General features: G+C 43.9%; 1 protein-coding gene across 4 annotated transcripts; it reads right to left on the minus strand.

The window, feature by feature from the left end:
* Positions 1–47593: 47593 nt before the first annotated feature.
* TUNAR (transmembrane neural differentiation associated intracellular calcium regulator) lies at positions 47594–109649 on the minus strand. Of its 4 annotated transcripts, none has more exons than XM_079949652.1 (3): positions 109162–109643; positions 97220–97491; positions 47594–48481 (listed from the first exon to the last, which is right to left on the minus strand). In XM_079949652.1, exons 2-3 carry the CDS (start codon positions 97253–97255, stop codon positions 48296–48298), a joined length of 222 nt encoding a protein of 73 aa, XP_079805778.1. In that variant the 5' UTR covers positions 97256–97491; positions 109162–109643; the 3' UTR covers positions 47594–48295. The 4 variants fall into 4 exon arrangements, with proteins under 4 accessions (XP_079805778.1, XP_079805777.1, XP_079805779.1 ...); XM_079949651.1 differs by having other exon boundaries at positions 97220–97496; XM_079949653.1 differs by having other exon boundaries at positions 97220–97509.
* Positions 109650–144179: the final 34530 nt, after the last annotated feature.

The raw sequence follows: 144179 nt of genomic DNA on the forward strand, positions 1-144179 counted from the left end.
AGTATCCCATTAAAGCACTGTTTCCCAAACTTGGGTCTCCAGTTGTTTTTAACTACATTTCCCATCATCCCTGACCACTGCTAGCTAGGGATAATGGCAGTTGTCGTCCAAAAACAGCTGGAGAACCAGGTTTGGGAAACACTGCGTTAAAGGGACCTGGAAGGAATTAAAGGTAAAGGGACCCCTGACCATTAGGTCCAGTCGTGACTGACTTTGGGGTTGGGGCGCTCATCTCGCTTTATTGGCCGAGGGAGCCGGCGTACAGCTTCCAGGTCATGTGGCCAGCATGACTAAGCCGCTTCTGGCGAACCAGAGCAGCGCACGGAAATGCCGTTTACCTTCCCGCCAGAAGTATTTATCTACTTGCACTTTGATGTGCTTTTGAACTGCTAGGTTGGCAGGAGCAGGGACCAAGCAACGGGAGCTCACCCCGCTGCAGGGATTCGAACCGCCGACCTTCGGATTGGCAAGTCCTAGACTCTGTGGTTTAACCCACAGCGCCACCTGTGTTCCTGGATGGAATTGCTTCTGTCCAAATGCCCAGGTGGGGGCTAGGACCATAGCACTCCTCGAGGTGGCAGCCCCACAAGGGGTCCCTTCTTGATGTGTGTCATAGTACCTCTTTTGTCTTGGGTTGACCCCATATGTATATTCCAGCAGGCGGGCTCATGGTTTGATAGTTATACTCAATACCTATGCCGAATGTATACATCTGTAGTCAATAAAGTCATGCCCTGATGTGACCTGAAGCAATGTTGCCCTGCCTGTTTATTTGGGGGTAGTGGGGGCCACACAACATCAGGATAGCTGTTTTTGGTGGACAAAATATCTGACCCAATTAAAGACAGCTTCTAGTTGGGTTGGGGGACATTGTAGGCTTGCTTTAAATATCAATCTTCATTCTGAAGCTGGTTTCCAAAACAAGAGGCACCCAAATCGTTTTGACAACCTTTGTTACAAATCAAATTTTCTAAAGTAATACTTTTCACAGAAGTAGTCCGAGTCTAGCTTTGGGGAGAAAAGTTCAAAAACGGAGCCCCACCCCCACCCCTACTTCAAGCAAACTTCATCTACTAATCTACTTCACCATGAGACACCTGTCAAATTTCGCTCCAATCTTGCTTTCAGGGTGCACGTGTTCAGCCGTGAAGTGCGCGTGTCCACTGTGTGGAAAAACATGGACCGCTATATACCCTGTATTTGTGGCTGTCAAATCCTGTATTTGTGGTTGTCATCCTGTAAAATTGCCCCTTTGCCAACTGTAGTTGCGGTACTCTTAAAAGTAAAAGAACCTCTGTGGGGAGGTGATGTAAATAAAATCTATAGGCTCTGTTAACTAACTTAACTTGCACTTACGACACAATCTGCTTGTTGACTCATCATCCCACTGAAAGTCATTGAACTGAAAGTCAACGGTCAAAATTTCTTGTTGATGGTCTTTGAATCAAACTACATTCTAAATGCAAACATATTTGTTGAAAATGCAGCTGAGCAGCTCTTTCTTCTGAAAGTCAAACTGGACATAACAAGATAAAAAAATTCCTTCCAGTAGCACCTTAAAGACCAACTAAGTTAGTTCTTGGTATGAGCTTTCGTGTGCATTTTTTTATTTTGTTTTGACTATGGCAGACCAACACGGCTACCTATCTGTAACTGGACATAACAAGGACAGCCTCTTGTATTTACAAAAAGAATTCTAGATCCTGCCATCCATCTAGATCTTGGTTATTATTGTAGTAATTTGATATGACATTACTAGATCAGGTTGTCCATACCTCTTCCTTCCTGCACATGTTCCAGGTGAATGAAGAAGGAAATGGTTACACTATCACCCACAATTGCTGGAACTGCCTACATCTGTTTTCAAACAGACACACTGCAGGGTAATGCAGAATCAATCTGCAGTGAGCTTTTATTTCTGGAATCAAACCAGTTTTCAGCACTGGGGGAGGAAGAGGGAGGCAGGGGGAGTGCACCGCCCCTGGCACCACGATCCCGGTGGGGTGCCATCGCAGCTGGCCCCCCCCCCACTGGGCACCACGCCCCCATGGGCGGCGCACCATGCCCCCAGGACATGCGCCACGCCCCTGCGGGTGTCATGCGATGCCCCCGGGACACGCGCCAGCCATGCTCCCGTCTGCTCTTCGCCCCCGGTGCTGGAGCATGAATGCCACTGGTTTTCAGGAGCATTTTTTTTTTTTAAATGCAGTAGATCTAGATTGCATTCGGACTATGTAGAAAAAAACAACTACTTGGCCTCCCAGAAGAAAATGTTGTGTGTACACAGCCTTAAGCTTATAATTTAAACCGCATTATACTAGGAATTGAGAGCCCATGCAAGTTGGGAGCTGACCTAATTATGAGCACGAACTTGACATTTACCAAAATATCTGGACTAACCTGAAAAAGGCATACGAAACAAAGACCTTACCTCGACGTCTTCTTGTCAGCTGGAGTCCTTTGTGTATACAGTCTTGTTGACAAGATTTGCTACACCATTGAACTATTGAACTCTCAATCTCAGTTATATTGTATAGCAATTTTCAAGACTATATATATTTTTTCAAGTTCCTTGCAACTGTACATATATGCTTTGTGTTGAGATCGTTTTGAGTCATAATACGGATTGCATTGGGACATTCAGTGTGCATTATACTTTTATTATACATTCATCCCTCGGGATAAATGTGCTTCAAGTTAAGTATTTTCAGGTTGCGCTCCGCAGCGACCTGGAAGTAACGGAGCTCGTTACTTCCGGGTTTTGCCACGTGCGCATGCGCAGACGGTCAAAATGGCGTCACGCGCATGCGCAGAAGTGGCGAAACGCAGCACGCGCAGATGTGCAGGCATGGGTTGCGTTTGCTTCAGGATGCGAATGGGGCTCCGGATCGGATCCCGTTCACATCCCGAGGTACCACTGTATACAGAGTTGTGTTTGATTTGATATAATTGAAACAAATCAATCAAATCAACGGCAGGACTAAATAACCACTGAGGTCCCTTCCAACTCTGTGATTCTGTGACAGGACATGCATACACGTGGACACAAAGGGGCCATTCAATGGGCAGCTTTTCATGCCATACATACAGAAGTGGCTGCTGTCGCCTGCATAGATAAAATGGCACGCTGCACAAGAAGCAGATTTCAGGGAACCACCAGGTTTGCGGAAATCTTTGGGAATAAAACTCTTAAGGAGGCAGGGTGGGACATATCTAAAATAGCTCAGTGGCCACCTGGTGCTGACTGATGTCAGGGGTGGAAATGGAAAACCTCTGGGAGGGGGAATGGGAGGCAGTGGCTGAGACACTGAACAGGTAAAGTGGTGTCTTATGTTCTGACAGGGTGGTAAAGACTGTGACCACGTGACCAGGTCACCTGTGTGCCTGCTCTGTCTGCTATCCAGGTGCTCACTATTCTTGGGCAAGTATAGTGGGCCGAAGACCACACCCACTCTCCTTTCTCAGGGTACCTATAGACTAGCCAGTGTTTCCCAACCTTGTGCCTCCAGCTGTTTTTGAACTACAACTCCCATCATCCCTGACTAGCAAGACCAGTGGCAAGGGATGATGGGAATTGTAGTCCAAAAACAGCTGGAGGCACAAGGTTGGGAAACACTGGACTAGACAGACCTTCAAATACTGGAGATATCGCCATGCTATGAACGGAGGTCCCTGCACACTGCACCTTTTTGTTACAGGTCCCACTTGCATGGTGACTGTTTTCAAATCTGTTGATATTAAGTGAAAATTATGATGGATATGAGACATATTGCTGTAGCTCAGCAGCTGTGATAAAAGCTTTTATAAATCAATGCCTGGAAGTGCCCGAAATGAACAAATCCTCCCAATGTGCAGTCATATAAACATTTATATGTAAAGTAAAGCCTATTGAACTCAATGGGGCTAATGTCTGAGCAGACAGTGATAGGCTTGCACTGTATGAGACTGTTTTTGGAAAACAATAATCACTGCCAGCTACAATGTTGTTATTATTATTGTTAGTTGCTTCCACATTAATGTGGCTTATTTCTTTTCTAGATGCAACCTTCTCATACGCTTTTGGATCCATTCATTCTAGGAGTTTCCCTTTTATTGCTCAACTATCACCTTGTATATGTTTGCGGTTATTGTGGCTTTTAAATTTATTGGATTGCTTTATGACCTAAGGCTAATGCATTAAATAAAAACAGAACAATTGGTCATATTTATTTAAGGAGAGTTCCAAACAAAATGGATTAAATGCATTAATAAACATCAGGATGTTAAATGATTCATTGGGGTGATGCATTCAATTTGGCAAGTGTGCATTTTCTTAAGTGTATTTTGCTCACTATACAACAGATTACTTTTGCTGCGAAAAGAAAACCAAAGTGAAATAATTCATTTTCAGGTTTACTGACCTCTTGCCCACTACCTCTATCTTCTTTGATTTTATAATTGTGTTTTTAAACATTGCCTAGGGATGGAGGCAGCCCTCTAACCAACATTTTAAAACATAATCCAAAAAAAAGTTTATATCCACATTTATTTATCTCCTTTGAAAAATAACCCCTGCTCTTGAATATTCTGTCCTCAGTTTTCCTGAGATATTAGATATTTCTGGAAAATGGATTCATGGTATTTTCAATAACATTTTGATATAAACACGCTTCCAGACCCTCTTAGCTGACAAACAGCGTTGATGGTGACCTCCTACCCTAATAGCAGCTTGGAGGATAGGCATTTTTCATTTGGATCGCAGTGGCAGGGAGGAAAAGGGTTAATCCTCATCCCTGTGAATCACTGCTTTGTTATTGTTGTTGTTTAGTTGTTTAGTCGTGTCCGACTCTGGAGTGACCAGAGCACGCCAGGCACTTCTGTCTTCCACTGCCTCCCGCAGTTTGGTTAAACTCATGCTGGTAGCTTTGAGAACACTATCCAACCATCCCGTCCTCTGTCGTCCCCTTCTCCTTGTGCCCTCCATCTTTCCCAACATCCTTTTCCAGGGAGACTTCTCTTCTCATGAGGTGGCCAAAGTATTGGAGCCTCAGCTTTAGGATCTGTCCTTCCAGTGGGCACTCAGGGCTAATTTCCTTAAGAATGGATAGGTTTTGTTTCTGGAACATAGTATATGACGAGCTTAAAAAAAGTTTAAGTATAACATTATGAAAAATACAGAAGCTTTTCTACTAGGGATAACGGACACAGGTATAGCAAGAGAAGATCAGAAAATATTCCTCTATGCCACAGGAGTGGCAAGGATCCTAATTGCTGAAAACTGGAAAAAAGAAATTGTGCCAACAAAAAAGGAATGGCAAGACAAACTGTTAGAGTATATTGAACTGGCTAGAATAACAGAGGAAATTAGAGATCACACTAGACAAGAATTACAAAAAGAATGGGGAAAATGCAGAGAATACTTCACAAAACAGTGCCCTAAAATACATACCTGGACTTGTTTCGATTAATGTCTGCAGGAGACTTTGTGGATATTTAAGTTATAATTAGAAAAATCTTAATAATTATTCATAAAGGATACAGCATATAAGAAGTAAATAAGGAGGACAGATACAGGATAAAGGAAGTCTGTTATCTGGTTGTTTGTATTGTTGTATCTTATGCTTATTGTATGTTATGTATGCGTTTAATGAGGGTAGATTTCTGTATTGGGGGGTGGGGGGTTTATGTTATGAAAAAAAGAAAAAAACGGATAGGTTTGATCTTCTTGCAGTCCATGGGACTCTCAAGAGTCTCCTCCAGCACCATAATTCAAAAGCATCAATTCTTTGGCGATCGGCCTTCTTTATGGTCCAGCTCTCACTTCCACTGCTAGATAAACCATAAAAACAAGACCTGCTGAGCACACTCCCACGATTAATGCCATGCCTAGAGTTCAACCCATGTTTGTAGGGGAGAGGAATGGGATTGAGATGACCATGCACAGTGCAGCCCTCTCCTTTTCAGCCGATTGTGGGAATAAAGTCTATACATGTACAAACTGTGCAAGGCCAGGCTCTGTTTGCATAACCAGCCTTCAAAAAGCAGAACTCCGGATTGTGCAGACCAGCCAGTTCATTTCTACACAAGGATGCTCTACATGCGCAGGTCTACTGAACATATCTAGGTTGGCCTAACGGAACAGTCTTCTCTCTCTGCCCACCAGTGCATTCTTATCTCTAGTTTGAAAAGGGAAGTCTGTTTTCCTCAAGCAGGGAAGGCTGCATATATTTAGAGTCTTTGTTGCTAGGAGCCGTTCATTTTTGCTAAGCCTCTTCTGCCCCCATGTGACTGTACACAGTTTATAAAGGAATTTCCTCCGTTCCAGAGAAAGATCTATTTCTTAGTGGGAGATGGTGCTGTGAACTGTATTTATTCCTGCCGCATCCTTCTAGTGCCCGTGTACAATGCAAGGGTAGCTTACAATTTGAAATCATGAGAAGGTACAACTATATTACAAGCACAAAGGGTTAAACAAGAGAAATGAATAAAATACACAGCATATTAAAATCCCTTTAAAAGCCACAGTAGCAGAGATCACAATCAATTTATTTATACACCACAAAATGCCATATAAATATTGCTGTTCTTTAGTCATTTAGTCGTGTCCGACTCTTCGTGACCCCATGGACCAGAGCACACCAGGCACTCCTGCCTTCCACTGCCTCCCGCAGTTTGGTCAAACTCATGTTCGTAGCTTCGAGAACACTGTCCAACCATCTCGTCCTCTGCCATCCCCTTCTTCTTGTGTCCTCAATCTTTCCCAACATCAGGGTCTTTTCCAGGGAGCCTTCTCTTCTCATGAGGTGGCCAAAATATTGGAACCTCAGCTTCAGGATCTGTCCTTCCACTGAGTACTCAGGGCTGATTTTCTTTAGAATGGATAGAATGGATATATAAACATAGTTGCACACTAATGATACAAAATAAAAAGTATAAAGGTATACTTAAAATCAACAATTAATGCTTTGTTTCACTTACAACAAATTTCAGTGGCCATAAAGCTCACCAATAAATGAAGCAAAAATATCTAATATGAACCTAATAATAATAATAATAATAATAATAATAATTTTTATTTGTAGCCCGCCCTCCTCGGCCAGAGCCAGGCTCAGAGTGGCTAACATCATATAAATAATACAACAGATAATATTTAGCAGACAAAGTCCTGCTAGAATAAGCATGTACAGTGGTACCTCGGGTTAAGTACTTAATTCGTTCCGGAGGTCCGTTCTTAACCTGAAACTGTTCTTAATCTGAAGCACCACGTTAGCTAATGAGGCCTCCTGCTGCCACCACGCCGCCGGAGCACGATTTCTGTTCTCATCCTGAAGCAAAGCTCTTAACCTGAAGCACTATTTTTGGGTTAGCAGAGTCTGTAACCTGAATCGTATGTAACCTGAAGCGTATGTAACCTGAGGTACCACTGTATTACCAGTTGGTGAAAGACAGCTAGGGAAGGGGGCATCCATGGGGCAAACTAATATACTACTGGTGCAGCCACTGGACAGGCTTTATCTATTGTCATTGTTATTCATATCTTCACCTTACTTGGGTCACAGAGAATGATCTCTTTTATCTTAGGAATAAGGCAGGATGATATGGAAAGAGCTGATCTCTCAGTTATCCCAACTCATTTAGGGCTTTAAAGGCAATAATCAACATTGAATTGTATCAAGAAGCAAACTGGGAGCTAGAGCAGACATGGCCAGATAGGTATAACATAGTCTCATGGGAATGGACACCCTTGCTTCTGCATTCTGGACCAAGTGTAAGCTTCTAAAGACTCTTCAAATCTAACCCCATATAGGTTGGAACCCATTTTGGACAATGCTCTTCGACAGTGTTCAATCTGACACTACAAAGTGAAGGATGAAGAATTCTTCCGGCTCCAAATCCATCCTAGCCTTATGAGGAACAGTTGAGGGAGTTGGGCATCTTTAGCCTGGAGAAGACACAGAGGTGATATGATAGGTAAAGGTAAAGGTAAAGGGACCTCTGACCATTAGGTCCAGTCGTGGCCGACTCTGGGGTTGCAGCGCTCATCTCGCTTTATTGGCCGAGGGAGCCGGTGTACAGCTTCCGGGTCATGTGGCCAGCATGCCTAAGCCGCTTCTGGCGAACCAGAGCAGTGCATGGAAACATCATTTACCTTCCCGCCGGAGCGGTACCTATTTATCTACTTGCACTTTGACGTGATTTCGAACTGCTAGGTTGGCAGGAGCAGGGACCGAGCAACGGGAGCTCACCCCGTTGCGGGGATTCGAACCGCCGACCTTCGGCAAGTCCTAGGTTCTGTGGTTTAACCCACAGAGCCACCTGTGTCCCGGTGATATGATAGTCATCTTCAAATATCTGAAGGGATGTCACATGGAAGACAGAGCAAGCTCCCCACCCCCCACCCCTGCTGCTCCTGAGGGCAGGACCCAAACCAATGGATTCAAGTTGCAAGAAAGGAGATTCTGGCTAAACATTAGGAAGAACTTTCTGACAGTGAGTGCTGTTCGAGACTGGAACAGACTGTCTCAGAAGATGGTAGACTCTCTTTCATTGGGATATACTAAATAAATATATAACAACAACAACAACAACAACAACAACAACAACGTCTTTTTTACTTTTTTATTAGTTTTTATTAAATATTACAAGAAAAGAAAAAGAAAAAAGAAACAGAAACAAAAATCAATACATAACACTGTAAACACATTTGTCTACGTATTTTCCAAAAAGCAGACTAGAAAAGAAAAGAGATAAAAGAAAAGAAAGAAAAGGGGAAAAAAATACTTTTCATAATCAATAATACCAAATTCATACTTCAAACATTACAATATATAAATCCTAGTTAAAATATTATAAAAGACTTCCAAATATCTAGATAGGCCTTGCGACTCACTGATAGCAGCCTGTAGCTAGGTCCAACAAAAAGAAGCAGAGACAGAGGTGTAATGGTGCAGGGGTCAAGGACTTGTTACAATTTGTAGAACTGAAAATGGAGCTTCTTAGCCACTGAGAAGAAATCTTCTCACCTTTCGTGCTGATTGGAAGCAATCAGAGTGAAAGGAGGCAGGTCAGGCACTGAGGATCGGCTCCTAGGGTCACTCTAGAGGAGGCGCATGGGAAGAAGACTAAGGAGTTGGTTGGTGCGCTCCAGAGCTAAGCATTTTGTAGAATCATAGAACTGTAGAGTTGGAAGGGAGCCCCAAGTCTCATCTAGTCCAACCCCTTGCAAGGCAGGAATCTCAGCCAAAGCAACCATGGCAGAGCTAATGTGATGTGAGTTGTGCAATTGCCGTTCCTCCACCATGCAATTGATGTGCGGTGCTGCAGAAAGATAAGTGTCAGTATGTTTCCCTTGTGGTGCACTGTATTTGCAGCCTTCCTTTGTATCTTTCTCTCTCTCTCTCTCTCTCTCTCACTCACAAACACACACACACAAAATGTGCATCTGTTGAAAGCAAGAGGGAAGAAAACGCCCTGATATTTATTTATTGCATCTATTTAATAAGATTTGTAGACTGCATAATTGCAAAAAATCTCTAAGTTGTATAAATAATAAATAAAACACAAAAGAAAACATTACCTAAATCCACACAAAAATGCCCGCAAATAAATATTAAATAGTTATCAATGAACTACAGATAGAGTCTGTCAAACTTTTAAAAACAAACATGGAAATATATATGGGTAGAATTGCTTGAATATTCCACCCCCTCCAGCAGTTGTCCAAAACAATGCAGCATAGGGACCACCTAACGTCAACAAACAGGGTAAAGTTGCATAAATATGCATATACCATTAAAAACTGCATACATAAATGCATTCCATTAGCAAAAACTGCTTTGCAAAAATGTGTACAGTGGGCAACTTGGCATATAAACATGTGTAAAAAGGTAAAGGGACCCCTGACTGTTAGGTCCAGTCGTGACCGACTCTGGGGTTGCAGCGCTCATCTCGCTTTATTGGCTGAGGGAGCCGGCGTACAGCTTCCGGGTCATGTGGCCAGCATGACTAAGCCACTTCTGGTGAACCAGAGCAGTGCAGGGAAATGCCGTTTACCTTCCCGCCGGAGCGGTACCTATTTATCTACTTGCACTTTGACGTGCTTTCAAACTGCTAGGTTGGCAGGAGCAGGGACCGAGCAATGGGAGCTCACCCCGTCGCGGGGAATCGAACTGCCAACCTTCTGATCGGCAAGTCCTAGGCTCTGTGGTTTAACCTACAGCGCCACCTGCGTCCCTATAAACATGTGTACATCAAGGGAAATTCTCACCAAAATGCTGACAATTTTTCAGGAGGTCTTTAGCAATTTCAAACTGATGTGGAAATATGGAGAACCGAACCTGGGACTGGAAAAATGAGAAACTGTAAATGCTTCCCTCCCAAGTACTGCATATATCATGAGAAGCAACCCTTAATAAAATGACTCCGATCCTACCTTGCCAGGTCATGAATTTAGGAAGCATGCAAAGGAGAACAGTTGCACTAGCAGCAACAGCAGTAGCAGCTGTCACAAGGATGCTGGTCCCTCTTAGGCCAGTGCATTTCTCTCCTTGTACCAAGAGGTGGCCCTCAGGGATAAGAAATGCTTGCATCTTTAGAACTAAAAGCTAAAACTCAATTCCTTTTCCCCCACATGGATAGCCAAGATACTCCATATTGATATATTACCGGAAGCAACGAAATCTCCTTTCTCGTTATAAAAAGTGGCAAAAGGAACTTTGCTGTAAGTGAAGCAGTTCTAAACAACTGTGGCAGGTGCTTGAAATGGATGAAGGCTTAGGGTGGAATTCAAAGTAGCCTTCAGGAGATTGTTCTGGCAGCCCAAGCACTTCTGTTTACCTGACAGAATCAGCTCTGCTCTGTTCTCTCCTCCTCTCCCCACCTGATCTTCTGGGCATTTCCTGACCTCCAGAGCGGTTTTTGGAGAGATGTGGGAATGCCTGGGGACAGTAGGACTCATTGCTAGTCGGACTCATTGTGGACCCAATCCTGAAACCCTATATTCCAGGGTGGGAACTCTGTGTCCCTCCAGGTATTCTTGGATGTTCAATTTTCCCTACTATATTCATAGAATCATAGACTCATAGAGTTGGAAGAGACCACAAGGGCCATCGAGTCCAACCCCCTGCCAAGCAGGAATTTGTGCATGTTATTTTCACTATTATATGGATTGTTATGCTCATTTTATCCCGGTATGTGCATTGTTGCACTTCATTGGGTAAATGCACTGCAAAATTCAGAGAAGTGCAAATTTTGAAGGATGGCAGTGTTTCGGTTCCCATATTGTCTGGCAAAGTACACATTAGGCAGGTTCATTTTTAAAGGTAACCTGAATCAAATTTCTCCCCTGTCCCTACTCAAGACTCATGCTTCCCTTAGGCTTCTGAAGGCTCATCCATGTAAAGGCAACCCACCGCCAGCCTTCTGTGTTTCCCCAAAATTATCAGACTTCTCATCAGGTATTTACAAACGTGCATGTTAGATGCAATGGCACATTTAATATCGCATCTAAGCTGGTCATTACACTGTGCTACTGCCCGGCCGTTCCCCTTCTGTGGTGTGAAAAATACTAAATTGGGGAACAGGGTGCTACAGGGTTCAGAAATGCACTCATGCACTTCCTAGCCCATTCAGACTCACTATGCAAATGCATACCCTTCAATACTTTTGTCCCCAAAACTGGGACATCAGGAGGGGCACCCCTTCTGGTCTGACGCTCTGGTGCTTGTCAGCAGGGTTGTGGAGTGACCCGGCTGACTCGAAGCAGAGTGAACATCTTTGGGTCCAGTGCTCTTGACTCATGCTACGGTCCCAGACCAAAAAAAAAAAAAAAAAAGGGAGATTCCAGGATGCAAACAGAAGCCATTAAAACAGGACACTTGGAGGCATATGCAGACATGCCTTGAAACAGCTGCCATTTCCCTTTCAGAATACCAGTAGATACAAGTGCCTGGATTCTGTTCCTAATCCTCAGCATTCATGGAAAGATAAAAAATGTGCTTCTAGTGGTTATGTGCAGTGCTTTTTTTCTAGGGGGACGCAGGGAGACGCATACATTTAGTGAATCTTTGTACTTTTGTCCATTTACTGTATTTCTTTTTCCCGATTTGAACTATAACATGGTGATTTTCTTGAGTCAAAATGAGAGTACACCTAAACATATTTTTTAGGAAAAAAGCACTGGTTATGTGGTTATAGATCAGAGCGAGGTGTGCTAAAACACACAATCCTACCCTCTCATGTCTGTGTGTCATGAGGCTTGGATATTCAAACCTTTAACAGCTGCTGAACATTTGTCCTTGCTGTTTGTAGAAGAAGCCTGGTTCAGTCAGTGACCACTGCCTTCTCCTAGATACAACTATTTGCTCTACAGATCAGCCAAATGGGCAGATCGCAATATACAAACAACCAAATGCCAGCAGAGTATCTATCTTTATTCAGGTTGCTGACTGCGAGGAGTCTTTGGGCTGACCAGGAAAATTGAATTAGATTTGAGCACCCCATGCTGAGACTGAAAAAGGGGGAATGCATTCAGGCCATTACTTGCAGATACCAAGCTTTCAGAAAAGGAGGAACAGGCAGACCACAACTTCTGCAAGGGACTTAAAAAGAATTGAGGGAGTTCCCAGATGGCAGATTTTCCAGCTAGGCTGGGCTCCTCCAAATGACCTATTTATTGAGCATTCATTCTGATTTGTTTGCACAAAGCTCGACTCACACGGGTTAGATTCTGCCCAGTCTTTACTGGGCATTCATCCTGATTTGCTTGTGGGGTGTTGTTTACACATCTTCCTGTAATGGCCCTGTCACTTTCCTAACTGGAGGAAGTCTGTTTCTTCCTTTTCTTTTTTTAAAAAGTGGATTGGGTTCACCAGGCAGAAAGAGCACATACATCCACTTTATACTGTATAAACCTAAATGTCCCAATGTCTGCTCAGATCACTCCCACAAAATTCCAGCAGCCTGGAAGTGCCCATAGTTGCAACCTGGGATGCAAAAGAGGCACCATCAGATATAAGAGGAAACAGTGGACTTGCAGATACCATTTCTGGGTTCCTGTGACAGTTCCTGCCCCACTAGGCTACCACCCCACTCAAAGAGATGGGGCTAGCACTTTATAAGTATGGCAACCAGCTTAATTGATATCTGGCTTCTAGCATGGTGGGAATTTAAGTGCACGCATTGCTGGGCAAATCCAAGCTGATGCGAGGAAACACCCATTATTACTTTCATTTCATTTCATTTCATTTCACTTATTATTATTATTATTATTATTATTATTATTATTATTATTATTTTAGTGCAGGCACTTGCACCCAATTGCTTTTGTCAAGCTGTCATGAATCCTACAAAGATGCCATGGAGTGGATGGGCAGATCCTGTGGAGGAAGAGATCAGAGAGTTGGAGCTCTACAATGGGGGGGTGGGGGTGGGGATCCAAGAGGGAGATGGGCTTTGAGAAATGGCTAAGGTAGAGGGAGCCAGTGGGTTGTGTGCCTCTGTGTTATTGGACACTTCTGGTCAGGCACCTCCTGCTAGCTCCTCCTGTCAGTGAGGAACCTCTTGCTAGAGAGGTTCCTGGGAGTCAGCCAGATACTGAGCTGGCAGCTCCAGGACTAAGGGCACAAATATGCCAGCGTGAACAGACCTTAAAGGCCCATCCCACTTGCAGGAGTGCTTGTTTGCTTGCCCAGATCAGAGATGCCTGGTGCCTGCCATGCTGACACTTGTACCCACCCCACTTTTCAAAAGGAAGAGACTGGCTGTGTGTCCCTTTGTGGATCAATGTTTCGGCTCACACTTAAGCATGCAATTCAGCCGCTTTGCCTTCCCTATGTATTGCTCAGATTTACGCATTAAAAGTTTTTGGCAGAAACAGATATCTGAGTTTGCTTTCTTCACCTGACAGGAAACAAGCAAATCATGGTGTTTTTGCAGGAAACCAGTGCTCTATGATTGCAGCATGCTAGACGCCCATAAGCTAGAAGCAAAATGAACTGATTCTGTTGGTGACTGATGCCCGTCCCATCTCTCTGTGTGTATGTGTGTGAAAGTAGGGCAGCGGTAATCTTGCAGACCCAGCAATGGCACTTCCAAACGCCTGTGATCAAAAATTACCTCCCAGGTTACAACAACACTGCTGGGAATCCTGCCATCTGGAAACTCCCTACAATTCTTTTAATTCCTTCCCAGATGTTGCAATCTGCCAGATCATCTTTTTCCTTGAAAGCTTGATATCTCTGAGTAATGGCCTGAATACATTCCGTTTCCCCCCCCCCCCATCCTCAGCAGGGGGTGCTCAAATCTCATTCAGTTTTTCCTAGTCAGCCCCAATACCTCTTGCAGTCAGCAGTCTGACCTCTGCACATTCCATCAATCATAACCTATTGAGATTTCTTTTCTGGAGGTACTCAAGGGTATGCAGTACCGACACCTTTTTCCCCTAGAAGAAAAATACTGGGCACCCCTGTCAGGGGCGTCTTACCCATAGAGGCTAGTGTCGCAGGGTGCCAGGGCGCCAAGTTCTGGAGGGTGCCAGAGAAGAGGCGGAGGCTGGACGCAGCACCTCCCGGCATGAGCTCGCCGCCCTCGCCCTCCTCCGTCATGCCACGCTGAAGCAGCACTGTGTCCGGAACCTCTGTCTGCCATAGCTACCATGGCATGAAATGGCTAGCTGAGCCAGGAGGCGCCACATCCAGCCTCCGCCTCTTCCCTGCCAGAGGAGCTGCCCTCCAGCTGCTGCCTGCTTCCTCCAGCCCTGCCGGCAGCACCGTCCTCCCTAAAAAAAGGTGGACGCCTCTGGGAAATGGGGGGGCTAGGGGCGCTGGAGGGAACTTTGCACCACAGCACCAGATAAGCTTAAGATGGCCCTGACCCCTGTTGTGTGTGTGCTACCAAATCATCAGTCAATCAATCAATCAATCAATCAATCAATCAATCAGTGTTTCCCTGTGGCTTTGCACTGCAGGGGAGCTTAGAAGTTGTAATCAAGCTGTTTTTTTAGGGATGTTTGTCCGCAATTGCTACCACTGGTGGTTTTGTGTGTGTGCATATTGTACAACACATCACTGATGCAACAATATTGCAGTAGTGGTGGATTTATCCTGGATTGTCCACACATCATTCCAGTTTATCCATTCTCCTGCGATGCTTCCCCAGTATTACCACCCTGAACTCGGCTACATTGGTAAAGAAAAAACGCTTTATATGTGTTATAACACTGTGAAACCAGATGGCGCTGTGGAATCCTGTCTTTCACCAACGTGATTTCCCCTCATGTAGTTTAGCATGCGTATTCCTGAAACCCATTTTTGATGTGTCTAGATCCAGCCACTGTTGCTATCCCAGTGTTACCATTGTCGTCTGGAGGGCCACTCTTGCACAGCAACATTTGTAGTATGAAAAGTTGCAGGGTTTCAGCAGGAAGCTACAGAATATCCACTGTCTGCAAACAAACCAGTAATCTACCCCAAAACCTTTGCAGGTGCAAACAGTATTGAGCTTGGGATCTCATATAACTGCCCTGATACCATCACGAGCAAAATTAATCTAGAGTGGCCCTAATGTATTATTATTTATATACACTTGACACCCACAGTAGCTTTAAATAATTTTAAACCCTAATGAATCATGCAGTCAGAAGGGGGGAAGAAGGAGATGCTGACCCAATCCTGCTGGGTGCTGGTGAAGCAGACCCCTGCAGAAAGCAGAATTGAAGCCTCTGCTCATCAGGTGATGAGCAGAGGCTTCAATCATGCTATGTGCTGCTCCTCCAGGATGTTCCCTGTAGTGAAGCACTAGCAAAGCAGACTCTGCATGTGGAATGTTCAGGGAGTCAGGTGAGGATATATTGTTTATTAATATCCTTCCTAACTTGCACTAGCAAGTCCCTTTACTTAGCAGAGTGCATTCCCCTTTTAAACGCACAGCGGGTAGCTGGTTGCAGGCTTGTTTAAGCCTCTCACTATCATACAATTCAGTATTGAATTGTATGTTCCTGGTAAGTCCACTTTTTATCCCTCTTAAAAGAATGAACACACAGCAATCTTATTTAAAGTCAATAAAAGAAGTTTATTCACAACATCATCAGTTCACAGTTGGATCCCTGAAGGCAGACTTAGTTACAAAGTATATACAGTACATGTGGAACTATCCCATATGGGAATAACCTTAGTGTCCTCTAGCTAAAAAGATGTTGCTCCTACGACGGAGGAAGTCAAAGAGAAGGAGAGTGCTGCATGCCTTGTGCTTTTGTCACCTGCACAGGTAAGGACACACCCACCTCTAGTCACATGCAAAGGAAGTGTGTCCCAGCCCAGGAGGAAACAGGAAGTTCTGACTGGCTGGACCAAACATTCCCTTGCATGTCCACTCTAGGAAAACAAGGAATGTTGTATTTGACTGCTACTTATGTATCACATCCCACACTGCAGAGGCCACCTGCCTCCACTTCTTCCATTCTGTTGCCCCAGAGCTCTGCTTTTTGACAGCCTTGGAATGCTCCAGGTGGGATAATCTAACCTGAAGCAATCCAGGGCAATCTCAGCTCAATCCAACCCAAGGCCACATTGTCCTGAATCTGGCCAATTTGGTTCAGGATGCAGGCTTTAGCCAGATCCAGAGCCCTAGTACAGGGGTTAGTTGTCCAGTTCAATACTAGATTGCCTAAGGCAAAATAGGCATGAAAGTGAACAATCTGAAGGCAGGAAGGTTTGAGCAGGAGTGTGAAACAAACCTATGTTACATTACCTTTCTTGTTTGGGACTGTAGATTCGATAATGAGGAAATGCTTCAAAATGTGAGCATTGAAAGAGCCCGGATAGATGCCAAATACACCGGAGATGTTTATTTTTGCCAGACACATTGCACAGCTGAGACAATTAAGCTTGCAGAAATTGCTTGTCCATTAAGACTTGAAATCAATAGGAATAAGACCGGCATGCTTGAAATGCAGGCATCTTATTAGAAGGTGAGAAGTTGAAGGAGGAAAACAATTTCACTTACTTGGGAAAGCTCCATGCTAGCTGCCAGAGGTATAACAAAAGGAGGCATTATTAGAATGCAGAAGAGGGAGCTGAAGTGTTTTACAAACTTAACAATATCTGGGAATTAAAGTTATTCAATCTAGATCAAAGCTGAGAATTCTCAACTCAAGTATAATTCCCACTCTCATAGATGAGAAAGTAGTGGACTGGCAAAGGAAACAGATGAGAGGTTTGAAAACAAATCACACATATATACACATATATGCAGTGCTTTTTTGGGGGGGTGCAGGGGTATGCATACCCCTAAATATATGAGTAGGAAAATGAGAGTACCCCTAAACATTTTTTAAAAGAAAAAAAGCACTGCATATATGGATAGTAAGTAGGACAACCTCCAAAAATGCTGGCAATTGTTTAAAGTCAAGGTTTTGTCCTTGATTGAGAACTCTGAGGGAGAAGGCTGACATGTACTGAACTCTGCCATTGGCTAAAACACAAGTGTGTGTAGTGGTTAGAGCAGCCACTCTCAACTTTGGGTGCCCAGATGTTGTTGGACTACAACTCCCATCACACCTGACTGCTGGCACTTTTCATTAGGGATGATGGGAGTCCAACAACATCTGGGGACCCAAGGTAGAGAAAGGCTGGGCTAGAGTGTTGGTCTGTGACCAGGGAAGGTAAAGGTAAAGGTAAAGGTACCCCTGCCCGTACGGGCCAGTCTTGACAGACTCTGGGGTTGTGCGCCCATCTCACTTAAGAGGCCAGGGGCCAGCGCTGTCCGGAGACACTTCCGGGTCACGTGGCCAGCGTGACATCGCTGCTCTGGCGAGCCAGAGCCGCACACGGAAACGCCGTTTACCTTCCCACTGGTAAGCGGTCCCTATTTATCTACTTGCACCCGGAGGTGCTTTCGAAATGCTAGGTTGGCAGGCGCTGGGACCGAGCAGCGGGAGCGCACCCCGCCGCAGGGATTCGAACCGCCGACCTTTCGATCGGCAAGCCCTAGGCGCTGAGGCTTTAACCCACAGCGCCACCTGCGTCCCACAGCGCCACCTGCGTCCTGTGACCAGGGAAACCACAGTTCAAATCCCCACTCTTGCTATGAAACCCACTGTGTGGCTTTGGACCAGTCACACACCTCACAGGATGGTTGTGAGGATAAAAATGGATGTGTTTGTGTTCATTTGTATTATGTATTTTGCATTTTTATCTTGTATTTTTATGCTGTAGCATACAAATTTTAATAATAATAATAATAAAGGTTGTGTACTTACCATAGATTTAAAGCATGTGACTCTCCTCCAAAGAATCCTGGGAACTGGAGGGAGTTGGGAATTGTAGCTCTGTGATGGGATAAACTACAGTTCCCAGCATTCTTTGGGGCAAGTCATGTGCTTTAAATCTATGGTCTGTATTTAGCCCAGGATACCACTATGGATTCTGAGGAACCAGGGGGCAGGGACAAGTATTTCAAGTATACATATATCAGTTTTCATCAAAGGAATAAGCACTAAGCTCCCCCCAATCAAAGCAGCATAAATAAAACAGCACAGCATCTAAAACAATCGAAACAATAGATAAACCATCCTATAGCAGCATACAGTCCAGAAAACAAGAGCGATACTACACCATAAAATGTCCATCATTTTAAGAAAATGATTAGTATGGTACTACAGTTTATAAGTCCAGCATGATTGGGGCAAGGTGGATATGGGTTTAGGTCACTTGAAAATGTATTATCTGTATAAGCTCATATTGTCTGATTCTATAATAAGGGATGGAGAGACGTGGAGCAAGGTTTTGAAGCTGATACTGTACTGACAGTGAAGCGATCTAATGAGAGGGGGATTTAAGCTCCTAGTGACAGGAGATGATGACTGTAGCAGAGGCATTTTTGGAATTGACAGGATGGGTGACATGACATCAGGCGGTTGCAATAGAGGGGGGAAAGGAGATGATGAGGACACAGATGAAGGCTTTAGTTGAAAGCCTAGGTGCTGGAGATGCTGGAGATGAAAGAACGGAAAGACCTGGATATGTGGCAGCTGGAAGAATTGAGAGCTCTCGAAGAGAACCCCTGAGGTTGCATACCCAAATATCGGGTGACAATCTGTCCAACAGTGACAGAAAAGCTGGAGACAGAAGTTTGGGGGAGGAAAAGGAGCACTCCTGCCTGTTCCATCTGAAACAGAAACAGGAGGTTAAGGCAGAAACAGCAGTAAAACAAATACAAGTCCCCAAACTGTTTTGCAGATATGGGATTTGATAGAAGGTGAATGGTCAGGGACTGAAAAATAGAACTGCAGAAATTTTGAACTGAAGATTGATTATCATTTTTTTGCTTTGATATCTAAAGGTGTGCTAAATGGACTGTTAGGATGGTCTTTTAGTACCATATACAAAATGAACAGAGGAACATAGGAAGCTTGCCTTATACTGAGTCAGACCCACTGGTCCAGCTAGTTGGCATCTGAAATATACTCGGAGTCAAGAGTGGATTTCATGCTCTTTATTCAGCTCATAGTGGTGAGGAGGAATGAAAGTTCCCCCAAAATATCTGCTTTATATACATTATTTACACAATGGGCTGCACGTGATTGGCTAATTCCGGGATTCTCCTGTAGGCCAATCAGGTTGAGGATTCACTTCCACCTGGAGCTGAATTGGTTGGCTCCTGTGGACCAATCAGACTGCTGCATTCTGAATCCTATTGTTCTAGGACCAATTAGACTGCTGCATTTTGGATCCTATTCAACTCAGTACATAACAGCATCTGTCTGTCTTGAGAGACAATGGAGTACTCAAGGGCGCAAGCCTGGGAAATGTGTATGGAAGCAAGAGCCTCCTCTTGGCCTCGCTGATGTGGTCCAAAGGAAAGCAGAGCAATGCTTTTGGCACCAGCTTAGCTGCAGGAGTTGCCAGAAGGAGGCATACAAGGTGCCAACCTTATGGATTCCACCCTGGATTTGTGTAGGGCTTACTGCTTAGTCTTTTCTTCTCTTGAAGATATTCTGCAGGGCAGCAGAGGTTTATGGTCAGAGTTTTTCTTCTCCCAGATGGGCCACCTTCCCAGGTTGACAGGCCCCATCTGCCCCTAACTTCCCTCTACAGCATGTGCAGAAACTGCCTTCTTACCGCTGGACCCACTTTTGATCTCATCCACTCAATCTGTCAGAGCCTGTTTTCACATGCAGGGTCCATCCAGGCCAGTGTTATATATGTGGGAATGGCGCCATGGTCTAAACCATTGAGCCTCTTGGGCTTGCTGATCGGAAGATCGGTGGTTCGAATCCTCACAGCGGGGTGAGTTCTCGAAGCTACCAACATGAGTTTGACCAAACTGCAGGAGGCAGTGGAAGACAGGAGTGCCTGGTGTGCTCTGGTCCATGGGGTCACAAAGAGTCGGACACGACTAAACGACTAAACAACAACAACAAGGACATAGCTCAGGTCAAGGGGCAGCCCAACAGAGTGTCCCAATTCTTGCTAGCCAAAGCTCACACCTTGTGATAGGTGAGTTTCCTAGCTGTGGTGGCTTTCCCTTGGCAGATCACATAGAATTGTAGAGTTGGGAGGGACACCAAGGGTCATCTAATCCGACCCCCGGCAATGCAGGAATATGACCTACAGCATCCATGACAGATGGCCATCCAACCTCTGCTTAGAAACCTCCAAGAAAGGAGAGCTCACAACCTCTTGAGGGAGACAGCTCTTACCATCAGAAACTTTCCCCGAATGTTTAGTCGGAATCTCCTTTCTTGTAACCTGAAGCCATTGGTTCAAGTCCCACCTTCCAGAACAGGAGGAAACAAGCTTGTTCCCAATGGCAGTTGCATCGCCATAGGTTCCTTACAAAACAGAGAAGAGGGAAACTAGGCCAGGTCTGAAGAGAGAGAATGAGTCTACCACAGAAGTATATGTAGTGCATCATTCAGCTCAGGTCTTCTGGGCACCGCTGAGAAAGTTTGGAGGGAGCATTCTGAGGAAAACAGAGCGTTATCTTGCCAGGCTGTCTGTCAGAGCTGCCTCTAGGTCCCAGCTCACAGAGGACCAACGCTAGGCTGTCGTAATGTACAAAAGTCTTTATTGAAGTTCAGTTTCCATTTCAAAGCCGCAGCGCGCAGTTCTACGTCTTAAACCCTAGACCGGCGAAGTCCCGTCTGAGTCTCCTCCCCTCTGACACCAGTTTAAGATCCTAGCCCTGCTCCACCTTTTCCGCTGCTCTCTCCTCCTCTGGGTCCTCCTGCCCGCTGGGGCATTGCCCTTTCTGGACTCTTCCAACGCTGAGTCGCTTAGCTCCTCCCCCTCCCTCCGGCAGGCTTTAGGACCCGGTTCCCAATCCTCATTCTCTGCTGTCCCGCGCTCCTGTACATTTGAACATGCCTCTCGCGCCAACCCAGTGACCTTTCTCCTAACCGTTACACTACTTCGGTCACTGCTTCCCTCTTCCGGGATACTGGCCGGATCTGACCTCCCCTCCGTTGTCCGACTTTCTGATGGAGGCGTGGTCAGCCCTGCCTCGTCTTCTCTCCCTGGTGGGGAATGCACTGGCCCTGATACTTGGGACTCTTCCCCCCCACTCTGCTCTGGTGGGGAAGCTGGTCCTGATTTCCAACTACTGCTCTGGGAGTCCCTGCTGCCCCCTTGCTCCTGGGGCGTTCCCCTTGGGAACCCCCTACCCCTGGCCACTGGCGCCCCCTTCTGTGAATCTTCCAATTCGCTGGAGAGGCTCATGGAATCCCTCGGTCCACTGTCCTCTTCTCCTACGCTCCCCTCGGATTCTTCCCCTTCGCTCTCCATCTCCTCTCTTCCCTGTGCCTCTGCTCCTGAGCCCCTGACACTGTCTTTTTGCATATACACATACAAAACAGCAGAGGGAAATTTCTCCATCCTGACACTTTACAAATGGTGTTTCCCTCCTGGAGACCATACAACTGACTCACCGGGGCTATAGCTTCTTCGTGCTTGTTAACAGCATCAGGAATAAAACAGGGCGACCTATTTGCTTCAAACGCACCCAGCACCCTGTTGTACAGTGAATTAATCTTCACCATCCTTGGCCATTTCTTTGTGACACAGCCACCCAGCTGCCCCAGTAGCGGTGCATCTTCTTCACTGGTTGCACTCAGTCCTTGGGGCAAATGTTTTAGTGCTGAATTTCCAAAAGGCCTTTCCAAACAACCAGTTTATCAAACAAGAAATGAGTAGCTGCTGCACAGGGTCTAGGCCAGGCATAGGCAAACATGGCCCTCCAGACGTTTTGGGACTACAATTCCCATCATCCCTGACCACTGCCCTTCAGAGAGGTAGAGACAGGCAATCACATTGCTACTCATGGCCTAACTGAATTGCCAGCTCTATCAGAGATCTTTGAAAATGCTATTTGCCTGTCTCAAGTTTCTCCACAGTCAAATGTCTCACTCGCGCTAGGCATCTCCCACTGCCTGCTTGCACAGAGATCAGACCAAGCGAAAATTAACTAAGATGCAATGGGGGTTGTTTGTTTGCTTATTTTTATTTTGAGGGTGCCCTGCTTTCACAAAGTGGCTTATGAGACTCTAAAGCATGTGGCAGTACAATGGCAAAGCTGCCAGGCCAAATAGATTGTTGTTGTTGTTCAGTCATGTCCGACTCTTCGTGACCCCATGGACCAGAGCACGCCAGGGACTCCTGTCTTCCACTGCCTCCCGCAGTTTGGTCAAACTCAAGTTGGTAGCTTCGAGAACACTATCCAACCATCTCGTCCTCTGTTGTCCCCTTCTCCTTGTGCCCTCCATCTTTCCCAACATCAGGGTCTTTTCCAGGGAGTCTTCTCTTCTCATGAGGTGGCCAAAGTACTGAAGCCTCAGCTTCAGGATCTGTCCTTCCAGTGAGCACTCAGGGCTGATTTCCTTCAGAATGGATAGGTCTGATCATCTTGCAGTCCATAGGACTCTCAAGAGTCACCATAATTCAAAAGCATCAATTCTTCGGCGATCAGCCTTCTTTATGGTCCAGCTCGCCCTTAGCTCTCAGCTATGTCCTTACTTGACTGTAACCACCACATTCTTTTCTATTTTGCTTGCTTATTTCTTTATTTTTAAGAAAAGTAGGAAAAGACAGAGGCCACATTGACATGCATTTCAAGCTCTGTGGTACCACTTTAAACAATCATGGCTTCCCTCAAAGGATTATGGGAGCTGTCATTTGTTAAGGGTGCTGAGAATTATGACAGGACCCCCCTATTTCCTCTAGACAGCTACAATCTCAGAATTTCCTGCGAATAAGGATTGATTGTTAAACCAGTCTGGGTATCGTAGCTCTTTATTGAGAAATAAGTGCCGCTAAATCCATCGATTGTTTACTCCCTGGGAAGAGGATATACTGCAGGTTTGCAGCCTTAAAACCATAATCTGTAAAAGCCAGAAGAGAAGTCACTATAGTTCTGCACTCATTTTAAAAAGTTTCAATAAAGTGAATTTAGTAGGTTTCAGCAGATTGGGGCAGGGAATGTGGAGGGAAGGGGACGTGATGTGTCCATTGGTTTTTCTGAAGCCTGTCATTGTTACAGCTCTGAATTTTGAGCTTTCAAATATCAGAGGAGTCAAGTGTTCCAGAGCTCAGTAAATGTCTCTGAATGGTATTGGCATAGTGGGCTGAGTTGGATAATAGCATATAGATTACAGACTTGCTTTTTGAGGCCAAGGAGAGACTCTCGATCAATCAGTGAGTTTTGCTAAGGGGCTCGGTGCCTCTCCGTTCTGTTTCTGTGCACTTCTTGGGAATCACGTTACCTAATCCTCACTTGAAATACTCAGTAGTTAAATGCCTAATTACTGTAAAATATTTTGCAAACAACTTAAAGGATGGAAAGCAAATAAACAGCATCTTTTAAACAGTAGCTTTAATCACATCCTACAGCTGGAGATCTCTGAGCAAAGATTAAGATAATTAACGAATGTCAACATGTCAGTCACATAAAAAGCACCTTCTTCATTTTTATTTTTATTTTTATTTTAATTATGCAAGCACTCCTCTTTCTTCAGGACGTGGGAGCACAGCGGAATCCTGTTTCTGTGAAGGTCACCCTTTGATTGCTGGAAGATTTCCCCATAGTGCAGGAGTTCAAACCTATTTTGATGCCTCCAGTAGGAGTTCCTCTCCCCAATTCAGCCACTGTTGTCAATGAATGAAATGCTGTATTCCCACCTCTGCGGAGCACTTTAAAAATAACCTTTGAATAACCTCCAGTAATTGGATTATAGTTGAATTTTGTGTGAATGCATATAAATACTAGTTAGAATCGTTTCCACTCGATGCCGTATTGGATTTTTGGCAAGTTTCCATTTCCCCCCAAGAAAGTTGCCTTTATGTAACATGCATTTCATTTCTTTTTAGCTACTGTTGATTTTAACCATCTGTTGAATATTTTTAATTACCTGTTTTTAACAGTTTTTTATTGACAATTTTAAGGCTTCATATTTTCCTAAAACACTTAGTGGTTTGTTTCTTTGTTTTTACAATCAAGTGACACACACACACACACATATATATTAGAAATTGTAGAATCCACCTAAATGCTGAAACCTCAAGGCAGCTATCAACGACATATATTTAAAACAAACTAGGCAGTTTAAGAACAATTAAAAGCAGATAACAAGTGAAAGCATCCGCAATGAATTTGCACTGTTTTGTTTGTTTGCTTGAGGGGACTTTGGGAGAAATCCTAACCTCCTGATCTTTACTGATAGAAAGGGTTTAGGATATAGTGGAGGTGTCCATCTGCCGGCCTTCATCACCTGCCAGGTATGGAAAACTCAGTGGATGGGACGGTACCACCAGAAATGTTCCTACTAGCTGTAGCAAGTAGAGATGGGGGAGAAATTAAAATCAGTTCACATTACAAGGTGGACCTACCAAATCTGTACCGTCCAAAGCAATATGGGAACTGAAACACTATCATCTTTCTAAATCCACACTAAATTTTACAATGAAGTTCTTCAGCCCGGTAATGTGTACAAAAATGCATATACTTGGACAAAGTGGGTATAACAAGGCATATATACATGGAAATAGCATGAAATGCATTGTATTTGGGGAAATTGCTTTGAAGTCCCAACAATCGGGCCTTCAAAGCACAACCACGCTAATCTGACAAAGCCGGCCCTTCAGATATGGGGAGATGATGGTCAGGAAGTGTTCTCCACCCCTGCAGCTGATATTTGTTTGCTCCATTAGTCTAGCAGTGCTGTTAAGAAAACTCAGTCCAGTGGATCAGGAGTTCTTGAGGCTGAGATTCCCCTAGTCAGGACTTCCAGGAATCCAGGCTCATGATTCCTGTCTAGACCAAGTCGGCCTAGTTGGTAGCCACCACTGCATCCTGTAGGAGTGAATTGCGTAGTTCAACCATGTGCTGTGTACTAAAGTATTTCTTTTGCCTATCCTGACTCTTCTAACAACCAGCTCTATTGGATGGGTTCTGGTATATGTTAAGACCATAGCTAGAGCCCAAGTGAGCGTTCATTCTTAAGCATCATGGAGCTGGCCTTCCTTTGGACAATGATAAAAGGTGGATTGTTTTAAGCTGCTTTAAACATTTAGGATTCAGTGGGTAATAATTATTGTTTGTTTGTTTGTTTGTTTGTTTGTTTATACATACCTCACCCATCTGGCTGGGTTTCCCCAGCCACTCTGGATAGCTCCCAACAGAATATTAAAAACACAATAAAACATCAAACATTAAAAAAAATCCCTAAGCAGGGCTGCCTTCAGATATCTTCTAAAAGTCAGATAGTTGTTTGTTTCATTGACATCTGATGGGAGGGCATCTCACAGGGCAGGTGCCACTACCGAGAAGGCCCTCTGCCTGGTTCCCTGTAGCTTCACATCTCACAGTGAGGGAACTGCCAGAAGGGCCTCGGAGCTGGACCTCAGCGTCCGGGCTGAACAATGGGGGTGGAGATGCTCCTTCAGGTATACTGGGCCGAGGCATCTGCAGACCAGATGTCACCCCAGTGTATTGCAGTCTCTCTGTCTGATTGGCATGTTGGGCATGAAGAATAATCCCTCTGTTAGATTTCCTCCTTGTATTCTAATAAAAGTTTTAAATAAAGAGAAGGTTGCCTCCCATTGGTGCCTCTATTGCTTTGCTTTCTTCTAATGAAATATTTACTGTGCCGTAATTGCAGTCCATCCCTCAGGCAGAGGGAAACTCTCAGACACTCTACTCTGAGAGGCAAATATTCTACTCTGCCTCAGCAGGGCATTTGGAAGGAGAGAGGAAAGAAATGGTTCTCAGTAGATAACAATTGTTTGATAATGGCCTCTTTTGAGATGAGCTCTAGGGCTTTCTTCACTAACTGGATTAATTATCTTTGGAAGGGAGGCCTTAAATTACAGTTCGCCACATCACAGCTTGCTAATCGCTTCTGTATTAGGAAGGATCTTCCCACACAAACCTATCAGAGGACAGGCGTTTGAAGTGAGCCGCACGGGTCAAGTCGCGAAATTGCTTCTAAACTTTGGAGCAGTTGCTCAAATCACATTCCGAAGAACACTCAGGCCACCATTTCTCCACTCAAGGCATTTTGTACCCAAATCCCAGCTGCTGTAACTGAGGCTGAGTTTTTCTGATCAAGTTTTAAAAGGAAATGCCATCACAAGCTCACAGGAATGTTCCTTTAATTATAAGAACATGTCTAAACTGCTGAATCTACTTCTTTCTATCTTTATTAGTAGCATCATTCAAACATCATAAAGTTGTAAAAGAATACATTACAGAACAAATGACCAATGCTAAATCAAATTAAGTCCCTTAAAAAAACACTTGTTGCAACTTCTCTCATCTTCTCTCTCTTTAGGTTTTCCCTTCTCTTGTCTTTTTTTTCTGCCTTTATTCTTTTTTTATACTAAATAGCTTTTTCATATCAGTATCTTATAAAAAATATACTTTGTAATGGGTATGTATTTTTTATATCTCTGAATAAGTATCAATAATTTATTTTTACTTTAAACCAACCAACCACATGTTTTATGTTTTTCTATCTGTTGGAAGCTGCCCGGAGTGGCTGGGGCAACCCAGTCAGATGGGTGGGGAATAATAATAATAATAATAATAATAATAATAATAATAATAGAATAGGATGTCCCTATTTTCATAGGAGAACTGTTGGAGGGTATGCATATGGTGCATGGAAGTATAAAGTGCATTCCCATTCCATGAAGTGGAGGATGAAAACAGATTACTAAAGCCATGAGCACTCTGGGGATAAGCAGGAAGGTGATCAACTGCAAGTGCAGTTTCTTATGCAGGGATGAGACTGAAAGAAGCTACACTTGTTGAATTTCTCTCTCCTACACACTGCTGCTGGCTCAGGTACTGCTACCAAGCTATGATCTTGCTTCAGACCAGCCTTAAGTAGAAGCAGCAGGCCAGGCGCTGCTATAAGAGAGAAGAGCTCTGGTGTTGCTTCAGCAACAAGCAGCCTTCTAATATTTACGTTTGATTGAAACTTTTCAGCAAAGGGATAAAATTAAAAAAGGATGAGGAAAAGTGATCACAAAACAAAAAAGGAAAGAGAAAGATGTGTTTGAAACTGTAGTACAGTGGTACCTCGAGTTACAAACACCTCAGGTTACAAACGCTTTAGCTTACAAGCTCCTCTAACCTGGAAGAGTTACCTCAAGTTGAGAACTTTGCCCCAGGATGAGAACAGAAATTGCAGCGGCAGCAAGAGGCCCCATTAGTGAAAGCATGCCTCTAGTTAGGAACAGCTTCGGGTTAAGAACGGACCTCCGGAACGAATTAAGTTCATAACTAGAGGTACCATTGTACAATACAATATGCAGGGCTGTCACGTGGAAGATGGAGCAAGCTTGTTTTCTCCTGCTCTGGAGAAACCTATGGCTTCAAGTTACAAGAAAGGAGATTATGACTCAAGATCAGGGAGAACTTTCTGACAGTAAGAGCTGTTTGACTGTTGAACAGTCTCCCTCGGGAGGTTGTGGGCTCTCCTTCCTTGGGGGTTTCTAAGCAGAGGTTGGATGGTCATCTGTCATCAGTGGTGGAGCAAGCCGATCGGGTGCCTGGGGTGGCATGCATCCAGGGGCGGGACCAGCCACCCAGGGGCAGAGCCAGCCAGGCCAGGATGCTCTGTGGGGCCTCCGGAGTCTGCCTGCCACCTCCCTCTCAGCTGCCCTACAGCTGAGGGGGAGGTGGCAGGTGGACTGTTTGGGGCAGCGTGGAGCCTGCGCATTCCCAAGTCACCATGTCACTCCCAGGAGAGACGTGTGGTTTGAGCGTGCTGCAGGCCCCGTGGTGAGTTCCGCCTGGAATTTTGTCACCCCCCTCAGTAGTGACACCCAGGGCGACATGCCCCTACCACACTCCCTTCCTCTGCCCCTGCCTGTCATGGATGCTTTAGCTGAGATTCTGACATCGCAGGGACTAGGCTGAGATGGTCCTCAGGCTGGTGTAGTGGTTAAGAGTGGTAGTCTCGTAATCTGGGGAACCGGGTTCGCGTCTCCGCTCCTCCACATGCAGCTGCTGGGTGACCTTGGGCTAGTCACACTTCTCTGAAGTCTCTCAGCCTCACTCACCTCACAGAGTGTTTGTTGTGGGGGAGGAAGGGAAAGGAGAATGTTAGCCGATTTGAGACTCCTTAAAAAGGAAAAGGGACCCCTGACCATTAGGTCCAGTCGTGGCCGATTCTGGGGTTGTGGCGCTCATCTCGCTCTATAGGCTGAGGGAGCCAGCGTTTGTCCGCAGACAGCTTCCAGATAATGTGGCCAGCATGACTAAGCTGCTTCTGGTGAACCAGAGCAGTGCACGGAAACACCGTTTACCTTCCCGCCGGAATGGTACCTATTTATCTACTTGCACTTTGACGTGCTTTTGAGCTGCTAGGTTGGCAGGAGCAGGGACCGAGCAACGGGAGCTCACCCCGTCATGGGGATTTGAACTGCCGACCTTCTGATTGGCAAGTCCTAGGCTCTGTGGTTTAACCCACAGCACCACCCACATCCCTTGAGACTCCTTAGGGTAGTGATAAAGTGGGATATCAAATCCAAACTCCTCCTCCTCCTCCTCCTCCTCTTCTTCTTCTTCTCTATGATTCTATGATACCCCCTCTGACTCGGGAGCCCCCATCTCATCTTCTGGAGAAAGGGAATTCTGTTCCAGGCCATGACACCAGTTATGGTCCAGGAGCTTCATCAATCCATTTCACAGTACACACCCAGTTACCACACACTGAAAGGGCTGCGTCGCATCCTGATCAGGGAAATATCAGCATACAAGTTTGCTGGGACCGTCCCTGGAAAAGTCAGCCAGTGACCCGACACGTGCTCTACACCTGCAGACAGGTGGATGATGAATGGATACAGCCCGAGCGGGCTAATAACCTCCCGAGCAGGTGCAGGCGGGCTAGTTTTAAATCACCTTGAGAAAAGCGGCGCTGCGCAGCCAGGCAGCGAAAGCACCTCCTTGGAGGGTAAGCCTCGCCTTGCTCGAGATGACAAGTAGCCTGGGGGAGAGCGGAGGCTATTGTTTACCTTACTCTCTGGAGGCAGTGGGGGGAAAGGGAAGTTTTCAACACATTTCCACTCTGGGGAAATAGGTGCAAAAGAAGATTTATTAGTTATGAAGCATAAGGCATGCTGCAGGGAAAAGATAAAAAAGAAGAGGTGGGAAAAATACACAGGGGAAGGCAAAAGGCCTGCGTTCAAAGCTCTCATTGTCTGGGCTTGCAGAGCTGTGGTTTAGATTCTGGGATTAGTGGTGCAGGGAAGAGACATGAGAGTCTTCATGCCCGCACTGAGGCCAGTTTTAATTTCATTTCAGTGTCCTGCCCCACCAAGTACTTCTGGTATTTCTATATACATCCTCCTCCCATAATGAAAAGCTAAAACGAAGCCTGTCCTTAGCTTCTACTTCTCTAGGCATGGGGTGGGGTCAGTATTCAATTCAATTTGTGTTTAAAATCATGCTAACCTTTTCAATTTTTCTGAAATGATTCAGAAACTGAATTCAAAATTCACACTTCTTTGAATCTTGCAGTGCAACTCAGGCAATGCACCCAAAATAGTATATAGGATAAAGTGCGGTTATAAGTTTCACTTATTCGTGAATATAGCATACAAAAACACAGCCTATTAGGCAAAAGTGCCTACAAAATTGTGCATAATTAGATGAAAAAAAATTCATGAGGATGTTTTAAAATTTAAAAAATCACAAACCGATGTGGAAATGTGGAGGATTAAACTTACGACTGGAAAAATGAGAAACCAAAGATGGCATAATCACCCATTGTTGCTCTTTGCACATTAAAGTTTTCTGATGTATGCTAAATATTTTTTAGAGGACAATGCAGGAATCTCAACTAAAGCATCCATAACAGGTGGCCATCCAACCTCTGCTTGGAAACTTTCAAGGACGGAGAGTTCACCACCTTTTGAGGGAGTCTGTTCCACAGTTCTCACCCCCAGAAACTTCTTCCTGATGTTGAGTTGCAATCTCCTTTCTTGTAAAGTGAATCCATTGGTTCAGGTCCAGAGCAGGAAAATAGAAGCTTGCTCCAAATGGTCCTTTGTACGTAAAGGAGAAGAGTTTTACACTAGAATTTTGAAGCCTAGAAGATGATGGTGGTGACAGCAGGATGTAATGAAGTAAAGACTCATCTCAGCACATTGTGAAAAGGGAAAGCTATGAACAGGATTCTAAACAATGGAGAAGACAAGCAGAAGGCAGAGTCCCTCTAACAAGGCCAACGGCTTAACAGATGCAAAGCAGCCAAAGAGTTATGGCAAGCAGCTTGCACCCACAAGCTGTCAGTGTGTTGAGCAGACATGCTTCAGCATGTGAACCAATGAAGAATTTGTCATGGCTCAAGTCTTGCTGCACACACAGAGCTCTGCTGGACTCTGCAAAGTTAGAGAAACATTAGGGTGGCAAGAATGGTGAACTGGGAGTGCTCTGCACAAGCAGATTAGCACAGAGGGTTGAGTGGATCCTTGCATAGTTAGGCATGGAGGCCATTGCTTCTTTGAAGCTTAATCACACTCCAACCTCTCATTTTATCCTACATAAAATCTACAGACTGTCAGCTCACATTTAGAAAGTTTGTAGTGGTGTGATAAATATGGGTTGAGTTGCATGTGGAGCAGGAATGTGAGGCACACCAGGTTCACTCCAACTCGAACCTGTACATTTCTCCATAGCATCCAATTCTCATGCTGTGGATTTAAGGTAGAGAGCAGTTCTTGGCAGATATACCTGGATTCCCATGAAAATAAAATGTGCACGTTGCATATGCAAAATTTGTCTTGTAAAAAGTTCAGCATGCTAACTCAAAGTCAGGCCATCCCCCCCCCCTCAGTGAGTGTTAAAGTCCCTCAGGTGGAATATTGGGAGGGGGCACATTCCAGTAGTTGGGAGAAGAGCAAAATGGGGGTGAGGCCATCCTCTTCTCTCCCCTCGCACTCTTATCTGGCCATTTCAGCACCAAACACCAAAGGTCACTTTAAACAGTCATGGTTTCCTCCAAAGAATTACAGGAATTAGTTTCTTAAAATGTGCTGAAAATTGCTAGGACACCCCAATTCACCCTGCAGAGCTACCATTCCCAGAGTTCTCTGAGAAGAGGGATTGATTGTTAACCCACTCTGGTAGTGGTAGTTCTGTGAGGGTACCAGGTGTCTCTTCAAACCACCTTTAAAAATTCAGTTCCCAGGATTCTTTGGGGGAAGTTATAGCTGTTTAAAGCAGTATAACAGTGCTTTGCCTGTTGTTTTTGTTTGTGGAGTTGTTTTTGTCCATGGAGCACAAGGAGGAGGGACAACAGAGGACAAGATGGTTGGACAGTGTTCTCGAAGCAACTAAACATCAACAACAAGAGTGCTTTAAATGTATGACATGGAGGTGGCCTCTCTTTTCCTCCACCTCTTCCTCTCACTTTTGTCAGAGATCTGAGCCAATTGCTTACAGTGGTCTTTTGAATTTAGGCCCAGGGTTGCCTGAAATCCCTGTTCTACCACATGGAATGACTGCAGTTGAAAGGAGAAACCTTTCTCCAGCTGTTTACTCAGATTTTGCATATCAGTGCTACGTCTTGCAAAGCATCAAAAACCGAGGGATATAAATAGAGTTCTCCTGGATAAGACCAAGATGGACAAGTAAAAGTGGAGAGTTTTGACCAAACATGATCCACCTGGAGCAGGAACCGGCAAGCCACTCCAGTATCCCTGCCAAGAAAACTCCATGGACAAAGACAACAGGCATATGAAAGTTATGACGCTGGAAGATGAGCCCCTCAGGTCGGAAGGCGTCCAACATGCTACTGAGGAAGAGCGGAGGACAAGTACAAGTAGATTCAGAGCTGATGAAGCGGCTGGGCCAAAGCCGAAAGGACGCTCAGTTGCGGATATGCCTGGAAGCGAAAAGAAAGTCCAATGCTGTAAAGAAAAATATTGCATAGGAACCTGGAATGTAAGAACCATGAACCTGGGTAAGTTGGATGTGGTCAAAAATGAGATGGCAAGAATAAATATTGACATCCTGGGCATCAGTGAACTAAAATGGACAGGAATGGGCGAATTCAGTTCGGATGACCATCATATCTACTACTGTGGGCAAGAATCCCGTAAAAGAAATGGAGTGGCCCTCATAGTCAACAAAAGAGTGGCAAAAGCTGTACTGGGATGCAATTTCAAAAATGATAGAATGATCTCAATATGAATCCAAGGCAGACCTTTTAACATCACAGTAATCCAAGTTTATGCACCAACCACTGGTGCTGAAGAAACTGAAATCGAGCAATTCTATGAAGACTTACAACACCTTATAGAAATGACACCAAAGAAGGAATGATTAATGGACTTCAATGTCTGTACACTAATGCACAAAGCATGGGAAATAAACAAGATGAGCTTGAGCTCTTGGTACAGCAAACTAAATATGACATAATAGGCATCACTGAAACCTGGTGGGATAAGTCCCACGACTGGAATGTAATAATGGAGGGATACAATCTATTTCAGAGAAACAGACCAGACAAGAAAGGAGGAGGAGTGGCGTTATATGTCAGGGATGTGTATACCTGTGACAAGATCCAAGATTTAGAACCTCAAAGCCAAAGTGAGAGCATTTGGGTCAAAATTAAGGGAGAGAAGAATAACAGTGACCTTATTGTGGGAGTTTACTATAGATCCCCAAGCCAAACGGAGGACATAGATGATGCCTTCCTGGAACAGATGGCCAAGCATGCAAAAGGAAGTAGTAATGGGGGACTTCAATTACCCGGATGTCAAACTCAGCCAAGAGCATAAGGTCAAATAGATTCCTCACTGGCCTTGCAGACAACTTTGTTGTCCAGAAAGTGGGAGAAGCAACAAGAGGAACAGCCATTTTAGATCTGGTCCTAACCAATGTTGATGACCTGGTTAGTGGGGTAGAAGTGGAAGGATCATTAGGCGCGAGTGATCATGCTCTTCTGAAGTTTACTATACAGCGGAAACGAGCAGCCAAGCATACTAGGACTCAATTTCTTGACTTTAAGAAAGCCGACTTCATAAAACTTAGGGAAGTGCTGGGTGAGATCCCATGGACACTAATACTAAAAGGAAAGGGAGTTCATGATGGCTGGGAGTTTGTTAAGAGGGAGATAGTAAAAGCACAACTTCAGGCAATACCAATGAGATGGAAACATGGAAGGTGCCTAAAGAAGCCAGGGTAGCTATCTAAAGAACTTTTAACTGAGTTAAGATTAAAAAAGGATATGTACAAAAAATGGAAAAGGGGGGAAACCACCAAAGAGGAATTCAAACAAATAGCCAGCACGTGTAGACACAAAGTCAGAAAAGCTAAAGCACAGAATGAACTCAGGCTTGCTAGAGAGGTTAAAAGCAACAAAAAAGGCTTTTATGGGTATGTTCGTAGCAAAAGGAAAAACAAAGAAACAGTGGGGTCACTCAGAGGAGAAGATGGTTAAATGCAAACAAGAGACACAGAAAGGGCTGAACTCCTCAATGCCTTCTTTGCCTCAGTCTTCTCCGATAAAGAAAACAATGCCCGACCTGAAGAATTTGGAGCAAATGATTCAGCAGAGGAAACACAGCCCAGAATAACTAAGGAGATAGTACAAGAATACTTGGCTAGTTTAGATGTATTCAAGTCTCCAGGGCCAGATGAACTGCATCCAAGAGTATTAAAAGAACTGGCAGATGTGATCTCAGAACCACTGGCAGTCATCTTTGAGAATTCCTGGAGAACAGGCGAAGTCCCGGCAGACTGGAGGAGGGCAAATGCTGTCCCTATTCTCAAAAAGGGGAAAAGAGAGGACCCAAATAATTACCGCCCAGTCAGTCTGACATCAATACCAGGGAACATTCTGGAGCAGATCATTAAGCAAACAGTCTGTGAGCATCTAGAAAGGAATACTGTGATCACCAATAGTCAGCATGGATTTCTGAAAAATAAGTCATGTCAGACTAACCTGATCTCATTTTTTGACAGAATTACAAGCCTGGTAGATGAAGGGAACACAGTGGATGTAGCCTACCTTGATTTCAGCAAGGCATTTGACAAGGTGCCCCATGATATTCTTGTAAAGAAGCTGGTAAAATGCGGACTTGACTATGCTACTACTCAGTGGATTTGTAACTGGCTGACTGACCGAACCCAAAGGGTGCTCATCAATGGTTCCTCTTCATCCTGGAGAAGATTGACTAGTGGGGTGCCACAGGGTTCTGTCTTGGGCCCGGTCTTATTCAACATCTTTATCAACGACTTGGCTGATGGACTCAAGGGCATCCTGATCAAATTTGCAGATGACACCAAACTGGGAGGGGTGGCTAACACCCCAGAGGACAGGATCACACTTCAAAACGACCTTGACAGATTAGAGAACTGGGCCAAAACAAACAAGATGAACTTTAAGAGGGAGAAATGTAAAGTATTGCACTTGGGCAAAAAAAATGAGAGGCACAAATACAAGATGGGTGACACATGGCTTGAAAGCAGTACATGTAAAAGGATCTAGGAGTCTTGGTTGACCACAAACTTGACATGAGCCAACAGTGTGACGCGGCAGCTAAAAAAGCCAATGCAATTCTGGGCTGCATCAATAGGAATATAGCATCTAGATCAAGGGAAGTAATAGTGCCACTGTATTCTGCTCTGGTCAGACCTCACCTGGAGTACTGTGTCCAGTTCTGGGCACCACAGTTCAAGAAGGACACTGACAAACTGGAACGTGTCCAGAGGAGGGCAACCAAAATGGTCAAAGGCCTGGAAACGATGCCTTATGAGGAACGGCTAAGGGAGCTGGGCATGTTTAGCCTGGAGAAGAGGAGGTTAAGGGGTGATATGATAGCCATGTTCAAATATATAAAAGGATGTCACATAGAGGAGGGAGAAAGGTTGTTTTCTGCTGCTCCAGAGAAGCGGACACGGAGCAATGGATCCAAACTACAAGAAAGAAGATTCCACCTAAACATTAGGAAGAACTTCCTGACAGTAAGAGCTGTTCGACAGTGGAATTTGCTGCCAAGGAGTGTGGTGGAGTCTCCTTCTTTGGAGGTCTTTAAGCAGAGGCTCGACAACCATATGTCAGGAGTGCTCTGATGGTGTTTCCTGCTTGGCAGGGGGTTGGACTCGATGGCCCTTGTGGTCTCTTCCAACTCTATGATTCTATGATTCTATGATTCTATGTTCTTCTCATTATAGGGGATTGGAATGCTAAAATAGGGAGTCAAGAGATAAAAGGAACAACTGGCAAGTTTGGCCTTGGAGTTCAAAACGAAGCAGGGCAAAGGCTAATAGAGTTCTGCCAAGAGAACAAGCTGGTCATCACAAACACTCTTTCCCAACAACACAAGAGACAACTCTACACATGGACATCACCAGATGGGCAGCATCGAAATCAGATTGATTATATTCTCTGCAGCCAAAGATGGAGAAGCTCTATACAGTCAGCAAAAACAAGACCTGGAGCTGACTGTGGCTCAGATCATCAGCTTCTTATAGCAAAATTCAAGCTTAAACTGAAGAAAGTAGGAAAAACCACTGGGCCGGTAAGATACAATCTAAGTCAAATCCCTTATGAATAAACAGTGGAAGTGAGGAACAGGTTTAAGGATTTAGATTTGGTGGACAGAGTGCCTGAAGAACTATGGATGGAGGCTCGTAACATTATACAGGAGGCAGCAACTAAAACCATCCCAATGAAAAGGAAATGCAAGAAAGCAAAGTGGCTGTCCAACGAGCCTTACAAATAGCGGGGGAGAGAAGGCAAGCAAAATGCAAGGGAGATAATGAAAGATACAGGAAATTGAATGCAGATTTCCAAAAAATAGCAAGGAGAGACAAGAAGGCCTTCTTAAACGAGCAATGCAAAGAAATAGAGGAAAACAATAGAATGGGAAAAACCAGAGATCTGTTCAAGAAAATTGGAAATATGAAAGGAACATTTCGTACAAAGATTACCACAATAAAAGACAAAAGTGGAAAGGACCTAACAGAAGCAGAAGACATCAAGAAGAGGTGGCAAGAATACACAGAGGAACTATACCAGAAAGAAATGGATGTATCGTATACCCCAGGTAGTGTGGTTGCTGACCTTGAGCCAGACATCCTGGAGAGTGAAGTCAAATGGGCCTTAGAAAGCACTGCTTATAACAAGGCCAGTGGAAGTGATGATATTCCAGCTGAACTATTTAAAATTTTAAAAGATGATGCTGTTAAGGTGCTACACTCAATATGCCAGCAAATTTGGAAAACTCAGCAGTGGCCAGAGGATTGGAGAAGATCAGTCTACATCCCAATCCCCAAGAAGGGCAGTGTCAAAGAATGCTCTAACTACCGCACAATTGCACTCATTTCACACGCTAGCAAGGTTATGCTTAAAATTCTACAAGGCAGGCTTAAGCAGTATGTAGACCGAGAACTCCCAGAAGTGCAAGCTGGATTTCGAAGGGGCAGAGGAACCAGAGACCAAATTGCAAACATGCGCTGGATTATGGAGAAAGCTAGAGAGTTCCAGAAAGACATCTACTTCTGCTTCATTGACTATGCAAAAGCCTTTGACTGTGTTGACCACAGCAAAATATGGCAAGTTCTTAAAGAAATGGGAGTGCCTGATCACCTCATCTGTCTCCTGAGAAATCTCTATGTGGGACAAGAAGCTACAGTTAGAACTGGATATGGAACAACTGATTGGTTCAAAATTGGGAAAGGAGTACGGCAAGGCTGTATATTGTCTCCCTGCTTATTTAACTTATATGCAGAATTCATCATGCGAAAGGTTGGGCTGGATGAATCCCAAGCCGGAATTAAGATCGCCGGAAGAAATATCAACAACCTCAGATATGCAGATGATACAACCTTGATGGCAGAAAGTGAAGAGGAATTAAATTAAATAACCTTTTAATGAGGGTGAAAGAGGAGAGCGCAAAATATGGTCTGAAGCTAAACATCAAAAAAACGAAGATCATGGCCACTGGTCCCATCACCTCCTGGCAAATAGAAGGGAAAGAAATGGAGGCAGTGAGAGATTTTACTTTCTTGGGCTCCATGATCACTGCAGACGCCTGTTCCTTGGGAGAAAGGCGATGGCAAACCTAGACAGCATCTTAAAAAGCAGAGACATCACCTTACCAACAAAGGTCCGTATAGTTAAAGCCATGGTTTTCCCAATAGTGATGTGTGGAAGTGAGAGCTGGACCATAAAGAAGGCTGATCGCCGAAGAATTGATGCTTTTGAATTATGGTGCTGGAGGAGACTCTTGAGAGTCCCATGGACTGCAAGAAGATCAAACGCATCCATTCTTAAGGAAATCAGCCCTGAGTGCTCACTGGAAGGACAGATCATGAAGCTGAGGCTCCAATACTTTGGCCACCTCATGAGAAGAGAAGACTCCCTGGAAAAGACCCTGATGTTGGGAAAGATTGAGGGCACAAGGAGAAGGGGACGGCAGAGGACCAGATGGTTGGACAGTGTTCTCGAAGCCACAAACATGAGTCTGACCAAACTGCGGGAGGCAGTGGAAGACAGGAGTGCCTGGCGTGCTCTGGTCCATGGGGTCATGAAGAGTTGGGCACGACTAAACGACTAAACAACAACAAGGCTTCCCTGATGTCCACCTGCAAGGCATGAAGGCAATAGCCCTCCCCATCTATGGCCCTTCAGGAAGTGGAATTCATTCTGGAGTTTCCTGTACTGGTTGTGGGTATTTGCTGCTGATAGACAGCCTGCCCCCACCCCACCCCCGGCGGCCAATGGCTTTATCTAATCCTTTCTAACCCAGTGGCTCTCACCACATCCTGTGACGGCAAACTGGTTATCTGTTGTGAGTGAAGAAGCACTTTCAGCAGTCCATTCTGAATCTACTGCCCATGACTTAGAAGAATTGCCGAAAACACACACATGCCAATTTATATGTACAGGTGCAGATTTAGGAATAACTGCTGGGATTTAAACAGATACAGTGGAACCTCGGTTGTCGAACGCTTTGGAAGTTGAACATTTCAGCTTTCAAATGCCGACAACCTGGAAGTGAACACATCCATTTTCGAATATGGCTCAGACGGCTTCCGAAGCGTGTTTCTCCATTCTTTTTCAATGGATTTTGCCGACCGGCAAATGTGGCTCGGTTGTCAAATGTTTCGGAAGACGAACGGTCTTCCAGAACGGATTACGTTCGACAACCAAGGTTCCACCGTACACATCTCGCCATTCTGGGAAGAGTGTAAAATGGTAGACATGACCCACCTACCCACCCCTTATTCTGCTCCCTGCTTTCTACCCATGCATATTCAGGGATATGGCAGATGCTCTGCATGGGACATTTTAGCTAGGGACATGCAGGTGACAGATGGGGTGATCTGAAGACAGAGATTTAGATCAAAACTACAGTGGTACTTCTAGATACGAACGGGATCTGTTCCGGAGCCCCGTTCGCATCTAGAGGTAAACGTGACTAGCGACGGCACGTCTGCGCACGCACGTGTCACTTTTCACCGCTTCTGCGCATGCACGTAATATCATTTTGAGCGTCTGTGCATGCGCAAGCGGCAAAACCCGGAAGTAATGAGCTCCGTTACTTCCGGGTTGCCGGGGAGCGCAACTTGAACGTGCTCAACTTGAAGCATATTTAACCCGAGGTATGACTGTATTAGGGACGCAGGTGGCGCTGTGGGTAAAAGCCTCAGCGCCTAGGACTTGCCAATCGAAAGGTCGGCGGTTCGAATCCCCGCGGTGGGGTGCGCTCCCGTCGCTCGGTCCCAGCGCCTGCCAACCTAGCAGTTCGAAAGCACCCCCGGGTGCAAGTAGATAAGTAGGGACCGCTTACTAGCGGGAAGGTAAACGGCGTTCCGTGTGCTGCGCTGGCTCGCCAGATGCAGCTTGTCACGCTGGCCACGTGACCCGGAAGTGTCTGCGGACAGCGCTGGCCCCCGGCCTCTTAAATGAGATGGGCGCACAACCCTAGAGTCTGTCAAGAATGGCCCGTACGGGCAGGGGTACCTTTATCTTTTATGACTGTATAAGAAACAGATGCATCTTCTGGAGCATATGGGTATTTTGGATACCACTTTTAAAATTTTTGTCTTAGGCATTATTCTCTTTCTTGTTTAAAGCTGTCGAAACAGATTGGTTTATTTGCATTGTTTAAACAAATTTGGATCGATCTTTTTGTACTTACTATTTATTGATGGTATTTCTAATTGTTTCGTATTCATATGCATAGATAATATGAATGATTTTACGCTAAGAACTTAATTCGTTCTGGAGGTCCGTTCTTAACCTGAAACTGTTTTTAACCTATGGTACCACTTTAGCTAATGGGGCCTCCCACTGCCACCACACGATTTCTGTTCTCATCCTGAAGCAAAGTTCTTAACCTGAGGTTACTTCTGGGTTAGCGGAGTCTGTAACCTGAAGTGTCCGTAACGTGAAGCGTCTGTAACCCGAGGTACCACTGTACATCATTGTTCTTTTGATACGTTGTGAGTCACTTCGGGCACGTTATTTGGGGGAAAGTGGCATACAAATAAACAGATGGTGAAGGTAATAATTAAGAAAGGAGGGCCCTTTGAAACTGGGGGCCATGGAAGAATCCCTTGGGGGCCAGATTGGGCCTCTGGGCTGTTAGTGGCCTGTGTCTGCCTGAAGGGATGTATGTTGGAAAGGTTAGCCCTTTCCTTTTTGATATCCTGTTACTTTTGCTTTGGGTCACACATGAGTAGTATATGCAGAATTAAATGTCCACGAAGCAATACTGAAAAAATGAACAACAACCAGTGTCAGTATCAGGGCTTGGAGGAAAAGGGGAAAGAACTGGTACCCCTGGCCAGGTAACAAAGCCTATAAATAATTACCTGATTTGAAATGTGGTGGCTGGGCTCCCATCTCAGTAAATCTTGCAGTAAGCCCAGAGCTGAGTGATCGAAGAGCAGCCAGCTTGTTTATCGACCGCTTCTTTATTTTGATTCCCAAGCAGTAGAATCCCTGTACAAGGGGTTCTCTCTTTTCATTTCCTCCTCCTCCTCCTCCTCTTCAATCCCCAGCTCCTCCAGGTATGACTGAGAATGTCTTCTGTTGCTAGTCAGTGTAGACAATACTGAGCTGCTTGGACCACTGGTCTGACTTGGGCTAATTTGCTCAACCCATTCCATAGCTTTGATCAACTTGGAAAGTTCCCAAGAGGATCTCAATAGCGCCATCTTAGTGCCATCTTCTCCTTTGCCTCAGTCTGCAAAATGTCTTGGGCTAGCCAAATTAATGCAATTAGCTGATGTGAGGATGGCTTGAACAGAGGGATAACCTTAATTCCTTTCCAGTCCTTTCCGATGTTTCCTCTACAGTGAGCAAGACTCCACATGTGTACACAGGGGAACGTATAGATTTGTCAAAAGTTTCATTGCTCGTTTTGGGTGCCCAGCAAATTTTGGACAATGTGCAACCTAGCAACACTACATGGTTGGGAGATTTTTTTTTGGATGAATCCATTCCTAACATTGACATTTCAGCCTGGCTTTAGCTGTGCATCATGTCAGGATTGGATTTTGTGCCTTGGGGGCAGGGCCAGCCACAGGTCAAAACAAAACAAATCCAAAACTTTGGCTCTTCAGCAATTGAGAAGGCAGAGAGTATGTTTGCCTGAGGGCTCTGGTCTCCCAAGGACCCTCTTCCCCCTATTATTCCAGGTATAAAATTCAACTGGACCGGTGGCAGGAGTGGCTAGTTTGATGTGGCGGAGCCTTTCAGGTGGGCACCATTGCCATTATAAGAGAACAAGGGAGGCATTCACGGTGAGTTCCAGCCCCTCTTTTCCTAGAAAAATAGCACTGATTAAAGATCTGGGTGGCACTAATTCAAAAGCCTTGCATTTTGCAGGGAGTTGGTCTGAAAATCAGATGCAATCTGCAATGCTGCTCCTGTAAATAGCAGTGTGCAGCATTAGAATAGTTTGAGAATGTAGTTTTCATGACCATATAATCAGATTTTGTAGCAGCCGTAAAACAACAACTATTATTATTATCATTACTATTGCAGGGGGAAAAAGAAGGGGCTTCCTATGCCAACTGTGGGTGCAAAATCTAAAAAACAAACAATTAAAGGCTAGTGGCTGAATAGTTAAGTACAGATTTTGTGGCCTACATATAGGCTCCTACAGTATGTCTGGAAGAAGAAAAATCCACTTTAGCACACAGAGTACAGTTGGCTGTCCCACCTGTGCAAGAGTGTTTGTTACAGTGCATTTGCCAATGATTTGTCCAATGTTCCACACTGTTTCATGAGAGGCCTTGATTTGATTTCTTGCCCTCAGGCTTGTGCTTACGTTGTGTGTTTGTTTTCAACTCTACTCCCCTTGCCACACAAACACACACACACACCACCAGCAGCAACAATGGAGAACACAGGGCACCCACAGGATATAGGGATGGCAGCTCTTTTATGTGACACAGGAAAGAGGTTTGTATCCTGGAATGGGGGCGGGGGGTGGGCTTTTTAAATTGATCTCTGCAACTTAAATGTACACAGAGAAACAAGCAGAAGAAATAAATGTATTGTTCCATATGCAGATCTAGAGTGAGACTCTGCTGCTCAACACATACTTAAGGAAGGGAATAATAACAGCACAGGCTATGCAAATGTGCAAAGCTAATTCCTAGCGCTACTTCCTACAATGAAATGCAGTGCCAGGGGTGGGGAATCTGAAGCTAAGAAACAGCAAGGAGGTGTATGTGTGTGTGTTAATCATTCCTCTGCCCACTGTTTCAGTGCTTCAAATCCCCACCCTTCAGAGGCTTATTCTCCCTATCCATGTCACAAATTTCTCCTTCCCCTCCAAAAAAAAAACATGGCCAGTTATTTTCAGCTCCAAATGGCAGGTAAGGGAGAACAGTGGTTCACTTAAAGTCAGGTGTGCAGCACAATCCTTTGCATTTTTACTCAGTAGGGAGCCCCGCTGAATTCTCTGCAAATGTTTGACAGCCTTGGAGAGTTTGTAGCAGTGGTGAGATCTGAAACTGCCTTTCTGTCTCAGAATCATAACAGGGTTGTTGTTGTTTTTTAAGGCACATATTTGCATAAATTTTGCACATGCCGACTTTTAGGGACAGGTGCAAATTTAGAAGTAATTGCTATAATTTAAACAGAAATGCAATACAGCTCACTGCAGTGGAGAGACCGTTAAAAGGGGACCTATGTGCCTGAGATCATTCTGCTGTCCATTCTGTTGATGGGTAACTTCAACATTCTCCTTTCTAATGAAACTGGATTTGAACTGGACAGCCCTTCAAAGAGAGGAATGAATTTTGGGAAAATGATATCTGGGATACAGCAATGTCTGAGTGTCTCACCCGGTACAAGTGGGTAATTAAGGGCATGATGAAAAGAGGCGCCTTCCAAGAAATGTGGACCCCTTTCCTTAACTATGTTAATGACTAAAATCAAGACTCAGGAATCAGCTACACAGGTCAATTCTAACGTTAAAAATGTGCTGTAAGAATGTGACACAGATGGCGCTTTAGAGCAGCAATCAGAAGTCAATGGTAAATTGCACTGGGAGCTATCAATACATTTTATAGCGTTTTTCATATCTGTGTAGATCCAGCCCTTGTTATACCCATCACTCAATATTCTCAATGGACAGGTTACGTCAAGTAATATGTTTGAACATTGAATGTGCAAGCTTATGTCTATAACAGATGGTTAGAACAAACACCATTAGCTGTACTGCTGGATGAGTGTTTAATAGCTTTTGCATTTGTTTAAAAACCAACAAAAATTGTTTAAAAGGAGAGAAAGAGAGCGGACTGTACATGTGCCCTAGCCACTTCCAAGCTATATCAGTGCTCATGGCCTCTTTTCCAGAAGGTTGTAAAAGGAAGCCTGCTTTTCCTCAAGGCATTCTCTTGTGGTCTTCTTTTGCTTTGTTCACCAAGCTGAGCTCATGGGAAGTCACTGGATGTGTAGCAAAGGAGGAAATAAAACCTGCCAATGCAGCAGTAAGGGATCACACAGACATTCTTAAGTTTCTAGAGAGCCTTTGCACGAGTGCCAAAAGTGTGGGAATTGTAGGTTGGTGAGAAGAATAGGGGTCTCCAAATAACTTTCAGCACCCTGAAGAAACTACAGCTCCCATAATTCTTTGGGGGAAGCTGTGAATGCAAAAGTGGTGTGATACTGCTTTAAATGTATAATACAGATTTGGCTCTAGTCCTACAAGGAATGGCTACGATTAACTTGGAGAAGAGAAAGTCAAGGGGCTGTTTTCAAATAGCTGAAAAGCTGCCATGCTGACAATGGAGCCGACTTATTTTCTGTTGCTCTGGAGGGGCAGGACTAGGACCAGTGGGTGGAAATGGGAAGGAAACAGATTTTGGAGAAATGTCCTAATGGCAAGAACCTTTCCACTGCCTTGGTAGGTGATAGTTTCTCTGTTGCTGCTGTTATTTAAGCAGGAGCTACACAGCCATTTGCCAAGGACGCTGCAGTTGCAAAATGCCTGTATATGTTAGACTACATGACCTGCAAGATCCCTGCCAACTCTAACATCCTATGATCATCTCTTGGTGTTGCAGCCATCTAGTGATGAATTTGCATAGCCAGGCAGTGGTTTGCTGGGGGGAAAGAAAAGAAAAGAAAAGCCCATATCCTTTTTCTTATCTAATTTTGAGCAGTACAAGGAATCAGGACTGGCTGACTTGGTTCTCCTCCCCCATCTTTGTGTTCTGCATTCTTACAGCGCAGGTTGAATTAGTAAAACCTGAAGCAAAGATACACAGTCATAAGACACCGCTTTGATAGCTCCCCCATGCTTGCTTTTCAAAGTGCTTTCTCAACATTAAGCCTCTTAGCACCCCGCCGAGAAAGATCTACATTATTATCCAAAGCAAAGAGAGGTTAACTGCCTTTCCCCGGGCACAGAGGAGGCAAGATGTAAACACAAACCAAATTATAACCCTTTCACTAGTTTCTCAGTCCTAAACTATAACCAGGAGAGTCTACCTGTCATCAGGCCAGTTTTTAAAAGAGCTAATTATCTCCAATTAGGGTTGCATTTTCCAATAAGTTCAGCCTCACGTTTGTCCTTGTGTGCAGAAGAGTTCTTCTTCACATCCTGCTTTATAGAAGGGGTGAAATGGCTCCTTTTTTTGCTACTACAGGTCTTTGCTTGAAAAGGGAATGGCGGCATTCAACACCGTGCTCCTCTCATCGTTCCATCAACACAAGCATATCAGCTTATCAGATGGAATGATCCCCCCTCCCCTCTCTCCATGTGCTTTTTCTGGGGGTTCTCCCAACCCTTTAAAAGCCCATTTCATGGGCTGTGGGGGTACACAGGGGAAGGAGAGTGGAGGGAGCCCCCTGCGCAAGCGGAAGCCCATGTGCTGGCAGGGTTCAGTGGGTGAATCCCGTCCAATATATTTATAGCTGTATCAGACCTGAATGTTGAATGTATTGGATCTGGATGGAAACTTCCCACACTGGTTTAATGCTTTTAGTCCCAGGGTTGGAAGCCTTTTTTCTGTTGAGGGCCACATTCTGTCCAAGGTAACCTGCCAGGGGCCACACACTGGCAATGGGCAAGGTTGAAGCCATTGGTAGGTATGGCTGGAGCAAAAAAGAATGTAGTCCCTTTTTTCTTTCTCTCACTCCCCCCCCCCTCATTCTTTCCCTCTTCCTCCCAATGCCTTTTCTCTCTTTCTCTCGTTCTGCCACTTGTGTCTTTCTCCCACTGATCCCCTTTATCTCTCCACTCCTTTCAATGGTTAGCAGCCTCCTGGGGAATGAACAGGTAGTTCTTGCCAGAGATCTGAACAGAAGCTTCCAATGGTCTTGTTTTCCTTCTCTTCTTTTCTTGAAAAAAGATTATTTATGCATTTCCCACAAATTTTATACAGACATCATACATTGTCCATCACATACAGTATCACTTCCCTTAGGACTTCCCAAGTCCATCTCTCCATGACATTCTATGCAAACCTTATTTCTGCTGCATATCCTGTTATTCCACCCAATTTTATCTCATGTGTTTCCTTTGTTTAATATTAACTGCTGCTCATAAGGGTTATACTCCTACTGGCTGGTTAAATGGAGTGTTATATCTCCTGAGATGTTCTCCGAAAGACTTGCATCCTTCTTTTATCTGTGTCTCATCTTTATTTCTTATTTTCATGGTCATAATTGCTAATTCTGTCAATTCTATCAATTTATTCTGCTGTATTTCTTTCATTGGTAGTTCTTTTTCTTTCTATTTTTTTCGCACAAACTATTCTAGCCTCAGCGGTTGAGTGTAAGAAGAGGTTGAATGTCTTCTTTGGGATATCATTGCTTATTATCCCTAGTATGAAGGCCTCAGATCTTTTGTGAAATGCAAATTTAAAGATCTTTTCAAAATTCTATATGAATCTTTTCCCAGTACTCTCTAGCATACTTGCACAACTACCACATATGCGTCAGAGTTCCATCTACCTCTTGACACTTCCAACATAACTTGGACCCCTTTTTAGTACATTTTTACCAGTTTGCTAGGTGTCAAGGACCACCTGTACATCATCTTATGTACGCTTTCCTTGGTAAGATAACAGGCTGAGAAATTCATGGTTTCCCCCCATAATTTTCCCCAGGCAGAAATTTCTATATTATAACCAATATTGATTGCCCATTTAGTCATTGTTGCCTTTACCATCTTGTCTTTGGTTTCCCACTCCAATAACAGTTTATATATTTTAGAGATTCATTTATCATCATTTCCTATTACAATTTATTTGAATTCTGAGCCAATTTCCCAAATCCATTTTCTTTATCTTTTTAAAATAGATTGTTCAACTGGAAGTACTGGAACCAATCCGTAGTATAATCTTGTACAGTCCACCATTCACTCTTTCTTCTTTAAACTCTATGAGATCTTTATAAGTAGCCCACCTTTTATCCACGTTTATCCTTTTCACTGATACCACCTCAGTAGGGGATAACCACCTTGGGGTTTTCCTTTCTAAGAGGTCCTTATGTCTCAGCCAGGCAGTGTACAGGCTCCTTCTTACTTACTACATGATTTTTGAAACCTTTATGTACCTTTGTTTTGTCATAATACAGATATTATGCATGCCATCCATAACGTAAGTCAAAACCCTCTTTTCGCTCATTCCATTGCTCCATCCATTTTGTCCCTCTCTAAAATCAGCCACCCCATAAGAGGTCTTCTCTGCACACCTCCTGTCACTGCCATTTATCCTTTCTCACAGAGCTCCATCCCCCTGCATAAAAGTGTGAAGGTCCACAGGGGTCCTGAGGGCACCCCAGCATTAGTCCAAAGCAGGCGAAACAAAAAGCAGTACTTGCAAAGTATTAGTAAGAGAAGTGGAAGGACCTCTCAAACCAATACTATTCAGTTTTGAACTCATATCCAAGAACAGGGGTGCCGGTTTGAATAAAATATTGTGGGGGCCCAGGTAAGCCCTGCCCCACATAATCAGTTACATGACACAGTGCACACACACCATTTGAATGGGAATGCCCATCAATTTTGTGGGGGCCCGTCCCCCTCAAATATTTTATTTTGGGGGCTGAAAGGAGTTGGCTCCTATGTCCATGAGCACCATGAAGAAGCCACAGATTTTCAGATTCCCCTCACAATCTAAATCCCATTCAAAGATGTGGGCCGCAATCCTATATTTGTTTATCTCACAGCAAGCCCCATTGAACTTAATGGGACTTCAGTATAGCCTTGAAGTCCCCGTCAAAAATGGGAACTGAATACATATTTGAAAGGCTTGACATTCTCTGAGAGGAAGCGTGGAGGTGGAACAACTCTTTCTGCCCCTGTTGTCGTCTGTCTATATATAGAGTTGTGCCCATGAAACGACTTGGCAAAGGTCGCCGTGCCATACCTCCATATGAAATGCGATGTTTTCCAACTGATATTCCCGTTTCAAGTCAGGCATGTAAGCATGATGTGTCTGTGCTCTGCAGTGGAGCAGGAAACAAGGTGTCTGTCTCTGCTGCAAAGAAACAAAACTAAAGCCCAAACCCTTGGCATACGCTGATTTAGAAGGTGGGGGGGGGGGTGGAGGAAGGGGAGAGAGAGAGGGGCGTTCTTTTGTGGAACAAACCCAGGCTGAAAAACAACAACACTGGTGTCACCCAAAGTTTGGCTCATGCTAAAAATATAGCACATTTATTAAAAATATATATTTATAAACATTGGTTTGAACAGACACAGATGTCAAGCAACCGAGAGAGAAAAGGAACGTCAGGTAACCTTACTTTGCTCAAGGTTTTACCCTTTGGTAGCTCAGGCAGCTCAGCGGAGTAGCTGGTTCCCCTCCCCCCTACCTTGTGATTGCACCATATGTTCATTTTAAGTTAAAAACTGGAAAAACAAAGAGCGAGAGAAAGAAAAGCTTGCTAGCTTCGATGTAAATCAAAGAAAGGAGAGTAGAGAAGATGCGGACTAATGGGCATGGAACATAACTTGGCACAGATATGCTATATATTTGTCACTGTTTATAATAGTGTCCAGTCTTTGGCTGTATTGAAAAGTTTTATCCATAGTGGGGGGTTTTCCCTTGACCCCCTGTCCAAAGCTGATACTTACAGATTTGCACTCATTTCTCTAGAACAGAGAGAGAGAGAGAGAGAGAAGGAGAGAGAGAGATGCGAGTTTTGCTTGTAACTGTGTGAAAAAAGTCTTGTTCAATTAATTGTGCTTCAACCTCCAACGCCCTCAGGCAGAGCTTTTATGACGTCTTAATATACTACAGAGTCAATTCTCATTAAGCCGTGTGTCAATAGCCGGCCACGTTTGCCATCACCTCTTGTCAGCTGTCTCCCCCGCTTTGCGTCTGCGGCTCACAATGTCGTGTAGATGTACACAAAAATGATCACGACGAGGTTCAGGATTGTCCCGATAATGCCCAGCATTGCCAGGATGGACTCCTCTTTGCTCTCCTTTTCCTGGTTGCCTTTTTCTTCTTCATTTCCACTAGTGATTACCATCTTGGTAGCCAGTTTCTTAATCCTTCTCCTCAGGCTAACCTACAATGTAAAAAAAAGAGAGAGAGAAAGAGGGAGCAAAGCAGAGAGTCAGAATACAATTGCTCTATTTATGAATTAGTGAATGGGCAAATTCTGTCAGGTTCACTTCCTCGTTTTTCCAGTCTTCAGTTCTCCACATTTTCACATCAGCTTGCAATTTTTAAAATTAAAACTAAAAATGCCTCATGAAAATGCTTCAGTACCTGAGGGCAATATTTACCACACTTCTGTATGCAGTTTTGCATGATAGGCATGTTTTTGCAAAGCAACATCCTCAAATCTAATGCATTTTGCCTGTTATTTTCATTAATAAAAGCATTTTGTGCATACTTTACACCAGCTTATTCATTTTTCTATGTATTTATAGACTGGGGATCTGCACTGTGAAATTTTGGAGAAAGATGAATTCTGAAAGATGGCTGTGTTTTGGTTTGCATATTGTCTTGAAAAGTGCAAATTAGGTAACTTCACTTTTACCTGTAAATGAGAACTAAATTGAATTCCCACCCTCCCATCCCTTTGTGTTGAATACGTATTCTGTAGTTGACCTCCTTTGTAATGTTTTATTTTGAAATCTTTAAGATAACATTTTAGTTTTCTGTTAATTTTCTGTTAATTATGTTGCTCTGACTGTATACTCTATATTTGACTTTCTTCAGAAATGTTTGATTCTGGATTGTTTTAGTGATGTTTTAATATGCCGTAAACCACTTTGGCATTTTTCTTAAAAATATATAAATGAAATAAATAATAATAGTAATAACCCCTATAATAATGAGCATCTCTTATACTGATAATAGTCAACCAATCATTCTGCAAGCCAGCTAGATGTTATTTTATTTTATATACAAGATTTCTTTCCCACACTTTACCGTAAGGTCCACAGTGGGTTACAACAATATAATTTTAGTTTTTAGTTTTGAGAAACTGAAATTGACTGATTTGTCTATTCCTAAAAGGAACAGGAAGGCTAGTTTTCGACTGCATAGGGTTGCAAAAAAACCACCCCCACCCCCCAAACAAAAATGGCCTGGCTATGGGGTTTTTGTGTGTGATGCTACAGATCAATAGAAAGCTTTTGCTTGTTTATTTATTAAATGTGCATCCCATCTTTCCACATTTGAACTCAAGGTGGTGTATATGGTTCCCCCTCCCTATTTTATCTTCACAGCAGCCCCATTAGGTAAGTGGGGCTGAGAGTTAGTGGCTGGAGTAGAGTCATCCAATGAGCTACTTGGCCAGTGTTAGAAACTGAGATATGAAAGCTAGCAGCTAAATGGCACCTTAAACATGGATAATGGGCACAACAATGGAATGTCTAGGTGCACTTTTTAATATAACCAGAATACAAAGCTGAAAATGTATGAATGGCAGCTAAAATATTATGTTCATTTTTCACATGGTCTAGTCCTTCCCCTGGCCAGCCCCCTAATATTCTTAAGAGGGTCTCTTCTCCAGTCTTCAGAGAGTAGCTGGAAGTGGTGAGGCAGAAAAAGGTCCTCCTTTCCTTTCACTGAAATCTTAGGCGTAATACTGTGCCCAGAGCTTAGAAACTGCTCAAGCTAATGAAATTCCCTGTAACAAAATGCGCCTAGAACAATGGGAGTCTCAAATGCTGTTCATGGCTGAATGGAGATTCAAACCCTGGTCTCTCAGGTTCTAGTCTAACACTCTAATGACTACACCTCATTGTCTCTTTTTATTTATTCTTAAACAAATAAATAAACCTTGCCAGGCTTCACTTTGATATGACGAAAACCACCCCGGCCCCCTGTTAAGCTGCACACCCAGACCATCTCTGGGCTCTGTAACCTGGAGCCAAAAGGGTTCATTTATTAGCCTTTCCCAGGTTCTCAGAAGTTCTGATTTCAAGATCTGACACTCTGCAGCAGCACAGGTGAGGGCATAGCAGAACAGGCTTGGCCAAATCTCATTTGTGCTAATATAATCAGGGGGAGGAAAACAATCCCAGGAGGTAAACAAGAGTCCCCCGCCTTTTTTCTATATTTTCCCTGCACAGAAAGAAAACTACAATGACTTTCTTATAAATAATGCAGAATAAAACCAGAGATGGAACTGTTTTTCTCTTTTTGTTTTTCCTTCTCCTTAATATAAAATGAAACATTTGCAGCACGGACAGCCGCTGCTGGTGGGATATGGTGGTGGACAGGCCCACTTTTTGAATCTGCAAGCTCTTTAGGACAGTGAAACACACACACACACACACACACACACACACACACACACACACACACCCATGACTGATATTTGGTCTCTGAAAGGCAATCACATTGCGCCAAGTTGCATCCACAACTCAGGCGGCTGCATATCCATCACTGAAAGCAAGGCAGGATCTCGACCCACCTGATTTTGCCATAGTTTCATCCCTAAGACCCCCAATTCTAATAATAATAATAATAATAATAATAATAATAATAATAATAATAAACCTTTATTGTCACTACACCACCTGTGTGCAGTGAAATTAAATGAGCCCCCCCCCTCAGTCTTGTTCGTGCTCTGTGTGCTTGTCGGAAGTCAATTACACCACTATTTTTTTTCATTCAGCAGCCCAACAGCGCACGGATAAAAACTGTTCTTTAACCTGTTGGTGCGGCTGACTATACTTCTGTATCTCCTGCACGAAGGTAGGAGATTAAAGAGGTGCTGGGCAGGGTGTGAGTCATCCCTAAGAATTTTCCTTGCTCTCCTAAGGCAGCAGTCTCCTGTGATATCATCTAGCGAACTCCAAGGATAGCCCATGATGTCATATGCTGTATTCGCTACCCTCTGTAGGGACTTCCTATCCGTGGCTGTCAAACCAGTGTACCACACTGTTATACAGTATGAAAGGACACTTTCTATTGTGGCCCAGTAGAAGGAGATCATCAATTGTTGTTTGACATTGTTCTTTCACAAGACCCTGAGGAAATGGAGGCTCTGTTGGGCCTTCCTAATCACCTGGGTTGTATTGATTTTCCAAGTGAGGTCTTCACTAAGGCAAACTCCCAGGAATTTAAAGGAAGAGACTCTCTCTCCACACACACACACCTGATATACAATGGGGCTAGTTTCTCTCTCTTCCTCCGAAAGTCCAACACCACCTCCTTTGACTTGCTGATATTTAGGTGCAAGTTGTTCTCTAGGCACCATGTGGAGACTTTTTGAACCTCCTCCCTATACGCTGATTCATCTCCACCTGTAATTAGACCCATTATAGTGATATCATCTGCAAACTTAATAACTGCAGTGGATGGGTCAGATGAAATGCAGTCATATGTATACAACGAGTACAGGTAGGGACTCAGCACGCATCCCTGTGGGGTGCCAGCGCTGAGCTTCAGAGAGGTAGTTGTAACAGGCCCAATCCTCACTATTTGTGTGCGATCCCTCTGGAAGTCTTTAATCCAATCACAGATGGTAGAGGAAAGGTCCAAGTCCATCAGCTTTTTAATAAGAATGTCCGGAAGGATGGCATTAAAAGCTGAGCTATAATCAATAAACAGCATTAATTCCCCGGTCTCTCCAGATGACTCGCTGCAAGGTGAAAAGCTGTGGGTATGGCTTCGTCTGTGACCTATTTCTCCTCTAAGCGAACTGGTGTTCATCAAAATCCGGTGGAAAACATGCCCTAAGGTGTTGAAGAACCAATCTCTCAACCCCTACCCAGGCTGGTAATATTCTTACAGAAGTTGGGAGTCACCCTCACTCTCTGCCGAGTGACAGCAAGATTCCAGGGGGTTCCAGGTGCTCACCCAGGGCTTATTCTCTTTTGGAGAATTGAAGACACAGTGGAGACTATCGTAGCTTTAAGAAATATGATTTATTCACCCATTTACACCTTCAGTCTGTGTGGAGGGAGCCCAGATCATACAGCGTGGTCATTTCAAGAGGGGCTTGTTCCCCACAAAAGTGCAGCATGTCTATCGTTATTCTGTAAGTGAGATATGTAGTGGATTCTTAATGAGTGCCTGGTTTTAGGTCCTGCACAGCTGAGACATGCTCAAGCCCTTTTGCTAAATTTTCACACTGTGCACTTGCCATTTGGGCACAGGATTCCTTAGCCCCCAACCACACTTACTGCCTAGCAGTATTTGCAGCAAATAACGTGTAGGGAGTATCTGATCTCAAACAAGCCCACCACAGGAAAGATACATCCTGGTCTCTATGAAAAAAGAAAGAGCAAATAATGGATATTCCAAAGGATATTAGAAAATAAGAGAGAAGCAGGAAATGTACACTAAAGAGAATGGGGAAACAGCTCTTTAGGATCCCAGGGATTCTTATTGTCTGATTTCCAAACAACTAACTTGTGTGGCAAGGCGTCCCCCCTGCCCTTTAGACCCCCCCCCCATACCAAAGGCATGACAACTATTAGAGAGCCAGTGTGGTGTAGTGGTTAAGAGCGGTAGTCTCCTAATCTGGGGAACCGGGTTCACATCTCCGCTCCTCCACATGCAGCTGCTGGGTGACCTTGGGCCAGTCACACTTCTTTGAAGTCTCTCAGCCCCACTCACCTCACAGAGTGTTTGTTGTGGGGGAGGAAGGGAAAGGAGAATGTTAGCCGCTTTGAGACTCCTTAAAGGGAGTGATAAAGTGGGATATCAAATCCAAACTCTCCTTCTTCTTCGTCTTCTTCTTCGTCTTCATCTTCATCTTCTTCTATTATTTTGTGTAAAACCACATCTTTATTGACTACAGATGTAGAACCCATGACTTCTGGCTAGCCTGCCAGAAGGACTTACATTGGGTTCAACCAGAAGTGGGCAAGTCCCTGACCTACATCAAGGAGTAACTCCCCCACTGGATTGCACCTGTGGAGTGTTGTGGCCCCACACTCACACCTGGACATCCAGACAGAAGCATCTCCCCTGGATTCCTTTAATGGGCTATCTCATTTTTGGACGGACCAGGCGGAGACTACAACCTCTCTTCCATCCAACACTATGCCTACCCAATGCCTAAACCACCACTTGAGCAAATGCTAACTGCCAAACCACCCATATCTGAAGCCAAAACCTTCAGCCTTCAACAGGTGGGAGCAATCAGGATGACCTCATTTTGCAGAAATCACTGAGATGGGTGATTTTGCTTCATAACTCTCTTTCTAGGATGACTAGAGACTTAAAAAAAAAAAAAACCCTCAGAGTTTGGAGCTCCTGCTCAGGTGTGCTAATGAAGGACTTCCTCTGTGCCATCGTGCCTACAGATGCCACGTTGGTGTCCTCTGTCACATATCACAGGTCCGTTTCCTGATCTTTTTTTTCCAATGTGGCTGGTCAACTTGGCATCAGGGGCTGAGGCACATATGTTTTGTTTCCTTGTCACTGTTGAAGGAGTCAACCACCAGCTTGCTTTTAGGAAAGTTTCCCAACTGCAAACTTCGAACAACCTCTGCGCTTCAGAAGATGGGAGCAGCAGCACATTTAAAAGAAATGATAAATAACAAAGGAATATTCCTTTCTTTTGTCTCATTCATACGGCTCAAGCCTATGCATTCCCCAGAATCTTCTCTTCCCTACTTGGCAATTTGATCACTGCTGGTGCCTCTCTTCTTCAGGAGATAAGGGAGACTCAGCACTCCAACAGCACAGGAACTCACACACCTCTTTACCCCTTCCTTCCGGGGGTTACTTCAGTTTGCCAATCAAAGCAGGTTTCTGTTGTATATCTCTCATCTGCAGAGGGATGAAACTATCCTCCCAAAATTAATGCTCCCTTATCTCTTAATGTGTCATCACAATTAATAGCCTAGGGATAGAAAACATGCTGAAATTTCTGAACAATTTGCCTGGGAGATCTGCGATTGTGTATGAAAGCATACAGAACTGGGGGCTGATAGTCAAGCTAGACTGAACAGAGGTGTGGGACAGATCCTCATTTTTCGGTCTTTTTTCATGCTCCGTTCAAATAAAGGGAAAGCTGCTCTTGATTTACACCATCGGCAGATGTGGCCTTTGGGAAATGGTTACCAAAGAAGAGGCCTGACTTGTTTTGCAAATCATCAGATAATGCTTGCCAGCATAATGTTGAGCCTGGTCCAACATGGTGTCAAGCAAGTTTCTGCGATGCGATAATTAATTACTTCTGGCACTGCAGTAGCTGTGAGAGTTGAATCCGTTCAGTTCTCCACGGGATAAGCTTTCCTCGTGCATCTCTCTGGAGCATCTTAATAAATTATTGCTTTTAATCTCAAATCACATCATTCCCACAACTTTTTCAAGTGCAAGCCAAGGTGCCGGCAACATTCAGAGCCTGTCTCAAAAAAGTTGAAGCATTTCCTCTCAGATTATTTGGGGGGAATGCATTTCCAGGGGTTGCCCAAATGGTCTCATTCATGAGCTACTCTCTGTCTGCAGGGTTGCCAAGTTTTAAACCAGCCACCGTGGCACTGTCTTTAACAGCAACAATGTTGTGTTTCCATACACGATACTGAAATTAGAAGCACAAGAGCATGCCAGACCCCTTTTCTGGTCATTTGGCAGCCTTATTCCTCTGGTGCTTGTTATCGACTAAGGTAGGCTAATGATTTCTCTTGGACCAGGGGGTACAAGTTTGTAAGTTTGCTGGGTTCATTCTGTGGCATGACTCCTGTGCTGATGTAACAGCTGCGCAACAAGCAGGGATTCAACTCTTCTCCTGCTCTAGCTCAGTTGGTTAGAGTGTGGTGCTAACAATGCCAAGGTTACAGGTTCGATCCCTGTATGGGACAACTGCATTGCAGGGGGTTGGATTTGATGATGCTCAGGATCCCTTCTGACTCTGCAATTCTATGATTTCTATGGTTTCTAGTAAGGTTAATTCATAGTATAGTCTAGCTCAGTTGGTAGAGCATGAGACTCATAATCTCAGGGTTGTGGGTTCAAGCCCCACATTGAACAAAAGATTGAGGCATCTAATCATAGCCTGCATTTTTATTGAGGCTTGATCAGGGCCTGTATTTTAAAATGAGCTTAAAGATTTTCAAATGTTCATGCCAGGCAGAAGACCAGCTGCCTAAGAACCTTGGCAAGATGTTTATTCTCCTGGATAAGGGGGCCCCCTGATTTATAGCAGAAAACAATTCTCAAAGTCAAAGGGAATTACAGGCTGACAGCCAAGGTTACACTGACCCTACATATTACAGAAGATAAAAAAGCAGAGAAAAACATAATTAAGAGTGGGTAAATAGTAAAATAAAACCATGTGCTTCCCATTAAACTTGAGCCATATTTTCCTAAGGTTCAAAGGTCAAGAGCAATGGAAAAGCATCTAGCTGGCAGAAAGGAAGAGAGTATTTTGGGAAGTCTTTTTCTAAAGTTGTTTCTTTCTTAAACTGAGATCCTTTTAAGATTTCTTTTCCTTTTAAAAAGCTATCTATGTTATGTATTAAATATATTGGCTTAAATGTAATTATGCAAAGGAATTAGAAGCTAAGAAATGTTAAATCCTTATGCTAGATTCTTATTTCATATAGTTGGAAGAGATCACAGGGGCCATCAGCCACCAGCCTAGCCCCCCTGCCAAGCAGGAAACATCATTAGAGCACATATGGTTGTCAGGCCTTTGTTTAAAAGACCTTCAAGAGAAGGAGATCTTTCAATGATGATCCTTGACATCTGTTTAAGATAAAAATTTAAGATTAACCATCTGTTTTGGAGGGCAATAGGGCGAGGTGAGCTGGTAATTAAGGTTCCTTGTTGAGACACATGTAAGATATATTACTACTTATTTGTCATTTATAGATAGAAGAATATATAGCTTTTTGTTTCCCATAAAAGGACAAGAGGAAATGGGTGTATCTTTTGTGATTGGTTCTAGCAAACAGCCAATAGGAATTTCAACCAGGCTGATTGGACAGAGGCAGCCACAGGAGGAGCAAGGGGGCTGGATTAAGGAAATATAAGTGCTGGCCAGAATGGCAGGAGGCCAGGCCAGAGCTTGGTAACCATATACCACTGTGCCTCATATTTATTTGTCTGACAAATAAATTATTATTTTAATTTCTCTATTACTGCGTTGAATATTTCATTCCAGCTAAGCGTTAACCACAAGCAGGGTGCTACAAGATTGGATTGGATTAATCAGGGGTCAGCAAACTTTTTCAGCAGGGGGCCAGTCCATTGTCCCTCAGACCTTGTGGGGTGCTGGACTATATTTTGAAAAAAATAATGAATGAATTCCTAGGCCCCACAAATAACCCAGAGACGCATTTTAAATAAAAGCACACATTCTACTCATGTAAAAACACCAGGCAGGCCCCCAAAATAACCCAGAGATGCATTTTAAATAAAAGGTCACATTTTACTCATGTAAAAACACGCTGATTCCTGGACCGTCCGCAGGCCAGATTTAGAAGGTGATTGGGCTGGATCCAGCCCCTGGGCCGTAGTTTGCCTACCCATGGATTAGATGGTCTTCACTGTCCCTTCCAACTCTACAATTCTATGATTCTTTGATAGTAAATACTTTCCATTTTTCATGCAGCTGTTCAGGGCCTGGGAAGGTTCCTACCAGGGTTGTAAGAAACTGTTGTGCACTCATGGGTAAATCAAGGTGCTTCTAGATATTTGCTGTTTTCAGGTAGGATTCTATCACATACCAGAAAATTCAGGTTGCACAAATGCAGCTTACTGCAATAGCAGTGGAGCGACAATGCTCCCCTGAGCTCCGGTCGGTTGCACTGCTGCTGCTTACAATGAGGTGGAGGGGGGAGGGAGAAGCAGTGGTGCGCTGTGCCTGGTGCAAAAGCACCAGCAGGATCTCCACATTGGTCCTTCCATGTCTATATATATGAAATAGAATGTGGTTGGTTATGTGAGTCTTCCCACATAATGGGCACCAGCTCTTTCCATGCAACACCAATTCTCCATTAACAGATCCATCCAATAGGCTCTTGCACATTCTCCCAGCCATGCAGAAGCCTCTCAAGGAGGCCTTAACTGTGCATTGGAATGGAGTACAATATTGAAAAAATGGATTACCATTGGGCAACTGAGCAATCAGTTCAGTAATGTGTTAGTTGTGCAACTACTTGACTCCATCATGCATTAATATGTTTTTGACTTTCTTTCTTTCTGGTATTTCTTACCCACCCTTCACCCTAAAATCTCAGGACAAATTGCATAAACTAAAATACCAGGCTTGTCCATACAGTTGTTTAATATGGATAGGAAGCTTTCTGTACCTCTGTTAATTCACCATTGTTTGTATGCCATTCTCTTCTAAATCACTGCCTTCCCACACTTTCCCCTCCCCTGTTCTGGACTTTCTTATACCCCAATCCCTTTTGGAGTATCCCTTGTATGAGAAAATCTGTATTGAGGGAAGGGAAGTGTGAGAAGGCAGTGATTTAGAGGAGAAGGTCCTATGGAAAATGGAGAATTAATGAAGGTACAGGGAACTTTTTGTCCTCATTAACCAACAGTATAGATGAGCCCACAATCACAAAACAATGAATAATCAACATATCATAAAACAAGAACAAGAAAAGAATAAAACAAATACAGCTAGTAATGCCATTTACAAGTAATTAACCAAAAATTAATACCATCTGATGCAGAGATTGCTATGTTTATCATCTCACAACTAGCCTTAGCTATTATTGTGAATCTACCAGTGCTAACAATTATATTTTTGCAATATACTGCTCAGAATTGACCAGGTATAATGAGGAAGTGCTCTGAAATAGGTAGCGAGCATAGAGATGGTTCTTCATTAATAACTAAATAAAGCACAAATCAAAGCCAATGTGATCATTGACCTTATTTATTTATATCACAGTTATATCCCAGATTTCTTCTAAGGAGCTCAAGGTGGCACTCATGGTTCCCCCTTTCCCCCTTTTATCCTCACAACAACCCTGTGAGGTAGGTTAGGATGAGAGGGAGCGATTGGCCCAAGGTCACCCAGGAAGCATTATGGCTAAGTAGGGATTTGAACCCCCTGGTCTCTCAGGTCCTAGTCCAACACTCTAACCACTACACTGTGCTGGCTCTAGATTACTCTAGACACTAGACTAATGATCATTATGGCATGTGTATATTGTTTCCCCTCAGTCTTCCAAGTTCATGGGTTGGATCCAAATGAAATGTGGCATGTTAGATACTGCAGAAGGTGCTCCACTCATGGAAGGGTGGTGTCCCACCTTGTGCTGGAGCAATGTGCAAAGCAGTGGCACAAGATCCAGAGAACCCTGCAAGTTTTCGCAGAGCTGATTTCCTTCCACATGTTGGATCCGTGGTTCTTCCCATCTAGTACTTACAAAATACTTCCCTCCTCTCTCTAGTAATAGTTTAGTGAATAAGAACAGCCTAGATCAGCATTCCTCAACCTCCCATCATCCTTGTGATCGTTACTTATATGCCGCTTAATATGCAAAGTCCATAATGAGTTTATATAAAATCCAGTAAGATAATTAAGAAAGAAAAAAGATATATACAACATTTAAAACCAAAAATACAAAGAAATGCCTGAATAAAAAAAGAAGAAGTTATCAATAAAGCATTCAGTTAAATATCAATAAAACATAAAACATAACCGAGCGATGAAATGCCTGTTTAAATAGACAGGTCTTTAGGAGTGTTTAAAGTCTGCCACAGTTGTTGTTTTTGTTAATTGAATTTATATACTGCCCTATAGGTCTCCTGGATGGTTAAGTCCAGTCAAATTTGACTATGGGGTTAGGGTTAGGCCGAGGGAGCCGGTGTTTGTCCGCAGACAGCTTTCCGGGTCATGTGGCCAGCATGACTAAACCGCTTCTGTTGCAATGGAACACCATGATGGAAGCCAGAGCATATGGAAACGCTGTTTACCTTCCCGCCGCAGCAGTACCTATTATCTACTTGCACTGCTGTGCTTTTGAACTGCTAGGTTGGCAGGAGCGAGGACAGAGCAACGGGAACTCACGGGGATTAGTCATAGGGATTCAAACCATCAACCTTCTGATCGGCATGCCCAAGAGGCTGAGTGGCTTAGACCACAGCACCACCCGCATCCCAGGGCAGTTCACAGAACTCAGGGCAGTTCACAGTTCCTGCCTCATGAACGGCATATGGAACTGTGTTCCAGAGAGTGGGTGGAACTCTGATCATTGGTCATGTTGACTGCGATGGATGAGAATACCACAAAACCTGGAATGTCATGGTTTCCCCATCTCTGCTTTAAAAGATAAACCCATCAAAAGTGCCAGGTGATGCTATGGGTAAATGCATCTGGCCATTAACCAGAAGATTGGTGGTTTGAGCCCACCAAGGGGCAGGATTCCTGCATTACAGGGGGTTGGACTAGATGAATCTTGGGGGCCCTTCCAACTCTACGATTTTATGACTGGGGCTGTCAGATAAGAGACGAGCCAATGGTCTGGGATGATAGGAGTTGCAGTTTAAAACATCTGGAGAGGACCAGGTTGTGGAAGGGGGGCTGTCCAAATCCACTAAACAGCAAAAGAGCCATTTGGGTGGAAAGGAAGGATGTAATTAACAACAACAACTGTAATAGGGTCAATTGAAATCTGACTGCAAAATGTTGCTTTAGAGGAATGTAAGGCAGTCAAATGGGCCAAGGGAGAGACATTCTGTGGCAGCATAAAGGTTGCAAAACCTTCGTCATATCCTTCAGCACACAGCTGGGAGGGAATTGCTGTGGCCAAGAAGTATGATGAGAATAGAAGCTACTTGAGGACATACGGGAGAGTTGGCTGCAAATTAAAGAATTTCCCCCGAGTCAGAAAGGTTCTCAGATCTCATAATGGTGAACATCTCCATGCCAGGAAACAATTCTTTTTTGGTCTCCTGAAGTTCAGCAGCACCTCTAACCCACATAGGTAAAAAAAGAAAAAAGAAAAAAACTAAAGGACTCCTGGACATTATGTCCAGTCAAAGGCGACTATGGCGTTGTGGCACTCATCTCACTTCAGGCCGAGGGAGCCGGTGTTTGTCCACAGACAGCTTTCCCGGTCATGTGGCCAATATGACTAAGCCACTTCTGGCACAATGGAACACTCTGACAGAAACCAGAGCACACGGAAACAGCATTCACCTTCCCACCATAGCAGTACCTATTTATCTACTTGCACTGGTTTGCTTTCAAACTGCAAAGTTGGCAGGTGCTGGGACAGAGCAACAGGAGCTCTGTGAGGATTCGAACTGCCAACCTTCCGATCAGCAAGCCCAAGAGGCTCAGTGGTTTAGACCACAGCTTCACCTGCTCCCCATAACCAACATAGGATAGGCCATCTGTACAGTGCTTCTGCAGCTACCCAATTCCTCTACTGGGTGTTGAGTTCAATGAATAATCTCCACTCTTGTCTGCTAAGGCAGAGGCATGCAAACTTCTTGCCCTTGAAGAAAACATGTGGCAGTGGAATGATCGTTGTGGGCAGGGGTGGCGCATCTTGTTTCTCTGCTTCAGGTAGAATATGCCGCTCCGCCCTGCTGGTGCTGTGCCACTGCCCCACCTTGCAAGCCTTCCTTGCCAGCTGGTCCACTCTGCGAGATCCCACCAGAAACTGGCGCCACTGCTGGCGCCACTTCTCTGCTGGCAGTAAGGCAGGAGGGGCGCCTGTGGGAGTACCGCTTCTTGGGTTTCTGCCACTTGAGGCGCCTGCCCCATAGGCAGGAAGGCCCTGGTTGTGGGGAATGGACATTCTTGTGGGTGTGGCAGGAACCAGCAGTAGGCAGTGCTAGAACTGGTTTCAAGTGAAGCCTAGATGATGGGCAGGTGATTCATTTACACAAACACACACAACAGCCACAGAGCTCTTTGTCAGGGTGGGGGGACACACTTGTGATGGGGGGATGGCACACAGGGAGTGTCATTCGTATATGCCCCCCTCCCAGCTTGAGTAGGCTGCCCTGAAGGCTTCCAAGGACTGCGGGTTGAGGCTTCCCCACAGAGCTACAATTTCCAGAGCGGTCTAACGACCAATCCCTCCTCCCAGGGAACTCTGGAAAAAGTTGCTCTGTGAGGGGAGTAGGGGGTCTCCTAACAATTCTCAGCACCCTTAACAAAGGACAGTTCCCGGGCTTCGTTGGGGGAAACCATGATTGTTTGAAGCATAGGTAAAGGTAAAGAGACCCCTGACCATTAGGTCCAGTTGCAGATGACTCTGGGGTTGCGGCACTCATCTCGCTCTATTGGCTGAGGGAGCCAGCGTACAGCTTCCGGGTCATGTGGCCAGCATGACTAAGCTGCTTCTGAGGAACCAGAGCAGCGCACGGAAACGCCATTTAAAGCATAGCCTCCAACATTTCTCTGATGAAAATAGGCAGTGTTTTTTTGTGAAGGGATGCAGGGGTACACATACCCCTAAACATTTTGTGAATCTTTGTCCATTTACTATATTTATTTTTCCCCATTTTGAACTATAAAATGGTGATTTTGTTGAGTCAAAATGAGAAAAAAGCACTTAAAAGAAGGATATTATTGTTATTAATAATAATAATAATAATACCCTGCTGGGTTTATATTGGGTTGCCCCAGTCACTCTGAGGGGCTTCCAACTCATATAAAAACATAATAAAACATTAAACATTTAAAAAACCTTCCCTATACAGGGCTGCCTTCAGGTGTCTTCAAAAGGTTGTATTCAGTGGAACCTCAGTTGTCAAACGCTTCGGAAGCCGAACAATTCGGAACCTGAACACCGACAACCTGGAAGTGAATGCTTCCATTTTCGAACGCACCTCGGAAGTCGAACAGCTTCTGAGGTGTGTTTCTCTATTTTTAAAAGGAATTTGCTGACTGGCAATTGCGCCTCGGTTGTCTAATGTTTTGGAAGTCGAATAGCCTTCCAGAACAGATTATGTTCAACAACTGAGGTTCCGCTGTAGTTACTTAGCTCCTTGACTCTGGGGCCGCGTGACTCCATACCATACCCTCAACATTTCTCCAATGAAAATAGGGACATCCTAAGGAAAAGTGGGACATTCCGGGATCAAATCAGAAACTGGGACAGCTTTTATGAATTTGGGACTGTCCCTGAAAAAATAGGGACACTTGGAGTGTCTGTCAAAGGGGTATGATAGTGCTTTCAATGTATGGTGTGCTTATGGCCTGTGTGCTACTTCCTAGTAAAAGAGTTGAGAAATAATTTACAGCCAAGGGGGGGGGGAGGGGAGAATGCAATAAGAAAATCCCATAGACCCATTACAAGCCGGGGAAAACAAAAACACTTGTGCCTGGTATCAAAGCAATGAGAAGGGGCAGCATTCCATAAATGGGGGCTACCACAAAGAAGTCAATGCATGCTATAAGTTGCAGTAGACTCCCATTCGTGGAATGCTAAGAGCTTGTGACACACTGCCCATCCACACAATTTTTGCAAGTCTAAGACAAGGAGCAAAAGCGATCAACGCCATAATGGTCAAAAGCTGCGGAGCTTGACCCAGAGTCAGATTTAGAATTTATTTCTCTTTTCTGCAGATCCTGAATATGGATCCTGCCAGCATGGCCCAATGCTCATGGCAGCTAACGATAAAATAAAATTAACATGCAGCAATTATGCACTCTAAAGATAATGCCCTCCAAGCCAAAGCTCATCTGAACTCTGTGGTGCTGTTCAATGCACGTCTTGACATCCCACTACAGTATGCAAAATCCACACCACTGCGGAGTGGTGAACCTTTGAGTTTTTGATCACAATGAGGATTTAATGCATTTCCTGATTTTCAACAGGCCCCTGCAGCAGCTGCATCTGAAGGCTTCAGGAGGCCGCCTTGTTTATCTCCATGCTCTAGAAACCTCTGCCTGGTGATTTCTGCAGATCAAGCTTCCGTTCAAAGATATGGGAACAGGCCAGGCTGGATTTGCTCCCTGCTCAATTATTTCATGCAGTTCTTTAATAAATGTGTACACTGCCTTTCAGGGTAGAAAACCCTCCCAAGGAGGCTAAGAAAGGTTCAGGGAAACAGAGACGCAACATTAAGAGCACCGCAATCAAAATTAAAAACCAAACCACTTCTTTGTCTATTAGTAAATGTGTATCCTGCCTTTTCCTACAAAAAAGCCCCGAGAAACCTGTACAAAACTCAGACAACCATACCGCTGTTCTGCTCCATCTCTCAGAATGCTAGAAAATCGTAATCCAAGGAAATTGTCAGTAGATTCAGGATAGAGAAAAGAAAGCACTTCTTCATGCAACACAGCACAGTGGGCCCACCACTTAATGTGTAAATCGTGTTCTCCCTAAAGGAGGGCACATGTTGCGGTGAGACCTGGAGACTGACCTCCTGTTGTGGGTGGGTCTATTGGATAGCCACAACACCCAATTGGTCCCTCATTGCTAGGTTTAATCTGGCCAATGGGGTGCAGTCTAAACAGATCAAGGGACCTATATATGACCATGCACGTGACCCAGAGCTTCCTCTTTCGGCTCGTGCATCGGAACACCCACCCACCTCTCCCTAATTTTAGGGCCTTTTGCGATTGACCTTGCTATGCCGTCATGTGTCGTCTGTTGTTGGGACAGGGGCATGGCAGGAATTTTCCCCACTTGGCTGATTGGCTATAGCCATTTGGGTTTCGCTTGCTGAGTAGCAATTTGTCACAAATTGTAAGGTTGTGGATAGGCACTGGTTCATGTGATAGGGATGGGAGAACGGTCTTGCCATCCCTATGTGAAGAGTATTCCATTAAAGGAATCCAGGGACTCAATTTGGTTTGGTCAACCTCTGAAAAGGGGTTGTGTCCATGCCTGAGTCCAGGGGAGCATCTGAGGAGTAAAGAAGAAGAAGAAGAAGAGTTTGGATTTGATATCCCACCTTTCACTCCCTTTAAGGAGTCTCAAAGCGGCTAACATTCTCCTTTCCCTTCCTCCCCCACAACAAACACTCTGTGAGGTGAGTGGGGCTGAGAGACTTCAAAGAAGTGTGACTAGCCCAAGGTCACCCAGCAGCTGCATGTGGAGGAGCAGGGGAGACACGAACCCAGTTCCCCAGATTACGAGACTACCGCTCTTAACCACTACACAACACTGGCTCTGCTCCCAGGCTTTTCACCTTCCTCAGGTGTTCACCCTTGGCTGACCTATGATAGAGCTCTGGGTCAGTGCTACCTGCAAGGGTGCAGGGAGCTAGTCGAACCAGAGCCTATGCAACCACTCACTTTTCTGTAATCAATAAAGCTGTGGCCTAAATTCTGCCAAAATCCAAAACTAAAATTTGAGTCAAATGTGTCTTTATTTAGGGGGGAGGTCTCTGGGTCTGAACACGCAACTTGCATAGGTCAATGCAACCTTAGGGGCATGCCCAAAAAGTAAGCAAATGAATGAATAAATGAATAAATGGAGAGTATGGGGAAGCTGTTGCACCTCCCAGGGTCCTTGTGTGACCTTCTCAGTGTGGATTTGCATGCGAGAGTGTTGGATAGCCATACCCACTTTTGGACAGAGGGTTGACCAGGGCTGAATGCAGCTTTCAGGCTAGAGAAGGTTAGCTTACCTACACTGTGAGGATTAGACAGTTTATGTAAACATGTGATCAGATATGGACTCTCCCTCCTTTCCTTTACCTGCCTTGTGCCCCACAACTAACTATATGATAGACCTTTCACAAGGATTGGGGTTGGATGATCGCATATGTGTTCTGTTGTTCCTCAGGTCAGCACCTGTGGGGTGAAATTCCCTGCTGCTGTTCCACTTGCAACAAAGGTAAGGGGAGGTGATATTCTCTCACTGAGAGCCAGTGTGGTGTAGTGGTTAAGAGCGGTAGACTGATAATCTGGTGAACCGGGTTCGCTTCCCCGCTCCTCCCCCGCTCCTCCACATGCAGATGCTGGGTGACCTTGGGCAGGTCACACTGATGTATCTCAGCCTCACTCACCTCACAGAGTGTTTATTGTGAGGGAGGAAGGGAAAGGAGATTGTTAGCCGCTTTGAGACTCCTTAGGATAGTGATAAAGCAGGATATCAAATCCAAACTCCTCCTCCTCCTCCTCCTCCTCCTCCTCTTCTTCTTCATGTCCTTTTTGCATCCTATGTCCCTGCACCGATGGAGAGACCCTCCAAAACAGCACAAAGAGTGGCATGGGGGTGCTGCAGGGGGGAAGGGATGCCTCCACTGGATCAAAATCAGCTATGGGACCAAAATGGCGGCATTGGATCTCACCCACTGGAACTTCTCTTCAGAACAACGCTGTAACGTCACAAGACTCTTGTGTATAGTCAAACATGAGTGTGTTTCAGAGTCACCCTGGGTGCTTTCAGACAGGTATTGCAGAAAAAAAATCTTACGGAATTTTCTGCATGAAGAGTGTATCTGGATTATGGGGTGGGAGGGATACAACCTGCCATTTTTATGCCAAGGGTGTCATGCGGACACTGCCAAAGAAAAAAAGTTGTTGGTCATCTGTAACACCCATCTGGAAGCACCCTATAACTCTCCTATGCAGGGCTGAATTCTCTGCTGTTGTGGAGAATAGTCTCCTCTCTGCAATGGTGGCCAGACTATATAAAGAACATATTTGAATGTCTCTTGCAATGCAGCATATACATTGCAATGCCTCAAGGTCATGGTAGGTTGCACCACTGTACATGATGCATCCTGACATGCTCTAATGTATCATCAGTAATTGAAAAACAGTGACTATGTAAAAAAGGAGATAAAAACAAGAATTTGCCCCCAAAGCAAATTATATCTTGCCCCTATCCTGCAGTGGCGGTATCCAGGCACCATTATAGTGGAGGTAGATCTGAGCTTATTATTATCAATATTTATTATAGCGGCCTTCATCAGAAGATCACTGGGTGGTTTGCAGTATAACAGTGCAAAAATACATAACATAATAACAAACAAGCAAACAAAAACCTACAATATCTCCCAACACCCATGAATAAAATACGTAGCAACAGTTCTCTCTCTTGCTCTCTTTTCATGTTTCCCAGCTACTGGTTTTCAGAAGCTTGCTGCCTGATGCTAGAGATAGTAGTATACAACCAACTCAGTGAGTGGACACTGATAATCTCATCTTTATCTGGTATTCAGGGCAGCTGCCTCCAGCAGCAAAAACAGAACCCAGCTATCCTCCTGGCCAGTAGCCACTGATAGATTTATGCGCCATGAATTTATCCAATCGTCTTTTAAAGCCACCCAAGCAGGTGGCCATCACTGCCTCTTGGGAGAGTGAATTTCACACACAGCGCAAAGAAAAGTCCTTCCTCTTGTCTATTTGGAATCTCCCACCAATCAGCTTCAATGGATTACCACTGGGTTCTAGTGTTACAAGAGATGGAGAGAAATGTTTCGCTATCTACTTTCTCTTGACCATCCTGCATACATGTTTGTCACCCTTTCTTGCCTCCGTATTTCTTACCAAGTTCAAAAAAGGCCCAAGCATTCCTCAAAGGGGAGCTGTTCCAGCCCCTCAATTATTTGGGTTGGCCTGTTCTTTCTGCTTCACAGCTGAAAGCCATCGCCTGGTGTCTCCATCAGCTGGTATTGCCAGCAGGGCTGTCTTTAGCAGATGCGGAGCCGGGGTGCAAATATCCGCCCAGCGCCCCCAAAGTACCACGGATAGTATTGGGTAGACGTAGCTGCGCACTGCCAGCCATCCGGGGGGGGGGCGGAACTCTCCCCCATGCCACTGCGGGAGAGCGATCCCGGGGCTTGGGAGTGAAGTTGCGCCCCTCCCAAGCCTCCAAGGGAGGAGAGCGCAACTTCCCTCCCAAGCCTCCTCGGGAGGAGAGTGATCCCTGCAGAGGCTTGGGAGGAAAGCTGTATGTGTGCTAGCTTTATGGTTGGCGGGGTGCAGCTGGCGGGCATGCAGGGAAAGGGGAGGCCGCCGGCAAAGCTGCACAGCTCCCCCACCTGCTGGGGCACCCTGAGAGGCCAGCGCCCTGGCGCGACGCACCACTAAGCCCTATGGGAAAAACGGCTCTGATTGCCAGAGCACTCCAAGTTAAAGATTCCCTAGCATATAGCAGACAGATGCCAACAACCACAAGGGGTTGGGAACCTTATTAAGCCTGGGGGCTGCAATGCCTTCTGGGAAACCTTCCAAGGGCCGCATGTCACCACTGAGTAGAGCCAGGTGCAAAAAGTGGACGGAGGACAGTGCAGTAGGCCAGTTTCTATGCACACTGCTTCCTATCCTTACCCAAGCAAGGAAGAGGCATTATCAGAGTTCTAGGAAATATCCCAGTCAGGCCAATAAACCTGGGGTGTCTGGGGAAAGTTCTGAGGGCCAGCTAGAGAAGTCTGGGGGCCATATTTGCCCCCTGGGCTTGAGGTTCCCCACTCCTGATTTATGAAATGGCTTACAAGCAGTACATGTGAAAAGGGACTAGGGGTCTTGGTGGACCACAAGCTTAACATGAGTCAACCATGTGATGAAGCGGGGGGGGGGGGGGGGAGAGAAAAGCTAATGCTTTTCTAGTCTGCATCAACATGAAGTATAGTGTCCAGATCAAGGGAAGTTCTATTCTGCCTTGATCAGACCACACCTGGAATACTGTGTCCAACTCTGGGCACCACAGTTTAGGAAGGATGTTGACAAGCTGGAACATGTGCAGAGGAGGGCAACCAAGATGATCAAGTGTCAGGGGTGCCATCAACAACTCACTGGCTATCTGCCTAGTGAAATCAGAGAGAGAGCTTTTCAGCTACTTTATTTTAATCCACAGAAACACAGGAAGACATGGAATGTACATCCTCACACTTGAACCAACGTTGCTCAGAGTGCCCTCCCCCCTGGCAGTTACTTCCTAGCATTCACAGACCCCTCCTGCTGCCTATGGTGGCTGCTAAGGGAATTTCTCTGTTTGGCTTTCTGCTCTGAAACATGAAGGGCACGTCTGATGCTAGGGGAAGCAGGGGGCTCTGGCAAACTCTCCAGAGACAGCATGTTACTTGGCCACAGTACTGTTTCTAACACATCTGACTCCTGTCTCTGTTCACTGTTATCTTGCTCCTTTCATCTTATGGGGAGTGACCCATCTCAAACCGCCACAATCCTACGTCCATACTCTCTCAAGGGTTGTCACATGGAAGAGGGAACAAGCTTGTTTTCTCCTGCTCTGGAGGGTAGGACTCAAACCAATGACTTCAACTTAGAAGAAAGGTGATTCTGACTAAACATCAGGAAAAGCTTTCTGGCAGCAAGAGCTGTTTGAGAGTGGAACAGACTCCCACGAGAGGTGGTGGACTCTCCTTCCTTGGAGGTTTTAAGCAGAGGTTGAATGTCCGTCCATCATGGATGCTTTAGCTGATTTTCCTGCATTGCAGAGCGTTGGACTGGATTACTCTTGGGGTCCCTTCCAACTCCACGATTCTATGACTCTATATACTGCTCATCAACCAAGCAAAGCGAAAAAGCTTTACCCACTTCAGTGGCACTCTAGGCTATGAAGTAAGCATGTGACCACACCGCGGTGGCTGAGATGTTATTTTTCATTGAAGGCAGTGTCGGCCGGTGGAGAGAGAAGAAACAAATCCATAGTGATGTGGATTGAAATGATGGCCGTGAGTGTGTACAAAACAAAAGTACATTGAAGGAATTGTTCAACAAGAGCTTATCCTGCTGAAAAGATTACTCACAGAAGGTTGCCAAGGTCTGTGTCATCTTAGATTATCTGCAATTCAATGCCAGCTACACAAGTTAGAACCACCCAGGGGCTCTCTACTCTTAGGCAGAAGGTCACTAAACACTAACAGTTGATCTATGGCTCCTGAGACATGAAGAAGGAGTCATAACCAAAATATAACAATGCATAGTTTTTCTTTCCTGGCCTCTTTTCATGATCCTTCAAATAGAGGGTCGTGCTGCTGTCTTCCCTATGAGCACCATGATCAGTAGTTCTAGGGCTGTCTGAGGGCAGAAATGGTATACGTCTGTTCTCCAAGTAAACTGGGTAGTGGTGGGCAAGGCTGCAAAGGCTGCATTCCTTTATGGGCACCCTTCCAGAGGCCACAAGCCACACTGTGAGTGGCAAAAGTGGGTGGAACCAGAGCAACAGGTGTGGCAGAAGAACATAGGAAGAGCCTGCTGGATTGAGCCAATGGCCCATCTAGTCCAGCATCCTGTTCTCACAGTGGCCAACCAAATGCCTGTGGCAACCCGGCAAGCAGGACCTGAGCACAGGAGCACATTTCCCACTTGTGGTTTCCAGCAACTGATATTCAGATGCATTACTGCTTCTGGAACATGGAGGTAGAGCATAGGCAACACTTTCCATTATACATCAGGCTATGTTTCAGCCAAGGCAAAAGCCGAAGGTTTACATACAGACACATAATCATAATCAACCATCTATGTGAGCAAGAGGCACTGTCACAGCCCAAGTCAGGTAAGAGCACATGAGAAAGGTGCAGAGCAGGGCCAGAAAAGGAGATAGTCTGGGGAGAGTGCAAGGGGCTGGGCACAGAGGCCTGTGAGATGGGAGGTTGCAGTCATCCTCCAGACCTGAAAATCCTCACCACTGGCCTGCAGTAACACCTGAACAAGCTATGACTCCAGGCTAGTTGTAGACTCCAAGCTAAGACTTACATGTAAGCTTGCACAAAATGGCAGCCACCCATACTGATCCCATCTGGATTTTCTTGACGTTAGTCCTACTGCATTCAATGGAGCTTTCTGCCAAGTATGAGTGTGCACAGGACTGTATGTGCATCCTTCAGGAGGAATTCAGCATCATGCTAAGGTGATCGTTCCATCAGGGCAAGGATTTGGGCTTGCCAGATGGGATGATACCCCCTCTCTTACCCCCTGCACTGTTCTAAAAGTTCTCCTGACTCCCCTGAGCCATGTATTTTTTTTGGGGGGGGGGTGTAAGTGGCACACAGAGGAGAACGGGGAGAAATCCTAGTTGTTCAAGCTTCTGCTGAGGGAACTCATGAGTTCAATCTGGTCCTTCATTACAAGAAAAACTACCAGCAGAGGAGCTAAGGAGTTAAAGCTCCAGATTTTTTTTTTGCAAAGCAGCTAGCTTTAAAAGACAAAGCAGAAAAGTAGAGAAACAAGTTTAATGCTCCTGACTTTGCTTTTAAGATAAAAACTAGAGCAAGGGCCAACAGACTCTAAATCGCAGCAGAGCTGACATTCAAGTTGAAGTAGAGCACTCTTTTTAAAAATATGTGTTTGCCCATTGGATTTAGCAACAGAAGCTTTCCTTCCACTGGTCCAAAATTTATATTCCTTTTGCTTTGTGGAAGCGTCTATTGGGACACATAAAATTGCCCTTGGGCTGTAATTACACCAGCTTCCTTCTTGTGCATACGGAGAGCGTCATCAAATGTAGGGAGACCTGGAGGCAGAGCTTTTTTCGGCCGGAACTCGCCGGAATTCAGTTCCAGCACCTCTCAGGTGGGCGCCATTGCCATCCAGATGGACGGGGTATAAATAAGTTGTTGTTGTTGTTGTTGTTGTTGTTGTTCTAAGAGAACGAGGGAGGTGTTCATGGTGAGTTCTGGCACCTCTTTTTCTAAAAAAAATAGCACTGCCTGTAGGAGTATCTGAGCAGAACTGTGAAGAAACTGGGCTTGTAGCTACTGTAACAGGACCAGTGGTCAGGGATGATGGGAGTTGTAGTCCCAAGACATCTGGAGGACCGAGTTTGCCTATGCCTGTTCTAAAACCTCATTTGCCCTCTTTTTCTTTTTCTTTTTGGCAGCCCTAACAACAGAAGAACTACCTTCCAGTATCAGGCCAATGGCCCATCTAGTCTAGCATTTTTTTTTTTTTAATGGCTACCATAATGGCTGTGGGAAACCAGCAAGCAGGACCTAAGCAGAAGAGCATTCTCTCCTCCTGCAGTTCCAGCAATTGTTATTCAGAAGCATGGCTGCCTCTGACATGGAGGCAGAGTGTAGCCATCATGCCTAAGAGTCATCAGTAGCCATAGTCTGAATGCCATTCACCCCAGTCAGAATAGGGATTCCTCCAGGGACTTTTGCTTTCCTTCCACTTTGATGTTGTGAAGCCAAAATAAACCCTCAGCAGCTTCTGGTAGATGAAGATACTTTGGACCAGGCATAGGCAAACTCAGCCCTCCAGGTGTTTTGAGACTACAGTTCCCATCATCCCTGACCACTGGTCCTGTTAGCTAGGGATGATGGGAGTTGTAGTCCCAAAACATCCTGGAGGGCCGAGTTTGCCTATGCCTGCTTTGGACGTATCGATGCCACTAACAAAGAATGCAAGGAAGCATGGCTAATCTCTAGCTTCTTCCTGAGGTCACTGAGGCTAATGACCATCACCTAAATCTAGACGTTGCCTCTTTTATGCCTCAACTGCTTCTTTGTATGGAATTTCTTCTAGAGATGAGAGAATCTGCTAGTTCAGGTTTCTCCCAGTGAATCATTTTCACAGCCTTAAGTTCAGTTCTCCACATCTGCACATCTTGAAAGTTTGCCATCATTTTAGTGTCAATTTCTTCCAATACACACATTTTTACATGCAATTTTGCCTAAAATACACATTTCTCAAAGTTTTTCTCTAATATAATGCCTTTTTTGTTATTTTCACCAATATGTCCATTTCTATGCATACTTTACTTTAGTATATGCATTTTGTACACATTCCCTATCTGGAAAACTGCGCTGCAAAATTTGGAGAAGAGGGAATGTCAAAATGATGGCAGTGTTTTGGTTCACCCATGGTTGTGGATTAGGTAAACTTTAAATGCAGGCTGAGCTGAATTTATTTCCCAGCCATGGTTTCTACCTTCCCAGCATAATGACTAATATAAACATCTCATGGTGTGCTGTCATATTATAAGTTTCCTTTCTCTGCCTTCATTAGTAGTTGCCGTTGATGTGGAATGGGATGGAGATGCTTCACTACACGACAATGGCATTTCACATTTGTTTGTTGATGTGATTTTTCAGAGAGATAAAAACCTCACCAGCACAAATGAGCTGGGGTTTGTGCTGACTACCTTTGTTAAATCATCAGAACAAGCGAGTTCTACAGATGACATGCCTTTTTATATTCTCTGCTGTGATCAGGAGAGGTATGGTGATCAGCAGCTATGGTTGGTCAGTATAGGGAAGACATTTTTTCATGTAAAGAGTAGACATGGGGTAGCCAACATGGAGTCTTCCAGATGCTGTTGGACTACAACTCCCATCAGCCCCAGCTGGCATGGCCAATGGTCAGGAATGATGGAAGTTGTAGTCTGTCAGCCTCCTCTGGAGTAGACCCACCTCTTCCCTGCTTTAGGTGTGAACCGGGCAGATACATGCACATCTGCTTCATCACGTTAGGTTTTTTTAAAAGCAAAGCAATGAAGCCATTGTTGCTCATTGTGAACATACACTTCTTTTCTGTTCTGCTTTGGTCTCTGGACAAACAAAAATCAAGATAAGAGACACTAATTCTTATAGCTACGGATGAGGAAAGTCCATTCTGTTCGCATTTCCAGGTGAACTTACTTAATTCACAAGTTCTGAAACAATAAGGTAAAGGTAAAGGGACCCCTCTGGGGACCGACTCTGGGGTTGCGGCACTCATCTCGCTTTATTGGCTGAGGGAGCCAGCATACAGTTTCCAGGTCATGTGGCCAGCACGACTAAGCCGCTTCTGGCGAACCAGAGCAGCGCATGGAAACGCCGTTTACCTTCCTGCTGGAGTGGTACCTATTTATCTACTTGCACTTTGATGTGCTTTCGAACTGCTAGGTTGGCAGGAGCAGGGACCGAGCAACGGGAGCTTACCCCGTCGCAGGGATTCAAACCACTGACCTTCTGATCAGCAAGTCCTAGGCTCTGTGGTTTAACCCACAGTGCCACCTGCGTCCCACCCACCACCTGTGTCCCACCCTCTGAAACAATACAAGATTCAAAATACAGCTAGCCTTCAAAATTCGCACCTCTCTGAATTTTGCAATGCCATTCTATAAGTAAGCAGTATTTATAAAGGTGCATATATTATGTGGGGGGGGGTGTGCTATTGGCTTTGTTTGTTTTTGCTTTATTGTGTATTTTATTTTTATTTTGGATTTTTATTTTGGATTTTTCTGTTGTGAACCATCCTGAGATATTCAGATGAAGGCAGTACAGTCATACCTTGGGTTGAAGTAGCTTCGGGATAAGTATTTTTGGGTTGTGTGCTGCGGCAACCTGGAAGTAATGGAGCGTGTTACTTGCGGGTTTCGCCACTTCCGCATGCGCAGACGGTCAAAATAACGTCATGCGCATGCGCAGGAGCGGCAAATCGCGACCCACGCACGCGCAGGTTGTGTTCGCTTCTGGATGCGAACGGGGCTCCGGAATGGATCCCGTTCGCATCCAGAGGTACCACTGTATACAAATTTAACAACAACAACAACATCAACAACATCTTGGGGAAAATGTGCATTAAAATGACTATATTACTGAAATTATTTATTTATTTATTTATACATACCCCACCCATCTGGCTGGGTTTCCCCAGCCACTCTGGGTGGCTAAAAAAATAATCCTATAAAATATGTTCTATTGGGGGAAATTGCTTGCAAAACTGTAGATTAGTTAAAACAGTAGAGGAGAAATTTCCACCAAAATGCTAGGGCATATTCATGAGTTTGTTTGTTTGTTTGTTTGTTTTAAAAAAGGCATGCAAATCATTGCAGAAATGTGAAGAAGTGAATATAATACAGGAAAAATTAGAAACTGACTGTGCCCAAACTAACAGATCTACCCCTACTTACAGGCCTGATGAATGGGTAGCTTCCATGCACTTGGAGGTTTGGATACAAGGGCAAAAAAAAGTTCCACAACGGTTATATTTGGCTGCAGCTGAGGAGACAGGCTGCTCAAAAGGTCAGAAGAAAGAGCTCAAGGCTCCTTCATCTTCTAAGAGTTACTTTATTCCTTTGAAGGTGTTCATCAAAGAGCAAGATTTAATGTTCTGCTTGAGAATGGGCACAGGCATCCTAGAGGACAGGAGTTCTGAAAGGCTAGGCAAAGTGCATTGTCAGGACATTCTTCACATCTGAAGCTGAGAACGCCTTCTAGTTTGCAGCACATCACTGGCAAATGTTGCCAACGGAGGAGAGAAGCAAGAAAAGGACACTGTGGCGGCAGCGGATAGCTTGATGAAAATGCCGGCCCCAGTCTGTGGCAAAGGTGAGGCAGGCAAAATATCCATGAAACGGATTGAAAATAAAGCTGTCGAAATCATAACGCCGCCCTAGAGCATCTATAGCATAACCATATTACTGGAATAGTAAGTACAGTTCTGGCTGCCACACCTCAAAATGGTTATCGTAGAAATTGAAAGGATTCAGAAAAGTAGATGGAGCAAGTCCTCTGTGATGGAAGGTCATGGTGTTTGGGGCTGTTTGTTTGTTTGTTTATTAAATTTGTATACAGTGGTACCTCGGGTTAAGAACTTAATTCGTTCTGAAGGTCCGTTCTTAACCTGAAACTGTTCTTAATCTGAGGTACCACTTTAGCTAATGGGGCCTCCCGCTGCTGCCACACGATTTCTGTTCTCATCCTGAAGCAAAGTTCTTAACCCGAGGTACTATTTCTGGGTTAGCAGAGACTGTAACCTGAAGCGCCTGTAACCTGAAGCGTCTGTAACCTGAGGTACCACTGTAGTGCCCAATACCCGTAGATCTCAGGACGGTTCACAACAGGACAGTTTAGGGACAAATATGAGTAACGAGAGACATGGTAGAGGTGTATAATATTATGTGTGGTTTTGACAGAGTGGGTAGGAAGAAGTCTTCCTCCCTCTCTCTTAACTGTAGAACCATGGTGCCATGCAATGAAACTGAATGTTGAAATGTCCTGGATAGACAAAAGAAAGTACTTCTCCACTAAGTGCATAGTTAAAGCATGGCATTCAGTCCTAACTCCCTTGTTCCAACAGCTCCCAGGCAGTTTCCAGGCATAATTAAAAGTGCCGATTATGACATAAAAAGCTCTGCAAGGTCTAGGTCCAAGCCACCTGAATTCCCTTATTCAGTCCCACCACCCTCACAGGCATTCTGCAGGGATGCAGGAGAGGGCCTTCTCAGTGGTGGCTCCCAGACTTTGGACCTCCTTCCCTAGAAAAGTTAGTTTAGCTCCCTCCTTGTTGTCCTTCTGCTGGCAGGGGACTTTCCTCTCGCAACAGACTTCTGGGAACTGACTGCTTTTAATAAAAGGGCTGGTGCCGTGTCAAGAAAAGAAGGTGGGATAGAAAAATAATAATAATAATAATAATAATAATAATAATAATAATAATAATAATAATGGCCACCAACTTGGACTTCAAAAGGTACTTGGGCAAATTCATGGAGGATATCAATGGTTACAAGGCATGATGGATATGTTCTACCTCTAGTGTTGGAGGCAGTATATTCCTGAATATTAATTGATGGGAATCACAATTGGGGGTGTTGTGGTGCCCATGCCCTACTTGCAGGTTTCCTATAGGCATAGGTTCCCATAGGTTCTTATGTCCTTCCAAGCTCAGAGGGACACAGGTGGTGTTATGGTCTAAACTACTGAGCCTCTTGGGCTTGCTAATCAGAAGGTCGGCGGTTCAAATCCCCATGATGGGGTGTGGTCCTGTTGCTCTGTCCCTGCTCCTGCCAACCTAGCAGTTTGAAAGCACGCCAGTGCAAGTAGAGAAATAGGTACTGCTGTAGCGAGAAGGTAAATGGCGTTTCCGTGCGCTCTGGTTTCTGTCACGATGTTCTGTTGCGCCAGAAGTGGTTTAGTCCTGCTGGCCACATGACCTGGAAAGCTGTCTGTGGACAAATACTGGCTCCCTCAGCCTGAAAGTGAGATGAGTGCCCCAACACCATAGTCGCCTTTGACTGGACTTAACTGTCCAGAGCAAAAATCATCACCCAAGTAGCTTATATGCACCATGGGGACCCGCTCAGGTTCTCTGCTGCTGGGGCAGCACATTATCTGTGTGAGAAAAGTTTAATTCGTTTATATACAGGTATGTGTTTCATTAGCTGCTTCCTACTAAATGTTTTGTGTGAATGTGAATTCAAGAACGGACGCTTGACCTGAAACGTGTAGATGTGTTTGCCTGAAATGTGAATCCTCAAAGTATGGACAGTGATGGGGGGCATGCAAGCCCTGCCCCCAATGCCTTCACACGTGTTGCACTCCCCCTTGGTCACCAACCTTCCCTCTATTGCACAAGGAAGATCTGCAGGGATCCTACTCACATTGTCTCTAATGCAAGCAGACTCCCCTGTGTTATCAAGGACCTTGTTCTGTCAGGATCCTTTATTATGTGGAGGAGCAAACACAAGTTGGATCCTGTGTGGACCTTCCCCTGCAAAACGGGGGATTTAAAAAAGAAAAAAGAAAATCCACAAATTGCTGCAAATATTTTTTTTTTTTTGTAGAGAACCAAATTTAAGATTGAAACTGAAAAACTGAGAGAATCGAAATGACAAATGCTTCCATCCCTAGTAGAAATGTCTAAAGAGCGATGGGAGAGGAAGAGGGAGAGAGGAAGGAGGGAGAGGAGAAACTATCTAAGCATGGAGCTGCTTATTTTCTGTGCATTGCTTCCATAAAGCACTTTGGGAATTTTTCAAGATCTGTTACAGTGAAAAGACCCCACTGTCAATAAGAATTAATCTACCGAATCCCTTCTCAAACTACACATTTCCTGACTCAAATACACGTTTTTACAACAGCAAGCAATATGCTTCTTGAGCCTAGCTGCACAGTCGCATTAAGCAAAGCCTCATTTTTCTAGATGTTTGTATGAAGGATGGACTCCAAGTTATACCAGGCCCCTCCTACTTCAATGTCACTTCCTGTAAAAGCTACTTGAAATCTGGCTTGTGTGAAGTCTATCTCCTTCTGCCTCTTTGGCTATTTAAGTACTTAGAAGCTCATCTATAGTTCTCAGAAACCATCTGGATAGGCCCCTCTCCCATATATAATTGTACCAGGCTGCTCATTGCTGTTCAGAATACATTTAAATTCGTATATATTGCATGAATACTACTACTACTACTACTAATAATAATAATTTTATTTGTATCCTGCCCTCCCCGGCCAAAGCCGGGCTCAGAGCAGCTAACAGCAGGTAAAAATAGCACAGTGTGCATAAAATCACTCAGTCAATTAATTAAAATACATTCTAGAATCCATTCAGAATCATGCAGAGTTTGGAGAAATTAAAGGATAAAGTGTGAGACTGGTTACACTACGCTCAGATTAAAGAAGTTTTTAAAAATGACAAAAAGTTAGGGTTCCAGGTGGAGAAATCGAAATTGGAAACAGAACTGTTAGAACCTAAGACTAAGGTACTTTCAAGAATGTATAACTTGCTGTTAAAATGGAACACACAAGACGAAACGGTTAAATCGGCTATGATAAAGTGGGCACAGGATATTGGGTATAATATCATGTTTGATGACTGGGAAAGGTTGTGGACCACTGGGTTGAACTTCACTGCTTGTAACGCTTTGAAGGAAAATGTAATGAAAATGATATATAGATGGTACATGACCCCAGTTAAACTTGCCAAAATATACCACCTGTCTGATAATAAATGTTGGAAATGTAAAGAAAATGAAGGAACATTCTTTCACCTCTGGTGGACGTGCCCTAAAGTGAAGGCTTTCTGGGAAATGATATATAATGAGTTGAAAAAGGTATTTAAGTATACCTCCTTAAGAAACCATAGGCCTTTCTTCTGGGTATTGTCGGCCAGAGGGTGATAAAGAAGGACAGAACTTTTTTCTTGTATGCAACAACGGCAGCAAGGATACTCATCGCTAAATATTGGAAAACCCAAGATCTACCCACACTGGAAGAATGGCAGATGCAACTGATAGACTATATGGAACTGGCTGAGATGCCCGGCAGAATCCGAGACCTGGGAGAGGAGAGGGTTGAAGAAGATTGGAAGAAATTCAAGATTTACCTACAAAAATATTGTAATTTGGTTGAATGTTAATAAGGATGCTAGATCACAAACAATTGAGCACCACTAAAATAGTTGGAATTAGGATGATAAGTGAGATTGAGGAAAATATAAATTTTTTGGAGAATTATTAATTATATTTAAACGAGTGGGACATAAGAACGCAAACAAGTTGATAAATTGCTGGCAAAAATTTATAATGATGTAAGTGGGAGTGGGAGACGTGAGGGAGTCCAAAGAAGTTATGAAACTATGTTATGAAATATGTTACATTGTTTACTAATTTTGCATTGGTATTTAAAAATCTCAATAAAATATTATTAAAAAAAAAAAATAGAATCCATTCAGAATCAAATTAATGGCAACCATTGGGTTGGAGTTCTATGAAGACTACAGAAGGAGAAAGGGGGTCAGACTGTGCCTTGGCCAAAGGCCTGGCAGAACAGCTCCATCTTGCAGGCCCTGTGGAAAGATGTCAAGTCCCGCAGGGCCCTAGTCTCTTGTGACAGAGCATTCCACCAGATCAGGGCCACGGCCAAAAAAGCCCTGGCTCTGGTTGAGGCCAGTTTAACCTCCCTGTGGCCTGGGATCTCCAAAATGTTTTTATTTGAAGACTGTAAGGTCTCCATGGGACATACCAGGAGAGGCAGTCCTGTAGGTACAAGGGTCCTAGGCCGTATAGGGCTTTAAAGGTTAAAACCAGCACCTTAAACCTGATCCTGTACTCCACCGGGAGCAACTGGTATAGCACTGGGTGAATGTGATCCTGCAGTGAGAACCCTGTAAGGAGTCTCGCCACGGCATTCTGCACCACCTGGAGTTTCTGAATCAGTCTCAAGGGCAGCCCCACGTAGAGTGAGTTACAATAATCAGCTTGGAGATGATCGTGGATCACAGTGGCTAGGTCAGGGCGAGAGAGGTAAGGAGCCAACTGCTTAGCTTGGCGGAGATGAAAAAATGCCGCTTTTGTTATAGATGCAACCTGCACCTCAATAGAAAGGGAAGTGTCGAAGATTACACCCAATGTGGCATACGTACAGAGCCCCCGCTCGTTTCACGAACTATTGACCTGCATACCACGGCTTTATCCTTCCGCTGCCACCAACCAGGTTTCTTCTGGTGAAATCCTGAGTCTCAGTCAGGTTGTAAAGTCAACAATGAAGATTAAAGTTTATTGAAGAACAAACAAGTTTTAAATATGTTCAGATTTCTCAAATGAGCACCCTTAACTAGATGTGGCACTATATCACACTGTCACACTCTTCTCTCTCGGTTCTATCCCTGTCTCTCATTCTAACTGTCATAACCACTATGTTTGACTTTTACTGCCTCTGTCTGACCCTCACTCCACCCTATGGGTAAAACCAGGTAGGCTCCGCCTCTGAGCTTTCTCATTGGTCTATCTACATTAACCTTTTCCATCCCCCTGCACAAACATAACCACAAGGAATGGGCAAACGCCACACCCAAACTCTTAACGGACAGCACTGGCACTAACTGTGCCCCCGCCAGAGATGGGAGTTGGGCCCCCAATCCCATATCGTCCCAAAGGGAAGACCCTCAAAGAACTAGAGGGACAGAAGTAGGGGGAGATCTTGTTAGAATATTTCCGTTCCACCTTAAAAGGGAGCAGGCTTTGTGAGTCAGTCTGCGTATTTCCTGTTCACAGGATGTTTCTTTTTTTGTATATCCGCCTTGGGGCTTGGGGCCATGGTGGCTTTTGTCTCCCTGGCAGTATCCCAACAGATCTATGTGGCTGTAATGTGTGTTGTGAATCCCATGTACCTTCTGAGAGGGGAAATCAGAAAACCCTGAACTAATTTTGACGGAAACAAGCCAGTGATAGCTGGTAGCACTGGACCCATGGCGAATTCAGAACAATTTGTGTTAAAAACGTTATTCAAGAGGAGTTCAAATGAGGAGGGATTTATTTGATTTTTTTTATTTCCATAACTGATATATAAAACACCGAAGCAAACCAACCCCTTTAATTTATTTAGGCTTTCTCTCTCTCCAGGATTTCTTACTTGCAGAGTTGACAATCCTACTTAGAATCACAAGACTTGAAAACCAGCAAGGACTTTCTCACTGAAAAGGACTGGCTGAAAAGGACTGGCTGTTGTATTCACATATGGACATGGCTGTGTTTAATATGAAAGGAGAAATTTGCTAGAGGATGCATATTTACAGCAAAACATATGTATGGGTCTGGTTTAGGGGACATTGCTATTGCATAAAAACATCTGTTTTTGCTCTGAGTAGACATGCTGCTCTCTTTTTGATTTGTGTTTTGTTTTGTTTTATATATTTTACACCCTTCACACCATGGAACTGGAAGCATGATATGGAGAGCAACATTTTGCACAGAACCAGCAAAGAGTGTATTGATCAACCCACACGTACATGCAAGCGGACTGATCCCACATTTCCCAATCAATCTCTTATAACAGCAGGAATGCAAGATGCACAAGATCAATTCTTCAGTAAACAAAAGACAAAGAGAAAACTTTTGCAAAAAATAAAAATAAAAATCTAACTCCATGGATTTATAAAACACAATTAACTGCAGGAAAGGGAAGGAAACATTGGAAGGTCAACACAAAGAAGACAGAAAAGAACTTTGGAGCTATATGCAGAAACACGGCATCATTCAGCCCAGACACTGAGGACTCTGAGGGCCTTCTAGTGGTTCCCTCACCGCAAGAAGTGAAGTAACAGGGAACCAGGCAGAGGGCCTTCTCAGTAGTGGCGCCCACCCTGTGGAACACCCTCCCATCAGATGTCAAGGAAATAAACAACTATCTGACTTTTAGAAGACATCTGAAGGCAACCCTGTTTAGGGAAGTTATTCTGTTGGGAGCCGCCGAGAGTGGCTGGGGAAACCCAGCCAGATGGCCAGGGTGTAAATAAAATATTATTACTGTTGTTGTTGTTGTTGTTGTTGTTGTTGTTGTTGTTCTTTCAGATGAAGAGACCTAACCCTAATATGCTCCCAAAAATGGAAACAACAGTAACAACTCCTGTATGACACAAGCATGTGAAGGGAAAGGCTGCTGTATTAACCTGCATATGCAGAGACATGGGGGACCAATCAAACATTTGAGCTCCCCAGCAGCTTAAATGGGCCAGTCCTCCAACACATACATCCCATGTGATTTCTGTACATCTCTTTCACCTCTGTACATCTCTTTCACCATTGAAAAACATTGGGTTTTGGGTCATAATGGAATTTTGATTGTGGAATTCGGTCTGCAACGGATCATCCATACACCCACTTGATATGAACTGGCTTTCAGATATGGCTTCCGAAAACAACAATAAGAACATCCATGTGAAGTGTGACAATGTTTGCCCCTAATATAAGTGAAGAAAAACACATTGCTACCTACAGACAAGATGTGTGTGTGTGGTGGTGGGGAGTTTGTCAGTCCAATCAGCTTTGATTCATGGAAGGGTTCGAGGGCGCCATCTTGTCCTTTGCCTCAGACAGCAAAATGTCTTGGGCCAGCCCTGAGTGCCTCTAATACTTCAGACAGGGAAAAGGGATGTACCCAATTTGATGTTCAAATGAAGAGACCATTGGGAAAAGCTAGAGCAGAACAGAGTGAGTAGCTGCTAGGATTTGGTAAGTAATGCCGGTTCCACAATACAGACTAAAAGTTTTCACCAACGTAGAGGCAACAACAGTACCAATTTGTCTAGCTCAGCTAGGCCTTTCATGTCCCTGGAAGAACTTCTCATGCGAAAATCTGAAATATCATGAATGTGTTTGAATTACATGTGAACTTTCCTTTAAACAGAGAGAGAGAGAGAGAGAGAGAGAGAGAGAGAGAGAGAGAGAGAGAGAGAAGGCTAAGGTGCCCAACAAAAACGACTATGCAAACATAATTTTTTAAAAATACAAAAGTGTACAAATGCAATTAAGAACACTAAGGGCACAATAATTAAAAAGAAGAAAAAAGCAAGCAAGCATAGAAATGCAGGCACCGTTGAGTAAATTCCTCCAGCGTAGCATAATTCATTCAGCCACACAGAAGGGCAGTCATCTCCTCCTGGCTGATCTGCTTCCTGCCACTGATTCCCTCTATTCCAAATGCGTGTCAGAATGACACTTAAGTGTAAAGGGCTTTGGATCATCTTCTGCATATGGGGAAATTGCCATTCTAAATTAAACAAGCAATTACAGGTGTTCTGAACATCTGTGTTTATTACCTTTCCTCTTGAAATTAAGCCATTAACTTGCAATAAGCATCTCTCTCTTCCCCTAAGAGCCTAATCTTAGGTCACCTGGTAAACCGACTGGCGATACACACAAGTAACGAAAAGCTGTGCCTTCAGTGTAGTGGGTTCAAATCTATGGAACTCTCTCCCATTAGAGGTCAGACAGGCTCTGCCCCTCCTAAATGTCAGATGCCAGGTTAAAACAATTCTACGTATTTCAGGGGCTCTTTTCACCATGACATTGTTCTGATGTTTTTCTTGCTTTCATCTGTGTTTTAAATTTTGTATACTGCATGGTGTGTGGTGGTGTGAGAGTGTGTGTGTTAGCCACTTGGAGGCATACAGTGAAACGTGGGATACAAATTATTTAAATAAATAAATTTAAGTTGAAAGGAATTGTGTTCTGGAAAAGTGTGCTGCTGTGCAACCTAATCTCCATGTCTGTGTCCCAACTAAGTATGATCTGTTGGATGTGGACTGGAGAGGCTCACTGGCAGAGGAAGAGGGGTGCGGGGGGTGCGGCCTGCTCTGGGTGCCATCCCTGGGGGGCGACATCATCGTGCCCTCCCCAGACGCTCACCACGTGGGCGGCAGAAGGCTAGGGACACTCACTGTGTGGGCAGCTAGCCCCGCCCCTGTGCCGCTCTGGGTGCCAGAGAGGCTTGCTCCAAAGATTGGAGCCAACCAAAATCCTCCTCCTTATTCCAGACATCCAACAAAGCCCTGCACTGCTGTCACCACTGATTTAAAATGTAAGGAGGTTTTCTCTTTGCAGTTTAAAGGATTTATTTGGAGCTTGCTCTCCTTTTGAGTTTCCTGAGGCACCTGGAAGCGCAAATTCAATAAACTAACTAAACTAAATTTAGTTTAGTTTTGCTGCAGATTATTGGTTATATGGAAGTGTTTAATTCTAAACAGCAGGTCATAAACTAAAATCTAATTGGTCTAAGGAAGTCTATAATAATTGCCATTGAAGGACACAGATCCCAACCCTCAAGGGAAGAAGGTTCAAAGCCTGGAGATTTGTGGTGAGATGATGATGAGTGGTCAGGGGGAGAAGAGGGAGAAGACTGGAAGGAGGAGGTGTTGGAAGCTGAAGAGGTAACCAGGTTTGGTGAGCAGGAAGAGGCTGGGGCAGAGATATGTCCAGAATCAGAGGCAGAAGCTGAAGCAAGAGAGGCCAAGAGGCAGAGATGAGTCAGGCTGGTGAAGAAGCAAAGGTGTCTCTTCCTCCTTCTGCAAGAAAAACTCCCCTCCTGTGGTTGCCCAGCACCAGGAAAGGGATGAAGTTGGAGGAGCAAAGGCAAGCACACTGGCATAGTCTCAGATTGCTTGAGAAAAATCTGGGAAAGGAGGAGACTTAGGCAGCTGTGGGAAGATGGGGACCTTCAGTCTCCACAAATGCCTCATAGGGGCAAGTCCTACCCAGAAGAGTTGCTGTGCTCATTAGGCCTGACACTCCTGAGGAGACCTTGTTTCTTCTAAGAAAGAGTTAACTTCATGTACTATGTGTGATTTATTGCTGCATTGCTCCTGACAATAATAATCTAAATAGAACTTACTTCTGATTAGACATGTCCAGGCTTGCACTATTACCTGACTTTTAACTGATTAATTAAGTGATTACATTTAAGTAAATTTACATATCACAAAAAATTCAATATAGATTATTCTCATGAGATACTAAGGAAAGTGTGAAACTGATTATAATTTAATTAACAGAAGCTGCCATTCTTTGTTTGGATGAAAGATAATCTTTTGTGTTCTTTTCTTTAGTTATGGCTGTGAACACACCAGAATCAAAATAGCTTTGAAAATAAATTGTTGTGGTCTTAATTCTTAGTCTCACGAATTGCAGTTTTCCCTTACACTGACTTCCCCACTAATTAAGGCTGTGGCCCAATGGAAACTTGGGAGTAGCTCCCAATGAATTGAATGGGTCTTAATTTGAAGCAAATATGCATAGGATTGGGTTGCACAACTGTAATCTTAAGCATATTCACTGAGTAAATCCATTGAACTCAGTGGGTATCCTCTATGAGTAAATACTCTTACCATGAACCAGTGTAGTACAGTGGTTAGAGTGTAAGACTAGGACCTGGGGGAGTAAGGTTCAAATCTCTACTTGCCTATGAAATTTACTGGGTGACCTAGGGCCACACCCTCCCTCACTTTCAGCGTAATCTGCCTCATGGGGTGGACTCTCCTTCCTTGGAGGTTTTTAAGCTGAGTTTGGGTGGCCATCTATCATGGATGCTTTTGTGGAGTTGGCGAAGCTGATGGGGCGGATTAGGAATCGACCTGAAGAAAAATACCAAAACGACTGGAGCAAATTTATTTATTATTTGAAAGAAAATTGTACCCATATGAAAACGTTTGTAGCATTAACGTGAAATGTTTTGTAATGAGAAATTAAGATGCTGATTTATTTTTAAATATTTACAAATAAAAATGTGATTTCTAAAGGCTAATATATGATAAAGAAGTGACTATGGGAATGCGATAGATATGTTAAATGTCATAGGGATGTCAGAAAGAGAGACGGAAGGAAGTCAAAGCTCCTTCTGAGCAAATAACATAAGTTGTGAATATGTGTATGAAATTAAGATGAAATATAGAAAAATCAATAAAAATTATGATTAAAAAAAAATATCATGGATGCTTTAGTTGAGATTCCTGCACTGCAGGGGGTTGTTCGGGTTGCCATACATCTGGAATTTCCCAGACATTGCTGGAAAATGGCACCTGAGAGCATTGTCCAGGTTGAAAACGCAGAAGTCTGGAAAAAATCCAGACATACTGTATGGCAACCCATGTCGGAAGTCAATATTTTGGCGATTTCCCGAAAATAGCTCAAAACTAAAAAAAGAAGTAGCTCAACAACCTTTTGAAATATGGCAACCCTAAGACTCTCAGGATCCCTTCTAATTCTATGATTCTATATTGGCTCTATGGTTTGAGGCGCTGGGCTTAAATCCGATACTGGATGCAAAGGATACGCCACTTCCTTTTTAATTGCTCTGTTTGCACTTTGAGTTTCAACAGAGTTCGTACTGGCAAAGTGTTCTCTGGGTTGTTCTCATAATTATGTAATGGGATGCCTGACAAACTATTATTATTATTTTATTTTTAAAAATGCAATTGGCTTGTTTCCTTTTTTCAAAGAATGCACGCTCTATAGATTTTTCTCCATCTACGCCTGAAGTGAAGATCAATGCAAAGAAATAATTTAAATTCACAATCAGCTTTTGTGCTATAGCAGAATTATGTAACAGACTTGTAACTGGCCAGTTGCCTTGTTATGAGCTGGTGAGTAGAAATTGTTCTGCACGGACTGGAAGTGGCAGGACGCGAGCTTGTTGAAACTGAAGACAGGCTGGGGTTGAGTGTCCCCCATTAACAGCTGGTCCATCCCAGTTAGGGTGGGGCTAAGGCTGTTTCATCCCATTTCCATGTGGATTTTGGGGGGAAATCCTTAAGACAGCTGCATGGAAATGCAAACTTTTTTAAAAAAAAGTAACTACAAGGCAGACTGAGGGCTTCAGCACTGCGTCTGTTCTTCTGAAATGTATTTCTTCCTTTAAATTTTTTAAAAATAGACAATCTAGCTGCCCACAGAATGTTCTTGTCGCCAAGAACTCTATGCGGGGCTGCCCTTGAAGCTGTCCCAGAAACTCCAGCGGGTGCAGAATGCTGCAGCGAGGCTCCTCACGGGGTCTCTGCCATGGGAGCATATTCACCCAGTGCTTTTCAAGCTGCACTGGCTCCCGGTGGAGTACAGGGTCAGATTTAAGGTGCTGATTTTGACCTTTAAAGCCCTTCACGGCCTAGGACCCTCCTACCTACGGGACCGCCTCTCCTGGTATGCCCCACGGAGAGCCTCAAGGTCCATAAATAGCAACACCCTAGTGGTCTCGGGCCCTAAGGAAGTTAGATTAGCTTCAACCAGAGCCAGGGCCTTTTCAACTCTGGCTCCGGCCTGGTGGAACGCTCTGCCTCATGAGACCAGGGCCCTGCAGGATCTGATTTCTTTCCACAGGGCCTGTAAGACAGAGTTGTTCCGCCTGGCCTTTGGCCTGGAGCCAATTTGATTCCCTCCCCCTCTTTCTTTTTTCTTTTCCTTTCTCCTTCTGCGATGAGGCTACATTTTAATATTTTAATGTTTCAATATTTTAATGTTGTATTTTAATGTTGTTTTTAAGTTGTATTCATTCAACTTGTTTTTATTATTGCTTGTTAGCTGCCCTGAGCCCGGCCTTTGCTGGGGAGGGCGGGGTATAAATAAAAATTATTATTATTATTATTATTATTATTATTATTATTATTATTAACTTGATGGGACTTGATGACATTCCAGAAGTCTCAGGTGGAATCAGGGTCATCCATATTGGGGACCCCAGGCAAGCCCCACCCTGCATAATTGATCACAAGACATGGGTCACACACACAACATTTGAATGGCAATGCCCATCAACTTGGAGTTGGCACCCATGGGTTTAATTTTACGGGAGGGAGAGTTGGAGTCCAGCAATATCTGTCAGGCCACAGGTTCCTACCCCTGGCCTATACAATTGGTCCTGCCCTGTGATGGTTTAATTCCCAAGCACCAGAGTGATGATGGTTTGTTCCAGGCAGCAATAGAACCTGTGCCACTTGGCATATGCTAAGGTTATCCTGGGAAGTGGAGTCATTAAATGCACAGCAACATGGCATTTTATTCCTGGGAAGTGGCTCTTTGTGGAGAGAGTTCCCCCAGATTTTTGAAGAGGTACAGAACTCTGTATAGATTTTCCTTGCAATGCAAAATACCCTGGGATTCCCAAATGCATGCTGTATAATGTCAGAGCCCTAGTAAGCCCCAGTGATTTCAATGGGACTTATCCTAGATAAGTGCGCATAGGATTGCAACCTCCATCTCCAAAATCAGCAAGGAGATCAGGCCAAGGTTGGTGCAAAAGCAGTTAAATTTATTCTTGCATTCTTGCATACCCAGCTTATATTTTCAGGTGTTGTATCTGGCAAGAACAATGTATTCAATTAAACTGTCTTCTAATAATTTCATATCTAGTTAAACTGGCTGAAAAACAATGCTCTCCATCATTTAAATTGTCTTCTGCTATTTCACATGGAGCAGCATTCGCCAGTCACACAGGTAGAGACTTCATAGCGCAATTTATCTTCATGGACGTACTGCTACAGAATTACTTCTCCTCCAAAAGCCTGGTGCCTTAATAAAAGCTGTCCCTCTGGTGGATAAAATGTTTTATTGATAGTACAAGAGTGATCAACTGAATTTCCTTCATTTTCTGATTTGTTTTGGAGAAACTTTCCCACCCACCTTCCCAAACATTTCCCCCCTTCTTTATATAAATTTGAGGGATTACTTCCAATTGAAGAGTTACAGTGTCCTTATTAAAGGCACCAATTACCTGCTCATGTCATATCTTCCAAGTTTGGGCACAAATAACACTATTAATATTCTGTACCAATTTCACATAATAAATGGCCTTTCTTTGATATTTCTCAGCAGGATAGTTTTCCATTACCACATTGGATTTATTTATGGATATTCTCAAAAATCTGCATAAACACACAATGAATACCCAACTACAGAAGTTACAAACACACACACATGCTGGTCTAGATTTGTCTTTCGGGATTTTCAAAATCAAAAATCCCTAAAGCTGCAATCCTGACTCCACTAAACTGGGACTAAGTCCCATTGAACTTACTTTTGAGTAAACATGGTTAGGATTGCTTTAAGGCATTCCTACAGAAACCCCACTTCATTTGCATAATCACAGCAAATGTGCTTTTAAATTTTAAATTTTAATGTAATGTAATTTTCTTTTCTTTTCCATTTTTCAACATTTACGAGAAAATCTTCATGCTCTGTTCCATCTTGTTTCCATTGCCCTCCTTCCCATTCTTCTTTGCTTCTAACTGCATTCATTTATTTTGGGGGGGTATATCCGTCACCTTTACATATTTAAAATGTGTGCTCAAGATGCTTCACAGGTGTAATAAATAAATAAAGATAAAATTCTAAAGAGTATCAACAATTACATCTTTAGGCATACACTTAAAATTTTAGGTGTCTACCTAAAAACAGTATACTTTTAAAATGGTAATGATACACCAGCAGATAACGACAACTGTGTTGGCAGATGGATGACCCCAGATGCTTTAAGAAGGAAGATACATTTGCCTGCATCTTCTTCACATCAGGGCGGGCTAACCTTTTGCCCTCCAGATGTTTGCTGAACTACAACTCCCTTGATCCCTGTCCTTGGCCATGCCAGTTGGGGCTGATGTGAGTTGGAAATGATTAATGGTTCCTCAACATCCCGGAAAAAGTGACAAGTGGGGTACTGCAAGGTTCTGTCCAGGGCCCTTTGTTGTTCAACGTCTTTTTAAAAGACTTGGACGAAGGAATTGAGAGAACGCTCATCCAATCTGCAGATGACACCAAACTTGGAAGGGTAGAAGACAGAATCGGGACCTATTGGAGAATTGGTTCTAAACTAACAACATGAATTTTAATAGGGACAAAGGTAAGGTTCTGCACTTAGGCAGGAAGAACCAGCTGCACAAACAGAAGATGGGGGACAGCTGGCTTGGCAGCAGTACATGTGAAAAGGATCTAGGGGTCTTAGTAGACCATAAGCTCAGCATGAGTCAACAGTGGGATGCAGCAGCAAAAAAGCTAATGCTATTCTAGGTTGCATCAACAGAAGTATAGTGTCCAGCTCAAGGGAAGTAATAGTACCACTCTGGTCTGCCTTGGTCAGACCACACTTGGAATACTGTGTCTAATTCTGGGCACCACAATTTAAGAAGGATGTTGACAAGCTGGAACGTGTGCAGAGGAGGGCAATCAAGGTGAACAAGGATCAATAAAGTAAGCCTTATGAGGAGCAGTTGAAAGAGCTGGGTATGTTTAGCCTGGATAAGAGGAGGAGTTGAGATGATAGCCATCTTCAACTATCTAAAGGGCTGTGTCACATGGAAGATGGAGCAAGCTTGTACTAGATGACATAGCTGTCAACGGTTCCCTTTTTTAAAGGGAAATTCCCTTATTCTGAATAGGATTCCTAGCACGAAAAGAGAAAAGTTGACAGCTATGCTAGATGACCCTTGGGTCCCTTCCACCTCTACGATTCTATGATTCTATGAAGGACACCTGGAGCACCAAAGGTAAGCAAATCCCGCTCCACACCTTTGAATCATGTGTTGCAGACTCAGTTAAATGCTGAAAAATCACATTTTCAAAGATGTGGTGGGGGGGGGGGTATCTCATGATGCCTGGGGAATCTAGATCTCCTTAATGCAAGATAAAAGAATTGCACCTCAGTAATTCCATTCCACAAGTGTTTTCTCTGTCTCCTCTTCACCCAAAAAGCAACAAATAAATTAACATTCAGAGTGAAAATCACCAAGAGCCACTTCTAAGGCTTCAGTTTTAAGCTCCTTGCATGCCACTACTGATCTGCAGAACAAACTGGAAAGTTGAGCATGTGTAATGAATCCAGAATCATGTGTTGGTGTAAGGGAAACTCAAGTTATTTCAGGATTCCTGTTTCTCTATAGTACTCAAATTAGAATTTGCACATTGGCCATTGTAGCGAGGGGCTCATAAACTTTCCCCAAATTAAGAAAAGTTGTTCACTTACCCATCATTAAAAAAAGAGATGCATCTCTCAAAAAGAGTTCAAAGAAAGGGCTTGGAATTGCTTACTTATTTGCATTGACTAAAGTTGTATAAAAATGTAATTACCATAGTGCAAATAGAAATACAATGCATCACACCACAGTATGGAGGACCAGCTGAGATGTGCGCTTGCTCAAGCCTCTTGTCTTGGGTAGTTCTCTGGCTGAAGGTTGACTCTCATGAATATACTATTAAAATAGGAGTCATGTGTGGCAAACCTGTTCTCCCAGAGAGTCCGGATCTTAATTTACTGATCTCCCAACTTCAGGATTGACATGCAAGGAGAGATGTAGCACTTGGGGACAGTCATAATCTCATAGCAAAGGGCAGATTTTTCTCCCTTTTGATGAAAACATCACATACCACCCCAAAATTGTTCCTCACTATGAACCTCACCCCTCAAAAAAAACAAAACCCCCATCAACATTACAGTACTGCTTACACTTGGATCCCTCATACTGGTTCAGGACTTTGGAGAGGGTAAATGACCCTTCTAACTTTGAACTTTTCCTTCTTGTTGTTTAGTCATTTAGTCGTGTCCGACTCTTCGTGACCCCATGGACCAGAGCACGCCAGGGACTCCTATCTTCCACTACCTCCCGCAGTTTGGTCAGACTCATGTTTGTAGCTTTGAGAACACTGTCCAACCATCTCGTCCTCTGTTGTCCCCTTCTCCTTGTGCCCTCTATCTTTCCCAGCATCAGGGTCTTTTCCAGGGAGTCTTCTCTTCTCATGAGGTGCCAAAGTATTGGAGCCTCAGCTTCAGGATCTGTCCTTCCAGTGAGCACTCAGGGCTGATTTCCTTAAGAATGGATACGTTTGATCTTCTTGCAGTCTCCTCCAGCACCATAATTCAAAAGCATCAATTCTTCGGTGATCAGCCTTCTTTATGGTCCAGCTCTCACTTCCATACATCACTACTGGGAAAACCATAGCTTTAACTACACGGACCTTTGTTGGTAAGGTGATGTCTCTGCTTTTAATGATCCTGTCTAGGTTTGCCATCACCTTTCTCCCAAGGAGCAGGCGTCTTCTAATTTCGTGACTGCTGTCACCGAACTTTTCCTTAGTTTTTACTATATGAAAAATATACAAATTATTAAAATACGAGCTTCTGTTTAAATATATTTACTTGTGCTTCTGGACCTGTAATTAATTGTAAACTTTTGCAGTTGGAAAAGATTGCTAAATAATGCATTTACAGAGCTTAAAAAAACTGATATATCTGTTATTGACCTAGTTTGCTTGCTGTAATTACACAGTAAGGAAAGATTTACGTGAGCAAAAATAATGTTATTAAAGTGACTCTGTTTAGAAGAGAAAAAAAGGAATTATGCCCCAAGCTTAATGACTGCTGCCATGACAATGAAGGAACCCAACTTGACAAAACCTTTACTCACATGAATTGTTTTTAGTCACATGTTAGCTTCACCTCACTTTTCACTGGATTGAGTGCCGTAAGTCAGAATTTGCCTCAACGTTCAGTTCTAACCACAGGAAATGCTTAAAACTATCCTAACCAGGGTTTGCGCCACACAATGTTGGAATCGGCCCTTTAGTGTGATGGTTCCTATCCTTTACAACTTCCCCAGACACCTTTTCTATTGGGCTTTTGGCACCTGTTGAAGACATGCCTTTTCAGCAAGTCCTTCATGGGAAGCGATTCATAAATGAAACAAACAAACAAACAAACAAACAAACAAATAAGAGCTGTAATAATGATTTTCTCAAATGTGGTTCATTTATGATCTTTTCCTCCTATGTCCTTTTGAAGGTCAGATGTATGGCTATTGTTGAAAGAGCTTTTTCTGTGGTGGCCCCTAAACGTTAGAGCTCACATCCTAGGCATGTTTGCCTGACACCATCTTTATTCTTTCTAAAGGGCCAGGCAAAGTCTGCCCTGTTCTCTTGTGCTTTTCATGGAATTATCGGTACCCCTCTCTTCTCAAATTCTCTTCAGAGGGAATAGTATTTCGTGGTATTTAAGATCCTTCAATGAGGGTGCTTGGATGTCACAGAAAACATAGTGAATGGTTTACTGTGTATGCACCATCATATGAATGGGGAAGGAATTCAATTCGCTTTTTAATGCGAACCTGCCTGATTTACATTTCCTGGGGGGGGGGAGTGAACCACAAAGCAGCTATCCTTTGAAATTTGCACTGCTCTGATGGTTCTCCAACCAAAAATTGTGTACAAAATGGGGGGAAGCATATGTACGTCCTCTCCCCCATGCTTTTTAACATCTATATGAAGCCGCTGGGAGAGATCATCAGGGGGTTTGGACTGGGTGTCCATCAATATGCAGATGATACCCAGCTCTACCTCTCCTTCAAATCAGAACCAGTGAAGGCGGTGAAGGTCCTGTGTGAGTGCCTGGAGGCGGTTGGAGGATGGATGGCGGCTAATGGATTGAGGTTGAATCCTGACAAGACAGAAGTACTGTTTTGGGGGGACAGGGGGCGGGCAGGTGTGGAGGACTCCCTGGTCCTGAATAGGGTAACTGTGCCCCTGAAGGACCAGGTGCGCAGCCTGGGAGTCATTTTGGACTCACAGCTGTCCATGGAGGCGCAGGTCAATTCTGTATCCAGGGCAGCTGTCTACCAACTCCACCTGGTACGCAGGCTGAGACCCTACCTGCCTGCGGACTGTCTCGCCAGAGTGGTGCATGCTCTGGTTATCTCCCGCTTGGACTACTGCAATGCGCTCTACGTGGGGCTACCTTTGAAGGTGACTCGGAAACTACAACTAATCCAGAATGCGGCAGCTAGACTGGTGACTGGGGGCGGCCGCCGAGACCACATAACACCGGTCTTGAAAGACCTACATTGGCTCCCAGTACGTTTCCGAGCACAATTCAAAGTGCTGGTGTTGACCTTTAAAGCCCTAAACGGCCTCGGCCCAGTATACCTGAAGGAGCGTCTCCACCCCCATCGTTCTGCCCGGACGCTGAGGTCCAGCGCCGAGGGCCTTCTGGCGGTTCCTTCATTGCGAGAAGCAAAGCTACAGGGAACCAGGCAGAGGGCCTTCTCGGTAGTGGCGCCCGCCCTGTGGAATGCCCTTCCAGCAGATGTCAAAGCAATAAATAACTATGTGACATTCAGAAGACATCTTAAGGCAGCCCTGTTCAGGGAAGTTTTTAATCTGTGATATTTTAGTGTATTTTTGGTTTTTATGGAAGCCGCCCAGAGTGGCTGGGGAGACCCAGCCAGATGGGCGGGGTACAAATAATAAATTATTATTATTATTATTATTATGTATCTATGAGTGAAGTCAACATACAAAAAATTGCATTGTGCAATTAGGCAAAAGTATTTGCAAAAATATGTATAGTAAGCAGGGTTGCATAGAAGAATGTGAATAATTAGGGGGTTGCCTGTACTACAAGCAGCTATATTTCCCCCCATCTCGGTTTAGGACTAAGGGCCAAGCACATTCACTATTTGATCACTCCAGGGACTGGTAGTGACTTGTGCATGTGAATGGACCGTCTCAGATGGAACTTCAGTATCACCTCTCCCAACCATGTTTTTTAAATGTTGCACCAACACCAGAGGTGTCTGTGCAATCCATGATTCCTTGAGAACCACAGCATGCCCTCTTTCTTGGAATACTGTGTACAGTTCTGGCCCTCTCACCAAATAGGGGAGAGTAGAGCTGGAGAAAGTTCAGAAAGGGGCGACCAACGTGACCAAAGGGTTGGAGCAAATACCTTATGATGAAAGGTGAAAACATCTGGAGCTTCTTAGTTCCAAAGAAAAGTGAGTAGTGGTGTATAAAGTTGGGCATGGTATAGAAAAAGTAGATAAGTACCGCCTACACTAGGACTTGGGGTCATCCAGTGAAGCTGAATATTGGAAGATTCAGGAAAAGACAAAAGGGGATCTCTCTTCACACAGCGAATAATAATAATAATAATAATAATAATAATAATAATAATAAATAGTTAAACTGTGGAATTCACTCCTGCCTGCTATAGTAATGGCCACCGACTTTAAAAGGGGTTCAACAAATTCATAACAGATAAGACTATCAGTGGCTACTAGCCAGGATGGATATGTTCACTCTGCACTGTTGGGTTCAATATGTCTCTGAATATCAGTTGCTGTGAATCAGTGTGGAGAGAGTGCTGTTGACCTCATTTTTCGCTTGCATAGATGTCCGTTTGGTGACTGTGAGAACAGGATGCTGGAAAAGAAGATCCAGCAGAGATCTTCAGATATACTGCCTCCCCGGACATTCGCTGCAGAACCTTCTATGCTTAATCCTCGACTGCGTACAGCCCATACCTTCAAAGCACATGACTTCCCCCAAGGAATCTTGGGAACTTTTATTAAGGGTGCTGGGAACTGCAGCTTTTGCTTGTGCATCTAAGACAGTGTCATTAGACTTCCGGCAGTGGCTCTCCAAGGTCTATGGGAGAGGCAGAGATCTTTCTCATTATCCACTACCCATTTCTGTAAACTGGAGATGATGGGAACTGAATTGGGGACCTTCTGCATCCACAACAATGGCACCTCCTCCAAGTCTAGTTGCTGTACTTTCCCATATAACCTCCTTTTAATCCATTTGTACTTCTCCTAGGGCCCTTGTATTTACGGCTTAGGGCCTTCGTATTTACGGGACCGGCTCTCCTGGTGTGCCCTGCAGAGGACCTTAAGGTCCATGAATAACCATAGTTTAGAGGTCCCGGGCCCTAAGGAAGTCAGATTATCCTTCACCAGGGCCAGGGCTTTCTCAGTGATGGCTCCGACCTGGTGGAATGCTCTGTCCCATGAGACCAGGGCCCTGCAGGATTTAACCTCCTTCCGCAGGGCCTGTAAGACAGAGCTATTCTTCCTGGCTTTCAATTTGAATTTAGCCTGATCTTTTCTTCCCCTTCCTTCCCTCCCCCTCCCCTTTTTATGAAGTTTACCTGCTCTGGGATCCCACAGCTAATTCTCCCCTGGCCTCCTTGCTGCCCCAAATAGGCCTAATTTAGCCAGCTAGCCCTGGTGATCATCTAATGTTTATTGGATGGATTTCCCCCTAAATTGATTTTAGAACTTTATTGTTATTCACTCTTTTATACTGTATTTTATGCTGTTTTTTTGTTGTATCACAATTAAATGTTTTAAATTTGTTGTTAGCCGCCCTGAGCCCGGTTTTCTGAGCCGGGAAGGGTGGGGTATAAATAAATAAATAAAAATTTATTATTTATTTACACCATTCTGCTCTGTCCCTTATTTCTCCTGCTTTGATAACTTCTGACCTTCAGCCCCAGTCTGTAACCACACCTTGTCATCATCTGGGTCACTGTTTGACTTGTACGTTTGAACACTTCCAGATTCTGCAAGGCACAACCAGTCAGGGATGTAGCGTGGGGGGGGGGGAGACAGGGGATATAGCCCCTGGTACACAATTTTGTGAACCAGGCACACCCATTCAGGGATCCCTGTTCCACCCTGCCTGCTGCTGGTTGCCAAGGTTGTCTTGCCACCCTGTGCCACCCTGCCTGTCAAGGTTGTCTTGCCACCATGTCCCCGGCCCCCTTGCTGAATGGCCGCCCTGTGTGGGCGGGCAGGCAAGCGGCACAGAGCAGCCCCAGAAACCCTCCATGGTGTCATTGCTGAGTGCTGGGCTGGCACAGCCGGTTTTGTTCACCCTCCTCACCCTGCCCCCTGTCCTGCCCAGTACATGTGCATGCATGTGCACATGCCCCGGGTGCCAGCAAAAGACGCAACACCACCACAACCATTCTCTTACAAAACACCTCTATGTTGTCTTTATTACTCATGCACTGACTGTCCAAACAAAGGAGTTTCGCTTAGTGTCTTTCTCCCTCATGCTCACACTGTGATTCCTCAGGACAATATATACATAATGTCTTATCAATATTTCAGGTATTCCAACTTTTGCCTGACTTGTCCAGCCAATCAAAAATATATTTATGTCCAGAAATTATAAGAACAAAATGCTACTACAACAGGCATCCATTGGTGTGAATGATATATTTTTACCTCAGGGGAACCTTCAGCTCGATCAAAAAGAAACCTACTTGATTTCAATGAGTCTGAGTTTTTCGTAAGTTTGCTTAAGATTCCAGTCCTAAAGAGGAAAATCCCACTGTTTCTATAATCTGGTGACCCGCTGCCTCCTACACACACTCCATCAGTCCTCAGAGCTGTCATTTGAATGGGCTACTGTGCATAGTTGCTAATGTTAGATTGCTTTTGTAGCTTAGGGATGTTTTGTTGTTTGAGTGTGTTGTCACTTGCTTTACACTCGCTACCTCTAAGCATATGATAATATAGGGAGAAATATCGCATTTACTAAAAGTTCACAAACACACTTTGCAGTTATTTCCTCCACAGGAGTGACAGCACAAAGTACTGCCGCAATCGTGGAAATTGCTGCAACGGGGGACCAGTGTGCCGATGGCTCACGCAATACTTTTTCCATGCAGTTACAGTTGCACATGTAGCCTGCAGTAATTGTGCTGAGAAAATGGCTGTGGAAATGGTTTCGTTGTCATAAAGTTGAGTGGTGACCACCCACAAACTTTCTTTACCTGCCTAGTGTCTGTAGAATCCAAGTCTAACACAGCAGAAAAGCCAGAGAAGTCTTCTTCTGCTTTATTACCCCTTTGTCTTATGCAGGGATCAGAGATAGTAGAAGGCCACTTTTCAACAGCCAAATTACCTTGGTCATACATTGTAACAAGGCTATTATAGACTACAATCCCATGCATAGGTACTCATGTATATGTCCCGCTGAATCGATGGAACTCAGCCACACACAAGTGACAGCAGGACCAAATCCATAATCTTATATTGCTCCCCAAAATACAATACAAATCACAACCTGGCCAATGTTTTCATTTTTTTTTTTTTAAAAAAAAAGACACCATGAAACATTTAAGCCACAAGCATTGAGGACCTAGATGCCTGATTACAATAATAAGCAAACAGTGAGCACAGTTTTACATGCTTTCAAACTGAAACCAGCATTTGCTACGAGAAGAGAAATGGCCTTACCATGCAATGCATCAGGAGGAGAAAATCGCCGAGCATGCTGCAGAGATTAAGCTCAGCATGGCATCCAGATTCCCTTTGGAATGCGTGAAGATTGTCCAACCCATCCTTCCCAGCCAAGCGGACAAGTTTTCTCTAGGCTTGAATTCTTCACCAGGAGTCAGAGCTTTCAAGTGCATTGTACTTTCTTCATTGAGAGGTATGTTTCCTCCAGTTACGTTTCAGCTCTGCAATGCCATTTCCAATCAGCCTGGAGAGGTTCTTCATTCCGAGATCTGTGCTGTCATCAGAGACTCCAAAGGAAAGGGAGGAGGGCAGAGAGAGAGAGAGAGAGAGAGAGAGAGAGAGAGAGAGAGAAGTATTTTAGTGAAGCTCTGGAGTAGCTAACCAAAAAGGAGGAGGGTGCATCTCCTTTACTCCACTGCAACAAAATGTTGCCCATCCCCCCTACAAAGAGGCAATTATTTTCTAATGAACAAACTTTCGCAATTCCCACATAGTGCATATTCTGTAATTGCAGCTCAGTTTTGCACTGCCGACAAATGACTTCCCTCTGCTTTAAAAGAAGATTAAAACAAGAAACTCCCCGTTTCTCCTTTCCTAACCTGTGTTAGGTCAGGCGTTAGAAATTCTGCCTTCTCTTTAGAAAGCGGTTGGGATAAGAGAGGTGACAAATTCGCCGGAAAGGGGAAATCCTCCAGCCGAGAGAAAAGGCCGCAGGCTGATTCACTCTGGGGCTGCTTACTCTGAATTCAAAAGAGAGATGATCCAAAGAACTGTGATCTTAAGAGAGGGAGTGATGGAGACGTGGGAGAGAATAACCAAGGTGATTGAGATTCTGGAGTCAGATACTTGTTTATTTCCTTGACATCTGATGGGAGGGCGTTCCACAGGGTGGGTGCCACTACCAAGAAGGCCCTCTGCCTGGTTCCCTGTAACCTCACTTCTCACAGAGAAAGAACTGCCAGATCTCAGTGTCCAGGCTGAATGATGGGGGTGGAGACGCATACATTTCAGGCATACATCTTCTTATCATTGCTTGTTCCTTTCACTTGAAGATGCTGGAAATTTAACATGGGGCCCTGGCCTACTAACTCACTGCCACAGATCACAGCACTGATGCCTTGCCTCTGCCTGCTGTTGCTGCCCACCAACTCAGAAGAGTATTCAATAATAGAGTTTTGCCCAGATCCCCTTCAAACTGACTGGAAAGCTCAGACACACAATTAAGCCTTTGTAGTTATGCTAAAAGCAGTGCTGTCTGATCGGCGCTGACAAGTGACAGGTTCCTCTCACTGGCAGTTTCTCCATTTGTGGAATGCCCCCCCCCCCATTATTTTGTTTGTTTGTTAAAATCATGGAGAAAAATCTATCAGTCTCTTGATACTATGTCTCTTGATATCAGTTGCTGCGAATCACAAGTAGGGAAAGTACATTCACATGCTGCTTGCAAGTTTATGTTCACATATCTAATAATATGTATTCATTAAGTTGCAAATGAAGTAAATGTGAATGTGAGGCTCCTACTCAGGTAAAACAGTTGAATCATTTGGAAGGAAGTTCAAAGAATTCTGACTAAAATTTAGCCAAATTACATGGTTTGGCTCATCTGCCACCACTGCATTGCAGCCAATGGAAGTTTACTTTCCAAATTTGGAAAGCCGCATTCAAAGCCCAACCACTGTATTTCAAGAGGAGTTTGCAGTATTTCTCTTAGACATTAGCCGGGTTCCATGGAACTGCCTTAAATCATACCATTGGTTTAGTACTGTTAACTTTGATGGACAGTGACTCTCTTCAGTGCCCAGTAGCTAGGGATGGGTGCCATCAGTTCATTTCTGGAGCTAGTCGCTGTCACATGCATTCATTCATAAGTGGCTTCGCTGCTATTTCCACATTAAAATGCAAACAACAACAACAACAATACAGGGGGAAAACTGCTGGAAAAATCACATTTAAACATGTACTTTCTCACAAAATAACAATTTCTAAACATAGTTTATTTATAATATTTTCATATTTCATATTCTAATATTTTCTCTTGAGAGTCCCATGGACTGCACGAAGATCAAATATATCCATTCTTAAGGAAATCAGCCCTGAGTGCTCACTGAAAGGACAGATCCTGAAGCTGAGGCTCCAATACTTTGGCCACCTCATGAGAAGAGAAGACTCCCTGGAAAAGACCCTGATGTTGGGAAAGATTGAGGGCACAAGGAGAAGGGGACGACAGAGGACAAGATGGTTGGACAGTGTTCTCGAAGCTACTAACATGAGTTTGACCAAACTGCGGGAGGCAGTGGAAGACAGGAGTGCCTGGCGTGCTGTGGCCCGTGGGGTCACAAAGAGTCAGACACGACTAAACGACCAAACAACAACAACAATATTTTCATCCAACTCTACAATTCTATGATTCTATGATTATCTATAACAGGGGTGGGTCACAGGTTCTGGGTGGTAGGCCAGATTCTTACCTCCACATTCAAACCCCGCAGGCTAAGTTTGACACCTAATGTCACAATGACATCACATGACCCATTTTTGCCTTTGCAGGGTGGGGAGGAAGTGTGCCGTTCTTTCCACACTCCAACAATAAGCTGATTGTCAGCACTGGGGAAACTGTGAACACTCTTCCCAAGTGCCGACAGACAACTGATTGTCACTGCCAGAGAAGTGTTGTGCAAGGGGCTTTGCAGGCAGTGCTGATCAGTAAAGCCCTTTTCACCCAAGGCCTGCTTTTACTTGCCCAACAGCTGGCACCATATATTAATCTCCCAATACTGTTTTTCCCCCAATGTCTTCATTTTCCCAATCTTAAATTTATTTCTCCACATTTTGTGGCATTTGCAAGAAGGAGAAAATCCTCATGAAGATTCATCAGCTTTTAAGTGCAAATTTCTCCTAATAAACACATTATTGTATGTACTTTTAACTAATAATGAACTAACACATTTCTGCAAGAAATTTCCCGTGATAAAGTGAATTTTTGTATATTGCTTTCCCCAACATATGTATTCTTCTGCACATACACACCCAATATATACATTTGGTACATATTGTTTGACTGGAGAACCGCATTGCAAAATTCAGAGAAGTATGAATTCCAAAGCATAGCAACGTTTCACTTTGTGTGTTGTTTCAAGAAGTGTTAATTGGGAATTGCCCCATTAAAACGCAAACAAAAAGTAATTTTGCCTCCATCTCTACTCCCCCATCAGTCACCTCAAAGTAAGGTTAAGTGCAACAAAACTCTATACCACACACATGAGAACATCACCTAAATTTCACATACACACACATGCATACACACAAACGATAATATTCACATAAAATTTATTTTTTCATTAATTGGTAGAGAATGAATAAGAAAAAGCTGTAGTCAGAGTGCTGAGAGCTGTTAGGAGACCCCTGTTTCCTGCCCAGAGCTACAATTCTCAGAGTGGTTGTCAATTCCTCTTCCTCACAGAGAACTCTAGGAACTGTAAATTTCTGAAGGGACTGGTGGTCTGCATAGCTGTGAAAATCAGCTGATTATTTGGTCTTATGAAGTGCCATGCATGGGTCAACTCACCTCAAAAACATAGAGTCAGAAAAGATCTAGAACCAAAGTGACCAAGGGGATGGAGTTACTCTCCTACGAAGAAAAATTGCAGTTTTTGGGACTTAAGAGGTGACACGATAGAAGTTTATAAAATTATGCGTGGCATGAAAAAAAGTGGATGGAGAAAAACTTTTCTCCCTCCCTCAGAACACCAGAATTCACAGACACCCAATGAACCTGAAAATTTGAAGAGTTGGGACAGATAAGTTATTTCTTTGCACACAGGAAGCAATGGTGGCCACCAACTTAGATGGCTTTCAAGGAGCATGAGATTAATTCATGGAGGAGAGGGCTATTGATGGCTCCTTGTCATGATTGCTATTCTCTGCCTCCACGTTGGAGGAATGCTTCTAGATACTAGTTGCTGGAAACCACAGGAAAGGAGATCACTCTTGTGCTCAAATCCTGCTTGTAGGTTTCCCACAGACATCTGATTGGCCCTAGTGAGAACAGGATGCTAGACTTGATGGCTTGATCCAGCAGGCTCTTCTTATGGTCTTACGTCTTTACAAGCATTAATGATCAACTGATTACAAGATAACTACATGAAGACATAGCTTTTCTTGGAAAGGCCTTCTCAGGAGAAACGACAGCTGCCAGTCAGCATCCCTCAAGAAGAACAAAGAAGAATTTGCCTCCATTCCTGGAATTTCCGCCCCTCTCTTGGAGAACCACCAGAACGTCCGCACCATTTCACAACTCTGTGAATGGGTCAGCAAAATGTGTGTGAGGGGGAGAGTTCATGCTCAGCATTAGTCCCGGACAGGCCTGGGCAGAGGTGGGGCAGCAGAGTACACGTGCTCCAGGCCTCAGAGGGGTGCTGCTGGACTTACACAATCATGCCACTCACCACCTGGCCCAGGGCGGAGCCTGACAGGCCTATAAGAACTGCTGCTGCAGCTACCACCCAGAAGGACTCCCCTGCTCAGCGCCTGAGGGCCCCAGTCCTGCCACTCACCACCTGGTCTAGGGCAGGGCCTGATGGGCTCTATAAAGGACTGCTGCCACCGCTGCTGCTGGGCAGAGAGTGCTGTTTTGTTTTGTTTCTGTTTTTTGTTTCAATTGCTGCTATTTTTTACCTATGTCATTTTAAACTGTGATATTAATGCTGTATTCTTAGTTTTAGATTTTGATTTATGTGGAAATTGTTTCCCATTTGGTTGTGTATCTTCTTGATGTGGTTTATTTATTGTTTATGACTTTTGTAATTATGTAAATCTTGTCATAGGGGGATGCGGGTGGCGCTGTGGGTTAAACCACAGAACCTAGGACTTGCTGATCAGAAGGTCGGCGGTTTGAATCCCCGCGACGGGGTGAGCTCCCATTGCTCGGTCCCTGCTCCTGCCAACCTAGCAGTTCAAAAGCAGGTCAAAGTGCAAGTAGATAAATAGGTACCGCTCCGGCGGGAAGGTAAACAGTGTTTCCGTGCACTGCTCTGGTTCGCCAGAAGCGGCTTATTCATGCTGGCCACATGACCTGGAAGCTGTACACCAGCTCCCTCAGCCAATAAAACGTGATGAGCGCTGTAACCCCAGAGTTGGTAACGACTGGACCTAATGGTCAGGGGTCCCTTTACCTTTAAATCTTGTCGTGCTGTAAGCCGCCTTGAGCATGGTTTTTTTAACTGTGGGAAGGCAGCATACAAATAAAATGATGAAATGCCAAGAATGCCCTGTGCCACCTAGCCGGCAGGGGGCTCTTGCCCTGGTATCAGATAAGCTCTGCATGGGCCTGGGCCTGGGCCTGGAAAGTGTGAAAAGAACACTCACAACTGTGTATTACAGTCATAGAGTCAGAGAATTGTAGAGTTGGAATGGACTGTATGGATCACTTAGTTCAACACTCTGCAATGTAGGAATATGCAGCTGTCATACATGGAGGCTGGCAATGCTATTTTTCTAGAAGAAGAAGTGCCAGAACTCACCATGAATGCCTCCCTTGTTGTTTTATAATGACAATGGTGCCCACCTGAGAGGTGCCAGAACTGAGTTCTGGTGAGTTCCGGCTGGAAAAAAGCTCTGGGAGCAAGGGGTGTAGGTTGGAAGTGATAGACAAGCTAGCTCACATGAAAACTTGACTACCATTTTCAACTTCTCATTCAAATTCTCATGCCAGAAGGTGACACGGCACACAGTTTAGAAGCCACTGTCCTAACTAAATTGCACTTCAGTTTAGAAGCCACGTTTTTGGAATGCTTTAGTACAACTCAGTCTCGGCTTTGAAGAACAGTGGATTCAGGAAGTTGGCGAGATTAGACTCCATCGGACAATATCAGTGTACACCTGAAAATGTGAAGGGAAAAGAAGTACACCCTCAGCATTTAGAGATAGTGGCTGAAACTGCCGTACAGACTTCTGGGAAAAGATTTATAATGAATTGAAAAAAATGTTGAAATATACATTTATAAAGAAACCAGAGGTCTTTCTTCTTGGAATAACAGGTTTGGAATTGCCCAAGAAAGATGTTAAATTATTTTTGTATGCCACAACTGCTGCTCGTATTTTGTTAGCTAAAAAGTGGAAAACCCAAGAATTACCAACAGTAGAAGAATGGCAGATGAAGATGATGGATTTTTTGGAGCTAGCCGACCTAACCGGAAGAGTCCACGAGCAGAAGGAGGAGGAATATCAGGAAGAATTGAATAAATTTAATGATTATCTAGTTAAATTTGTTAAGTTAAATTAACTGGAAATAGCTTGCAGATATTTAATCAGGTTTAGGATTTTGTTTATGTTAAGTGATGAATTAATATGTTTAATTATATAAGGTGAAGATTTAAGGATGTTAATGTTTAAGTTAAATTTTATAAAAATTAGTATTTGGAAAACCGTTAAAAGGACATGCAATGAAATTCAACAAAGGGGAAGCGAGGAAGTCACTTAACAAAGTTAATGACTGTAAATTTCAATAAGGCTATGATTTATGTTTGTTATGTTTGTTTGTCTTGTGTGTTTGTTTGTTTACAATATTGTGAAAACCAATAAAATTTTTGGAAGAAAAAAAAAAAGAAACTGCCATACAGTCTTCAAGCCTCCAGTGCTCAACTATGTATAGAATAACACTACGTAAAACTAGAAAAAGCAGTTCAGTGCAAAATATTTTACTGCAACTGAGTCAATATGGAAAAGAAATGAAAAATTAAAAAAAAAGCAGAACACTTATCATCTGAGTTAAGTAGCTGTGTTTAAATTACACTTACTGTTCAATACCTAATTATTTCATGAAGCTGCAGATCAAGCTTTGCAAGGAAGTATCACATACCTCTGCACATACCAGCCACAGCCAGAGTTTGCTGACCTAAGTTACACTCCTAATAGGCAATTTCTGCAGTGTTTCAGTGCACTATTCATACTGCTTCCCTTGGCCGAACCTACTTCTGCTCCAGCAATGCTCCCTCAGGGGTGATCTGGAACAGCGAATGGCCATTAAAGGCTGCATGTGGATAGCAGAGGCATAATTTGATTGCAGAAATTCTGCATCCTATTTGCGCGCAGAGAAATTGTGCTGGGGATAGGGGCTTTCCACCAAACTTCTCCAGAGAGAGGAGGAATTCTCCAACAGCTTCTCAGGGATGGGGTTCATCATCAGCATAGTAGCAGTTACAAAGCTTCTTCCTTTTTCCCTAATTGGTGGGTTTCTTAAGTTTGGTGCTGAAGCAGCGACTGCGCTGGCAGGCTGGCCATCATTTAAAATCCTCCACTGTGTCTTGGATCTATCCCTGCTCTAAGGCAACTGTCCCCAAAAGGGGGGAGAGAAGTGAAGAATATTCGGGGGGGGGATCTGCAAAGCGGCCTCCTTTTTTCCAGGTGAGGGGTTGGGGAGAGAAAAGAGGAAATCTCAGACTTTTTCCTCAGAAAAACACCTTCTGGGAAATTTAAGATAAGCTCTCATGGATTAGGTGCCAGAACTGGGAATGGCTTCCCAGAATTTTGTGAGCTGATGAGGGTGAAATTAGATTATGGTGCAAATAAATGAATGAATGAATGAATGAATGAATGAATGAATGAATAAAGTGCATGAGGATCTCCTTTTTTAAAAGAAAAATAAGTTCAAAGCAGCTGTTAGGAACCTGCATAAGAATAGGTCCAAGATGCTGGGGAAAGAACAGTCAACACTTCTCCCTGTGCTGTTTTCCTGATCTAAATCACCCCTTTCATGAGGGGGAGAACAGAAGGACCAGTATGGTATTTCTCTGTTTGTTGTGATAGGGATACTGACAGCTTTTAAGGGCATTTTTTAGTTTGAAGAAATGATGCAAGTGACTCCCCCTATTCTCTAGCACGATATCCCCACATATCCCCATTTCCCTCACTTATAAAGCTGTTTTTAACTTCTCGATGTTTTAAATCCCCCGTTACTTTTGTTATCCTCATTTTCTCAAAGTATTCCCCCAGGACGACATCCACTTTTATCTCCCCACCCCCATTTTATGTTGTTATTTCTATGTATATTATGCTATGGCCGTATGGCTAATGCAATAAAATCGATTGAACTTCTTTTATTCTTATTATTTTTTAAAAGAGTGGGTGATCTTCATCATATATTTCCAGTCTCATCTAGCAGTACCCATAGAACATTTCTTCATGGGATCAGATGTGCTTGAGTAAAGTCTGCCTTGAGTCCCTCAACTTGCCTGCATGGGAAATAAGCATAAAAGCAGGGCCTTAGTCCCCTGTAGATGGCAAAACAAAGGGGTCCCCCCCCCTTTGATTACACAACTACCTTGGCAGGGAATAAAGTTAGCCATTCCTTTCACAAGCATTCCAAGAGGTTCACTGGTGTGAGCATGCTTTTTGATGCAGCCTACTCTAATAGTGGCTCCCCTCTCTCCATCATGCACCTACTTACGAGATCCCAAGGGAAGCAGATGCATTGCGCCATCAGCGACATGGGGCTGCATCAGCAGTGGGAGCCCCACGCAACCCAATGTGATCCATCAGCAAAGTGAACGTTGCAGAGGACAGTGGGGCAGAGCCCTCAGACCATGTGCTGGCGCAAGTGGCTTCTGAGCTAAGAGGTGTGCCCCATCCTTCCCTGCTATGTTGCGAAGGTTCCTGCGGTGCATATTTCATCTCTCATGCTCCAGGCAAACACCACCACCACCCACCACCACCCCTGAAGCAATGCTGAAACTAAGAGGGTGCCTAAGCAGCCTTTGCAACATTGCTGAAGTTGCCTCTCTGATTTTCTGCAGCGATCTCTCACAGGCAACAAAACGTCTCACCCCATCAGTCAAATGCAAAAACATAATAAATGTTGTAATCCTCAACCACTGTCTCTCTTCCCTTTCTTATGCACCCTTGTTTTGAGTAGGGGGCTCCCATGAGCTTCTCCTCTCCTAATTTTGTTGTTGTTTAGTCGTTTAGTCGTGTCCGACTCTTCGTGACCCCATGGACCAGAGCACGCCAGGCACTCCTGTCTTCCACTGCCTCCCGCAGTTTGGTCAGACTCATGTTTGTAGCTTTGAGAACACTGTCCAACCATCTTGTCCTCTGTCGTCCCCTTCTCCTTGTGCCCTCCATCTTTCCCAACATCAGGGTCTTTTCCAGGGAGAGTTGTACATGGAGGGGGGCTGTGTGTAGGAAAGGGTCTGAATCAGGCCCATAGCATTGGACCAAATTATATTATTCGCATTCCCATTGCTTCTTTTCTAAGTAGATTTTGCTTTTAATCTTATGAAGGAGACGTGTCAGTCTGCAGAAGTAATAAGGATGAATTTGCAGAATTTCCATTCCAAACATCATATAAGAATCAGATTATCTCTGAATACGATGCAGTGATGTATTTGCACATCCTCTGTTTGTTGTCGAAGCTCATTGGGGAAATGATCATCTTCCTGTACAACCATGTAATAAGACAGGACATGCAATGTGCGAATTCACTGAATCTCAAGAGTGATCATCTGCCTGAAATCCTTTTCACCCTAAGCAGATTTGTACTTCAAAAAAGAGAGAAAACTGTCCAGTAAGTTACCCAAATTAACAGTTGTAACCGCTGCATAAATACACACACATTATTATTATTATTCTTTAACTTAGTGCAAATGCCCAAAAGGCAGAGAGAGAGAGGGGGGGGGAGAGAGAGAGAGAGAGAATTGCATCAGGTTACTGGAGAAGAAAACAGCTATCCTCTCAATTAGTCTTATTAAAGTTTAGTTAAGCTCCCCATTATTGGCTTAAAATCATGAACAGGAAAATAACTTCTCTTCAAGTTTCTATGCACTGAAAATTGTAGAAATTTGGGGATATCTTCTTTCATTGGATTAGCTTCTAGGAAAGTATACACGTGTGTGTGTGTGTGTGTGTGTGTGTGTGTGTGTGTGTGTACATTTCAAATAATGCAGTCGAAAAAATCAAAACATGTTGCAAGGCTGAGACTTTAATATTAATGCTCTGGCTGTCAGTTTTGTGCTCTGCTCCGTTTCACTGTGCTGAATCGTATTATTCAGGCTTCCAAAGTTTATTGAAATGATTTGGTTGAGTACTAGATGTAAAGGAATGGGAAATGGAATTTAGGAAATCGCTTTTCAAAAATGCTTTTAAGGAATCTGCGCTCATGAAGAGCGTGAAAGGACTTAATCTTTCTGAAGCACTGTTCTGTGCAACTGTTTTCATCTTCGACAAACTTTCTTGACTGAATCTTTTTTCTTTTTTCTTTTTGAAATGTCTTAATTTGATGCAAGACATTTGGAAATTAGCAGAATAGTGATACTAAGGTTGCAGCCCCAAGCACACTCAGCATGATGCTGAGCACAATGGGACTTAGCATGCCTAGGATTCCGGCACACTTTTTTGAAAGTAAGTAGCAGCAATACTGCTAGGATTTACTTCTAGGTAAATGTGACTAGAATCCAACATGTGAGGTCACGGTCAGGAAACTTCCATGGGACTAAACCTGCTCCACTGACTGGTTTGTGGAATAGTTTACTCAGAATCCCAGCTGATGTCTATTAGGAAATAAACCATGCCAAAGCAATCACGTTCCTACAGTACATCCAGATTGCTGCTTTCATAACTGAGAAATATGATATGACATGATGCGACTCTTGTTTGCTTGCCTATATCCCTATATTCCACAGTTAATCAGCTACTAAGTTCATATTAAATTCTTCCTATTTTAACATCTCACTTCCTTTCCTCTGCTGATCATGAGGTGGCTTTTTAACGTGAGCCCTCTGTGAGATGGGGTGCTAAATGGCTTATGCGGTGCAGAAACGATAACAGCTTTGCCTGCTGTTAATTAAGCATACAGCTATTCATATATTTTAGTTATATTTTTTCTCTGTCAGCATGCTTGTGTGCAGATCGCATAACTAAAATGCAAACCAGTATTTGAATTAATTACTTTCCACAGTCAACTATACTTTCTCCCTTGTGGTATCGCTATAAAATTAATAATTTTGCTCAACACTGCCTCTGGGTTATTTTCCTAAAAGGCTACCCTAAAAATTCATCTTACACCTTTAAGATTCATATTGAAAACCATGAAAGTGCAACTAAAAAACTGAGATGTTTTAATTCGAGTGGCATTGGGGGGTGTGTGTGTGTATATATATATATATATATATATATATATATATATATATACACACACACACACACACATATATGCACACAAGAGTAATTTTCAATTTTTCTTAGCAAAAGAACCAATGATCACCTGTCACTGCAAATAGCATTCTCTGTTAAGGCATTATTAGCACATCCCTCACTCATGCAGTAGTTCTGTAACTGATCCAAGTTGAATAGCCCAGATTAACCATAAACCCATTAAGAATCTTCATGTTGATCCAGAGACTACATTCAGCTTATCAGCATTTAAAATGCCACCGAACAGAAACCTAGCTAATGGGGGGGGGGGGAGAGAATCCTGGTGAAACAAGAACTTGATGGTTGCAAAAAGCAAAGATTGAGAAAACGAACTGGAAGGATGTGCTTGAGCAATCACACAGCCTGTTCCCATGCATGTTTATTTGGCAGTAAGTCCCACTGACTTCACTGGGGCTTACCCCCACATCACTGTGCAATAAGGATCCAGTCAAAATTTGCCAGGATACTTGTAAATACAGACCTCCTCTTAAGATAAGGTCCACCTTTGTAACATGCTTGCTGGGCAGCTGTGCCCAAGTTCTCAGAATGGAAACAGCTAAAATGTATTAATGAAAAACGTACAACTCGGGCATGAATAATTTGTCTTGCAAGTATTGCCAAGATAGCACTGTGCAGCTAAAAACTAGCGTCACGCAATTTCCTCCGAAACAACAACTGCCCCCCACTCAAACCCCCATTCAGTTTGTTTGTTTTTTAAAAAGAAGAAGAAGAAGAAGAAGGGTCTTAAGACTCACATATTCCACTTGGAAGAGATGTTAAAAGTTTAAGCCATCGTCTTTTGCAGTGCTGCTCATCCTGTCCACAGAATCAGCCCTTCACATTTATCTTACGTGGAAAGGAAATAATGACATTCTCTCCAGCTCTTATCCTCCTTGGTAAGTGACAGCTCTTTACGGACGCCGGCAGCCTTGCTGAAGTATTATTGTAATCCATCCGAGCTTCCCAAGATTGCTCAGGAGATTGAGTCTGAAATATACATCATCTTTAGTTTCGCAAGCTGCTCAGTGCTTTCCCCCTGCCGTGTGCCTTCCCCTCCTGGATGCCTGGATATCTCAAACTGGATGTAGCACAGGCTTGGCTATTTATACAGCGTTCTGCACTGCCTGCTTGGAACACAGAAGGAGGAGAGCAAATGAAACTGAACTCTTCAGAGATGAAAAATGCTCTCACATGCCCGGGCATTTCCCATATCAAATGGTATTCATTTTTTTCGAAGTGGAAGGCAGCCCCTGGGTTCAAATAAAGCCAAGCAAGCACACAGATATATATATATATACACACACACAAATGGTTTGGTTGGTTGGAGAAGCAATACGGAATGATACAGAGAAACAAGCAGCTGCTTAGTGAGCATCAGGAAGGGATGGGCATCTTGTGATTGCTTTGAATTTAATGCTCCTCAAGGGGAGTTTGTTTGTTGTTTGTTGTTGTTTAAAAAAGAGACCTCTACAAATACAGCGAAACCTGTCTCATGGAGTGAAAATCTGTTGGCTCAGCCAAGTTCTTCTGGAAAAGTTATACAGCATGTGTATATTTACTTTTGCTGATTTGCTCGGCATTACAGCCACGGTTCAACAACAACGGGATTAACTCACCAGATGTATCTTTTCTCCCTCCTCGAGAAAGATGAAGAAGAACAGGATCTGGGGGGGAAAATATTGCCCTGGTCCTGATTTGCTGAAGTCAATAAGGCCAATGACCAAAGGCAGGACTTTGTTCTGTGATAATAAGGGTCAGACGAAAGGCCAAGATGCCCTGACATGATTCCTGGTAACCTTTTGATAGCCAAGTCTTCTATCCAGCAGGGATTACATTTTGCATTATGCCTGAGGGCAGTGTGCTAGCTTATTTGTTAAGGGGCAGGGGAACACAGCCCTGTCTTCCAAAAGAAGGAAAATGCTCAGGGACCTCAGGAAGAACAACTGAGGGTCTCTCACTGCTTTCTTCTCACTTTCCCCAACATAGGAGCCAACTCCTAGGGGTCAAAGTCCCTTTGCCTCCCTCCCCCAATAAAATATTTGAAGCCCCTCCCCCCAAAGTTGATGGACATTGCCATTCAAATGGTGTTGCGTGCACTGCATCATGTGATCGATTATGCAGGGCGGGACTTGCCTGCCCCCAATATTTTATTCAAGTTGGAGCCCCTGTCCCCCAAGATTTGCCACCTGAGGCAGCCACCTCACTCTGCCTAATGGTAGGACTGGCCCTCTGACCTTCTGCTACTGCCACTTCATCACATCAAGAAAGCAACTGGAATCCCATCCCAGCATTTTTAATTTGCCAGTGCAGAGCCACATGCCAGTGTGGTTCATTTGATCTCCACTGTGCAGGAAGAGAAGAGGAGCAGTGTGGTCTGAGGGCTGGACAGGTCGGATTCATACCATACATGCACATCCGCTTTCTAGTGGTAACATATCCACTATAAATTTAAATGTGAAACTCGACTTTCCTTAAGGAACCTTGCGAATTGTATATTCTAGTAGATAGCCCTACCCTCTTTTCAGAACTACAGTTCCCAAGATCCCTTGCCCAGATGGCTGCAGTGCATTTAAATTTATAGGGTGGGCATCAAAATAGTTAACAACAGCAGTACACATAGCTGAAGAAGCCCTTTCTTGGGGTGCATTCCTGTATTGTTCAGGACTGTAATGGCTAACGTGGGGTGCAAGGAATGACCCAGGAGTGTAGATATCTTTTCTCTAAAGGCATCTCCATAAGGTACATTGGGCAGAAGTCATGTGACTATACAGCCTCAGCTGGTCATAGACTGGAGGAGACCAGAAGAAGCTAAAGTCCCCCATATATGTGGACTAGGAGCACTGAACCACCAATTCAGAACTATTTGTTAGCTTGAACATGAACCTCAGGAATGTTCTTACCTTCTGAAGCGCTTCCTGAGCTGGATCCCAGCCAACATAAAAACCATGTTGCCTTCTTGTTTCAAAAAGGAAAGCTGTTGATTCTTCTGTGCACAATCAACATCTGTTAGCAAGTGCTTGTAAATACGCTTTGGGACATTAAATGCCCAGGCACATGCATAGGTGAGATAAGTGTGATGTATTTGTAGTGTGAGATCACTGCTAATATAGCAAAGAGGAAATGCCAGTGTCTGAGAGCCAGTGCCAGTGCCAGTGCCAGTGTGAAGGAGAGATTCTGTTCATTCCTTTCTCAGTCACATGTGTTCCAGTGCTGGGTTGGAAAGAAGGAGAAGGGGGGGCGGAGAGAAAGAGAAAAGGGAAAAGGTATTTGCTTTTATAACTGTATACATAAAAATTGCTTCCTGGATCAGGGCAAGGTTCATTTGCTCAAGTATTCTGTTTCCAGCAGTGGACAGCCAGGTGTCTCTTGAAAGAGCATGAGTAGGGTATGAAAGTAATAGCTGAATTTTGGTGTTAAGCATCTCTGGACATGAATGCATACAATCTTTCTGCAAATGCTAAAGGGGATGAGAATTTTTATAATAATTTTTATTAATTTTCATTTATAACAATCCAATAAAAGTCACATTAATACAATACCAAATTATAATACAGTTATTAAAGCCAATTATCCAATGCCAAATCAAACAATTTGGATGACTTCCCATGCTCTGGATTTCAGGGGGTGTCGTTCTTATTCCATCCAGCTCCAAAACTCTTAATTAGTCCAAATGCAGCAGTTCCGATCTTGATTGTTTATTTTAACAGCCACTGATATGATGACTTTCATTCATATTTAGATGTTCCATATCCATTAATTTTGCAAGGGGTTTTTTATCCTGTGAGGCGGATGAGATTTGTTGCTTGTGTTTGTTCAGCATCCCCCTGCCCAACGTTTGAACCAACAGGAGAAGCTAAAAATGCTAATGTCTCAATTTATGATTTGCTTCAATTGTGAACTTTATATTTAACACTATTTTATTGTTGTTGTTGGCCATCCAGAATTTCTTCTGAAAAACAAGTGGGAGATAAGTTTATAACTAAAGAAATAAAAGTATAGCGCTAAAGTAGCCCTTAACAAACAATACATGGCTGTACAATCCTATATGTGGCAACTCTCATAAGCTCAGGTAAATGTGAGTCTACAGCTTTAGGTTGCAATCCTAAACACATTTTGAGAAACACTTCAAGGAAGCCACCATACTTCCATTTCAGCAGAAATGAAATAGTGGGAACTGCCTGAAAGCACTTCTCAAAAGCACTGTTTGCAGCAGCTGTTCCCTCTTCTTCATTTAAAGGAGAAGCAGGCAGCTGCTGCAAACAGCACTTTTGCAAAGCCTTCGAGACATCCCTGCACTGCACACTCCCAATTTAGGCTGAAACGAGCACAGGGCCTGTTTCATAGCCTTGCAACTATCCCCATACTCTCCTGTTAAACCTCCAAGACTAGGAGTTTAAAAGGGAAGGGCGAGACTTGCAAAGGTGTTCATTTGACAGGTAAATGGCCTCACTCACCTGTCATAATTTCCCCTCAAGGCAAAATAAGGATTTAGCCTGTGGAGTCACGAAGCTTTCTCACTCCTGCTGCAGGGGAATAACTTCCCCAAGGAACTGTATCAGTGATATCACAGGCATTACCCAATAGGGTCCTGAGACAGTCACACACTCACCTCACAGGCAAGATTTCAGAAGCAATATCTGCGCTAGTGAAGGGGCTGGTGGGGAATTGCATATAACTTATTTATAATATTTTTGGAGGTGCACATTCATTTTGTAAAATGGATGGAAAGCAAAGCAAATGAGACCCATTTGTTTCATTTGTCTTAGTTATGGGAACAGATGGGGAAGCAAATGAATGAATGGAAATTCATTTTTCATTCATTTTGACCATTTTATCCCCTCCCTCCCAAACAACTATTGGGATGAAAACAGTCTGGAGCAGCTGGAACAAGTCACAGAAAGGTGACAGGGATCAGAAACTGACACATTTGCTTATTTAAGAAATTAATACCACACTTTTCAAGAAAGCTTCTCCGCAAAGTGGCATACAACGATACTGAAACGCACAAGAACAATACAATATACAAGAATAACATATTCATTCCATGACCAAATAAGGATAAATCCAGCAGCCAACAATAAAACAATAAGCTCTGGTCACTCCAGCTCAAAATTGGATATTATAGGGTGGAAGCAGGTTTTGAAAAGGGCAAGCAAAATGATCAAGCAGGTGGAGTGAGCAAAGGTTACAGCATTTGGGACATTTTAGTGAAAAGGTGACCAGGGGTAAGTACATTAAGTAATGATAGAAGTTTATAAAATTATGCATGGCATCGAGAAAGTGGACAGAGAAAAGCTTTCCTCCATCTGTCATAATACAAGAACTCATAGATGTCCAATGAAGCTGAAGGTTGGAAGATTCAGGACAAAGAAAATAACTTCCTCCCACGGAGCATGATTAAACTGTGGGTCTTGCTCCCTCATGATGCAGTAGTGACCACCAACCAAGATGGCTTTGAAAGGCAATTAGACAAATTGACAAATGGAGGAGAGGGCTGTCAATGGCTACAAGCCATGATGTCTACTGCATAGTTGGAGGCAGTAATACTTTTGCATACCCGTTGCAGGAAACCACTGGAGAAGACAGTGCTCTTGTGCTCGAATCCTGCTTGGGGGCTCACCACAGGCATCTGGTTGGACATTGTGACAACAGAATGCTGGACTAGATGGGCCACTGGCTTGATTCAGCAGTCTCCTTATGTTCTTAAGTTCCAGCTCGTTCGACCTTTTCTACCTCTAAACAGCTGAGGAGTTCCATAGCCTCCCCAGGGAGAAATTCCAACAGCTCTCGGAAAGGGAGGAAACAAGGTCTCTGGTGAGGTCTCCCAACCATTCTACTAATGCTAGGTAACGTAAGAAGGAAGGGATGGCAGGAGTTGTGGTGCAAGTGGTTGGACCTCACTGCTTTCCTGATTATGTAACTAGAAGCATATTGAGATTAGATTTGGACTTGGAATACTGAAGAGAAAAGAAAGTATATCTCCAGTATATCTGAAGGAGCGTCTCCACCCCCATCGTTCTACCTGGACACTGAGGTCCAGCACCAAGGGCCTTCTGGTGGTTCCCTCACTGTGAGAAGCCAAGTTACAAGGAACCAGGCAGAGGGCCTTCTCAGTAGTGGCGCCCACCCTGTGGAACACCCTCCCACCAGATGTCAAAGAGAACAACAACTACCAGACTTTTAAAAGGCATCTGAAGGCAGCCCTGTTTAGGGAAGCTTTTAATGTTTGATGTATTACAGTATTTTAATTTTTTTTGGAAGCTGCCCAGAGTGGCTAGGGAAGCCCAGCCAGATGGGCGGGGTATAAATAAATTGTTGTTGTTGTTGTTGTTGTTGTTGTTGTTGTTGACACTTGCTATTCTATATTTATGTATTGGACCAGTGCCAGCTGCTTTTTTTTACTGGACCAAGCACTGCAGAAAACCCAGTTCTCTAAAACGTATTATGGAAAGCAACACATTGTATTGTTGAGACAAGGATTGTTGAGACGAGGGATGGTGGTGGAATGTGCAAACGGGCTACATAACAAACTGACCCATAGTCCACTTGTCTCCTTGCAAAGCAATCTTGCTTGGAACAATTTGCTGTGGATTTTCCCTATGCTGGTTGTTTGGTGTGTGTTTTACAGAATTTGTCAAATACGACAACATTTGTTCTGATACAATTTAGTCAGCTACCATCACCAATGTTTATCTTAATGGCCTGCTAACACGGTACCTTTGAAATGTGTATTCACTTCAACTTCTGCTCATTGATTATGTGTTGAGGTGATTATATTAGCCATTAACCACAACTAAAATGCCTTGAACAATGCGAGCTGGGTTTTGGGGGGTCTGATGGGTCGCTCATGTCCTTGACAATATACGCTGTTAATATGCTAGCTAGCTGACAGTAAAAAATGACCAAAACCACAATAACTTCATGGGGGGGGGGTCCATCACCTCCTCATCCTCACTTAAGCAGACAGCAACCCTCAAGCAAGATGCATACTTCAGTGGGCAATTACTGGCTCATTGAGTTTTCAGCCAGCTCTGAAATCGTCATAAAGAAACGTAAGGAATAACATTATATTCAACAAGCTAAAGGAACAGGTAAAAATAGAGAAGGAATAATTGAAGAGAAACATTGAAAAGTGAGTCCACTTAATTGTAATCTAAACCAGTACCTAGAATCAGATTGCATCCTTAGTTGGGGCCTACAGGAAAAGGAAGAGGTAAAAGATGCCTGGACAGTTAAGTCCAATCAAATTTGACTATGAGATACAGCACTCATCTCCACTTTCAGGCCAAGGGAGACGGCGTTTGTCCACAGACAGTTTTTGCGGGTCATGGGGCCAGCATGACTAAACCACTTCTGGCGTGATGGGACATCATGACAGAAGCCAGAGCACACAGAAACGCTGTTTACCTTCCCGCTGGAGCAGTACCTATTTATCTACTTGCACTTTGAGGTGCTTTCAAACTGCTAGGTTGGCAGGAGCTGGGACAGAGCAACAGGAGCTCACCCCGTCGTGGGGATTCAAACCGCCGACCTTCTGATTGGCAAGCCCAAGAGGCTTTGTGGTTTAGACCACAGCACCTATAGGATGAAACTCAACAGAGTGTAATTCAATGGGGTGAAATTCAACTCTCTCTCTCCTCTTCTCCTCCTCCCATGCACCATACTGGGGATTCTCCTGATCTTTCAGAGTGAACTTGGAGAGTGCACAGGAGGAGGAGGAGGAAAGCTCAGTTGCAGTAGCAGGAGTCCTTGTGCTGGCTTCTGCTTGCGGAATAAGGTAGCTGAATCTGGCTAGCCAGAATGGCCCTGCTTCTGACTTCATGTATTTTTCTTGCACAGGCAATTACGTCTGAATAGAGCTACGATGACTATATGGAATGAAAATTATTATCCAGTTTCTTGCCACACAGGAAAATAAATATATTATCCTTGTTGTTACTATTATTCATTATGAATTGCTTCCTATGAAGCAATGTAATAAAAACCATATCCAAATAATTACCTATGTAAAAACAGTTTAAACAATTGAAAATGTGTATGTACCAGCAACTGCATTGATGGCAATATAAAAAAAAGACCTTCACTTAGAAAGCTTGTTGAAAGCAGAAAGTCTGCAACAAATGATGAAGAAAAGCCAACAGAGGTGGCAGTTCTGTGGTGTGTAACAAGAGAGAGGTTCAAAGGGCACTGCCAGACTCAAGGCCCAATTTCAACATTGTGTGCAGCAGACCTCTTGATAAGATGGCATCTTGAATTTGTCTTTTCCTGCAAAACACAGTGATCAGCTTGGTATATAAGGGATGAGACCTTTTAGATATGTCCATAGGAAACAAAGGCTCCAGCTTGCAGAGGCGATTGGGGTGGGGGCAACGTCACACACACGACATCAGAACATTGGGAGGAACATGGCGGCCACACAGCTTCAATGGCCGGCAGCTCCTCCTCCAACTTCTTTTGGCGCTTGAAATATACTCGGAGTCCTATAGTGATTTCATGCTCTTTATTGCAGCTTGTAAAACAGTGATGAATTGCCCCCCAAACCTCAGGCTTTTATATACATTATTTACACAATGAGTCCCATCTGATTGGCTGATTCTGCTTCCCTCCTGGAGCCTGATTGGTCTTTTCCTGCAGGCCAATCAGTTGTTGCATTCTACAATCCTACTTGCCTATTGTTCTAGGATCCAAGCTTAGTACATAACAGCGCTGCCACCAGTGAGAGGTGTTTTTGACCCTCCTTCCCCTCTGTAGCTGGAGGAGAAGGAAGAGGAGGAGCTGGTCACTGGAGCCATGCTGAGAAAAGTCATCAGGAAACAAAGATAACCACAAATCTCCCAGTCACAGACTCCAGTTCAACATAAGGCTTCTGTTTTTTGTGCTTGAATACCCTAACAACATAGACATGTGCCCATCAAGTCTTCTTCTTCTTTCGCGATCACTCGTAGCCGAGTAAGATTGTCTTCCATAGACACAGTTTTAACAATCAGTCCGTAAGTGACTGTGGAGGCCAATTCTGGACCCACACATCCTTCTACAGTGGGGACATTGGTTTCCAGGCAAGAGTTGATCACAGTGTGGATTTGCCAAGCATGCCTTCCTCTTAGCACGTTTCTCCCTTGCATTCTGAGTTTGAGTGTCTTCAAAGTCCATGACACCTTTGGTAAAGGCCGTTCTCCAACTGGAGTGCTCGCAGGCCAGTGTTTCCCAGTTGTCAGTGTTTATACATTTTTTTTAGAATTGCCTTGAGACAGTCTTTAAACCTCTTTTGTTGACCACCAGCATTATGCTTTCCATTTTTAAATTCGGGATAGAGTAGTTGCGTTGGAAGATGATAATCAGGCATCCGCACAACATGACCAGTCCAACAAAGCTGATGTTGAAAAATCATTGCTTCAACACTGGTGATTTGTAGAAGTGGACATATTTCACACCAAAAACTCAGGTGAAGAGTCAGGGACATCATGATCTCCTGCTTCCAAGTTTTTCTGTGACACCCTTGCCTGGGTAAATCCATATGTTTTTGTGTGGATGTCTGTAATTGCCTCCCATGTGAATCAAATACAGATAGCACTTCCCCATCCTGCCTCATCTGCCTGTCATCTTTTCAGGTGGCACCCACAGCAGGACAGGAATCCATGTGTGGTCGTGTGGAGACCTATGCATTCCTCAATACAGTAGGTGAGTGGCTAGGTGAGCTGCATCCCCGTTACCATGGCAGTGGGAAAGACAATCTCAGCTTGAGGGTGCCCAGAAAGTCTCATAAGATGGCAAGGAACTCTCGTGAGATTATGTTCCTGGTCACAGAGGACAAATCTGTGGCCTTTGCTTCACTGCTAGGAGACAAGGCTGAAGAACTGAGTTGGTTCACCCTCTTCCCTCTAATTCTGAGGTCAAGGGAGGGAGAATCTTGGGAGGCCAAAGACGAAACCAGGACAGAGACAGTGTTTAAGCCTCCCTGCCACAACTGGAGGAGTCCTGGGGCACTAAAGTAGGTACACATATTAAAGCACAAAACGTAAAGCGAAAATAATCTCATAGTGTGGTTCACGGAAGTCTGTATTTTACATCTTCTCCCATACAGTTCATTGTGCGGGAAAATGGCTTTGACAGGCTAGGTTCAAATTCAGTTTAGAACAAATTATAGCTATTTCACTGGGCACCAGGGCTTCCAAATATATCCCTACTGATCTATCTATATATGTGAATTTATAGAGAGTTTCTCTGCTACAACCTAAGAGAATTACCACAGCTATTTTTCCCATCATGTTTCAGGTTATTTTGCCAATATGACAATAAACATATTTCGTGGGCTCTGTTTCTCTCTCCAAAGAAGTTTATTTCAGACAATTAAAAATAAAATTGTTTCCGGATTCTAAAATGTTTAAAAGTGACATACTTAAGATCACAAAAACTACTGAAATGCAGCACCATCCAGTGTTTAATATCTCATAGATTCTAATTTAAAAGTTACTAAATACATTGCCAAGAGACAATTAAGAGTTCATTTAAGACTCTTGACTGTTCTTCTGCAACTGAGTTTTCACTTGCTCCACATCGGGCATCATATTTGTGGGCCAGGTAGGTGTGACTGGGGGGGGGGGGGAGTGCCCCTGTAGGCCAAGTTATGAACTCTGCCAGTGGGCAGGGTTTCCACCACTATCCTAGAAGGAGGTGGTAAGAGGCTGGCTCTAGACACATCAAAGAAGTGTTTCAGTTTAAAGCGTTGTAAATTAAAACAGGGAAAACAGGTAGAGAAAAACAGGACTCCACATCGCCATCCAGTGACACAATGTTATATCACTAATAATAATAATAAGCGATAAAACATCAAACAATAAAATTTCCCTGAACAGGGCTGCCTTCAGACGTCTTCTAAAAGTCAGATAGTTGTTTATTTCCTTGACATCTGATGGGAGTGCATTCCACAGCGTGGGCACCACTACTGAGAAGGCCCTCTGCCTGGTTCCCTGTTACTTCACTTCTTGCAGTGAGGGAACCACCAGAAGGCCCTCAGAGCTGGACCTCAGTGTCCGGGCTGAACAATGGGGGTGGAGACACTCCTTCAGATATACTGAAGGTATACAACGCATATAAATAGCTTTTTCTTTACCAGTCTAGCTGTCCAGAGAGGAGGAAAACAGTCCTCCATAATGCTCCATAATGGATTGGATCCAAGCTAAAGCCTCGACTATATGGTAAAGCAGTATCAGAGCACTTTAAACAGTTCTCTACCTGTTCTCTACCTATGACTCCCACCCTAAAATGCCAGGACTGTAGTTTAAGGGTGCTGAGAGATGTCAGGAGACCCCTCTTCCCCTTACAGAGTGAAAATTATCCGAGTTCCCTGGTTAGATTAATTGATGGTTAAGAAATTTTGAGAACTGTAGCTCCGTAGGGGCCTTCTAGCAACTCTTATCAGCCTCAGCACCCTTAACAAACTGCACTGAAGTGTAGGTAGGTTCCCACAAGGCAAGACACAGTAATAACAGCAAGAACCTTTATTGAACAAACAGAACTGGACAACAGGCGCAAAGCAACTGTTTATATACATTTCTGGAAGCCTGGACCACTCCCACTCCCAACATGATTGGCTGTCTAAACTTCCAAGCTGTGAATCGTAAGTCAGAGTTTAAGGGCCAATGGCAGAGGATACCATGTATCGAATTAGAACAAAGGCTCAGAATCCTTAGTCCAGACTCAAACTCAGGCAAAACACAGACCACTGAATACATACTTTGTGGGACGAAATGTCTATTTAGGGAATTGCTTTAAATTTGCAGTGCAGAAAGTGCCATAGCCATGCTTGCAGTTGGATCATTGAAATCAAAGGAACATACTTAAATGTCATTTATTTCAGCGGGTCTACTCTAAGCATGATGGGAAATCTAGATCTACCTCTTTATTTTTTGTATATCTTTACATTTTTCAAGAATGCAACACAATGAAAAGTTTTAAATTAAAGAATAACCAACTTTATAGGATCAAATAATTGGGCCCAACAATTGCTTCATAACAAAGTTTGCAACCCTGAACAAAAGCTGCGATAAAGGGCATCCTTTAAACCGTAAAGTAATTTGGATATTTTAATCCCTTGTGCCTTAAGAATGGTCTGCTAAGGATCTTATCAAATTTCATGCCCACCAACCTTATTGTATTTCAGATAGAAAGCTGGTTTTAACCTCCAGAAGGGCTTGCCTCTGTTGTCTCCCTTTACACCAGTGGCAAAGATAGACATGCTTAGTTATCGATTTTTTTCTCTCCTCTGACTCCCAGATGTAAGTTGTTTCAGATATATCAGCAAATTTCATAAATAAAAATGTGTCAAGGGCATATTGAAGAATGCAAGCAATCCAGTTGCCGTTTTGCTAAACTGGACATATTTATCTCCTCCAAAGCAGACGCTCTCAAATTCTGTCACGAGGAGTGGGTGCGCATTATATTTCTACCCTGAGCTGCTGTTCTAACAGAAACACCTAGTCTCTATGCATGCAGCAAAATGAGATGGAAGAATATTGAGGTGGTAGAATGGACTGTGCCACTTCAGACTGCTGTCCGGGATGCCATTTCTTTAACAACAACAGCAGCCCATCAAGAAGAGAAGTTCTTGACCAGTCTAGTCCCTGGTCTGTTAATCTTATACTTGCAAAATGGCACCCCTTCCTGCGGCCCATTCTCCCATCTCAGAATGCTCCTAATCAGTGCTATTTTTCTAGAAAAAGAGGTGCCGGAACTCACCATGAACACTTCCCTTGTTCTTTTATAATGTCAATGGAGGCCACCTGAGAGGTGCCGGAACTGAGTTCCGGCTGAAGAAAGCCCTGCTCCTGCTTCATTCAACTACGTGTGTACACCCTGCTGCAACCTAGAGCATGTGCCCCTCAACATACCTAGGCTGGTGGGTTTCTGCGAGGTGAGACACAGTGATTACAGCAAAAGACTTTATCGAGCTGATGACTAACAGCACAGAACAGTCAAACAAGGGCAAAGCAACTGCTTATATATATTTCTGAAGGCCTGGGCCACTCCCACTTTCAGCGTGATTGGCTATCTAAATCCCCAAGCTGCAAATCATAACAAAGAGCTTAAGAGCCAATACCAGTAGCCCAAACCCTGACAATACTATGTGATTGGATATCATGTATTGAATCAAAACACAGGACTTTGGATCCTAGTTCAGACTCAAGCTCAGGCAAACATTACATACATAAATAGCATACACCCTACAATGAAAGCATCATAATACCTCTTTAATTATTCATTCCCCAAAGAATCTTGGGAGCTGTAGGTTGTTACAGGTGCTGAGAGATGTTAGGAGATCCCCTTTCCCCTTCCTAGAACTACAATTCTCAAAGTGGTTTAACAATTCCACTTCACAGGGAACTCCTGGGAATTGTAGGTTTGTGAAGGGGACAGGGGGCTTCCTAACAACTCTCAGCACCCTACAGCTTCCAGAATTCTTTGGGAGAAGCCATGCCTGCCTAAAGTGTTTTCAGTGTTTGATAAGGATGTAGTCCCAGGGTCCCAGTGGTCATGAGCGGAAGGTAAGTGTTATGTACTGAGTTGAATAGGATCCAAAATGCAGCAGTCTGATTGGCCCTAGAACAATAGGATTCAGAATGCAGCAGTCTGATTGGTCCTAGAACAATAGGATCCAGAATGCAGCTGTCTGATTGGTCCTAGAACAATAGGATCCAGAATGCAGCAGTCTGATTGGTCCACAGGAGCCACCCATTCCAGCTCCAGGTGGAAGTGAATCCGCAATCTGATTGGCCTACAGGAGAATCCGGAACTAGCCAATCACGTGGGGCCCATTGTGTAAATAATGTATATAAAGCAGACAGTTTGGGAAAACTTCCGTTCCTCGCTACTATGAGCTGAATAAAGAGTAAGAAATCCACACTCGACTCCGAGTATATTTCAGTAAGAATTTATTCTCTGTTTACCAGGCAAAGGCCAAGCCAGAGGTGTTGTACTGAATACCAGCCACATAGACTGAAGTTGCACATAACCCTTCTGTGCTGAGGCCTAACTACACACACACACACACACACACAGAGAGAGAGAGAGAGAGAGAGAGAGAGAGAATTTGTACACATTTTTTGGTTGGAGAACGGCATCACAAGATTCAAGAAAGTGGATTTTGAAGGATAGCTGTGTCTCAGTTTGCATATTGTATCAGGGAGTGCAGATTAGGTACGTCTGCATTAAAATGAGAAGTGAATTGAATTGCTCCTTCATTACTCATTCCAATTCACAAAACACATTGCACACACTCTCAGTGCTTCTTAGTCAGCCAGCTTCTTCATTTGCTTCTGAAAAGACAGCAGCTTTGGAGTGTACATCTCTGTGAGGCCACTGAACTTATCACCTTGTTGGAAGGAATGGGCATGCCTTTGTGACCAGAGGAACTCCATATGCCCATCACATGCCCACAAAGAATTATTTGATTGATATGATGGTGTCGGGGATTTCAGGCTAAGCTGGTTGATTCCATCTCAAGAGGAATAGCTTAACCGCTGAACACCTTCACTCTGGATGTTCACAGGAACAAATGAGGACATAACTGTGTAATTTATTATTAGATGTTTGCTTTGGGATGGTGTCAGGAGGAGGAAAGGTCAGCAAAGCAGGTCTGCAGCATAGTGATGCTAGTACATTATTTATTGGTCTACGGGGCTTGGCTGGCTGAGTAGTAGTAACATATGATTTAGGAAGCAGGTGTGGTCCTGCTTTCTCCATGGAAAGAAGGAAGTACAAGTGAATCCCTCAACATATACAGCCAACGCATGGAGGAAACAGGAGGACTTACAGCAACCAGCTCCACACACACACATCCCAGTTCAGTGCATCGCATAGCCCCTCTTAGAGTTTACACATTCACTCTGTGGCCTTGGAAAGGAGCAAGCCTATGGACATACAGATGTATGTGAATCAGTGACCTTTTCCAGATGTTACACCCAACAGGATGTCAGGATGCTGTCAGTGGCCCTGGCTGGTTGCCCAGGAAAGTATAAAGACAAGGGAAAGTTTCTTACTGTCCTTTTTTATTTCAAACTTTATGGAGAGAGGCTGTAGAACCCAGCCTGTTGGATAATGGCATTGTCCTGAGTGAGTGGCGCCCACCCTGTGGAACGCCCCCCCATCAGATGTCAAAGAAATAAACAACTATATGACATTTAGAAGACATCTGAAGGCAGCACTTTTTAGGGAAGTTTTTAATGACTGCTGTTTCATTGTATTTTTAACCTTCTGTTGGAAGCCTCCCAGAGTGGTTGGGGAAACCCAGCCAGATTGGTGGGGTAGAAATAATATATTATTATTATTATTATTATTATTATTATTATTATTATTATTACCACCACTCCCATCATCATCATCTCCACCCCACATCTCTCCTACTTCCTCATTCATCATTTTCATCGTCTCCTCTATGGGTGCTGCTACGTGCCCTCTGTCTTTGAGCTCTTTGCTCTCCTACTTTTAAGGCTCGCCAGGTTCTGGGAGATGGTGGGTCTTGGAATGCTTTCAAATGATGTGTCAGCCAGCTGCTGCCTGCTCCTCCTCTCCCATTATTTCCCAACCTTTCTCTTCACCTGCCTCTGAGCTTTGATCTCCCTCCAACCCCTGTTGTAAATCTATACAGTCTTCCTCTTCCTCTTCCCTGGAAGGGTCAGAATGGGGAGGTGGTCTCCACAATTCCTCCTCTGCCCACTCCCTGACACATGCAGATCTTGTAGTTGGGGGCAGTGGTTGGGGTGTAGCCAGCCACAGTCCCATGGTTACCAGTTGCTGGAAACCACAGGAGGTGAGAGTCCCTAATTGGGAGGGATTAATTGTTAAGCCACCCTGGGAGGTTTTAGTACCCTTAACAAACTACAGCTCCCAGGATTCTTAGGAGCAAGCTGCATGCTTTAAATATATGTTGTGAATATCTGACTATATTCATGGCAATAAAACAGGATAGGCTGCAATCGTGACCAGTGGCATAGCATGGGGTGCTCGGGGACCGTGGCCCTGGGTACATTTTTTTGAGGGGGCACAACCAGGTCAATCAGGCTGAACAGGCTGATTTGAAGCAGTGGTGAGGGCTGGGCTGGTGCGACTGCAGCGGGCTCCCTCTACACACTGCCTCCAGCACATACCGCCCCCCAGTGCACTGCGCACCTGCCCTGGGCAGCAGCAGCATATGCTCCACCGCTGTTCCTAACCTCACCTGGGAGTAAGCCCCATTGAATTAAATGGGCTTAACTCTGTGTAATTGGACTGTATAGAAATAGACCTCATCTCTAATGCACCTGTCTTTTTAAACACACATGTGTGAACACTGATTCCATGCAGCGTAGTCAATCTTTTCACATGCTAGTGGGGCTCATTTTGAATGGCTGGTAATAGCTTCTTGGACCATTTTGCTTTCCTAGCATATCTTTAGTGTAAAGTACAAAAATCAGGTCAGGAACAAATACGTCCCGGGGATTAAAAACTCCCTACGCCTCTAACTAGAGAAACAATCTGATTGCTTCTAATTTACATTTCTGCATACTCGTGGGAAGTCTCCGGCTCTTGCTTTCCATATAAGCCTCCAGAACTCGACTTTTGCTTCAATCATATCTGCCTAAACCCCATTCAAGTACCTTGAACAGATGTGGTTTTTATTAGCGTTTGTCTTCTCCTTGGAATTTTTCTCTAATTTCATGCCCAGAAGAAAAGGAGAAGCCTGAGTATTATATGCATGTATAATAAGAATAAGAAGAAGGGCTTGAGCAGATGTTAAATCTGCAAGATTGGAGAACCAAAGACACTTTCCCCTCTCCGTCACTGCAGTGCATGCGGCGGACTGAAAAGGATCCTTATGCCCATGTGCAATATTTCACGTCAGACAGAGAATCAGACTAGAAATAATCATGATATGCACCATCAAACTGTAGTCCTAGTTGGGCATTTGCCCTTCACAAAATTGGAATTGCATGAGTAGGAGAGCAAGTCCATATTCCTGGTGCCCTACACCTCTGTTGCATCTCTAATGGCTCACACCTACCACCGTCAGCACCAGAGATGCAGAACCTTAGGGCTGGGGACTTTCTATCCAGGCCTGTAGGGGATGCTATGGTCTAAACTGCTGAGCCTCTTGGGCTTACTGATCAGAAGGTCAGCAGTTCAAATCCCCACGATGGGTAAGCTCCCGTTGCCCGGTCCCACATCCAGCCAACCTAGCAATTTGAAAGCATGCCAGCGCAAGTAGATAAATAGGTTCTTTGGTGATCACTTGTAGCCGAGTAAGATTGTCTTCCACAAACACGGTTTTAACAATGAGTCCGTAAGTGACTGTGGAGGCCAGTTCTGGACCCACACGTCCTTCCACAGTGGGGACATTGGTTTCCAGGCAAGAGTTGATCACAGTGTGGATTTGCCAAGCATGCCTTCCTCTTAGCACGTTTCTCCCTTGCATTCTGAGTTTGAGTGTCTTCAAAGTCCATGACACCTTTGGCAAAGGCTGTTCTCCAACTGGAGTGCTCGCAGGCCAGTGTTTCCCAGTTGTCAGTGTTTTAGATTTGCCTTGAGACGGTCTTTAAACCTCTTTTGTTGACCACCAGCATTATGCTTTCCATTTTTAAGTTTGGAATAGAGTAGTTGCTTTGGAAGACGATAATCAGGCATCTGCACAACATGACCAGTCCAACAAGGCTGATGTTGAATAATCATTGCTTCAACACTGGTGATCTTTGTTTCTTCCAGTGCACTGATATTGGTTTGCCTGTCTTCCCAAGTGATGTGTAACAATTTTCAGAGACACAGATAAATAGGTACCACTGCAGCGGGAAGGTAAACGGTTTAGGTACCACTGCAGTGGGTATGTAAACGGCATTTCTGTGCACTCTGGCTTCCATCACAGTGTTCCGTTGCACCAGAAATGGTTTAGTCATGCTGGCCACATGACCCGGAAAGCTGTCTGCACCAGCTCCCTCGACCTGAAAGCGAGATGCTCGCCACAACCCCATAGTCTCCTTTGACTAGACTTAACCATCCAGGGTCCTTTACCTTTACCTTTTTTACCTTAGCCTGTGGACTCTCACTAAATCACATCCCCTCCCAGGCTACGTTCACCACCGGTCCTGTTCCACACCTTCCTTGATTGTTGTTCCCTAGCAGGAGTCTATCCCCGAACTATGGAGGCAGAGTATAGCCATCGTGGCAAGTAGACATCATTAGCCCTCTCCTCCACAAATTTGTCTAATTCTCTTTCAAAGCCACCTAGATTGGTGGCCTTCACTGCCTTCTGGAGGAGCAGGTTCCATAGTTTAATTATGCACTGTGTGAAGATGCACTTTCCTATATCTGTCTTGAATCTCCCAGCATTCAGGTTCATTGGATGTTTACCAGGGATGGATCTACTATGAAACTAATGAAGCTTAAGCTTCAGGGCCCCAATCCTGGAGGGACTCCAAAAGTGACTTTAGTCCACATTGCTTAATTTTATTTGGGGGGCGGGGGGTCTAGTAGACCCAATGTGATTTGCACAACTCAATTTTTTGTTGCATATATTTCAACAAGCCAAAAGTTTGGGCATCAGTAGCACAGATGCTGTAAAGGTGGAGTGACCTGTCGTGGAACAAGTCCACTGAAGATGACTTTCTTGCTGGCTACAATGCCCGCCAGCCCCCATGACAAATCAAGCTTCAGAGCCTCAACAATGTAAATCCACTAAAGGTCCATAGCATGGAATTTGCCTTTTTCATGGTCACTGCTTACTTTTCACACAGGCATTTGGTAGCTCAAGGATACGGTTGCTGGGAAACCCAAAATCACTGGATGGATGTATTTAATTGTACCTGCTCTTATTTTTTTTTCTAGTTGTAATTGTTTAATGGTGATTTTGTTAAATAAATAAAAATAAAGCACACAGTGACATTAGATCCATTAAACAAACCTGCAGCCAACAATCAATTCAAACAACTCAAAATATAAATGTAAGTGATGCCTGCATATATGGGCAATTTTTCATTGAAATGCAGCATTAAAGTATTTTTAATGGAGGAATGTTTCAAGGCAGATTTTAAATGAATAAATACCATGCGTGCCACAGCTGCCACAGCTGGAGAGAATCTGGGAGTTGCTATTGTGATCACAGGGGACAGAGCTGGGATGGAAAGAAAAATATTAACTTGATGTTTCTAGCCAGTTTCCTAATTACACATTGCCTCTCTGCATCAAGGAGATGCAGAAGGTGACCATATCTGAAGAGGCACCTCGTCCCATGCAGCACTGCTCCAGGAGCTTGAAGAGCATGAGGGTTATTGTTAATGAAAAGGCTCCTTTCTCCCTTCTTTTGTGGCGTGCTAGGAATGTCACACCAAATCACTTTTAATGGCCTTGTTCTACAGACACATTGCGAGCCCTATTGGAAATCTCAGATATCCAACCTAAAACTTCCACTCTTGCTTTTCTTCCAAAAGGCTTGTGCGGGTTTCATAAATGTTGCATGGTGAGTCCTGCTGAAAGGTGCACTTTCAAAAGTTAACGCAAGTTCAAATGACAAATCATTTGCTCTCGCAAACCCCAGACTTCCCTGAAGCTCATGAACGAAATGTGCGTACCTCCACCAAATGAACTCTCTCTCTGTGTCTGTGTGTCTGTCTGTCTCTCTACCCACAGTCTCCCAGTGAGAGGCACTGGGTTGACCCCAATAATGGCACGCATCACATGTGCAACACACATCATGTGTGCAAAGGAGGAGGTTGTGGCACAGGTGTGACATCACACACACAACATGCACAGGGCTGCCTCAAGATTGAGGGGGGCCAGCTCCCTTGAAGCAAATATTGAGGGGTCCCAGGTGCCTTTGGCCCCTTAGATTTGGTGCACCTGATCCCAGTACATTCCAGTAACAGCTTGATTATGTGAACTGCCCTAAGGTGTGCCCCCCTTCATGGCTATGGGGCAGACTCCAGCCAATGTAAATGTTTACTTAATAAGAATATTTGTTAAATATCCTCACCCGCCCCTCGTCATAACTGGCACCAGAGTGGGTCACCATACGATTAAAACTCATCCAAATTAAACAGTCACAGTAGGAAACTGGCTTCAGGACAAGAGCATCTAAGGCAAATACTGTACAATTAAAACCCAAATCCTTAAAATACAGAGCAGGCTAAAATCTTCTGCAATAGCAGATACCCTGCAATCAAATAGGCTTTCGCAGCACGGGAATGGGAAAATGATAGGTGCCAAGTTTTCCTCTAAGACACAAGTAAGGTCCCTTTTTGGATCCATGGGCCAGATCCACATCTGATCTAGGCCTACAGGCCAAACTTGATAGGTTTGTTGGACTGCCGAGCTGGAGATGCCACAGCTGTCATTCTTCACCATTCAGATCCTTCCTCCAAGGTCTCCAGATACCAAAAGTCAGGGTCAAACAAAATAAAAAAATTCCTTCCAGTAGCACCTTAGAGACCAACTAAGTTTGTTATTGGTATGAGCTTTCGTGTGCACGCACACTTCTTCAGATACACTGAAACAGAACTCAGGGGCAAACAGTATGTGATGTGAGAGTTTCTGTTTTCGTGCTATATTTAAAAAACAACGGCAGGTACATTCCTCCACCTTGCAAATGGATTAGAACTGTGGTGTTGGAAGAGGGTTTCTAATCCTTTCTCCTGCACTGTTGCCCCAACTAGACCCTCCCCAAGTTGGCATTTGGACAAAGGCCTAGGAGCAAAGGGTCAGCTATCCCCATGTACAACAGCCTCAATTCAAACTGTAACACACACACACCCCAGACAGCTGCTTTCTGCAAAATAAAAGAAGTTGTCAGGAATTCCAATAACTGAATTATCACACCACATGTCGTTTGACCCTCCAAGTGGGAGAAAGCATGGGAGGATTGTCTCTAGTGAACACATGGCCACTAAGGCACTGGCTGCAGGGCAGAATCTGCCATTTGAAATGCCACAGCTGCTGAGGTTGATTTGGAAGGGACCCCAAGGCTTGAACCCACAACCCTGAGATTAAGAGTCTCATGCTCTACCAGCTGAGCTACTCTCACATCTAAAGGATGTCATACCTTGGATCCCAAATGCCTTGGTACTCAGACATTTTGGCTCCCAAACGCCGCAATGTCAGAAGTGAGTGTTCCGGTTTGTGAACGTTCTTTAGAATCCGAATGTCTGATGGGGTTTCCGCGGCTTCCAATTGGCTTCAGGAGCTTCCTGCAGCCAATCAGAAGCTGCGCTTTGGTTTCCAAATGTTCAGGAAGTTGAGTGGACTTCTGGAACCGATTCCATTCATATTCCAAGGTACAACTGTACTTCAATAGTATATTTTGCACCTAAAGTACAAATGCCTTTGTTAAAAGTGGTGGATGAAAGTAGCACCTTGGACCATATGTGACATTAGCAGCAGGTGAGGAGTAATGACCCCGGGGAAAGCATTGGGACATTAAACATGGGATCTTATTTTCCACACCAAAAGTTAGGAATCAGTCTTGCCATGATAGTCCAAGAGTTGTTGCTGTTTTATTTCAGTTATGAATCGCTTCCCATGAGGCACCCCAAAGCAATTTACAATATTATAAAAAAGCATATACAATACATCCTAGCTGCTAGGAAATTTGCGTGTTGGGGAAGAGCTGTAGCTTGGCAGAAGAACACTTGCTTTGCAGGCAGAATATTCCAGGTTCAGTCCCCAGCATCGACAGGTATGGCTGGGAACATTCGCCACTTGAAACCACACAAAGCTATGGGCAGTCAGTCTGGACAGTGCTGAGCTAGATAGACCAATAGCCTGTCTTAGTATTAAGTAGCTCCCTCTGTTGCTCTATGTGATCTCATAACTGCGGACAGCAAGAGGGATTCAGGGAAGTCATGACTACAGGAAGTGATGGAGGAAGGTGTGCAGTGGTAAAGATGGTCCCCATTCCTATAAGGGCCATTGAAGTGGTTCCCAGAAGAAGCTGCCCAGATTTTCTTTTAATCTTTTATTTAATATCTGGTTTGTATTCATGGTATGAAAAGCTTTGGGCTGCCTATTTCTTGACGCCTTAGGAAAGGGAAGGAATTGTTCTTCCGTAGCTGAAATGAATTGTGCCACCTGGATCTATAACCAAACGCAAGAGAAGACCTATTAGCAAAAGAAGTGGAGAAAGTTGGGGAGGGTGGAAATGAAAAAGCTGACATGATTTTAATTATGATTTGCATGCACTTTATCCAGGGCGAGGGTGGGGGAGTGTATTTGAAAAGATCAAAGAACTCCTCCTATCCTTCTGACAAACCTTGCAGCAGATATTTTGCACAGCCCAGCTCAATACATGGACCCATATGCTGTGCTCATCAAAAACGTGAAGGTTGTGTGATGTTACACCAGGAAAAGGATGCTGTAAGGAATCAGGCAGTAAGCAAATCTATTTTTTATTCACTAACTGGCCAACCCCGGAGAGAGTTATAACCATTAATTGATAGGTTTTTTGTTCTTAAGTCTGCTTTTTCCCAAGGCCTTCAGAATCATTATATATATATATGAATGTAAGTTGAGTGATTAATGTGCAGAACAACTGGCTAGTGTGCACATTCACCAGGCCTCTTGGGGAAAGTGCACATAACCCTTCCAGGAAGAGGGAACTATGCACATTTCCAGGTCAATATGCAATGGGTAGAATTCAACACCATGCTCTTCCCATCGTCCCATCTGCACAAGTATTTCAACTGTTCCAACATGCTGTTCCATGGGTTCTTGCACACACACCCTGACCCAATTTTGGCATGCATGAGGTAGGGATGGGCAAAATCTGGTTTTCAACATCATGATATATCACCTGCTAAACATCATGATATATCGATATATCACGATGTCTGAAATAAAGATGGAGCTATATAGAAGCATTGGCTATCTTCACAGTTTTCCCCACATTGTGATTTTGGCCGGGTACACCCCTCCTGAGCATTAACAACAACAACAACAACAATATTTATTTATATCCCGCCCTCCCTGGCCAGAACCGGGCTCAGAGTGGCTAACATCAAAATATATAATACATTAAGACATAAAATTCAGCAATTGACTGTGATAGAGCTTAAAATCAATTAAGATCAAAATAACTATAATATAGGGGTTGGGAATAGGGACGTGGGTGGTGCTGTGGCTTAAACCACAGAGCCTAGGACTTGCCGATCAGAAGGTCGGCGGTTCGAATCCCCGTGACGGGTGAGCTCCCGTTGCTTGGTCCCTGCTCCTGCCAACCTAGCAGTTCGAAAGCACGTGAAAGTGCAAGTAGATAAATAGGTACCACTCCTGTGGGAAGGTAAACGGCGTTTCCGTGCGCTGCTCTGGTTCGCCAGAAGTGGCTTAGTCATGCTGGCCACATGACCCGGAAGCTGTATGCCGGCTCCCTCAGCCAATAAAGCGAGATGAGCGCCACAACCCCAGAGTTGGCCATGAATGGACCTAATGGTCAGGGGTCCCTTTACCTTCACTATAGGGGTTGGGAACCTTCAGTACTCACCAGACTCAACTATTTGTATCAGCCGGTGAGAAGAGTTAGAGAGGCCACTTATATGCAGGGTCTTGTAAAAGGAGAGGGTTCAGACTGAGCCCCGACCAAAGGCCTGGCGGAACAGCTCCGGAACATTGACACTGTTACATTTGTTTCTTGATGCAAGTTTAGATCTCCGTCATAAAGAACCATCCATTTTCAGCCACAAGAGCGGTCACAACACAGAACTCAATGACATTTCATTGCATACATACTGATCAGCAGTACCAGAGAGTTTGGCCATGCACTCTTTTAGAGAAACGAACACAAAAAATTAAAAGTTATCATGCGACAAAAAGGAAAAGGACTAATTTGAGACAACATGGAAGATGTTCATTAGCTATGTGAGCCTGAGAAAAGATTATTCTTTGCCACCCCCAGCGTTCTTCTGATTATGGAACTTTTAATTCACTTCTCCTTCTCAAACCCTGTAAAAGTTAATGTTTAGATAATGATATTAACGATGAAGTTATAATGTATACGTACTAAATTGCTTCCCTTCTCATATGTTCATGCTTTACTATTTGTATTTTCCCAGATGAGTTTCCACTGCTTTCATTTTAATTTGTGTTATTGTAAACTCAATAAAGATATATACTGGGGGCGGTGGCGGGGTGTACATTCTCGAATTTCCAACGGGCCTTGGGGGATGTGCATATCATCAGAAAGCAAGATTCCCTCACTCTTCCACTATCAAGAGCAGGATTCTTTCAGCAGTGGGTGGGGCCCAAGATGGCAGTGGATAGGATCAGAGGTACTTCCCACTCCTTCTCCCCCAGCCCTCTTTTCACTGCTGGATACAGTAGTACCTTGGTTCTCAGACACTTTGGTTCTCAAACTCCAAAAACCCAGAAGTAAGTGTACCGGTTTTCGAACGTTTTTTGGAAGCCGAACATCTGATGCGGCTGTCGGCTATTGTTTCCAGGGCACTTGCACCAATCAGAAGTTGTGCCTTGGTTTTTGAACATTTCGGCAGTCATACGGACTTCCGGAACGGATTAAGTTTGGCGCTTTTGTTTTTGCTATTTATTTTGCGTTTTTCTTTTTGAGGCTTTTTCCATTAATTTGTTCTTGTGACTGTGTGGAACCCAGTTCAGCTAGTGATTGAATGATTGTGTGATTGCGGAAATGGATAAAAGCCCCCCATCCAAACAATGACTATCATCAGTGCAGGTAAGAAAAAAATAATAATTTTAATTTTTATCATCTACAGTACTGTCTTATTTATTTTATAGTACAGTACATTGATTATTGCTTTCATTTTATGGATTAATGGTCTCATTAGATAGTAAAATTCATGTTAAATTGCTGTTTTATGGGTTGTTTTCAAAAGTCTGGAACAGATTAATTCGTTTTGCATTACTTTCTATGGGAAAGCGTGCCTTGATTTTGGAACGCTTTGGTTTTGGAACGGACTTCCGGAACGGATTAAGTTTGAGAACCAAGGTGCCACTGTAATTGTACTGAGTTGCTTAAATCTCTTCCCACCCCTCTGACTCCCATGGTGGTTGGTCCTATGCTGCCATTAAGCTTTTCCCAAAGTTTAATAGTAGCACTTGTGTGTGTGTACAATCTGAATTATGGAAACAAGCATCTTTTCTTCCACCATGTGTTACATCCTCCCCATTCATTCTTAGATCTTTTTAAAATATATATAACACCCCCACACACAGTAACTCAAGGTTTCAAATGTTCAAAGGATGAGTTATGTTTTAAATAATCTCAAAATGTCATGGATTAATTTTCATTTGTCTTTGTAAAGAATGTTTGCTCTTTCTCTATTAGTAACGACAGAAATTATCTTCTTAACTACTCCAGTGTGACAATCTGGTTTTTTTCTAGAAAAATTAGTTAATAATATAAAGGGGGACAGGGCGGAATCTGAATTAAATCTGCATGGTGCAGCATTCATAAGATCTGTTTACTGGGTACCCCAACCCCCAAAGTCTTCTTTGTGCTCTAATGATGATTGGGCTATTGCTGAAATATTAGTGCTGGCGCTTTAGGACATGTTCTCTGTCCACTTTTTAAAAGCGAATAAATAAGGCAGGAAAACAATACAGGCATGTTCCATCAATTTTGAATTAAAATGGCAAGTTAATTGTTCAATTGGAAAAAGGCGGAGGAGAGCACAAGCTCATACGAGCTCGGTCTTTCAAACTCCCAAGGACAAAAAAAAAAAAAAAAAAGGAGAGGGTCAATGGGTACTTCTTTCATCAGATTTGCTTGAGTTTATAACAAGTGCCATCTAATTCAATCTTTCTTTGATTCTGAGGCAGCGATATTTCAAAGGCAAAGAACGGCATGAATGAGAATCATGGAAATGACTGGGGCTCCTTCAAAGAAAGCTTTGCAGCCTAAGGAAATTAGGTACTTGAATCCAAGATAAATTTCTATGTGAATTCTATGTTGAGTGGTGGTTAGCAGATGCTTGGAACCAGACACAGGGACAAGGGGAGCCTTACTGGAAGTCAGACCTCTCGTTCTGTATTATCTACATTGACTGGATACAGCTCTCCAGGAAACACTCCTAGTCCTATGGATTGAACCATGGACCGACTGCAGAAGATCTGCCACAGGGGATGTAAATAAGATTCATTGTTATCAAACATCATTCCAAAAGTTCCACCATGGATGAATTGAACACACTGCCTTACAGACGTCTGTGATCTTTCAAAGGACTGTTAATAATATTGATCCGTGGCTGATTGAGACTTAGAAGCTTCAGCAAAGACCTAGAACAAGGGTTAGCAAACTTTTTCAGCAAGGTGCCAGTCCACTGTCCCTTAGACCTTGTGGAGACCGGACTATTTTTTTGTTGGGGGGGACAAGTTCCTATGCCCCACAAATAACCCAGAGATGCATTTTAAATAAAAGCACACATTCTACTCATCTAAAAACACCAGGCAGGTGCCACAAATAACCCAGAGACGCATTTTTAATAAAAGGACATATTCTACTCATGTAAAAACACACTGATTCCCGGACCGTCCGCAGGCCAGATTTAGAAGGCGATTGGGCCGGATCCAGCCCCCGGGCCTTAGTTTGCCTACCCATGACCCAGAATGATAAAGTTTGTTTTAGATAGGATGACTTAGGTGAGCTATCTATAAAAGCACAGAGCACCACACATTGCAACAACATTATAATCATCGTCATTTACTGTGCTTATATTCCACTATTTGCCTGAGTTGGGATTCATGGAAACTTACTACATTTTGAACAACATTATAAAATACAAAGTAATAAAAACAAGCTACTTGAAACCAATAATTAAAACACAGCATTTAAAGACATTTAAACCCAACAATTGAACTACAGGTTGACCTGATCAGCATCAGTGATCAGCATCTCCTGCACCTCAATTTTCAAAGGTCTTAGGCTGCCAGAGCAAGGTTAACAAACAGGGAACCAAACTAACGTCTCTTGGGAGGTAATTCCACAACAGGGGAGCAGCCACAAAGAAGGCTCTCTCTCCTATCACCACCAGCCATGTCTTTGGTGATGATAGGACCAAGAGAAGGTGCTCACCTGAGGATCATAGCACCTGAGCAGGTTCATATAAGGAGATGCGATCTCTCAGGTAGTTTGGGCCCAAGCCGTAAAGGGCTTTGTAGGTCATAACCAGCACTTTGAATTGTGCCTGGAAACGAACCGGTAGCCAGTGAAGTAGTTTTAGCAGAGGAGTAACATGCGGTGGCACTGTGGGTTAAACCACAGAGCCTAGGACTTGCCGATCAGAAGGCCGGTGGTTCAAATCCCTGTGACAGGGTGAGCTCCCATTGCTCAGTCCCTGCTCCTGCCAACCTAGCAGTTCAAAAGCACGTCAAAGTGCAAGTAGATAAATAGGTACCACTCCTGTGGGAAGGTAAACGGCGTTTCTGTGCGCTGCTCTGGTTCGCCAGAAGTGGCTTAGTCATGCTGGTCACATGACCCGGAAGCTGTACACCGGCTCCCTCGGCCAATAAAGCGAGATGAGTGCCGCAACCCCAGAGTCGGTCACAACTGGCCCTAATGGTCAGGGGTCCCTTTACCTTTAACATGCTTCCCATAACTAGCTCCAGTCAGCAGTCTGGCCACAGCATTTTGGACCAGCTGAAGCTTCCTAGCACTTTCCAAGGGCATCAGGTTTATAAAGAGATTGATTAAACTGGGTGGTTTTGGATTTCAGACTGCCTACAGCAGAATCCTAAAACCTGCCTGCTGTAGCAGAAAGTGAATACCTAGAAATGACTCACCAACCTCTGGACCTGTGCAGCTGTTTATAAACAGTGAACAAATGCTTGTGCAGCTGTAAATAATGGGCTCTTCTGACGCCATCCGTACATTACAACTTACATTTATTTTCCTGTGTGGCGAGGGCGATCATGGTGGGGAAACGTAAACAAGGGTTAGCCTTGACTCACCCTGAAACAGGATCAGAGGAAACAAGAACCTTGCAGGACAGACTATAAAAATCTGCAGAATTCATGCAATATGAGAGCCTGAAAAATAGCCCTGTTTGATTAGAATAACAGCCTACCTAGTCCAGTACTGGCAAGCAGGACACAAGAGCTACAGCACTCTCTCTACTGGTGCTCCCCAGCAACTGGTACCGGTATTCAAAGATATAGTGTCAGTCTTTTCATGACTGAAATAGCTGTGTTCTTTAAACAGGCGAATTTGAGAGTAAGAGCACTCTGAAAAATCTCCCTTTGCCTTGTATTTCTGCTCTTGTGTCTGAGTCACTGCTCTGTGCCTGCCTGCTCATTGGAAGGAGCAATCCAAGTCAGTGATTCATGCAAAAGTACAACATATAGCTTCTTCATTCATTCATTCATTCATTCATTGAGTTATTCAATGTGGCATGCTAGTATGTTGCAAACTGCCCTTATAGTATTACTACTATAATAATATGACAGTAGTAGCATATGGCATCAAATGTGAGTGAATTGTTGGGCTATAGGTAGGTTCCAGTGAATTCAGGGAATGGGAAAAGATTCCATTTCAAATGGATTTATACACAGAACTTGGCGGTTCTTGCCCAATCAAGATTTTCTCACACCAGACTGCTTTTTGAATTGAGCTTATGTCCAAACAACATGCACATTTTATTTCTCTTTAAGCCTAATTATATACAACATTACATGCAAGAAATATACATAAGAGATTCAAGCCCCATGTGGTACTCTAGTTAAGAATCATGATTTTTAAAGTATTTTAATACACTTATAGTACATTTATTGTTGTCTGTATATCTGCACTGGGTGTGTATATTCAGATACAGATAATATATGTTCATAGAAAAAATGCATATACAGTGGTACCTCGGGTTACATACGCTTCAGGTTACAGACTCCGCTAACCCAGAAATAGTACCTCGGGTTAAGAACTTTGCTTCAGGATGAGAACAGAAATCGTGCTCCAGTGGTGCGGCAGCAGCAGGAGGCTCCATTAGCTAAAGTGGTGCATCAGGTTAAGAACAGTTTCAGGTTAAGTACGGACCTCCAGAACGAATTAAGTACTTAACCTGAGGTACCACTGTAATGTGCAAGATTTTTTTTATAGTAGAACTAGTGGGGGGAAATAACATTACTCACCAAGGAGTGAGACAGAAATTGGGAGGGCAAAAATCTGTGTTGGGTAAGTTCAACCCTGAGATTTTCAGAAAACTCCATCCTGAGTTATATTCTGCCAGATTCTTGCTCACATCTAATGAATTACCACTAGCCACTGCTTGGAGGCAGCTTTCCAGGTAGCTAGATGTTAACATCTAGCAGTCACTTCTTCCTGCAGCCGCCAAAGTGAAACATCTTAAGACAAATACTTGAAAGAGCTGGGTATATTTAGCCCTGGGGAAAAGAAGGTTAAGGGGAGACAAGATGGCTGTCTTCAACGATCTGAAGGGCTGTCATATGGATGATGGAGCAGACTTGTTCTCCTTTGCTCCAGAGGGCAGGATTAGAATGAATGGATGGGAACAGCAGAGAAGTTAGCTAAGCATTAGGAGGAATTCCTAATGGTAACAGCAGTTCAGCGGTGGAATAGACTGACTCAGGAGGTGTTGGCTATCTTACTCTGGAGGTATTTGAGCAGAGACTGCATGGTCCAAGGAAAGAAAGGATGCTGTCCTTGCATTCTGCAGTGTAGATCCTGCATTGCACAGGTGGTTGGTTTAGATGACTTCTAAGGTCCTGTCCAACCCAATGAACTATATCCAAGATGGTACTAAGTGAAGTTCCATCAGCGCAAGGATTTCTGTCTGCACAACCCAACTTTCCCCCCTCTCCTAAGTCCCTTATATCTTCGAACCTCCTTAATTTTAAATCTTTATCTACTTCTATTAATAATTCTTTATATGTTGCCCAATCATTTCTCATATTCCTTTTCCCCCCACTGATATTGCTTCAAGTGGAGAGAGCCACCATGGTGTTTTGTGTTCCAATAAATTTTTGTATTTATCCCATACTTCATACACTGGTTTCCATATAAAGGTAAAGGTACCCCTGCCCGTACGGGCCAGTCGTGTCCGACTCTAGGGTTGTGCACCCATCTCACTTAAGAGGCCGGGGGCCAGCGCTGTCCGGAGACACTTCCGGGTCATGTGGGGTTTCCATATAACATGATTCAAAAAAGCTTATGAACTTTAACCTTGTCATACCACACATAGGTGTGCCAGCCAAATCTGTTAAGGTGTCCTTCAAGATCTAATATGGAACCATTTTCCAATGATATCCATTCCTTTAAATAGCAAAGACAAGATGCCTCAAAATATAATTTAAATAAACCATTTCCAGTCCTTTATTATAAAGTTTGTTGCCTTGATTTCTTATTCTTCCGGTAAGTTTCGCCATTTCTGCATAGTCCATTAATTTCTGTAGCCATTCTTCTCTCATCGGGACTCCTTCTTTCCATTTTTGGGTAAATATCATTCTTGCAGCTGTAAATTTCTATATTGTTTAGGTAGCTCTGATTCCATAATCCCCAAGAGAAAAGCTTCTGGGTTGTTGTTTTTTTACAAATGTTATCTTAAATATCTTTTTCAATTCATTCTACAGTGGTACCTTGGGTTACATACGCTTCAGGTTACAGACTCCGTAAACCCAGAAATAATACCTTGGGTTAAGAGCTTTGCTTCAGGATGAGAACAGAAATCGCGCGGCAGCAGTGTGGCAGCAGTGGGAGGCCCCATTAGCTAAAGTGGTGCTTCAGGTTAAGAACAGTTTCAGGTTAAGAACGGACCTCCGGAACAAATTAAGTACGTAACCAGAGGTACCACTTTATATAGTTTCCCAGTAAGCTTTAACCTTATTACAAGACCACCATACACTTCCTAGGTATATGGACTTGGTGTCTAACGAGTTAGTTATCCCTGAGTTTGCTAGGCAAAGCATGGAATGCTCTGTCTTTGATTGAGTTTCTGGATATCCAGTGTTTGTTGGGGAAATGAGGTTGGTTGGGGTGTGTGCATGTGAATATATAAGGCTTCTTTTTCATTATCTGCTTCCTCCCATTCCACTTCTCTACACAGTCATATGCAAACAATTCCAAAGCAGCAATTTCCATTTGCCATATATTACTTTCTTTTTTTAAAAAAAATAAAAAATGTTTGGGCTCTTTGGGCAGTAGCATGCAACCTAGAATGAACAGCAGCTGAAACCCATTATACCTTAATTTTTGGTTGTAAATAGTCCAAAGCGGTGTGGTGAAAGGTATGAGATCAGTGAAGAGTTATTTCCATTTTGAAATGAAAATATGTATCAAAGTAAAGTAACCGTTAACTGTCATTCATAGAGGGTGAACAAATTGCTCTGCAGGGCAAACGCATTCGCATTTACTCAAGAAACTGATGAGCTTGCCCCACTGCTATAATGAAAGCAAAAACAGGGCAGGTGTGGGGTAGGGAAGAGTACTTGATGAAAATTGGCCACTACATTTTCTCCATGCACTGTTGTACTTCTGGCTTCACTGTGTTCATACAAAAATAAGATATAAAATAAAATAAAATAAAATAAAATGGGATGACCCTCTGGAAGCGAAACAGTTCTCCTTATTTTTTAAAAAATATACCAAGGCAGGTGTGGAGAATCATAGAATCATAGAGTTGGAAGAGACCACAAGGGCCATCGAGTCTAACTCCCTGCGAAGCAGGAAACACCATCAGAGCACTCCTGACATATGGTTGTCAAGCCTCTGCTTAAAGACCTCCAAAGAAGGAGACTCCACCACACTCCTTGGCAGCAAATTCCACTGTCAAACAGCTCTTACTGTCAGGAAGTTCTTCCTAATGTTTAGGTGGAATCTTCTTTCTTGTAGTTTGGATCCATTGCTCCGTGTCTGCTTCTCTGGAGCAGCAGAAAACAACCTTTCTCCCTCCTCTATGTGACATCCTTTTATATATTTGAACATGGCTATCATATCACCCCTTAACCTCCTCTTCTCCAGGCTAAACATGCCCAGCTCCCTTAGCCGTTCCTCATAAGGCATCGTTTCCAGGCCTTTGACCATTTTGGTTGCCCTCCTCTGGACACGTTCCAGTTTGTCAGTGTCCTTCTTGAACTGTGGTGCCCAGAACTGGACACAGTACTCCAGGTGAGGTCTGACCAGAGCAGAATACAGTGGCACTATTACTTCCCTTGATCTAGATGATATACTCCTATTAATGCAGCCCAGAATTGCATTGGCTTTTTTAGCTGCTGCGTCACACTGTTGGCTCATGTCAAGTTTGTGGTCAACCAAGACTCCTAGATCCTTTTCACATGTACTGCTCTCAAGCCAGGTGTCACCCATCTTGTATTTGTGCCTCTCATTTTTTTTGCCCAAGTGCAATACTTTACATTTCTCCCTGTTAAAATTCATCTTGTTTGTTTTGGCCCAGTTCTCTAATCTGTCAAGGTCGTTTTGAAGTGTGATCCTGTCCTCTGGGGTGTTAGCCACCCCTCCCAGTTTGGTGTCATCTGCACATTTGATCAGGATGCCCTTGAGTCCATCATCCAAGTCGTTGATAAAGATGTTGAATAAGACCAGGCCCAAGACAGAACCCTGTGGCACCTCACTAGTCACTCTTCCCCAGTATGAAGAGGAACCATTGATGAGCACCCTTTGGGTTCGGTCAGTCAGCCAGTTACAAATCCACTGAGTGGTAGCATAGTCAAGACCGCATTTTACCAGCTTCTTTACAAGAATATCATGGGGCACCTTGTCAAATGCCTTGCTGAAATCAAGGTAGGCTACATCCACTGCGTTCCCTTCATCTACCAGGCTTGTAATTCTGTCAAAAAACGAGATCAGGTTAGTCTGACATGACTTATTTTTCAGAAATCCATGCTGACTATTGGTGATCACAGCATTCCTTTCTAGGTGCTCACAGACTGTTTGCTTAATGATCTGCTCCAGAATCTTCCCTGGTATTGATGTCCGACTGACTGGGCGGTAATTATTTAGGTCCTCTCTTTTCCCCTTTTTGAAAATAGGGACAACATTTGCCCTCCTCCTCTCTGCCGGGACTTCGCCTGTTCTCCAGGAATTCTCAAAGATGACTGCCAGTGGTTCTGAGATCACATCTGCCAGTTCTTTTAATACTCTTGGATGCAGTTCATCTGGCCCTGGAGACTTGAATACATCTAAACTAGCCAAGTATTCTTGTACTATCTCCTTAGTTATTCTGGGCTGTGTTTCCTCTGCTGAATCATTTGCTCCAAATTCTTCAGGTCGGGCATTGTTTTCTTTATCGGAGAAGACTGAGGCAAAGAAGGCATTGAGGAGTTCAGCCCTTTCTGTGTCCCCTGTTTGCATTTCACCAGCTTCTCCTCTGAGTGACCCCACTGTTTCTTTGTTCTTCCTTTTGCTACAAACATACCCATAAAAGCCTTTTTTGTTGCTTTTAACCTCTCTAGCAAGCCTGAGTTCATTCTGTCTTTAGCTTTTCTGACTTTGTGTCTACACGTGCTGGCTATTTGTTTGAATTCCTCTTTGGTGGTTTTCCCCCTTTTCCATTTTTTGTACACATCCTTTTTTAATCTTAACTCAGTTAAAAGTTCTTTAGATAGCCACCCTGGCTTCTTTAGGCACCTTCCATGTTTCCGTCTCATTGGTATTGCCTGAAGTTTTGGTCCTCTGAAGCTTTGGTCCTCTGAATGTTGCTGGAATGCAGCTCCCATGAACCCCAGCAAACATGTCCAATAGCAAGGGATGATGGGACCTGTAGTTTAGCAACACCAAGAAAGTCAAAGATGTGTGGTCATCTTTCACCTGAAGCACATACCCAAGTCAAAGTATGAGGGTGCTTGGTGGATTGGCCTTCAGTGATGATCTTAGCGTGACAAGGAGTGCCAAGGGCACGTTGCCAACAGCAGCTGTGGAAGTCGCCGGGTTTCTTCTCTTGAGTCTTTACCACAATAGGTGTTCTGAGGGTGCACTGCCATGCAGCTAGATGCTGAGGACAAAGACCTTGTACGTCAGCATCTGTGTTTGATGGTCAATCTGAGATCATTCAATTGTCAAAAGTGGTGGCATCCCATATGTGTGCAATGTGGCCTCATCAACACAGGTCACATCCACACCATACTCTGATGCCACTTCAACAGTCATGGCTTCCCCCAAAGAATTCTGGGAACTGCAGTTGGTTAAGGGTGCTGAGAGTTGCTAGGAGACTCTTCTCAGAGCTCCAGTTCCTAGCACCCTTAACAAACTACAGTTTCCAGGATTCTAAGGGGGAAGTCTTGGCTGTTAAAAGTTGCATCAGAGTGCTTTAAATGTGTGGTGTTGATGTGATTACAGTGAGGCAAAGGGCATTAAACTGGTTTCCTTTCTCTACGTTGTTCATTGCTGATTCAACTGACAACGGTTGTATCATCCAGAATTCTTGAGAGCATTCATTTTCATATTTGGCTATGGTGCCTGCTCTTCCAAGTGGTAAACAATCTACCAGTTGAAATAAAATGATGGAGCTGCTCACAATAGATTGTCTTCATCATTGTCTTACTTATTCATAATGCTGTTCTGCTAAATAGCTTTAAAAAAAACAACAGCAACAGCCCAGACCCTTCTTGAATTCAAGGTTGTCTTCTGTGGTGACAAGAAACCTGCTTTTGTTTTGTTTTGAGATTGGCCTCCTTGTATTTCTAAGTAACCAATGAATAGTAGAAGGATTAGCTATATGGCTGTCCCATTTCTTCATAGGTGTAATGGTTGTAAGGGGTTACTTGTGCATAAGTTGCCTTCAGTTCGGTTAGATTGCCTGGCTAACCGTGCCTTGGCTGACAGACCACACTCCGTGGCCGGTCAGTCACTTGCAGAATCCGTCAGTGGGCATTTCTTGAACCTCTTCCAGCATAAAAGCTGTTTGACACCAAGTCTCCTCCTACTTTCCCTGCGCGGAACCCGTCTGCGCAAGTAAGGGGAAGGCAGAGGCGTGTCCGCGCTCTCCCCACTGGTCTCGGGTGAAGGGTCTTGGAGACCTCTCTCCGAATCCTCCATCTCCCTCCCTTCTCTACCGGTGTTACGCTGAATTCCTTCCCCCCTGCTGGTCCCCTCTCCTGCATCGCTTTGGAGCCTTGCCTCCACCTCTCACTCCGATGTCAGTTCCCTGACAATAGGTTTATTATGTGATTTCTAATTCAGCTGGAGCCACTGGCACCAGGCCTTTCCTGGCCAGTGGTGAATCCAACATCCCACAAAGCAAGAACCTGCATGATTTTAGCAATATGTTTCAAGAACGTCCTTAGACAGTTGGCTGTGACACTGCTACATGGGGGTCACTGTCCAATTTATCTCTTAGTGCACATACAGGCCCTGTACTGCCGAGTGAGATTAACAAGTGCAGCAGAAAAATACACAGTGATTCATCATCATAACAAAGCATGGCAAAAATTATCGGGTATTTCAGATGGCTGGAGCCTTCACAAAATTACATGAAGAAAAAATTGTTTGGTCTGTTCTGTTTGGAGTGAAAGAATGTGATGTAGATAAGTGGGAAGCCATAGCTCCCAGCCCTTGCAACGCGTGTAAATTACCCTTTTGTGGTGCTACCAAATTTAATTTACTGTTTGCTTTTCCTATTGAGGTGTGTGTGTTAGAGAGAGTGGGGTGCCTTTAGGGATTTTCTGTTACCTTTTCAAATTGTTCTTTTTGTGTCAGGAAGGATGTTTCACAAATCAACCTATAAACTAGGAAAGATGAAGGCTGGGGAGCACTTGCTCTCAATCAGCTAAGAGGGAATGGATGTTTTTGCCATGCGATTTGTCTAAAAGAGCTGCTATTAATTAGTCTTGA

The sequence above is a fragment of the Podarcis cretensis genome (assembly GCF_951804945.1).
Source record: "Podarcis cretensis genome assembly, chromosome: 1".
In the NCBI taxonomy this organism is placed as follows: domain Eukaryota; kingdom Metazoa; phylum Chordata; class Lepidosauria; order Squamata; family Lacertidae; genus Podarcis; species Podarcis cretensis.

Bases quoted from the DNA above. Each gene is read 5' to 3' on its own strand.
- TUNAR (XM_079949652.1), bottom strand. From the start codon at position 97,255: ATGCTCGGCGATTTTCTCCTCCTGATGCATTGCATG. The intron at 48,482-97,219 runs GTAAGGCCATTT...TTTACATTGTAG, and splicing joins TCCTCCTGATGCATTGCATG to GTTAGCCTGAGGAGAAGGAT.